The sequence below is a fragment of the Trichoplusia ni genome, chromosome 20, assembly GCF_003590095.1.
Source record: "Trichoplusia ni isolate ovarian cell line Hi5 chromosome 20, tn1, whole genome shotgun sequence".
In the NCBI taxonomy this organism is placed as follows: domain Eukaryota; kingdom Metazoa; phylum Arthropoda; class Insecta; order Lepidoptera; family Noctuidae; genus Trichoplusia; species Trichoplusia ni.
This window is the reverse complement of record NC_039497.1, coordinates 4563953-4687464: the sequence shown is the minus strand read 5'-3', so window position 1 is coordinate 4687464 and position 123512 is coordinate 4563953. Positions and strand designations below refer to the sequence as shown.

General features: G+C 36.3%; 3 protein-coding genes, 1 long non-coding RNA gene and 2 other non-coding genes across 7 annotated transcripts; 1 reads left to right on the top strand and 5 right to left on the bottom strand.

Moving 5' to 3' along the window:
* Positions 1 to 8150: 8150 nt before the first annotated feature.
* On the bottom strand, positions 8151 to 17183 carry LOC113503799 (ADP-ribosylation factor GTPase-activating protein 1-like; the record flags this gene model as incomplete). The annotated part of the gene is given in 3 exon segments (XM_026885898.1): positions 8151 to 8264; positions 16743 to 16910; positions 16992 to 17183. Coding segments are annotated over 3 exon segments (342 nt in total), but the record flags the coding sequence as incomplete, so codon positions are not given.
* A 1453-nt stretch (positions 17184 to 18636) lies between these two features.
* LOC113503899 (tyrosine-protein phosphatase non-receptor type 61F-like) lies at positions 18637 to 93582 on the top strand. 2 transcript variants are annotated; one of them, XM_026886035.1, is made up of 9 exons: positions 18637 to 18989; positions 20359 to 20520; positions 72520 to 72782; positions 76198 to 76423; positions 78059 to 78208; positions 84345 to 84486; positions 86565 to 86700; positions 90101 to 90214; positions 91822 to 93582. In XM_026886035.1, exons 1-9 carry the CDS (start codon positions 18903 to 18905, stop codon positions 91862 to 91864), a joined length of 1323 nt encoding a protein of 440 aa, XP_026741836.1. In that variant the 5' UTR covers positions 18637 to 18902; the 3' UTR covers positions 91865 to 93582. The 2 variants fall into 2 exon arrangements, with proteins under 2 accessions (XP_026741836.1, XP_026741835.1); XM_026886034.1 differs by having other exon boundaries at positions 90101 to 93582.
* On the bottom strand, positions 36541 to 39930 carry LOC113503898. The gene is made up of 2 exons (XM_026886033.1): positions 38599 to 39930; positions 36541 to 38329 (listed from the first exon to the last, which is right to left on the bottom strand). The coding sequence occupies exons 1-2, from the start codon at positions 38615 to 38617 to the stop codon at positions 36975 to 36977; spliced, it is 1374 nt and encodes a 457-aa protein (XP_026741834.1). The 5' UTR covers positions 38618 to 39930; the 3' UTR covers positions 36541 to 36974.
* A 2692-nt stretch (positions 93583 to 96274) lies between the features above and the next one.
* Positions 96275 to 96348, bottom strand: Trnap-agg. The gene has a single exon. It is a non-coding gene; the product is annotated as a tRNA-Pro (tRNA).
* Positions 96349 to 102204: 5856 nt separating this feature from the next.
* Positions 102205 to 116011, bottom strand: LOC113503663. The gene is made up of 3 exons (XR_003401475.1): positions 115996 to 116011; positions 113901 to 113903; positions 102205 to 102310 (listed from the first exon to the last, which is right to left on the bottom strand). It is a non-coding gene; the product is annotated as an uncharacterized LOC113503663 (long non-coding RNA).
* A 5151-nt stretch (positions 116012 to 121162) lies between these two features.
* On the bottom strand, positions 121163 to 121235 carry Trnav-uac. The gene has a single exon. It is a non-coding gene; the product is annotated as a tRNA-Val (tRNA).
* Between the last annotated feature and the right edge of the window lie 2277 nt (positions 121236 to 123512).

The following is a 123512-nucleotide window of genomic DNA, read 5'->3' as shown; positions in this document are numbered from 1 at the left end:
AATTAATACATCTTATCAATATTACAAACGCGAAAGTGTATGATTGTGTTCGTCTTTAAGTGCGATGCAATGCGTGCAAACGGCAAGACCGATTTCGATGCAATTGGGTATGGAGGTAGCCGATCTGGCGCCTTGGGACCACCTCCAACCTCGCGGGTGAAGCTGTAAGCGAGAGCTTAAAAATCATCATTATAAGAGTTCACTTTTGCTCCACTATCTTTCTGCCTATCCGTCTGTCGTTCGCCAGGCTATATCTCATGAACCTTGATTGCTTCGACAGTCGAATGGAAACCAGGAGAAAATGATTACCAGGAAACAAACTACGTGTACTGGAAATATTTCGTTGGGATTCGTTGGGGGGGTGGTGGCCACCGATGTACGGAGTGCCGCGAAATATAACGAAGGAAGGACGAAATAGGAATTCACTGTATCTGATAGGACTGTAGCGGTACATACTGATAATTACACTACACATATGAAAAAAGTCCTATTATAAATTTCCATTTAATCATATCCAATCAGAAAAAATATTTTTGTGTTGAATATACCATTCATTGAGGAAGGTTTTAGGCTATTAAAAATGCGACTAATAGGAGCGAAGAAACAATGGAAAATGTGGAAAAAACAGGGCAGATACAAATATAAATAACTTATATCTTCTAACAACGCGGACGGAGTCGCGGGCAACAGCTAGTCTGTAATAAGGTTCTTAAATCTCTGGGTACGAAACTAAAAAAAATTGGTTTCATAGAGAAGAGACAAAATCGAGTTCAATAGCTATCAGCTTAAAAGCACGAGTGAATACGCAAGATTTAGTTGTATGCGTATTGCAACGGAAGCACAGCACATTATGTGGACAGCCGGCCCGAGGTTCACAAAGGCAGAGTATTTTTCTATTTAAGAGAAATTCGCATCTAGGGCATCTCTACGTAGGAAATTAAAGTGTCAACACAGGAATTAAGATCGAAGATCCGAAATAATCCGTTTCTCTGTTAGTCCGACTGGTATATGGGCTCAGAACTAATGAAAACTTTCATAATCCAACTAATATAGAAAATCGGATTATTTTAGGATATTTTTTACACGTTTACTCAAATAGTACCAAAAAGTTTTTGACGAAATTTACCTAAGTATGGAACTTTTTAAATACATAAAAAACAATAATCTCTTTGCACGCTGTAGTTGAATTGTGCAGGGGAATAATGAAGAGACGAAACCACACATTGTCAAAATATCAAAAGGTCACAAGTCAAAACATGTGGGCTGACCAGGAAATAAGGTTGAAAATCGCACGTTAAAATGACACGAAATTTAAAAATAGCAAGTGCATATTTACAGTTTTTATTAAAATAGATACAACCGTAGGTGTTATTGAGTTAGTCATGACATTTCGAATAAATACGGGGGCGCGTGGCCCGAAAGCGGTCCATGTAATTGCATTACCGGTAAACCTGCATTGTTTCTGACAAACTGTATGAGCGGAGCCCACATGTTGTGGCGGACGTGCAGAATCATCGCCACTTTATATTTAGACGGGGGTATTTATAAATCGCACTTTAATTATGAATGCCATTGTTTGTGTGTAAACTTTTTTACCCGACTGCCAGGAGGGTTATGTGTTTAGCGCGTATCTTGTATGTATGTAATATTCTTTATTACCTTGTATCTCTATAACCGTTGAATGGATTTTCACATTTGAGGTATCGTTAGATTTGTCTTAATAGCCCGAGTGTTCTTAGGTAGGTGAAATAAAAAAACAATATAGCGGCTGTTTGAAGCCATAATGTGAGGAAATAAAAATGAATCTACCAGGCATATTAAATGGGGTATCAAAATGAAGGATTTTAAACCCTGATTCTAAGTATGTACATAAATTGCATTTTTAATATTAAATGGAACGATAAATAAATAATAATAAAAAAATTAAGTGCTTCTACATGATAAATTATTATCTCTTTGCGCATTCGACTGCAATTTTCAATTTTCATGCCTCCGACTGCAATTCTGTTTTAAATTTTTATCTTGTTTCAGTCTTTTCAGTTGATTTTTAATTGTAGTTATCCGTGCAGGCGGGTTTTTTGTTTTTTAAATTATTATTTTATTGTTGTTGTGTTAAGTACGATATAGTAAGTAATTTGCCAGAAAATAATATTGCGACGATACATGGAGATGTAACCTATCTTTCAAGTTGGATTAACTAGGATTTAACTAGGTGTCGTCGGCGTGGTTACCCTACTACTATTATAAAGGCGAAAGTTTGTAAGTATGGATGTATGGATGTTTGTTACTCTTTCACGTAGAAACTACTGAATGGATTTGAATGAAACTTTACCACAATATAGCTTATACATCAGAATAACACATAGGCTACAATTTTTGAGGTTTCTAATGTAAGGTCGTAAAAAAACACATTTTTTGCGCTTACATTGCCGCAATCGCTGACTGAATCCTACAAGATAGATAGAAGGCAGATATAAATTATAATTTATATCTTCTAACCACGCGGACGAAGTCGCGGGCAACAGCTAGTGGAGATATAAATTAGGATATTTTAAAATCGTATTCATTTAACCGTACACGTAAATTCTCCTAGTTTCCGTAACATATTAAATTACCGTTATGCTCCTATCAATCAATAGCGTGCTCCTACAGCCTTCTTCATTCCTTATCAAACAGATAGTTTTTTAATCACATCGGTCGGGGAGATTCCGAACTTAATGCGTTCAAACAAAAAGACTTCAACGACGTATTTTACACAGTGAATTACCTCGTTACAACTATTTGCATGTACTTATACAATCAACAAACATTTGTGATTTATAATTTATGGTAGCCCAGTGGTTGAGGTCACCACGCCAAAAGTACAGGTCACAGCACACTAGAGCCACACGCCTCGTCTCGTGCGGACGGCGGGTGGGTGGACCACTAGGTGACAACTCGTTGCTCGCCTGCTTGCCTTGCGTTGACGGTGCAGTGTTGACTGTGACTGTCCCGAGTGGAGCGCACTGTCCACGATAGATCTAGTACCAATGTCGCCGGGTACACTCGTTGACCGCGCGACGGTTATTGGTGATACGACGGCGTCCACTAAGACACGCTGTAAGGTCACAACCTTACAGGTTTACCTTACATGTACCTTACAGGTACTGCTACGTGTGGTGGGTTCGATACCCGCGTAGGACAATCGTGTGGTCTACGAAGGCTTGCATTGATGTCTGGGTGTGTTTGGTGTGTACTTTTACACAATGCCATGTAGTCTCAAACCAAGCAACGCTCATATAAGCATCAAACTATCAACAAACATACTGTTAAAATTTCTAAATACATACCTTTCATAGACAAATTACAGTCAGAAACAGAACAAATAATCGTAATCATGACACAAATATTCGTCGTAAGAGGGAATATAACCCACGACCTCCGCTAAAGGAGTCAGGGCCACTAACCACTTGGCCGCGAGCTGCAGTCGTGCGACTCGCTCCCACGGCGTGTCCTGTGCATGCGCGCGCTATAACTAGCACCAGGCACGAGATACGACGCAACAAATTAGACCAGGATGTTCCCATTACCCGCCCCTTTAGCAAACTGATGTTTCTACAAACGCAAACTTCAATAGAAGATGCTCAAACGTATGAAAAAAACATTTCTATAAGTATCCCGATTTTGACCGATTATATCCATACAATTGAACTTTACTGCTAATTTTAACGATTGTAACAATATCATTTGGCTCTGCTCGGTGTCTTTCAGTGCCTCTACAGACTATAGACTTTTGGTCAGCCAATAGTCGGGCTGTTAATCGGTATGGAGATAAATGTTATTGCGTTAATTATGAAGCCCAGGTTTAGGCCGACAAATAAGATTCATAGGATTTAAAATGACCTTAAAACTAAAGTATAGACCTAGTTAAGGTTATAATCTGCGGGAGCTCTTATACATTGGCAAGGCAACGGAAAACATGATAAAAAAATCTAGAAGTAGGTATTAATTTTGTCATACTATTGTGTCGAGAGTGTAGAGTCGAGTAGTCAATCTTGTAAAACTCCATAGTGGTAGAATCGAAAGCTAAAAATATTAAAACCGAAAATCCAACAACTCCAGAGGATTCCGGTCTTCAGTTATTATTTAATTCTAAGCAAGATAAGACAACTGCCAAACAAATGCACTTTAAACACTAAACAATCCAAGTACATGCACCTGCAAAATAACTACAAAGGTTTTACTTTCCGCGTCTACAGAAGTCTCCAATGAAGTCATCATTTATGACAAAGTTTGAATCGAACTCAAGAACAAAATTGACATCTGGTTTCAAAGCAACGTCGAGAGAGCGAAAAATTGTGCCTTTAATGATGCCTTGTCTTCTCAGACATAACGGGTTACAAAGAACGACTTCTTTCAGCAAACTAACACCACGTCTGGTAGGGATGTCTCTAAGGATATTTGCGACGCACTATCCATTGTGCCGTCAGTGTATATAACCAGAACACATGACATTGCGATTAAAAATTAATGTTATTTTAGTGTGAAATCTCTGATAGACGTTTTAAGAATCCCTATCATTGTATACGAGAAATCAGAAGGTTTCAATAAAGTAAGTAAGCGTGAGACATATTCTAGAAACCAGCCATGGCCATTTCGCTACATTCACATAGAAATAAGGTGAAAAATTAATTCACTGTTCATTACTTTTGGGATATACAAAAGTTCTTGTAGTAACGAATGGCCAAGCCACATATTTTGACTAAGGTGTAGAGTTTGTGAAGTTAGGCCTTGTAGAGTTAGGGCGTGTAGTGTTAGAAGCTTGGCTCTACATGAGATCTGACAACTCTTTGACAGTGCGAGTAATATGGGCTCGTCTTGCCAACATTTTACATGAAAATGTTTTTAGTGGGATTAATTATTGCTTTAGCGGCAAAAGTATTCCAGTCTAGCTATCAGGATTCATGAGATACGGCTTGGTAAAAGACGGAAGGATAGACTCTAGAAGGAATCCGTTTGTACCCTATCGAACCCTTTTCTAACCCTAAAAACAGGGAAATGTAATAGGCTACTTGCTAGCTTACTAGCTAATAACCGAAAATATACAGGCAAAGCCGCGGTAAAAAGCTATTTATAAAGTACAAACGCTGAAAAAGCTGGGGAACTTATAGAAAATATCAGATTTAATAATTGAGACGTCAAGTCGGAAATTATTCAAGTGAAAAGCACCGCAGGTCACAGCGTCAATACAGTAGCAATTTATTTCCGACGTGGACGCTCGATGCAAAATGCAGAATACATTTCGCGGCCGACGCTCTTGTAATTGGGCTATTGTTTAATGGCGCGGACTATGGACACGTGTCAAATACAATTTCCATGTCTGCAATCATCTGTAATTGTATAACCTGGTGTTGTAAAATTATCAATAGGTTAAATTATCAGAGTTAACGTTTACGAAGTAATCCACATTCATATTTTTAACTAATTAGTGGCGATTTTTGTTCTTTCCGCCGGAGGTCAAAACCAGGTGCTAAATATCATTATTCTTTTCACTTGGATAGAAAAATAAAAAATCATTGATAGTCAAGTGTCAGTTCACTGCACTGAAAAATTATAGATACTAGTGGTCGCCCAGTGGTCGAAATTCGACCATATAATAAATTTAAATTGTAAGTGACTTAATATACATTATCCTACTACTATTATAAAGGCGAAAGTTTGTAAGTATGGATGTATGGATGTTTGTTACTCTTTCACGTAAAAACTACTGAATGGATTTGAATGAAACTTTACCACAATATAGCTTATACATCAGTATAACACATAGGCTACAATTTTTGAGGTTTCTAATGTGAGGTCGTAAAAAAACAAATTTTTGGCGCTTACATTGCAAACGCTGACTGAATCCTACAAGATAGATAGAAGGCAGGTATAAATTATAACTTATATCTTCTAACCACGCGGACGAAGTCGTGGGCAACAGCTAGTTAAAATATAATATTCAAACATTATTAAGGTTCTACTGTCGATAACTAAACTACTATAACCACGGATTTGACCAAGACTGTTATTTGCCAATTTCTTTTTTGAACAAATTATATGGAATTAAAAGAAAAGAAATAAAGCATCTATTTAAAAAAATGTTTACAAAACTACAGGAAACAAACTTCTCAACTATGTCTATAATAGAGTATGTATGCGTGTGTCAAATGCATGCTGGTTAGTATAATGTTTTATTAACTGATTTAATGTAGTTTTTATGCATTATTATTAAAATCTTTTTTATATTAAATAAGGCAAATAAAACTTTTGTTTGAGTACTCTATGACTATGCACAAAATGAAAATGAAAAGAAACATATGTGTGTGAAATGCATGGTTGTGTGGGTATTGTTTTATTTGTTGATTTAATATACTTTATAAGCATTATTATTGAAAAATATTAGAGTTCTGCACTTCTCCTGCACATTAACTATAAGTGTGCCAAATTTTATGCTCCTGCGTCCGCGCAATTTTTGTAAAAAGGGGTACAAAGTTTTGGCATCACGTATTAATATATAGATAAATAATTTAAGAAATTCCAAGTCGCATTAAAATTCGCTGGCCACTCAGAATTATTACACGATTTTAGGAAAATCAACAAATCGGAGCAGTCTAAAGTTCTCCGAAAAATAAAATACGCGTGGCACTCGGAGACTGCCGCGGTAAAGCTATTGTATAGCATTTTTTATCAATTTATGCAATTATAATTATATCATCATCATCATCCACATCCTTTATACTCCTGCTGAACTAAAGAGACAAGCTTGATATTTCAAAAAGTCATTAAAAGTTCTGGTATTTATCGATAGATGAAAGAGTTAGGTGTTAGACTTTTTCGTTATTCTGGATTTGATATCCACGCTCAAGGCCCGCGAAAAAAGCGATTTGAGAACCTCCTCCTCTTTGAAGTTGGTTAAAAAGGTGGTTGGTACAGACGTGGTGTTTACAATTCGTAATATCGTTTAGGAATCTGTTTGTGTAAAGCCGCTTCAGCATCAAGCTCGCAAGCGATGCGGCCGGCTCGCTTTGAGCGGACGTGCCTCGGGGTTGTTCGGGCGCACGTATCCTAACAGCCGACCTATTGGCGGTAGATACACAACATCGGTGTGCATTGTGCGTTCTTCGGAGTTGTGGTTTTGCAGTTCTATTCATATACCTACGTTGTTTTTATTGGGTTCTACAGTTAATGTTTTATATCGGCCTTTTAGCCGCGACACAAGGCGTAAATTCTTTGATCCGAGTAATTGTTTTTGTTTCAATCATCTGACCTCTACACTCCCCCATTTTACTGGACAATAATACATCGCATAATAAGACTGGGAACTATTCTAATAGCATAATGTCTGATCAATGACGTGCGACCCTAACTTTTTAAATACCATTGAAAAGACTGTTAAGAATAAAATTCTCTTTTACGAAAAACTACATGGACTGTAGAATAAGACAGCTTAAAGAGCTGCATGGTGACGCAATGGTCAAAGTTATCTCAAAAAGGAGGGCGGCGCTCTATATACCCATTCCGCCAGGAGGAGTCCTAAAGGACTAAAGCATGTCAGGGTCACCCGAGCAGGCGTGAGAGATCCACTGGCTCTGGTTTAGGCAAATGTAGGGTCCCGGGGTGTTTTTAATAGGATATAATCCGATATATCTCCTTGCTATGCTCTCAGCGTGGGTTGAGCCAATAGCCTTTCATCTCGGACAAGAACAAACTTGTTGCTTAAAGCAAACTTATCATTACAACCTTTAGATGAAATAGTTATAGGTAGCAATTTCTGGTAAGCTTTTCACAAGACGAGCAAAATACACAGGACAGGACAGGTCTTACCGGTAGTCTAATGACCCACACAAACCTACCTCATTTCACCTCAAAGACCACCTGAAAATCGTGACATGCAGAAAACGAAAGCTATATAGCCACATGAACAGCGTATCGAAGTCGCGAAAGCAAAACAAACGCCAGCTGATTTCGCAGTCATATATAGAGATTAGAGGGGCACGTGTAAAACATCCTTGGGAAATACAATTATAGAGTTTCGCGGTCAATACGGCCGCCGAGCGCTGCACGCCAGTAAGTTACTTGAGCATCTTCGATTCGCTGCCATAGTGACAAGGGCTTGTGCTATTACTAACCTTCTGACGGTACATTGAAGCTGCCTTAGTATTATACTTTTGGGGTATGGTCAACCCCGGCTTGAAGTCTGGCTGGCTTTCGAAGAACTCTCGGGCTTTGCTGTTGCCTCCTACCTACAACAAAATAAAACAAATAAACAAAATAGAACTAATCCTCCTTTATATATCGTTACAGAGAATATTTTTAATGACACTCGAATGTCAGATAATTAGTAGGATTAATTTCTGCAAGCCTCTTTACATTTTCAAGTATCAGAAAATAATTTGAAGAAAAAATGTAGCAAAAACAAAACACTCGAAGGTTTTAAAACTTAAGTAGCACGAGTGTGTCTGTCGCTAGGCAAAGGAATTACGAATTACAGAGAAATGTATGAGTGAGACTTTGATGCCGAATAGTGCTAGTCTATAACTAAAATTTTTGTGAGTAATTGGTTATTAAACACAAAATAATGCCAGTTGGCGTGATACATACACAACAAAAATGATAAAGGCAATTTTTGTAAGGCCTTTCTAAATATAAACTGAACACATATTCCCCTTTGAGAATAGCAACAATGTAACTACACATCTATAAAAATAACGTACCAGAGAGGTGGTAACATCGAATGCGTATAAGATCTCAAATAAGTGAAATTACTAACAACCTTGAATGTTTATGACCAAGTACTAAGGATACAATGTGTGATAACGAGAACGAACCGACGACGACAAGATGAAGACGCGCCATCAGAATTATACGTACCATTGTCAATTGCGCGTCGGTTCCTATAGTAAAATATACACTTAATAAAAGAATGACAGATACAAGTGTAAACGTCAATGCCTCGCCGAGCCACGGTGAATAATGGCGCGTTATAGCAGTAGCGTTCGCTTATCAAACTCTCAACAACGGGAACAGGGTCATTATATAGGGCTACCTGTCACCCGCTATGCACTATAGTAATCTTCGAATTAAACCTGATGCGAAGATTACAAGGCGACGTGCATGTACTAAACAAGAGCGCTTGTTAGACACCGCACGAGAATTATGTTCTGGAAACTTCCAACTGTATTTTTTTTTTAGAAAAACAAACAGAACACTGAGACTTTGTATATTTATATTTGTGTAGCAGGAGGTCACACAAACATTCATATAACATTGCCAAAGATTTGTGAACTGAGTAAAATACTTTGGGGTTGACACAAATATTTGCCAGTTGCGATTATCGAACTTTCAGTACGCTAGGCACATTAGTGACCGTTACTACTCGGGCATCCTTTACCGGAATAACATTTTATTTCTAATTGAAATAACAGACAAATATAAGACATGGATTTGAAGACAAATCTTAATGCCAATCTCAAATAATGTGATAAGGGTTAGTCAAAGAATACCAACGGAGCTTTTATGCTAAAATAAGACTTGAGTCGATAATGTAACCAGATAATTACAGCCGGATGGCTGCCAGCCTGGCAGCGTGTGTCGGGTGCACGACTCCACCTGTTTGCTAACCTTGTCGTCAGACCCAAGGGGAAGCATCGAAAACAACAAAGATCCAAATGTTTCAGCTAGAATTTTGCTGAACAAGCACTCGTCAAAGTGTCTGTATCAAAACTAAAAAACAAGCAAGAAAGGCTTGCTTATAATTAACCTGTGTAGATTTGCTTATAATTTTGCTAATTAATATGAATTTATTTTCAATATGAACACAGTTCTCACTCTTAATGTCCTGCGTTAATTGTAATATATTTAATTTTAATGTAATCGCTTGTCCTACGCGGGTATCAAACCCGCCACTCGGCTAACCGCGTACTCGATGACGACTATTTCACGTTAAATTAATTATGAGGGAAAAGATATAAAAAATACGGAAATTAAGAATTGAGAACTCTCTTCAATTTTGAAGTCGTTTGAAAAAATCTAAAGTATGGTAACAGAATATAACTTCATCAATCGGTATACACTCTGTACTCGCGGGAGGAAAATTGTTTCTTCTAATCAAATCATATCAATGTCGCAACGGAAACGGCTAAACGATTCGAAGGATGTTTATCTTTAGCGAGCAATTTGCGAGTTGAAATATCATAGGATAGGTCAGCCCATTGAAATGTACGTATATAACAAAAACCAGAAAATTTGGCCATCCAGAAATCTAATTTAGTGCAAGGCTAATATCTAGTCCACTGTGCGCGACGTGTCGTAGGTTTGATCCCCACGCAGGACAAGCATTTGTGTGATCCACGAATACTTGTTCTGAGTTTGGCTGCTTTGAGGACATCCGCGGTAAAATAAGGATCAAATGCGTTAATGCGGGAAGTTTTGTTTTAGCGAAAATAGCATAGATAAAATCAAGTCAAGTGTGTTTCGCATTTACGATAATGACGGTTCCGGTTACGTGACAAATAAATTGAAAGATGAGTTGCACTTACTTATTTATATCCAACATGATGTTTCATGTTTGTTGTGAAATCTAAGTGCAAAATGCAGCAAAAATATATTATAGTCTTGCTAGCAAATTAAATTAGAACCTTCTTTATGTAATACCTATGTTTACGCAAATAAAGAATCTGAATCTGAGATACAGCCCGGTGATGGACTGACTGCGGGGCCTCAATAATTCCGTTCCTTTTTTTAAGATTTAGTATGCAATTTAACGAAAAAATAAAAAAGATTTAAATACAATGAGAATTTTGTCAGAAAGTACCGAGACCGCAACTAAAAAGAGCCCCGAGTTGGATTCACAAAACAATAGCAAAATTAAAACAATACATTATTTAATATACATAAAATAGAACCAGAATTAAAAGAAACAAACACGAGTGAAGAAAACAGATCCGCTAGCACCGCTATCGAGCTTATATGCTAAACAGTCCCTGACAATACGAGGTAAACACTTAACAACGACAGATGCAATTTTCTCCGGTGTTATACATAATTTTACATGTTGCACGCATCGAGTAGCTTACTTTAATAGACGGATATTTATTACTCTTACATGCAAAACCGCTGGATTAATTTGAACGAAATTTACTAAACCGACAATTTATAACCTGGATTGAAACGTAGAATAGGTTTTGTGTCGATTTTGTGTCGCCGTGGGGTCATTTTCGATTAATAGAACATCATCATCGGCCTAGCCTTTTCCCAACTATGATGGGGTCGGCTTTCAGTTTAACCGGTTTCAGCCGAGTACCGTGTTTTACAAGGAGCGACTGCCTATCTGACCTCCACAACGCAGATACCTGGGCAACACGATATACTGATTAATAGAAATCTATACTAATATTATAAAGCTGAAGAGTTTGTTTGTTTGAACGGGCTAATCTCAGGAACTACTGGTTCGAATTGAAAAAATATTTTTGTGTTGAATAGATAATTTATCAAGGAAGGCTATAGGCTATATAACATCACGCTGCGACTTATAGGAGCGAAGATACAATGGAAAATGTGGAAAAAACGGGGGAAATTATACATCTTTGAAGGCTTCCGTTGCGTGCGCTGCGAAAACGGTTCAAGGTCTTCTAACAACGTGGACGAAGTCAGGGGCAACGGCTAGCAAAAAAAAAATATCCTTAACCTAATTCACTAACCAAATCAAACCTCTTTTAAAACGCAGGGCTTTCAATACATATTAGAGGCAACAATAAATATGCAAGAACATTAAAAAATCTCTCAATAAACTTTAATATCATCCGTTATGGTTGATCTCGTTAGCCTAGATCGTAATATACTAGTGAAGTATTACGTGATATCTTTGAAAAAGTATTACTAGATTAGAAATAGTAAAATATGAGTTTTTAATTAACTTCGAGTTGCGTAGATTAAGATTTCTCTATCACTATTTTTTTTAAACGATTCACGCACTTCCAGGCTTTTTCAAGCATTTAAATCACATGCACAAAAGTTTTCAGAATCAAAACTAGCATTCGTGGATCGTACAAATGCTTGTCCTATGCTTGGATCGAACCCGCGGAACGTCGCTTAAAGTGGGTATGGCGAGGTGACTTTTAACACTCAGCTATTCATTCATGCAGTCATCGTTTACGATCACAAACACCAAAAGTATTCGGTTACAGAAAGAAAGCTGTCAAGTCATTTCGACTATGGACAATCAACTTTTAGTAATGACACCTCTTTTAGCTTGCATCAACTATATCCTACTACTATTATAAAGGCGAAAGTTTGTAAGTATGGATGTATGGATGTTTGTTACTCTTTCACGTAAAAACTACTGAATGGATTTGAATTTACCAGAATTTACCACAATATAGCTTTATTCATCAGAATAACACATAGGCTACAATTTTTGCGGTTTCAAATGTGAGGTCGTAAAAAAACACATTTTTTGCGCTTACATTGCAAACGCTGACTGAATCCTACAAGATAGATAGAAGGCAGGTATAAATTATAACTTATATCTTCTAACCACACGGACGAAGTCGCGGGCAACAGCTAGTTTACTATATACATACTTAAGTCGTCAATGATAGTTTTTATGTCTTCGAAACCGAAAGGTTAATATCAATCAAGTTAAAATGGAGCTGGTTCTCACTTCTTAGGCACCCCACACAAGCGCTCATTGATGCAGCGAAACTAATTAGAACTGTGCTCGATCTAGAATTAACAACGCAAATAAGAATCGCTAACAACAATCTTGGTTTGGGTGCGATAGCATAATAACGGGACCGAGTTGACAGAAGACTGTCAAACAGCAAGAAGAGAACCAACCTTTATGAGGCCACTTTCAAACATAAATATAAATTCACTCACACTAATATTACAAATACGATAGAATCTGTGTGTGTGTGTGAAATTTCGTATAGATTTATCTGACACCTTGGATTAAAACAGGCTACTTTTATACGAATAAAAAGAAGGTAATATTTTTGCTATAACCAGCATCTTCGCGAGCGCCAGCAACAGGTAAAACATACATATACATTAAAAATAATAAAAAGTTTTCAGCTACAACCTCCTTTAAGCAATAAAAAAAACCATCTCTTTAAGGACGTATTATACGTTGTTATCAACACTATCTCTTAAAAATCTAGCTTTCTAGTGTTACGTGTCCGCGTGCACGATAGTTTATCGAAACCAATAAAAACAATTTACAATCTTATCAGTTTACTATTTGGTTGCTAAAGTAATTAACTCGCCACTACTGTCTACGGCAGTATCTATTAAGCGATACGCCATTGTGATTGCAACTTTATTTCTGGTAACATAAATATCAATATTCTATAGCATTTGATAAAATGAAATGAATTACTGAAACACGAGATTTTAATGCTTTCAATGTATCAATTTAGTCTGTTACGGTGTCACGGCTAAGTTGCTGGACCGATTTTGTTAAAATGTTATTATTATGTATACCTAGATAAAATAAAGTGGGCAAATCTGAGGACAAAATCGAATGACAGTTCTCTTTTAGGGAACCGTAATAGCTAGACAGTAAAGCAACTGTTGGTGCGATCATAAATTTGATGAGCGGCCAATTTTTGTTCTAAATATGCTTTTTATCCTATACGTACGGAACCCTCAGCGAGACCGACTCGCGCTTGATCTGCTCTAGATGGATGCCCGATGGTTAAGCAGTCAAAAGACATCGCTCATGTTAATTGTAGATGTAAAAAATTGAGTCAGATTTTATTTTCTCAATCAAAATCTGATCAATCAATGCCAATCGACACGACTACTCAGAACTAAACATCTATCATTGCATTACAAATCTAGTATGCAGTGCGTATATAGACATCAAATTCATTCGCAACTAACAGCGCCATCTATTATCCGACACGATAACTAAATGCACTTCGGTAATGTGAAAAACTAACCTAGTTTCCGATAGAAGTCGCAGTGAGTACCGCGAAAGAGTTCAAATGTTATGTATCAACAGCATTGCAGTTACCTTGGTGTATATACAATACATACATGTGGATCAAACGTAATGACATAAAACCTTCATGTTTGTTCGAACCTACTCAAACAACGCGATCTAATGCAAAATGCACACAGTTAGAATATTATCCTAGTAATATTAAAAGGGAAAGTTTGTATATATTTGGATGTTTGTTTCTCCTTCACGCAAAAAACATTGAACGGATTCAGACGAAACTTGGTACACAGATAGTTTATAACCTGAATTAATACATAGGATAGGTTTTTATGCCGACTTTATATTAACACGGGATTTGGACTTGTAGCGGGCGGGCCCGCGAACCACATCTAGTAGACAAACCAATTGCGTATACGAACAAATATTCTTGAACCAAGAAGTTAATTACTGAGTTTAAGTAAAACATGTTTTTGCGAGATCTTAACGATGTGGTAATGAAGTCGCTTTGTCGATTTTTACAATTGCCAGTAACATCGCCAGTAGAAATGCCAGTGACCTACAATTTAATAGCATAAGGGATATTTCATTAAAAACTTATTAATATTATGTATCTATTATCAAACTTTTATTTTTTTTAGGGAATTGCTTCGCCGGGTTCTTTACAAACATTCAAATCACCATGCACAAACACCCAGACTCAGGACAAGCATTTGAGGGTCAGACAAATGCTTACCCTACGCGAGGATCGAACTCGCGACACGTTGCGCTAAGAGAGATTTGGCGTGGTGACCTCTACCACTCGCCTATACGTGCAGTCAGGGGTTGATAGTCATAAATTCGAATCCCAAATATAACACTTCTTTTCCTAAAACGTCGTTAAAGATTAGCCTTAAGTAAGAGTTTTGGTCTATTTGTATCGAGTCGCAGTTAAACAATAGCTCATTCATGCGGTGACCGATAGAGCGCAGGTGTTGTTGACGGTTGCTGACACAATCTACACATACATATATAATTGGATTTGTCTGTTTGTAATATTTAAATAAAAAATATATATATACGGTAAATACAACAAGTATTTTATTTTAGCCTATCTTTCTGTCTGCTCTGGCTAATCTATGCAACGGCTGGAGGGATTTCAATGGGACTTATATTAGCAAGTAAGTGACTTACCAAGGAGTAAAATAGGCTACTTTTATTTTAGAAAAAATAAAGTAATCTTTGTTAAAGTCCTAGTGGAAAATGTCGTGGGGACAGCTAGTCTATACATAATTATACCTATAATCAATTGGAGTGTCTGTAATAAGTCCGTTTCGTAATTAGAATAACAACGCACAGCTTTTTTTTACATGCAATAAATTATATCCGCTTACTACAATTATTACAATATTTATTTTTGAAGATGTTTCGCCTTTACCAACTATTGAAGTTAAAATATTATTTTAATTAAAGATTATAAATATGTATAAAGCATCTCAGCAGCCAATCAGTCATCAAGATTAAAAAAATATTCAATTTCTACATAAATACAATCGCATTGAGATCAGTAAACCCATTCAAATTCTGTGGTGACATATAAACATAGCAATATTTTATACTAATTTAAAACATACCACAATTTAGCATGCATATTAAAATAACTATTTATTTGATTCGGATCAATATGTTAGTCAACTAGTCAAAAGCCGAGTTATTAAAAGTATATTTTGTCAAATTGTCTGATCCAGATTGTTGATAATGAATAATACTTTTTTAACAACAAACAAATGAGAGATATGTGCAAATACGAAACTACTGAGCCGATTGTGATTAATGTTTCATGATTCAAATGGAACCTATTTCACATTAAAATAATAATAATTATACTCTGACCAATCTGTAATCATTGATAAACAATAATCAAATGTTAACACATTTTTTCAAATGTAAATGCAAATTAATATTTTTTTATGTAGTTTGACTACTGATTACAGAGTATATTAAGCTTTTTAGAATCTATTAACAAACAATTATTCAAGTTGCATCATTAACTTTATGTTTTCTAATATTAACTCTTTGACAACACATCATGTTACCAAGATATAGTAATGACACAACACAATTACTTTCTCTTGCTAAGTATTATTCTAAATAATATCTTCTTATGAAAATTTTAATACCTCTGTTTCGGAAAAAACGTTTGCTAGGCTTTTATGTCCTGGGAAAATATTAATTATCAAGTGTATTTAAAAAAGTTAATTTCTTAAAAGTATTTTTAAAAGTAAACTCAAGTAAGTATAGAATATCTTAAAATATGTTTTATTAAAATCATTTCATTACAAGTGTTTGAAAACAAATAGCAAAACCGTGTTTGAACAAATGGTGTTCACAAACACACAATATGGCTATTTAAGAAGTTGAAATTAGTTCAAATTACTAAACTATGAGCTTTTATCACTTTAATCAGTTCATTATTTAAAGAGATGTTAATAGCACAGCAATAGGAATAACATTATTTTAGTGTTAAATACTCTTAAGCTAATTATAACCAAAACTTTAAAATGCCTGAATAAAGTACTCTTTCATTGGCTAGGCTATGACTAGATGCTTAAAGTAACACAGTACAGTTCAATTGCATCGGCGGGATGTGCAGGTAACGCTTTGACAGCAACTAACTACAATTTACAACTGTTTAAAACTTTTTAAACTAAGTTTTAACTAACTTTTTAGCTTTGTTTCCAAAGCCTGGCAAATTTAAAAAGTAAGTACACTGTGTTAGCTTGCTAAGAAGAATACTCACAAGCATTTTCTCTAATTCCACGTCCTTCCATTTATCCATAGTCACGCTCCTGACGAAAGACAAATGTACGCCGAGGCTGCGATGCACTCCCGAGCACTCCAGGCATATCCAGATCCCGTACGTCACTGACACCCACTGAGGGTTGAGAGTCCCGCATTCGAAACATTTCTACAAATTAAAAACGATTCATTTTAGTAATACGAATTTAACTAAACATACGGACAACAATTATAACACACAGTGACTTACATTGTTATCGTCCACGTTGCGTATAGTGTTTAGCTTCCTACGGGTGCGTGGAGAAGACATTTCTTAAGTAGTTTCTCTCCAATAAGTAATGTTATTCAAATAATAATACACTACGGACACGCATTTAGCTCACAAATGAGAAACGTCAAAAATTTTCATACGTCCACTTGGCAACCATAGACACAAAACAGCTTTTCTGTTTTGACATCTCGGAGGATCACAAAGGTATTTGTTGTCCTGCCAAAATGCTGATCGAGGAGACAAAAAAATTTTTTTTACCTGATAATCAAAATTTCGTCATTATACTACAATTGATTTAAGAACTAAAATAGATAAATTACTTGCGTGTCTTTACTTTATTTACTTGTCTCTTTCTAATTAAATATTTTTAACAGTTTGTAATGAAACAATAAATTTGATATCGTAAATACTAAAACTCTTTTACTCTTTCCATCATCTAGCCAAATACTTTTTTGCCCAATTTTTTAATTGAATTGGAGCAACTCGTACGATTATACTCGTATAATAATGTCTTTGAGTTGGAGATCAATTATAGTGACATCTGTTTCAAAAATCGGTACTTATTAGAAACTATATTTCTAATGCCACATAACAGATAGAGCCACTGTAGCAAAACAGTTTTGAATGGTCTCAAGCTAACGTTATTATTTTATTTTAGAAAATAAACAACATATTATATTTCGGAAAGTAACCATGACTTGTCTGTATTTTATACTCTTTTTGTCTTATGTAACTTATTCCCAAAACCAAACACCCATTTCGTTCCAAAGAAAACTCATTTCAACTCATTATTTCATTTGGTGACTTTCTTTTACGTGTTCCGATGTTACAAACTTACTACTAAATGGTAGTTTGATTGAACACCAGAAATGTCCTCAAAATAAATGTAAAGTAAAATAGTTTTGATATCTTTTTATTTTCAAATGATATTCAGAAGACGATCGATTTTTATTTTTATTAAAGCAAATTTTAATTTCATTTTTTTTATAATAGACTGCCTATGATTTTATATTGAATCTAAAGTGTTATTTCTTGTATTTGAACAACTTTAAAATATTGGGCAATAATAAAAAAAAACAGCTATAGAAAATAGCCCGTCACGTTCTATAGTGTAGCTATCTCATTTTTTATTATAATATCAATTCTGTTTTCTAGTTGTGTCCGTCTCAACATTAATGTTAATTGCTATATATATATATATATTATATTATATTATTTTAAAACATTTATTTTATATTTTATCAACGTACATTTCTGATGTCTGGACATTAAAAAAGTAATCTTAATATGTGTTAAATAAAATACCATAGACTACTTATTTGATTTATTTAGCTTATGTTTCCCTTTATAAGTACAATTGACATTGTTGCTTATTTATATTACTTAATACCTATTTAATATCTATGCATTTGTTAGTATTTTGTTAGTATGTGTATTTAAATTTAAATTTATTAATGTTTTAAAAAATAAAATTTATTTGATATACGTGAATATTCCTATTTTTAATACGTAGTTTTGTCGTTTACTTTTCAAAATTACGTTTAAGAAAATGTATTATTTTGCTAAATTGCTGACAAAATCTACCATGGTAGAATTTTAATAAAAAAGAAGCTTTGTAAACAAAGTCTGACAACACTGAATCCGACAGCCAGCGGGTGCACTCATGTCGAAGGCCGCTATCCTAAAGTAAATCATTCTGATTTCGTCGCTGGAACCGTTGTTACGGCTCGATTAAATCTTTGCATACCATCTGCGTCGCGCTCATCCATCGTAAACTTCGCTTTTTGCGTCCGATTCAATTGTTAGTAACTTGCAAACTTGTATTTGCGGTATCCGATACCCAAACAATACTTCGTTAGAAGTGAGCAAAAGAAGGAAACAACTTCAACAATGAGCCAAAACAACGTGTACACCAACAATGTGGAAGAGGAGTACATGGACATCGTCTCCAAGAATGCTTGGGCCCTCGTCTACCAGGTAAGTTGCGTAGGTGAAACGCGGTATGTCTGTGCCACGCGCTAAAAACTAACAACAATATCTGTCGGTCACAATACGAGTCGCGATTTTAAATTTCTTTAAGTTTATTTAAGTGTGGGGCTAGATTCGAAGGCGGAATACATATCCAGTGTTTATTTTAGCTGTGGCATGGATACAAGTGCAAATGCGACTTTGTAAATGTGTGTTTATTTGTTCCAATTGTATTTTGTATAGTTTTTAAAACTTTTTGGGTTTGTTAATTGTTGATATTAACTTGGATGGTGTATGTTTGGTATGTCTGGGGATGGGAAATTGGTCAGATTTAGTCAGTTTTGTGGCTTATTCCTGAAATAAATGCATTATGCAAGTAGTAAGTTTTAGTTGAGTGGTAATTCTGAGCTCTCTTGCTGTGCAACTTTTATCTGTGCTGTTCTTCTGCTGTATTCTTGCTCTGTTTCCTTTATGAGTGATTGAACATAATAATACCAATATAAATTAACGCTGTGTATTATATTTCTTTAATGACAAAGGATAAATATGTATATTTTATACTTGAATATATATACTGATAATTAAACTACTAAAAACTAGACTTGGGTAATAAAACCTATATTAATATTCAATCATTGTTCTATCTGATCTATATAAATAGTATAAATCCTAAAGCTATAAGTTTTATCATTCTTCTATGTGAAAAGATAATAGTCTGACTATAGTGTTAATGATTGAAATTTTGGAAACCAATCAGTGGAGGTACAAATTCTTGGTCATAAAAGATTACCAAATAAAACTGAAAGATTTTGTTTAAAAGTAACTCTTCTAGTCTTTCTAACTCTCGTTTTTAATTTAAGTCATTGGAGTTGAGACACAAGTAGTAGAATAATGAAATAAATACATAATTCGGTAGTATCGGGGCAAAATGACGCCGCCCGTAATATAGATTAGTTACCAGGATTAATGCATGATAGTTTTCGAAAAGCTTTGCGATTTTCCTCAATTACAATTAAAAAAAACAACCAGAACTGTAAAGTTGTTAAAATACAATGACTTTTTGAGTTTCTAGCGTCGGGTTACAAGACCCTAACTCCTGTTTTTTCCGAGTGTTAGCGCGTCTACTCTTTACCGCCTTTCGTATCCCACCTGAACAAAATAACACATCTATTGATTTCGAAATTAATTTTTATATTATTCGTAAAGTCACTTTAATTCTAGCAACGATTGAAAACAGTTTTATGCAGAAATAAAGTATAAAAATCGACTATACAATGACCTAATTGTAAATGATATATATTTTGTATGCGGTAAAATCACCATGTTCACCTTTTCAATTTCTCTATACTTATCTTACGTATCTTTGTTTGTTAAACAGAAGCTGGGGCTGAGCAGCCAGCAATTCTGCTTCACGTGGAACGAGGCCAAGAAGCCGAAGAACAAGGCGCTGAACCGCTACCGTGATGTGAACCCCTACGACCACACCCGAGTTATCCTGAAGCGCTGCGAGCATGACTACATCAATGCCAACTATGTGACCGTAAGTACTGGCCCCTGGTCTATAGGTCTCTTGTTGCCGTCTCTGGTGGGTTGGAGTTCAACAAAGGTTGGTGACTGACTGCGGTCCATGTGTAACTATTTGTTCTTTGCATTTTGAACATTAATTTTAAACTATCATCAGTAAAAAATATTATTTTTTTAAAAGAACTATTTGTTGATTAAATAATTCCCTATTACAGTTATTAAATTGAAAAGACTTTATTATGTAAACAGAAATATAGAAATGTTATTTAAGTTTGAATTTTTACTACAAAACTGCAATAAAACAGTTTATTAAAGAAAATCTCGTTACACACGGGCTAACAATCAACATGTACGTATAACGCCTTATTTCCTTAGCCTTCTTGCACTTCAGCTGCGTAAACCACGTAAACTATGAAATTTGTTGTAAAACTCCTTAGAACTTCAGATAAAAACTGAGAAAATACGTTACCAGTCTCTATGTGATACAACTATTGAAAAGTATAAAATTCTAAGCTTATCGTATACATTTTAATAGGTATAGTTTACAGGAATAAGAAAAAGTTAAAGTATTTATAATTTTCATCCTTCCATTATAATAAATAGTTTTAAATATGAAATCCTAATTGCAATGAATGCAAAGTAAAATTATTTCAATAGCTTTACCAAGAGAAGCCGGCGCATAGTGCATCAGTGCATCAATGGCCAGTCTAGGAAAGACACTGCATGAGTTATCTCATAATGAAAAACCTCCGTAGTGTAGCGTCTAGCCTCAGGTGACTTTCCTTCTCAGGGTAGCTTGTTAAAAAATCAAGACTACAACTAGATTGAAAGAATAAATTTCTTGTATAAAGATTCAAGCTTTTTGCAGTATAAACTATCTATTTCATATCAAATTGTTACATCGCGGCATCGTACCTAGTACCTGTCTCCAGAAGCTGAACAAGTTACTCTATCCGTATTACGTATGTTGTATGATATTTTTAGGTTTTTTAACGTTATGGAAAAGACGAAACTACTTTCGTAAATAAATATTAAAAATATGATATCGAAAAAAAATATTATGATTGAATTATATTTTCTTGTCAGAAGTTGTGAGACGCAAATATGTGTAATATAAAATATATACGAAACCATAAGTAATATTATTTACAACTTTAATATTTATAATATTTAATATCTGATTGCGAGCATTAATAAAGAACCTGAATTATTTACTTTAAATAAATCATTAGAGTTTAACATATTAAATACAGTTCTATCCTACTACTATTATAAAGGCGAAAGTTTGTAAGTATGGATGTTTGTTACTCTTTCACGTAAAAACTACTGAATGGATTTAAATGAAACCTTACCACAATATAGCTTATAAATCAGAATAACACATAGGCTACAATTTTTGAGGTTTCTAATGTGAGGTCTTAAAAAAACACATTTTTTGCGCTTACATTGCAAACGCTGACTGAATCCTACAAGATAGATAGAAGGCAGATAGATAGATAGAAGGCAGGTATAAATTATAACTTATATCTTCTAACCACGTGGACGAAGTCGCGGACAACAGCTAGTCGATCATAAAAGTAAATTCTTTAAAAGAGTTTAGGTAAACACAAATTCAAAAGTAATTTTGAAATTGACTTTAAAACTAAAGGAAGGATATGAAATAACTCACAGCTAACGAAAGCTGAAGGATTACGTCACAAGACAAGAGAATAAACTTAGCTTTGATAACTTTTGTTCATCATACACAAGTTTTAATTGAAAACAACTATCGAATAGAAAATTAAATTGAACTTTTATAAGTATTTAGTACGGTCATGATATTTATAATATACCTTTTTTAAATCAATTTGTTAAACCAATTGACACAGCTGCTAAGGTTTTTTAAACGTCACTTATCTAACTAATAAAGAATGTTACATACATATATATTCAAGAAATGCTCAAAAAACATAACATAACATTGGTGGATATAAAAAAGAAAGCAACTTTGAAAATCCCCCTATTTAGCCCTCATCATCATCAGTCCATATTCGCCCACTGCTGGACATAGGCCTCCCCAATTACACGCCATCGAGATCTATCTTCGGCTCGCATCCAGCTCCTGTCAGCCATTTAGCACTAAACAGTATAAAATAATACTATATCGAATGTATTTAGTCTTTAAAATGTAATCTGTACAACGAAATTTCGGAAAAATTGGAGTCTTGGAGTATAGAAATCTGTTTTTTAATTTATACGCCATCGTATTGAAACATTCAGTTTGTATTCATTAATTTATATATGTTGGAAAATAACTGGAGATCGAAAGAGGTCTTATATTGAATTTAATTTGTTTCTATTACCAATGATAGGCACATTGTTTGGCCGAACACCATCAGCAGCCTAGTTCCTTGCTCCCGAGCCCACTAGCTCAATCTTCATGCAATAAAATCGTATTTAAAATTGAAATGTTCATGAAAAATTAATGTTCGACACAGTTCTCTATTCCTTGTTGTTTTGCGTTTCAATATGACATATTTACATGTTCGAACCTGTAACGGGATCGCATCTATTTTTGCTTTGTATAAGTAGTCTATTTGAAAAGTAAAATAGCCCCTTGTTCGTTGTGACATATTTATAAAAAAAGTTCAATAATCTTAGGCTCTTCGCGGCCGCATTTAAATTGTTCTTTCTATTTCTAATCATAATAGTTGTGACGTTTAATATATAGAGGTGGTTTTATTTTTAAATGGGACAAGCACATGCCCATTGCATCGTCCGTAAACGGGGATCATCAATGATGACCAACGGAAAACGACTAGCACCAAAACTCGTTGTGTCCCAAGAATACGATTCTCTGTCTTGGAGCTCACATAGAAATTAATCAGTAGTAATAATAAGAAATATGTTTGTTCATATCACACGCAATACAGAAAGTGATTGAACAAAATTTTGAAAGGATATTCATTCTCGAAGACAAATCATCGTCGACCAATATGATTGGTCGACGTAGCAACGCAATATATGTAACGTAACCACTTAAATTCTCATTTTATAGTAACTATTTTGAGAATGATTCATTATTAAGTGATGTAACGGTTTACTCACGCGTATTTATCGAGATTGCCCGACTAGTTTCGGATCCAACCGGAGTCCTTAATCATCCGCCGCTCAGCTCATGATTAAGGACTCCGGTTTTGTCAGAAGCTAGTCTTGTGAAAAGTCTTTTACTAAGAACCTAGCTTTTCATAAAGCGTAATAAAATACGTCAGATAAAATGAAAAGTAATAAACGCAGAGAGTGTAATTAAAATGCACTTGTCGTTTGCCCTTCATTATAACAATGTGATTTAAAATCCTTGTCTATTGCACGAAGCAAAGGTTAAGGCGCTTTGCAGGAATTCTCATAAACTGTTTCTTCAAAGGACTGAGAAACAAAGTGTAATGAAGTCTTAGCGTTTCTACAGAAATGTGACTAAAGAGTTTGCTCGTATTTAAAGTTTTAGCTAAAGAAATTTCTTCGCGTACGTCTTTAAAGTAAGTAGGTTTTGTAGTTCGTAGGAAACTTTTTAGATGTTTCATCTATGTTCCTAGATTTCCTGAAGACGACTGGAGCGATTAAATACTTTTGTTTTCTATTTAATCGAATGAAATGTCTTCGTTAAAAACAGAGTACATGTTTCCGTATAGAGTGGAATGGACGTCTAGAGTTCTATTCTAACTGACTTTGTCCATTACTTATATGAATTTAACGATTTGTAGTTTAATAAAGTACATATCTGCAAAATAATAGGCACCACTTCATTAGGCGATAATTTTTTTTTATCTTAAATTCACTTCAAAAGCTGCAGTCGATCTAGAGACTGCACAAAACAACCTTGCAAACTTTCCCATTAAGTAAAAAGTTATTAAACCTTATTTACTTCAACAAGTTCAAAGCTGATTTTCCTCAACCGTGTTTTAAATGCCTCAGCATGTATGCACTCGAGTTGTACGTCACGTGAGATGACGTCACCGCATCTTCAGTCCGTGAACAGTGCCTGAGACGCCGCGATGTGTGAGTGTCCGGTCAGCAGGTTCTGGCGAGGGCTAGAGCGCGCTGCGACCGAACATGAGTGTCTTTGGAGGGTGGTGCTGACCCTGAATCTTAATAAGCCCGCCTCTTTGCTGAAATACTTGGAATACTTGCAAATTGTTTGAATCTCTTGGAATAGTGATACCGTCACGCTCGCTGTGTTGTAGCTTTTTGTTTTTAATCTAAACTGTAAGAGATCTACCTACATACAGAATTTTATGTTGGTCGAGCCGTTTACACATAAACATTCACAAAAAAACGGATTTATCACAATACTCGTGTTACAATTCGATACTCTAAACAACACAGATTAAATGGTTTTTTTCGGGTTTTTCACAGTTTTAAGTTTTCATTTCCCGATTGGTAAATTGTACCAACTCTATTACTAACTTAGGTCCAAGCTGCCTAGCCTCGGTTTCTTTCATCATAATGTTGGCTGGCAGGCTGTTTGTAGGGTCATAAATTCGATGTGTATGAAGGATTGCAACGCTTTGCCATACACCGACAAAAAATGCATAAAATGACGTAGCACGGCCACTACCCATTTCCTTCCCCGTGGGAGTACGTCCATGAGGATTCCCCGCCTTACTAAAAAAAAAGCATAACTTAAATGATTTTTGCCTACCTAAAGATACCTGTCTCGCTTATCTGACTCGTACATAACCAGTTTTTCTTTAATTTTTTAGTATATCATCGTAAGTGCATATACGCTTACTAATACCGGCGTTCTATGATATAATGTGTTTTGCCTTTTCCGCTGCGATTAAACAAAGAGGTGTTTCCAAGTAGTGACGTGTACAAAGAATTTCGTGAAGCGAAAATTGTCGGAAAACCAGCATTGTTGTGGTATCAGGAATTTTGGGCACCGTTCCGGTTCGTTTTACGAAGTACATGTATCTGCAATTGTAAGAATCGTTAGTGTTCGTCACTTTGGTAAAGAATTAGGCGGCGAATAAGGTTGTTTCCATACTTTCATCATTTTGATTTTGAAAGGACCTTATGTCATACAAATTCACTAATTAAACTTTGATTTTCTTACACATAAATAATATTTAAGCATGCGTAGCGATTATATTTTTTAAGCTGTGATAGCCTAGTGGTCTGACTTTTGGACTGGCAAGCCGAGGGTTCTAAGTTGAAATCCAGGCATGCTCTATTGCTTTTTGTTATTTACAATGTAACCGTCGCTTGCTAAAGACGGTGAATGAAAACATCATAAGGAAATCAGCACAAATGTTTTTCAATTTTGCAACTACATCATAGGCGTGTTAAAAACCGTACGAAACCACATCAACCGTACGAAAAAATGAATTTTTCGATTCACATGTCAATAGAATCACTTCATTTATCTAACTACAGTAGAAAAAGTAAGTAATTAAAAAAACGACACGTTTTCCTAAAATTCCCGAAGCAATGTAAACGCGCGTTGTAAGTGTTGTAACTGAATAACCAACGGATACACAGATTTATTTGTTTATTAATGATTTGCTCTTATCGATAATTTCTCTATTAGACATTACGATGGTCAGTTTGCGTATCCTTGTATCATCTAAGCCTACAGTTAATATGTACCGAGCTCGTCTAAGCCTCCGCCCGCGTCGCTTCGACACGGCCTCATCGCCGCATAGCTCGTATTGTTATATATTCTAGCATCTGGGTATTATGATCTAGCTCGTGGCTTAGCTATAACCGCATAAGTGACTCGATCACAGGTTAGGCTATGCTTGACGCGGTCGGTCCGTAGATTGGTGACCATCTTTGTCATAACGAGTTCCTCCGTGTTTCGGAAGGGGCGTTAAATTGTGGGTCCCGGCTGTTATTCCTACATTTTTGACAGTCGTTACAGGTAGTCAGAAGCTTGAAAAGTCTGACAACCAGTCTAACCAAGGACTATCGTGTTGCCCAGGTAACTGGGTTGAGGAGGTCAGATAGGCAGTCGCTCCTTGTAAAACAGTGGTACTTAGCTGAAACCGGTTAGACTGGTAGCCGACCTCAACTTAGTTGGGAATAGGGCTAGGCCGATGATGATTGATGATATTTCAGGGATGTTGACAATACTATGTCTATCTGGTGGATTACTGATGTAGTTTATACAGTTTTTCCCACGTTTTTATACACTCACTTCGTTTGTTTGTCGTTCCAGTTGGATTTTTGTAACTCAATTTTAAGGCACTTCCCGATAAGCTAGCAGGCTGGCAATTTTCGGGGTTGCCTCAAAACCGATGTCAATGCAATTTACAACTATAAAAACGGATGGAACGATTTTGATAAAATTTGAATTCAGTGACATTTAAGAATGTCAGTATTTCGATCTTTTTAATATACTAAGACATTAAAAAACGAGGCTATTTAGATTTTTTAAATCTATTATTAAACATCCACCATCGGATTTGTGATGCGATGACTGCATTACATTATTTTGACTTAGCTGAGTTAATCTAGCGAGGTATGCTACGTGCCTAGGTGACAGTGTTTTGTAATTCGATCCTGTGAATTGCATTGAGGATTTGTCAGCTTTTTACAATCAAAATGTATGGTGTTATATTTCCTAGTTAAACACGGCACAGTTAATATGTACATAGTAATAATTAAGTCGTCGAAAACTGCAATATTTTTATGGAATATATTTTTAATAGTTTTTACTGGGCGTTTGACAAACGATACCGAAGCCAAAAAACAAAAAAAACTAGCTGTTTCCCGCGACTTCGTCCGCGTGACTAGAAGATATAAATTAGGAATTTTTGAACACAAGCCCTCGAAGATGAATAATTTGCCCTGTTTTTCTCCACATTTTTCATTGTATCTTCGCCCCTATTAGTCGCAGTGTGATGGTACCTATATAGCCTAAAACCTTCCTCGATGAATGGTCTATTCAACACATTTGAATTGTTTTTTTTCAATTTGAACCATTAGTTCCTGAGATAAGCGCGTTCAAATAAACAAACAAAAAAACTCTTCAGCTTTATGTATTAGTATAGATGTACAGATGAATTGAGAACGTCGTCCATTTTGCATTCGGTTAAAAACCATGGGCTATTCGTGCAGCCGTACCCGTACAATTAACAGCAATCTAGCTGGTGAAACAACATCGCATCGTAGCCAAGTCAGTCTATATCGCGTTCGACGAGTATTCGGCTAGCATTAGCGGGCCACAGGACGAGCGGCAAACAAATGGAAACGGCGGAATATTTTTTTAGTGACAATCTTGAACTTAAATGTATAATAATGATATATATTTTTTAATTTGTCCTGAAAAATAAATTTTTCATATAACTGTGAAATAATCTAACGCGTGGCGTCACTATTTTGTACAAATTTGACGATATCGTTACGTCACAAGCTCCTTCTCTTAAACTTTTAAAAAAAGCAGGTTTATCTCTGTCAATTGTATTTTTTCAAAAAAAGGAAAAAAAAATGTCTCTAATATTTCTCAATTTACTACCTGAATAGATAGATAGACAACTAAATAGATTTTTACTTTTTATACCTAGTCGTCATCTCTGTTTAGGGGCTCGTGGTTGTTCCCCCTTCACAGGGACATGACCAAACCGTTAGCTACCTCCGTACTTATGTTTATTTCAATCGGTCTAGCTAGTTGTTCGAGCGTAGTATCAAACCTACTCATAAACTTTCGACTTTATTGTATGAGTGATCACAAGGTGTTTTTTTTTTTTTTTTTCAGCCGTTACTTTCCCACTGCAGGGCAAAGGCCTCCCTTAGGTTCTTCCACTCTGTCCACAAGGTATTATTTGTACAAAAATATTCCAACGACTTTCTATGTATTGTCTATTTATCGTCTATAGACATTCAATTTTTGAATCATGTTTAATTGTAAAGGCAAGTAAAAATAAACCTCCGCTGCACTCAATTATGTATTTGTAACTAGTAATTTTTATGCGACAATTATTTTCATTAATATAACTCGGGGGTAGTAATCTCATCCTATGTCACGATGTTAGTTACCGTACTCCTCCGAAACGGTTCGACCGATTCCCATGAAATTTTGTATACATATTGGGTAGGTCTGAGAATAGAACAACATCTATTTTTCATACCCCTAAGTGTTGGACGAAATTGTTTGTTTCTATTTTTTTATAATGTGGCATTAAAAATACATACAACCAGAAATAATTTATAAGGCAAAACAACGTTTTCTAGGTCAGCTAGTTAATATTATTACCGCAAAAGTTTGTAAGTATAGATGGGTATTTGTTATTCCTTAGACGGAATAAAAACTTTAACGGATTTTGATACATACCTCCATACTAATATTATGAATGCGAAGATGTTTGTCTATCTCGCTTTCAAGCCAAAACTACTCAAAGAATTGTAATGATTTTTATGACTGTTTTAGAACCCAGTAACACAACAGCAACTGATTAAATTTTCTGTCCACTGTCTCGTGAATTTTATCATCTTATCCGAGTTCAGTCGCTCGCGGTACGAACAAAAAAATAAACGATTTTCACATAAGTTGTTGATTGTTTAGCTACTCCCTTTATTACTTTAATTGCTGACAGTGGCTCACTTTTCCTTGGCACGTGGGCGTGTGTGACCATGGCGTTTGCGACGATACACGTCAAACACTAAGACGTGGTAACTATGCGGTCTATACCTATTATTACAGGCAAAGCTATTCGTTCTGTGTCGAAGTAATCATCGAACAGTGAAGAAACAGAATGTTTTATAAGATGACTCCAGTTCTAAGGAGGTTATTGCTTGTATCGCGGGAGGTTTTATAAAAATTAATATTAGTGACCCAAAGATACTGCATAAGTCATTTCAAACTTAATTCAAACACGATATCTTAACTATATTATAACTCAATAACTCAATACTCAAGTACTTTTAATATTCATCATCATCATCAGTCCATATTTGTTCACTGCTGAGCATAGGCCTCCCCAATTGCACGCCATCGAGATCTCAAATCTTCGGCTGCTCGCGTCCCGCTCCTGCCAGCCATCTTGCTGAGTCGCGCTCTTATGGTATTCCAAATAGTGATTTCTTTTCCTACCTCTGAAGTCCCCTTGTTGAGTTAAGCTAAAGGATTAGATGAACAACTTGAAAGCAAATTATCAATCCTGTCGGCTATTAAAAAAGGCCATGTTCTGCATGGACAGTAAGTCACATCAATTGCGGAACGAACCCAATATTCTAAATCCAACAAATACAACGAAAAGCTGCAAAATACCGCAAATATAACCTAGCTATAGAAACTCGTTCAGTAAACCTCGGGCCCGACATGTTTTTGATGTTGTTTCGCACTCAATCAATATTTGAATATTTTATTTGTTTTGGTCTGCGTATTTCATAGCGCAGCCATCATAAAAATATTTCGACTATCTCTCTAAACGAGGATTAATAGAGCTTGGAGCGCCCTCGCGTCCCCGCCTCGGATATTGCATTTTATTCCGATCTCTGTGCACTCGAAACTTAATTTGGTTCCAGGTATTTCACGTTCAATTACCGAATATTTTCAACGAGATATATATACATATATATCTAGAATATTATGTTTAATTCAACTTAGAACTACGTGATTAAAACTTAATCTGTACTAATAATGAATAACGTTTAGGAATTTGTGACGTTGTAGCGTAAAATCTGTATATAATGAACTAATTTCTAAAATTATATCACCAATAGAAAGCTACGTTATTGAGGAGTATCTACATAATTACGCATCTTTAATTAAACTTGAACAATATAATCCAAGTCATAAAATATTTCTTTCGCGTCATCCATCACCACCGTTGTCACTAGTGCATTACAAAAATGTAAGTTAAAGATTTGGAAATAAAAAATAATCTTGACTTGCTCTATTCTTGAGTGAAAATGAAACACCTTTCAAAAACAAATTAATTAAAAGCTATTCCTATTGCACTGACTGTAGGTACAGGTACAACAGTAGCAGTCGATTTTCAATTACTACAAATTCGTCCCCGTCGGGATGTATGTGTACGTACCTACATGAAAGTTGTTGCGATATAGGGATTAGCGGGCATGCATGGTCGCTACATGAACGGCAGTCTGATGCGCCGGACGCGCTCAGAGCATCGTACGGGAGGTCGCCACCCCCCCTCACCCCCCTCTCCCGTGCCCAAACAGTCTGCATTCAACAACGGTCATTTTACTTTACGATATTCCATGCTTTAATCACCGTTTTCAATTCCATTAAAAAGTATTTATTGCAGAATTGTTTGGGTTATACTACTGCTCTTATATAATAAGTGTGTATGGAAATGGCGATAGGTTTCATTATAATTTCATCGTCACAAAATGACGAGTTTTTTTTAAGACAGTGGTTGAAACAGATGCACAGAATTGGATGAAGTTTTTGATTTTCAATAGAAGCGGATTATATGACGGAAGTGTAATTAAAATCCCTTCTGCAATAAAAAGGATTCAAAAGGGTGAAAGTGAGTACATTGTCAGGACGAAAAAAGGCCTTAAAACGTATCTAACTAGTTGTTGACTGTTTTTAACAGATTTTCAGGGAAACCTATTTATTTCGTGGAATATGGAAGTTTATATAAAATCTGATGCTTACTTACGAACCCTTTTGCAAAGTTTTTGATGTTTTTGTATTCAAAATAATACTGTTTAGATCTTCTTGGAACACTAACTGTAAAACATCAAAGCGTTGTGGTCTTTAGACCTTTTTAATTTAAGTAAAACGTAGCAAACCTCTATCGGTTACCCTTCACAAAGTTGCCAGACAGTGTTAACCGGCGGCGTCTCGTTTACCGAACTGACGCGTCCCCGTAACTTAAACATTCATATAGTCAACTTTTAAATAAATCCTCTTCGAACAACTGAACAACTTGACAATAACTGCAAATAATTGCCGAATGCTCCTGCCAACACGCTTTGTAGTGGAATGGTAACAATAAAATGTTACTCGGGAAAGAAATTGTATTTGCCTCTGTAATCGGCCGTCGGTAGACAAATATTGAAGTACTTGCATTGGCGAGGTCTCTTTAAACGTTATTAAACATGTAATGAACATTTCAATAGCAGTAAATGAGCGATGTCGAATTCAGTAAAGAGGCTTAAATATTAAATTTCAAAATCGATCTACCGTTTTGGTAGCAAAATGTTATTTACCGATGCACGAAAATGTACAAACAAGCAAGTCGGCAGATGTATGCACGTGTTTCAAAACATTACTCACGTTCCAATGAACTTAGTATGATGGACCCGCGAGTAAGCGGCTCGCGAGCGTTTCTAAACTAATGGTTGTGAAGTGTTAACCCATGCAGTACCTAAAACACAAACTGGTAATAGATTTTGAATATTACACACAGCCACAATGATTTTTATACTAACTACTAGCTGTTGCCAGCGACTCCGTCCGCGTGGCTCGAAAATTTTTAAAGTCGGATTATTTTTTCATACTCCACCCGATTTCGGCACGTATTTGTAAGATATTTCATTACTGCTCTGCTCCTTTCAATCATAGCGTGATGGTAGACATATATCCTATAGCCTTCCTCAATGAAGATATTATCTAAAGCAGACAATTTTTCAAAACGACTTGTAGTTCCTGAGATTTCATGCTTTTTTTTAAAAAAAATATGGTTCATGTTAATCTGGGATTATTAAGCATTATAATTATGAAAGAAGTTTCGAAATCGGTCCAGTACTTTTATTATCTGTAGTAAAGTTTATTCATTACAAACATCTTCTTCTTCTTCTAATGTATAAAAGTCCCGTGTCACGATGTTAGTTACCGTACTCCTCCGAAACGGCTTTACCAATTTTTACCAAATTTTATATGCGTATTCAGTAGGTCTGAGATTCGACCAACATCTATTTTTCATACCCCTAAGTGAGAAGGGTTGCTCACACCAAAAAAAAATATTTTATTATTTGGACTAAATTGTTTGTTTTTTTTTTATAATGTGGCATTAAAAATAAGTACAACTAGAAAAAAAAATATTCGGCAAAACAACGTTTGCTGGGTCAGCTAGTAGGAGTATAGATGCCGCGTCAGCACATGATTAAGGACTCCCGTTGGGCCCGAAACTAGTCGGGCGTCCGATAAATACGCGTAAGCAAACCGTTATATTTATAGCCTTTACGAAACCTCAACATTTAACAAATTACTATCGATTCACGTGTAGTTTGTCTCGACCTGAAAATATTGCAGACTGTAACGTAAGTAAGGCACTTATCTATCATTTCGCAGGCACGCGAACTATAAACAATATATGCTAGTGTCGCCACGTAAATGCATGTGTTCTACTTCTGACCAAAGCTTGCATGGAAACTAAACTGGTGTTTATCTATAATTTTATAAAGAAGAAAGATTTGATTGTTTGTTTGACACGAATAGGCTTCGAAACTACTGGACAGATTTGAAAAATTCTTTCACTTTTGAGAAGCTACATTATCCCCGCTGAACATAGGGTATAATTTATTTTGAAAAAGATTAGGGTTCCGTAAGAAAATTGCAATAATGTAACCAAAGGTGTAAATTCGGAAACCTATTTCTGCGTACGCGTACTATAGACAATAGAACAAAATGATGTACTGCGGTTTGCTTACCACGCGGACGAAGTCGCGGGCAACTGCTAGTGAGTAATAATTTTAAGGAATTGGAAAATATGGAACAGAATGGGAAAATAAAAATTACTACATTATCAAGCGCCAGGCTCTCAATATTCCCACGTTTTTTACACCCACTTTTCGTGTTTGTTTGTCGTTCCGATTGGATTTTTGCATACTTTATTTTGAGGCACTTCCCGATAAGCTAGCAAGCTGAAATTTTCAGGGTAGCTTCAAACACGATGAAAATTCAATTTACAACTATAAACACGGCTGAACCGATTTGGATAAAAATTGAATGGAGTGACATTTAAGAACGTGCGTTTTTAGATTTAATAAATCAATTAATTATTTTGTTCTTGTTACAACATTTAATATTTCAATTACTAATGCGAGTGGAGAAATTGAATTGAATAAAATCTTTCGCGACGCGTCTGACTTATTTTACTCATTTCTGAATAATAGGGACAGTAAAGTAAACAGACAAAATTCATAGTTTCAGCTAATACAGTCGTGTTGACAAACCGCAACTTTGATCGTGAACTTCTTCGATGTCTCGACCTTAATTTTAATAACGTAAGTTTTTAAACAGTTTGCTTATAAAACTGAATGAACTTGGACGTGTAAAGGTTCGGCGGGACGTATTTCAATTAATTGCTAAATTCTTAAGAGCTTCGCCGACAGTCGCTCGACTACGAAACGTGCAGAGGCTGCGAACTGTGTGTGTTTTTTGAACGCATCGAAATAGTAAATACGAGGAGAAGGAAAAATATTAATATTAGAGAGTTAAAAAAACAGTGGAAGTTGCTTTAAAAGTCGGTTCTACGGATTCGGAGTTTCTCCTGCGTGAGATCCCGAAAGTTTGTTACGATTTCGTTTTTGACGTCGCCGTGTGCGGCGACAACGTGACTTGCGAGTCACCTTCCCCGACGCCGACTATTTCTGGATCGATCAGCTGCACCTATCTGATCCAGTTAAATCACTGCCGAGTGTCGGTCAATTGTCGTTTACAACCACTTCTCTCCAATTGACACACAATGCCCGTGGTACACTTATGCAAATAAGTGTCTTACGTGCATTAATCTACACTTAATATTATAAAGCTGAAGAGTTTGTTTGTTTGTTTGAACGCACTAATCTCGGGAACTTGTGGTTCGAATTGTTTTTTTTTTTTAATAGACCATTTATCAAGGAAGGCTGTGACTAATAGACGGGGAAAAAATAAAACGGGGAAAATTATTCATCTTAGAGGGCCTCCGTTGCGTACGCTGCGAAAACGGTTCAAGATCTTCTAACCACGTGGATGAAGTCGCGGGCAACAGCTAGTATATAATATAGAGCTTAACACAAGTAATTAAACGTTTTGTGGTGGGACAGAAATGTACGTATGTTCCAGGGGTGTAGGCACCTGTGACTTCGGTATCATTACTCATTGAGTACCTGTGACATTAGCCTCATAATTTTGCCATTCTACAGCCCAATATCTTAAGTACGAAAGTAAGTGAGTGTGCTTGTACGGAGGTACTATTAATTTAGTTGCATGGCGTTCTTCTTGTCCCAAACATATAATATTCCTGAAGAATGATTAAGTAATTGTTATAGTCAATTGAAAATTATACCTTTCGTAAGCCATTGAAAGTCTCATAGGCTTCTTTCGACTTAAGGAAAGCAAAGACCGGTGTGTTTGAATCTTGCCGGTTAAAACCAGCCTAATGATTCTTCGTACCCTATAGTCGGTAGGCAAACACTCGTCGGTAGGCTTTCACAAACTAACGCCACTTTTCGTCCATACTACTACAAATACTAAAATTTCTAAAAAATCAAGTTGCATACAGCTACATAAATAAATGCTTGTGTCATAAATCTCTACCGACTCTATAAAGGTAACAGTTCCCGAGCTTCGCGCGTACCGGGTATTGGGAACGGCTGCAATTTGCCAATTGTCTTATTAAGGGGCCGGTGTGGGGGACGGATCTGCGCTGTATATAAATAGCTAGCGACTCACACTTGGTTTGTCCGCGACAGTTTCTACCTGCAATACTTTCAACGACAAATTTGTTGCTGCGGCTTGACACGCGTGGATGTTGGATATCGTATTTGGAATTAGTCTGATGTAGTTTTAAGTTACCAATTTATCAAATTTTATCGCTAATGCACTTCTGATTGCATCGAGATTCAAGCGAAGCTGCAGATATATAGATATATCTGCTGGTTTATATAATTTCATAGCTTTAAAGCTAATTAGCCCAGAATAATCACGCAAATAGTGTAGTTGCCTGTCATAACAATAAACTTGTAATTAATTGTAATATGCGTAACGTATTTTCACTTAAACAAATAAACCAGATAGTGAAATATTATAGATTTCTCAGTTGGTTGTAAACGAGAGGCGGTTTGCGGTTTCACCCGCGAGATACCTGTTCCCGATAATATGGGAGAAAAAGAAATCAATTCCTCAGAAGCACGTTTTGATGGTCAATATACAATGGACATCATCTATATTTGCCGACCGTTTTTCTTACGTAGATCTCAACTTTCGAGTAAAATCGGTTGAGAGATTTAAGCGTTAAACCGTTGTTTACAAATCCACATTCACATTAAGGATGTTAATGAATCGGTCAAGTGCAAATCAGAAGAGTAAGAAAAATAAACGGTCACCCATCAAATTTATTACCGTAACAAAATATAACTATCTATGTATATACGCAGCAAACGTAGTGTCGGGCGCCCTCAGGCACGGTGGAGTGATGATCTGCGCTGTTAGGAGCTGGATGTGAGCAGCCGAAGATAGATCTCGATGGCGAGCAATTGGGGAGGCCCATATCCAGCAGTAGACGAATATGGGCTGCTGATGATGATGATGATATATGTATATGCAGCGCCAAGTTGTATGATAGTACCACGTGACCTTGTGTCGTCATCTCCCTAAGTATGTGTGCGAGTGTTTTCCATTGGCGGTAACGATTGTGAAATGCCTCTTAATGACTCCTTGCCGAGTGGAGTTTTTGAAGCCGTACAAGTGTCGTCGAAGTTTTCGCTTTCTGATTCTCTCAGCTCTTTGCTTTTCGCAATCGTAAAATATTAAAAACAAGTCTTGATATTCTGTTTTACTTGAAAAAACGAACGCAAAAACCTATCTATAGATTTTATTCTGCATTCGAATGTTGATCGGTTCCTCCTAATATTAGCACGCCGCACACTGGGGCAAGCTATATGGAAGCAATACCCAAAATGTTAGTAGTGTAATAAACTTAATGATTAACCTTTATTCTTCTTCTAACATCTCAATAACCTCCGGATCGAAGGGTTTTCGTTTCATTTTAGGCACTTTGCGCATCAGGCTTAAGATGGGGTCTGAGGATATGAACAAGCGATTCATGATGTCTATGAGATTTTCAGTTCTGGATGTTTTTCGACTAAAACGTTCTCGGTACGTTTTAAAATCCTTATTTCTAGACTCCTGGGCTTCTTCACTGAGTTGACCAATCGGCAACAAAGCTTGGGTAACAATTTCAGGGCCATGTATTAAAAGTTTGTGGACTGTAGGTGTCATTGGCATCCATGGATACAGACTTACGTAAAGAGAAGCAGTTTCATGACAAAATGTTTGAAACTTGTGTGAATTTATTTTAAACCCACTTGATATCGTTTGCAATATTATGTAGAATCGTTTTATAAGCTGCGAATCAATCTGTGTTATCGCGGCTGACTTTTCAAAGTTTTGGAAGAAAATACGTGCCACATTCCCGTCATTGCTGTTGCCAAAGCCAGGTTTTGGTTTGTCTACAATAAGGGATAGTTGTTTTCTAAACTCAGTCTGAATTCGTTTTTTATTTTGTTCTACTGTCTCTTTGTTTTCTTTATTCACACGCCACTCCTGAATGGGTAATTTATAAGAAAGGTGCAAAAAAATTCAAACAATCGTATCCAGCAATGTAAGACTGATAAACCAAACGATATGAAATCATTTTTGACGGGTTTTTGCAGAACAGTATTTAAATTATTAAATTCTTTAGAGGTGGCATTACATAAATAACACTTCAATGTAGATTTCGTATCTGAGAGGGCATTACATAATTTACCATCCACCATTGTAAAAATAGCCTTATGCACAACTTCATATACATTCTCATTCACTTTAATCTTTGTTGGTGACAAATTTTCAACTTGTTGATCAATGTCTTGTTTTTTTGCTTTGACTAATTCATCAGTTTCTTTACGATACTGGAGACTTATCGGCCGACAAAATCGTGATGAAGAAGGCTTTGGATTTTGCCACAAAACAACTGTGCTATCATTTTTCTCATACGAAAGTCTTAATGGAACGAGACTACTTAAAAACATATATTTGTCGTCAGCAGTCTCCGAAATAAACTTTTGTTTGTATTGGGTATGACTGGAGCTTCCGTCAAAACCCCATTTCGTATGCAATACAATTTTATCCGAAGAGCTTATTGACTGCGTAAGAAGAACACTTTTTTGTGAATGTATCAGACGAGTGGCAGTGTGATCAAGCAACGACTGAAGGGGCACGACAGCTTCAGTTTCTGTAACCTGAACGTCTTTCGGATAGCAAAGAGCCTTTTCTGCCTGCACCAACTTGTAAGATGGAAAAATATCTTTAGCGTAGTTTCTGATAATTTCATATTGTTTACGAGATAGTTGAGCCTCAATTAGTAATGAAAGTGCTTCCCGCGGTGATATTTTCTTGACCTTTATTTCGGTAGATATGTCAAAACAGTCTTTTGCGTATTTGGGACATACTGACATTTTTTTAATAACTTGTGCTTCTGTGGTTCTACCTGAGGACCTTAGCTTCATTTGTGCTGCATAAGTTAAAAAATCTGCATCCATCTCAGCACGCAGACTAGATGTTTTTCTGCGTTTTGAATTTTCGCTAGAGTCACTAAAATTTGAAGTGGGCCTTCCTGAGTTTATGACTACAAAACGTGTAAATTTACAACTTCCATCCAACCAAGTCTTTTCATTAGCGAATAGTCTTTCTCTATGTTTACCGTGTAGTAACCATTTCGTGTTAAATTGTCGCTTGAAGTTACGCAGTTGTAAAGTTAAATCTGTACGAGATTGCGTAGGACAATTCGTTTGGGAAGCAACAAAATCTATTATTTCTTTAAATTTACTATCAAATGATTTATATTTACTCTTAAAAAATACTTCTACTAAAGTTTTTCTACTGATAATGACGTTTTTCGACATATCTGAAAATAATTAAAAAAATACTTATGCGCCTGTTATAGCATTGAAAGCAATATTTTGAATTTGCGCAAAGTTCTTTCACTATTGCGTTTGGTTTCTTAAAAATGAAGGTTTGTATTATACATAACACTAATTCATTTCAAAAGAACTTCGCGCAAAATTAAAATATCATTACTTTAATTATAAAATACAATAAAATAAATATATTGTTATTTACTAATATTATATAATACTTTTGCCCTATTTGACTTTTATTTATAATAGTACTGACCTTGATCTTCACTGGACATATTTTAGTTTTTGGATAACTTCAATAACAGTGAAGTTATGTACACTTGAATCACGCAGACGAAATAGTGCAAATGCAACAACTATCAATTCTATCAACTTTGTGGCAATATATTAGCGAACTGATAACCTTTGGATGGATAATATCAATGCTATGTGATGCGAAATATATCGAACTTTGATGTTTTGTCATAAGTTTCTTGAAATACCCTCATTTTAGAAATTCAATTTTGGGCATCGCCTTCATACAGCTTGCCCCAGTGTGCGCCGGTAGCATCAGTCACTTTACTTTTCTATGTTACGTGAATGTATACGAATGGAGGTTTATCGCGGCGTCTAGACGAGGAACAAACACCTGAGCTCTGTCCGAAGCCGGAGACATTTACCCGACATAATGACACCCGAATATATACTTTATATGTACTCGCTTAGTGACTTAATTTCCTTAAAAATGTATCCAATATTTTACAGAAATGTTAAACACATCTTAGTGTAAAGCAGGTTTCTTAGAACCAAAATGTAACGCATTCTTTGTGGCAAAACTACCAATACACCTGTTTTAGTTTCTTTTTACCTGTGATTGGTATAGAAATAGCTTCTTGTATGGTTTCAAGCTTCTAAATCAACAAGAAATGCCGTAAACGTTTGGGAAATGCGACGGTTTATAAGCGATCGAAAAACAAATTTAATAATTGCTCGTAGCTGTTTCGTCTTGCCTTGTAGCTTTGAGACGACGGACATCCGCTAAGTCTACGGCGTAGGCCTACGCTCGTAGACGTTACGTACGACTTCCTTGGCTACGTAATGTTTTTGGTATTATATTTAAACTGTGCCTGCATCCTATCGGTAAACACTCATTAAATATGAAGTTATTTTATTATTGTTTTTTTTTTTATTATACCAAACTGACACTTATTGCGTATTAAACCAATTTTCTCCAAAAGTTTTTCAACTTAAAATTGTTCTTGCTTTCCCATACGTTGAGAGTTTTATATATACCTAATCACTAACTACTAATCACTAATCACTAATCAACTGTGCTCCCGTGCCTTTAAGTATACGTAAATAAAAGAACAACAATGTGTTATACTGATATCCTTTGTTAATTGAAAAGTGCTCTACGAGTTCAGCGATCCGCAAAAATTTTATGTAAGTTGATGAGTCGTGTGGTTTTAATTGATTAATGTTAATTAATCACAGTATTCACAGGTGGAAATGTAACGCGTTTTGTAAAAGATGCCTTTAAATCTCGTCTAGCAATACAAGGAATCGTGAAAGAATCTTACCTTTAATACATAATCACTTAGACTCTTATCGCTAAACTAGCTGTTGCCCGCGACTTCGTCCCCGTGGGTAGAAGATATAAATTATGACTTATAACTGCCCTGTTTGTTTCACATTTTCCATTGTATCTTCGCTCCTATTAGTCGCAGCGTGATGGTTTATAGCCTAAAGCCTTCCTCGATGAATGGTCTATTCAACAAAGAATTTTTCTATTTGGACCAGTAGTTCCTGAGATTAGCGCGTTCAAACAAACGAACAAACTCTTCAGCTTTATGTATTAGTATAGATAAATTCAGTATCCTACATATTTATAGACGTGCTAGTTGTTGCCTCATAGGCTCATAGCCCACCCGCTACCTATTTTAAATGATGTTTTTTTGCGTGAAAGAGGAACAAACATCCAGACACAAAATTTTTCGTGTTCAAAATAGTAAAGCAGGATTTAATGTCTGATATAGTTTAATGTTTGCCCAGTCGTTGTACTAGCGTCGGTCGATAGTTTTCCTGGCAATTCTCCGGCAAACGTGTCTCGGCCTGTCGAAGACATCACAGTTCTATAACGTTCAGCCTGACGCTGTTAGCATTAATGATTGTACTAGCAGTTGCCCGCGACTTATCTACTAACAATATCGCAATTTTCTTACGGAATCCTAATATTTTTTGAAATAAATTATAGCCTATGTTCAGCGGGGATAATGTAGCTTCTCAACAGTGAAAGAATTTTTCAAATCTGTCCAGTAGTTTCGAAGCCTATTCGTGTCAAACAAACAAAAAAATCTTTCCTCTTTATAATATTAGTATAGATAAATCTAACTAGCCCCTATTTGATCTGAAGCACTGGCACAGATAAATTTACTTTCAAAATGATACAAGTTTTTGCGCTGATAAATCAGGCGGGGTTAAAAAAATGGTATTGACGCGACGTCGTGTGTGTATGGAGGTATCTTACAAAAATTATATCAAAATTGGCTAAAACATTTGAATATATACAGGTCATAAACAGACAAATTTTCACCTGTATAATATTAGTGCCTGTTTATCTTTCATTAGATTTTCTGTCAATAATTCTCAGCGTAGCATCATAGCGTTTCAATTGTTAAATTTAATATTCGTTAAAATTATAATACCATAGCCAATGGGGACCTTTGGCGATCCGAGAAAATATTGACTTTAAATTCATTTAAGAAAAGAAACCAATTCTATTTTTCACAAAATTTTGCAGTATGAAAAAATACAGCTCATTTGTAAGAGTAGGTACCAGTAAGGTAAAAGTATCAGCAAAAGTAGGCCTTATAAGTGAAACATTATTTACTTTTAAATTTACTTCAAAGCCGCAACTTTCTGCGATTTTGTAGGGTTGTCCGGTCAAAGACAAAATAAAACACGTGCCGCAGCGGCTGTCGATACACGTGCGCGATTGATATACTGTTTTTTTAAATAAAAACTTTCTTTCGCTTACTTGTAGAGGCTTCAGTAGGTAACAATGAGATATTTCGTCAGAGTTAGCGACATAGCTTTTGAGGTAAAATATTTAAGGTGGGAACTTGGGTCGGCGCGCGGCGTCGCTTGTGGGGCACGTTCCCTGCGTTCGGCGGCGGCCGTCCGTTTCAATACGTCGCATAACTTGTCGAGTATCATATAGTTCGGTCTGGGGAGTGAACGCAGAACTGTACGGTCACATAGTATCGGATGACATTCATTGGTTAAGCTGCGACGTATAATTATAAGTGTAGAAAAAATCTGATTATTAAAATTAGGCGAATGTAAATAGAAACTTTTTTAAAACAAATATAATTATCGATGCGATATTGCTTTAGGGTTTAATTTAGTTTGTCGAAAGGGTTACTGTGGAGAAGGAACATGGGTAGGTTTTAGTCAGCAGAAGTGTGACACTCCCTTTCGCTCAACCCAAAGCCGAAAGAGTAATTTGATGATTTTCAATCCGAATAAAAGGTTACTTTAGAAAGGCAGTACAATATTCAAAGAAAATGGCCACAAGTCTCCTACTATTCTGATTCAGCGCACCACCCCTCATGTCAATGCAACGTTGCCGCGGTTACATGTTTCGTCTGATGAAATTTTCGTGAAAACTCATTTTCAATTTACTGTCGACTGCTGCCGCGTATCAACGGTCGACAGAACAAAGGGTGCATTCAGTTCACTTCATTGACAATGTGAATAAAAAATCATGCGTTCTGATTTTGACAGTTACAATTTTTTGCATTTCGGTGAGTCACCAATGAGTTTCCTACCTAAAATAAAATGTCCTTTTTCAACCGGGGAACTTTAATCTCTCTGTCGCCTGGAGTAGTAATTAACTCTGCCTGTCAGCTGTGGTTACAAAGGTTTTGAAAAGGTCTTTGAATGTGTTATTTGATAACCTCAACCTGATGGTAAATGGATGTATGGTAAAATAAAATTACGTTAAATATATGTCAGTCGTTGTAAAATAAACTCGCTCTGACCATCGCGAATTGAAACCAAACAATACTTGTATTGTACAGTTGCTTGCCAACTACTTACAATTTTAATAGTTATGATATTTTAGTTGAGCCAAGTTCCAAGTTGAACGCCATGCAACCTCCTATCATTTAGGGTTAACTTGGAGTCTGGTTATTTTGGGTATGACGTGAATATTCATGCTTTTTAAGTGATCACTTCTTATATTAAACTTCTTTGTAACGTAGCACGTTACGGCGCCACTTTGTCTGGCTTCCTCTCTTTTTCATGTTAGTACAAGATGTAATTTTGTCGAATTTCATGACACGTACACGAGACATCTGTTATTTTTTCTTTTATTCTTCTTTCCTCACCGTCCTCTGTCAGGTTATCCTGCACTGCCATCTTGTTGAAACCACCGCTGCTCCAGATAGCCTACTATTACCCACTTAAAAAGAAATTTTCCTATGCTTTGTAGATGTTTTTAAAATGCACCGTAATTCTCCAAGCTATTTCTGATATGTACTCGCGCTGGCCTTTACGTGTTGGGCGAGCAAGCCAATAGCACAATTTAATTGGTGAATTATTTAAGTTTTTGAACACGAACCAGCCGCAAAAGACAGTATACAATCGAACACTTTAAAGGTTATAGGTTTTAAAAGTAAACCATGAATATGGGCAAGATTCTCTTAGATAATCTATTTGAAATTAAATCTACTATTGTGGTGGACTCGTGGAAGAGATGAGCCTCAATCCCTTCCAACATAGAATAGGAGTGAGTATTTGTAATCCAATTTGATACCTCCGGCTGCAACTGGTGTATCAGCCGTAATCCTATTGAGGTATTTTTATGCAGCATCGGAAATCAATGCTTAGACCTGTATGTAGAGCCTTTGTGAGATAAACACATTGTGAGGTGCACAGAGAACGGGCCGTTAGCCGCCACACTCCCGTCTTCCATCTCCCTTTGTATTGATATTTACCTTTGAATTTCTGTTCCACGGTTCCGAACTCCATTTAATCTGGTATGCACAGATTTGTTCCGTAATTATTCAAAGCTCGCTAATGATATTTAGGTTACTGCATAACATGATGAACAATTAGACACGGCCAGCGTTGATTCCGCCGGATGCTAGACTGTGTTTAATGAGGTGGGAATTATTGCGAGAAACTCTGAATATCTCAGTGATATTTGGTTTTAAACGTACGCGGTACCTCTGCAGGTTGCACGAATAAACTTCGTAAATTTTCGGACTAAATCCTCAACCTCATTTGCGTATTATATGAGTATTTGTGTTAAAATTTAATACTACACTATGTTTTCTGTTTATATTTAAAAGAGTAACTTTTCTGTTTCTGGTCGGTTCTTCTCCATTGGAATTATATTCTGGAACCGTGCGAATCATTACAGTAAACGTTACTGTAATGACTCTCAAAAGTGCATGGAAGACGACCTAATTGAATTAAAAACTTTTTTCAAATCAGAAATTCAGACGATTTGTCAAAACAAACATGCATCGTAGACTTTGCGCCAGACGCGTGGCGTGTCTAGGAAATAGAAAATGTCGATTTGCGTTTTAAACAGACTTTCCGTGATTTGAACTGACATATAAATATGCTAGCGCCGGGCGCCGGTCGCTACGTGAGGGAGGCGGTGCGCCCTGTCATTCCGTAATGTTAGTTTTGATTTGAATCGAAAATAAAGCTCATTTTATTTCTTGGAAGCGTTATTACTATGGAACTAGACAAAGGAATAAACTCATCACATTGTATTTCGACGTGTAGACAGAAATACGAAGGTAAATTTGAAGAAACTGAAATAGAATTCGTTTCATAATTCAAGACTTCGTCCAAGGTTTCAATTGTCATCGGGCTATGATGTGAAGGTACAATTTAAAACGGACTTTCGACTAGGAGTAAATAAAATCCATTTAATCTCTTACGCGTAGCTCATGATTTAATGATCATTCAAGGAGGAATCGAATGAACTCTAGAAATTGTATGTGCTGCATTCATTCTCGGCATTCTGCGGCACAAAACCGTGCTCGGCCTGGGACGCTTTAGCGAGGTGATCTACAAGCATATCCCGTAAGCTGGCGCCTAGAGACCCAGGGTTTGTATCGTTTAAGGATATGGACGAGATCGTTGCCCAACAGTTGGACACAGGCCAGTCAAAATACGTAGCCTTTTTTGCAAACCTGGATAGAAGCATTTACAACCTGCAATTTCAATCAACTATTTATAGAAAATCAATGAACCGTTATGAAAAGTTTAAAGTGAAGAATATATTTTCGATTATAAAACTAAAACAAAATGCTTTTGAAATAGGGAAGAAACATTTAATAGATTAAAATACTGAGAACTAAAACGGAAAGTGCATCTCATTTCGTAATAGCGAAAATGTTTTTTAATCCGCTTTGAGCTAAAGTTGCCATTTTGTTGTTTCGCTCTAGGCCTTTGTTGCTGCCGTCTTTTGTATTTCCTATGATGAGAGATTAACAGCGTCGACAGTAATTGCTTATGATGCTCTAAAGCTGTGAACTTTTTCAGCATTTATTTAAATAAACTAATCTCCCTTTCACGTGAGGAAGTGGGATGAAATAAGGCCGTTTTTCAAGCGTTGGTATAATTTAAAAGTCGATCTTTAATCTGGTTAAATTGTATCAGTGGGATATAAAACATTTTCATGTTTTAAAATAACTTCCGTAAAGATGATTCATTATTACAGGTTGCATCGGTTTACTCACGCGTTATTATCGGGATTGCCACTCTAGTTAGTCGCGAGTTCATCATTTGTACTTGGGTGAAAGTTTTATCTTTACAGATACAATTAATGTAGTAAGAGGCTCAGCTCGACAAAATAATTTCAGGATTCCTTTCTTTTTTTAAACCCTGCATTAGACAACTTAATTGAGTAAAAGAACTCACTTTGGCTACATAAACAAAATAGAATATGAATTCCATAACTTATGTTTTCTTCAGAATATGGTCTTAATACTGTAGACTTGCAAGAAAAGCCTTTATAATATTTTCTGTGATTCAAGTGACGAAAGCGGTGTTTATCAATTTCGGCAAATAAGGTCTAAATGTTTTTTGAATATTATCAGACGGATAGAACTTCCAAGAGGAATCTTCCTCCTCCTATTGAAGAACAAGGAGGAAATAATTAGTCAAACTGAAGGAAACTTTAGAAGTGATCACATATTAGGAAGTAAAAGGAAGGCTCAGGATTGAAAAATATGGCAAACGCTTCGTCTACAAATGCCCATCAATGTATAAAACCTCCTAGTCCTCAGAAACCATATTATAGTAAGTAATTATCAGAAATGCGATAACATTAATTAGTCTTTACATAGCCTATTAAAAAATAACCGGCACCAAGAAGTTGGGACTAAATAAAGTCCCAAATAATCTTCTAATATATAAAATTCTCGGTGTACGTAATTGAACTCCTTCCAAGCAGATCGACCGATTTTCATAGGATTCGGACAACATTTACTATTTCATACTAATTTTTTGTATCCCGAGAATTAATTTACACGGCAAAACAACTTTAGCTGGGACAGGTAGTTATATCCATAATATTGAGTGCGATGTTAACGCGTTGCATACAATTCGCTACAATTTGTACGTTCCCCTTGTCGTATTTCCAGGTAATGCTTGTTATTCTCAAACTGTACCTTCAGTATATTCACGCCATCTCTGATATCTTAGAACTCTGTGAAGCTTGGTGATCATTAAATTTCTAGGAAACCTAGTTCGGCTCCGTTACACAAAGCCAACGGTACTGTTAATTGATTGTTGGCTGTGCCCCCGAATTGGGGTGCATGGAGTGTGGGAGGCGCGGGGTGGCATCCAACTCTATACTTAGATTAGAAACGCGAGAGTAACGTGCCTCTGTCTGGTAAAAAAATACGTATTGAAAAAGCTTAGTTTTTTGAAGCGAACTGTTTCTTTATAATAATTATATGCTGTTAACTATATGCTGGTGTAAAAAGCCGTCTTATGAATTTTCAGCGAGTTTAATATTTTTACCCAATACAAAAAACGTGAACAAGAAAGCTAAGGAATTAGTCACTTAAAAAAATACTGCTTTTATTGCTTATACAAATCTTTACTCGAAACTAAAATAAACTTCGCTTTGATAACTTACCGCTTCATCATACGTTCGCTTTTCCATTGGGTAAATCAATTTTGCAATCATGCTAACACGTTGTGTGCAGTTCATCGTACATACGCGTTGTCCCTCGCGGCTAGTAATCAATTAAAGCCGACGACTACTGCCCGTTCTGTACGGATTATGGTGTCGCGATCACGACAATACCTTTTAATTCTTCAATTTAATTGTTATGTTTTAAAGTGCATTTTGAATCCCGTTAAAGAGGGTGTGGCCTTAAGTGGCTGATGCATTCGTATTGATGTTGTTGGTTTGATATTATATCGACACCGGCGAATCCCACAGACGCCGTCTCCAGTTTTAAATTTTAAGCAATTAGGATTTGATAAAGGTGTGATATGGAAAACATTATTTTCTTTCTTTTTAAGAATTCATACCATCTATCGCACCAAACGCATGAAAACAATTTGTTCAAATCGGTCCAGTCGTTTTTAAGATTTGCATTGACATACACAGGTATAGAATCATTATACCTATGTACATAAAAATGTATGTATTTTCTTATTACACTACCTGGTCGGCGTTTTAGAATCGAACTGTAATTTCTATCTTCTCCGTAAAGCGATACTTGTTAATAGATTATTTGCAGTTGGTTAGTAGTTAACTAAGAAAATAGCTAAAACGTGGAATAGACAGTTAATTAAAATCTTCTAGCTAGCATAATATTCTTGCTAAACAGTTATCGGGATGCTAAAGGGGCTGGCGGTAGCATCACAGTTTTCAGTATAATTGGAAACTAGCTTCACCCGCGACTTTGTCTACGTAGAATTAACAAAAAGCTAATGAGTTTATTTCGTTTTAACATTTGCATTGTAATGTTCATCATCATCTCAGCCTATCGCCGTCCACTGCTGAACGTAGGCCTCCCCAAAAGAGTGCCAACCATCCCGGTCCTATTTTAATGTTTAATAATTATTTATTTTTGTATTAGTTTAAGAAAGGACTTTAGAATTGAAACGTTATTTTTCTGAAATATAAGCATCCTAAGTTAGTCCTTATTACATCTGCCGATAAAAGTCGCGTAGAAATTGGTCCAAACAGACAAACAAAAAGACGAAAGTAAAAAGAAAAAAATAATTTAATTTATATACCGTATTTACATTCATAAGCATCTAGTAAAAAAAGGGATATTTCAGTATTACAAACAGACACTCCCAAATTGTCTATACTTATAGATTAAAAATCGTATTATGTAATAAGAAAGAATCCTACTACTATTATAAAGGCGAAAGTTTGTAAGTATGGATGTATGGATGTTTGTTACTCTTTCACGTAAAAACTGCAAAATGGATTTGAATGAAACTTTACCACAATATAGCTTATACATCAGAATAACATATAGGCTACAATTTTTGAGGTTTCTAATGTGAGGTCGTAAAAAAACACATTTTTTGCGCTTACATTGCAAACGCTGACTGAATCCTACAAGATAGATAGAAGGCAGGTATAAATTATTACTTATATCTTCTAACCACGCGGACGAAGTCGCGGGCAACAGCTAGTACTTACAATACAACATCTGACTAGTTATGATTATAAGTACGTACACGTCACATAATGACGCTAAGTCGATCGCCTACGCTTTTATCGCCTGACACGAAATAATGACTTAATAGCCGGCAGTTATGCATGTGTGATGACTGAATCGTTTGTGAACACTTTTCTATTGTTAAATAATAACAAGCTATCGTTGCGAACAATTGTGCTGCTGAAACATCATATTGAATGATTCCTGTACGAACAAATACGTATATTATACTAGCTGACCCAGCAAACGTTGTTTTGCCGAGTATATTATTTCTAGTTGCATGTATTTTTAATGCCACATTATAAAAAAATAAAAACAAAAAATTTCGTCCAAAAAAAACGTTTTATTAGTGTAAGCAACCCTTAACACTTAGGGGTATGAAAAATAGATGTTAGTCGATTCGCAGACCTACTGAATACGCGTGTAAAATTTGGTAATAATCGGTTAAGCCGTTTCGGAGGAGTACGGTAACTAACATCGTGACACGGGAATTTTATATATTAGAAGATGTAGTATGGCTGCGTGTTTAAATAAAGGCGTTAAACGTTAGCTAAAATACAGACATAGCTGGCACGTTAATACAATAAATTATAATGAATTATATTATAAAAAAAAGAAAATATTCGAATGCCTAATGCGGTTTATATTTACAACTGTCTAAGTAAAAGCTATTTGTATTTTTTTTTCGCATGCGATGTCAGTTAATTGGTTCTGTGCATTCATAATTTAGTTTCAAATTGCTATGTTTCAAAGCGCCGTCATTCGAGTTAGTTAAGAAATAACAATTTTGTCGTTGACGACATTTCTCTGAAAAGTAATACAATTTATTTTTTATTTCTAACTGTTCCAGAAAGCTTGAAAAACTCATTACATGTTTTTAATAAACTCTGCATCGCCTTGACTTGCTTCTATCAAAGAGGTTGCATATTGCAAAAAAAACATTTATTTTCCAATTTAACTTCCAAGGGACGGTGATTTCGATTTGCCTTCATCTGCTAGCCAATCTACATTCAAAAACTAGATGCAAGTATACTAAATTTAGTGTTTAACAGTAACACGTTGGACTTCCTTGTAAATCAGAATTTTATTTATTTATTCAAACTTTCATGAACAATTGTCGTACATAAGGCGGACTTAATGCTGCAGAGCATTATCTAAAAGTCAAACTTTTCTATTTGGTACCAAGTGCCCAAGAATGTCAAACGAATGTGTATATTGTGTAGTTGCTAATAAACAAATCGATGACGATATTATTACTGTATGAACGACAAGTAACATCATTCGAAGTGAACATATCAACGTTATGAAACTCTCTGGCGAGTAATTCTGCTCGAACGTGGACAAACTTCTGTTGCATATACTAAATGTTAAACAGAACACATGTATGTAGCTTGCTTAGGTTTATACGCGTTTCTCGGTTATTACGAAAAGTGTTTTCATCAGTCAATTGACAGCGGCGGTCTTCAAGCAACATATTTGTCTCTAAATTCATTTACAGCGACCAGACGGACATAAGGCGGATTTTAAATTAGTTTCGTTGCATAAAAGACTCATCATCATCGGTCTAGCATTTTCCCAACTATGTTGGGGTCGGCTACCAGTCTAACCAGTTTTAGCTAAGTACCAGTGTTTTACAAGGAGCGACTGGCTATCTGACCTCCTCAACCCAGTTACCTGGGCAACACGACACCCCTTGGTTAGACTGGCTGTCAGACTTTTCAAGCTTTCTGACTACCTGTAACGACAGTCAAAGATGTAGGAATAACAGCAGGGACCCACAATTTAACGTGCCTTTCGAAACTCGGAGGAACTCGCTTTGACAAAGATGGTCACCCATCTACGGACCAACCGCGTCAAGCATAGCTTAACTTATGATCGAATGACTAATGCGGTTATAGCTTAGCCACTTAACCACTCCTCATAACGGAATGAAAGATGCAAATAAAACATTTCAAATGCAATTTGTAAGAAGATAAATTGCGTATTTTGAAATACTTACGGGTTCTATGCCCGTTAATGTAAAACGGTTTCCGAGCACCACTACAGTATGCCTCTGTGACTATAGTCATTTGAAGAAATCTGAATCCAGCCTAAATGTCGAGCCCCCCTAGCCGAGACTTACCTGCAATCGTCAAGGTGAATTAGAATCGAATGTTTCACCATAGTTTCCATAAATAAGCGTTATTTATTATTGAAATAAATAATAATTTATCGAATCAGTTAATTAACTAATTAGATGTTCTGAAAACACGGTTAACACCGCGTTCGCTAGTTATACGTAAGATGAATTCACAGGGCTCCCGTTAGCAACTTACATGTTTATATTATGTACGTTCTTATTTGCATACATATCGTGGAATTATATTATATTTTCTCATAATAAAAAGGCGTACAAGTACTTAGCTATCGATTTATTTCACTTCGATGATACTCGAAGCGACTTATTTTTTTGATTCCTTTTCACTCTAATTGGGCTCTTTTTGTATAAGCTTTGAGAAGTACTATAGATTCAAAATTCTTGTTTTTCAAGGCGTGGGTGAATGTTTCTAACCAAATACAATATGATCTGAGCTCATTTTACGTTGGTCGTATACCATTATTTATTGTAAAGAGTAAAGTGGAGAAAGCAGAGAAGAAAACTTACCCAGCCTACAATGACCCCAGCAATAGCATAGAAACTCTCAGAAGTATATCATAATAAATTATTTTTTATAAGTTGTTTTTGCCTTTTGCCTGCTTCAGTTCATCCTTCGAAGAAAAGTATAGTTAGTTAGTAAGTATAGTTAGGTCTTATACATCAATGGAAAGTCGTTCTCAAACTATTCGGTATAATATTATTAAAATAATTTAAAATATTTTGTTCAAATTCGAGCATAGGTTACGAACACTCGTAGTTAAACGACTTTCGCCTAAACCGATTTGCACTATCGCTAATCCCTCAGGGGAGAAATTAACAGCTGAACCAGGGCTTCGTCCGAAATGCACCGGCCGGCGGCGTTGAAATTCCAAACAATATTGGATTAAAAGTGTCAAATGCCCGCTAAAATCCAGTGGCTAGGGTTCGCGGTGTAGGCAATAAATGTAGCCTGTGATAACAGCATTGCTAGCTAATAGGATTTTAGGTAGGACTCCACTTAGTTTTATTTTCAGTAGGCAATGGCTTTTGGATTTGTTTTATTTGTTGCTGGTTGGCCCATTTACAAGACCGTGTAGTATAAAATTTCATAACTTTAACACGACGCTATCTAGTTTTAAACTAACTAACTAGACAACTCATAGACATACTTATATATTTCTCAATACATACATTTTACTATGTATATTATCTCTTGATGCTAGTTTTTTTTTCGTCTGCCTATCTTGTCCTCTCTCTGCCGGCTGTTCGCCATCCAAGTATCCTGCAATCAAAAAATATTTATTCGTTATATCGATAAAAACACTCACACTTAATGTATGAAACTTGATTATATAACAACAATAACAGCTATGAGTAACAGTCGGCGCAATACTGAGTCAAAATAAAATACTCGCTACATTGACTGCTGCTCAGTTTTTTAATAGGCGTACTTCCAGGTCTTTCTAGGAATAAAAATACGTTATCGAATATGCACGTTGGAATACCAAGAAATTTAATTATATTGTTAAAGCCAGTACACAGTAGGGAACCGGCGAAGCGATGTTCAGATTCAGACAATGCTATCGTAAAGTATTTTTCTGAAAATAATTTCTGACTTATAATCGTCCCGATCGGGTATGCCATTGTTTCTGAGGCGCGAGAGAGAACAATAACGTTAGCGATGACCAGTTTAGCGCTGTTTGTAACTGGGAACATACTTCTCTTTGAGGGTGAAGTTTCGTGTTGTGTTGGCGCTCTAAGCTACATGTTATAATGAACATCATATCTGACTGAGTTCACGCACAGCTGACTACGTGCCTCCACTTTTGCTCCGCTCTCCGTTTTTCGCTTCACAAAAGTTTTATTCGAACAAATTTAAAGCGCCATGAGCACTGATCTTTTTGAAAGCAATGTTCTATTGCTGAAATAAAAATTTGCAACAGTTTTAATGCGAACGTAGTTACAAACAGGTAAAATATAAATATTTAAAATCCATTGTACTGTACGAACACCCGGTTTCGATTTCTGCACAGGACAAGCATTTGTTTGATCTATTTTTACATACTACATGGGTTTGTAAATCGCTCGCGATTCAAGGATATACTCAGGGGAGTCTTTAAAATGCATAAAAAAAATGGAAAGCAAATTTGAAATGTTTTAAATAGTTTCTAATTAGAAAATTCTATTGATGGTCGTTCGAATGAAGACCACAAACCATGTTTGGATGAAAGTATCGTTGCACTAATTTGATTATAGCTCCAAAATTACCCTGAATGTGAAATATCAAAATGAAACTTAACATGCTAATTATGTATTTGGCATTTCCCCGATAAAATGTGGTTAACGCTTCGCGTCAAAAGGAATATTATAAAATGTTTCAATTTGCTAACAGTTACTAAATATTCCGTGGTCTGCACCAAATACCACTAAACTGTGATACAGCATAATTAATGGTCTCCTGTTATCAAATAGCATAATTTATGATAAATAGAAGTCCTGAAAATAGTGGCTTTTGACTAATAATCAAACACGCGACTTATGTAATGACATAAAACTCGTAACAGCTGATTTGGTTTGCCAATCATTACAATCGGGCGGGAAGAAAGAGAGATTTTTAATAAGGATATAGTCCATTGCCGGAATGCAAACGTTAAACAGATTTGGGTGATTCGACAAGTCAAAAAATAAACTAGTGTTTGAAGCATGACAACTTTGGTAATAGAAACGTTTTGTCTAATATAAAATTCGGACAGTGATAAAGCAAACATGCACTTGAACAACATTTTTCTACCTCTATCTGATGCATCTCAAAAATTCAATATCTTTTATTAGACGCCAAATAAAAGACCTTGTCGACCATATAATCGTAAGTGATCAACTTACTCGTATTTGAGACTGCCCGATGGCTTTTGGTTTTGACAAACACACCATGCAGTTAATTCAGTGATGAGACCTCCATTCCACTCACAAATCTTTGATAGGCAAATTCTAGTTTCGATTGATGATTAATCCAGTCCTTTGACATGCATCCGGCGTGTCGCCACCCAATCCCTATTACGAGATAGACTCGTACTGATAAAGGCTGGTTTTCACGAAGCGTACCTATTACGTTTAGAACTGGACGTGTTTTCATTAGGGTTTTAGTAACGAAGTCTGTAATTGTATGCCTGGCTATATAACATCACGCTGCGACTAATAGGAGCGAAGATACAATGGAAAATGTGGAAAAAACGGGGAAAATTGTTCATCTTTTAGGGCTTCCGTTGCGTGCGCTGCGAAAACGGTCCTATATCTTCTAACCACGTGGACTAAGTCGCGGGCAACAGCTAGTATAAGAATACGTTTACAAGTGATTTAAAATCATTTTTTCCCAATCGATGTCAATGGTTTTGACCCCTATTATGTCAAAGTAGATACAGGTCTTGCAACATCACGATAATTGTCAATGAACGCTTACACCCGTACAAATCCTCTTGGGAACTCTGACACACAACCGCGAACTACAAATTAGTAATCACGGTTAAACGCTTCGCGTAATCTTTATTCGATACGCTTGGACTCTTTGAGTCCGTTTGTTTTAATGTGATCGAAATGTAGTTTGTGGCGGAAAGCAGCCTGCTCACTCAACTAGTTTGGTTCTATTATTAACTCCTGATGCAAAAAGAGAATGTTATAAGTTTGACGTGTCTGTCTGTCGCATCGTAGCTCTCGAAAGGATTGACTGATTTGGATTTAGCTTTTTATTAAAGGTGAATTGTGTTCTCAGGCATGTTATAACACAATTTGATTGAACCGTTTAAACTGAGACTGAGGAGCTCGTGGCTAAGCTATAACCACATAAGTGAATCGATCACAGGTTAAGCTATGCTTGACGCGGTTGGTCCGTAGATGGGTGACCATCTTTGTCATAACGAGTTCCTCCGTGTTTCGGAAGGCACGTTAAATTGTGGATCCCGGCTGTTATTCCTACATCTTTGACAGTCGTTACAGGTAGTCAGAAGCTTGAAAAAGTCTGACAACCAGTCTAACCAAGGGGTATCGTGTTGAGGAGGTCAGATAGGCAGTCGCTCCTTGTAAAACATTGGTACTTAGCTGAAACAGGTTAGACTGGTAGCCGTCCCCAACATACTTGGGAAAAGGCTAGTCCAATGAATGATTGAACTGTTTAAAATTTTTGGTGGGCTATTTTTGGGCAGGGCATTTGATTCCATACTGGATTCGGTCCTGAAACGATACTGTCAGACCCAGCCAACATCGGGTGAAGACCGAGACACTGTATCAATCGGTGCTTATTTCGGGTCCCAGAGCCAAATCGCGAGTAATCCGTCAATACGACTAGCATTACTAACGTACCGAATATTAAATAGTCGTAAAGATATTACCCAAGACTATCTAAAGCAAGATAAATACTCTTTGCTGTAACTTAATTACTGTATAAAGTTTCATATTTGCGTAGTCGTGATTCGACTTCAGCATACAAAGTGACTCGGTATTGAACCGGCGATGATTGATGAAGGCACTCGATAAACACACGCCAAGTATAACAACTATGGGATTTTATAATGAGTGGAACTTGGCTGGCTTCGTTATCTATACTAATATATAAAGCTGAAGAGTTTGTTTGTTTGAACGCGCTCAACTCAGGAACTACTGGTTCAAATGGAAAAATCTTTTTGTATTGAATAGACCATTCATCGAGGAAGGTTTTAGGCTATATATCATCACGCTGCGACTAATAGGAGCGAAGGTACAATGGAAAATGTGGAAAAAGTTGAAAAAACAGGGCAGGTATAAATCATAACTTATATCTTCTAACCACGCGGACGAAGTCGCGGGCAACAGCTAGTCAGTTAGATTATTAGGTTTATTTGAGGTTAAAAGTTGCAAAGATTTTGGAAAGTTCCCAATCGTCGTGGTATTTCGAATATTTGAGATTAGTTTCGCAAATCTAGTAATTGAACTTTTATGTATCGAACGTAAATGAAATTTTGCGTGCATATTGGGTAGGTCTGTGAATCGGTGAACCTTTTTCATAACCCATTTTTTCATTTTTTTTCCCTAGAACTCATTTGTTTGGCAAATCAACGTTTGCTGGGACAGCTAGTAAGATTTAAAATCTTAACAATTACGACGTCGAAAGACGAAGATTCAATTTACGAAAGGATACATAATTTGAGTTTCGTACAAAAATAATCCTAACCTATAAACTCATTTACTTTGTGACGTTGGATTCGGGTATCATTGGACTGGCTCATACTGAATCAATGGAACACTATATAGTACATGACACACTCATGTATGCACGTATATATATAACTAGCTGTTGCCCGCGACTTCGTCCGCGTGGTTAGAAGATATAAGTTATAATTTATACCTGCCTTCTATCTATCTTGTAGGATTCAGTCAGCGTTTGCAATGTAAGCGCAAAAAATGTGTTTTTTTACGACCTCACATTAGAAACCTCAAAAATGGTAGCCTATGTATTATTCTGATGTATAAGCTATATTGTGGTAAAGTTTCATTCAAATCCATTCAGTAGTTTTTACGTGAAAGAGTAACAAACATCCATACATCCATACTTACAAACTTTCGCCTTTATAATAGTAGTAGGATTACATACCTACGTACATATGTGCATTTCTCTGTAATTTGTACAAGTAAGGTATCCACAGGGCATGCTAAACAAATAGCTTCAAAGCCTCGAAGTCACCAAGCCGTATGCACTAACTACACTGAGTGACGTTTGTAATACGGTACTATATTAGGTACTAAGGCTGTTATTTGTCTGTCCATGACGGTATCCCATAGGGCGGGAACTGTTCAGCTATCACTGTTCATGAAGCGTGAGTATCTGACCACGAGATACAAATGTGACGAAGTTAAACAACTAATAATAAATATCGTAGTTCAGCAACAGGTGGTGTGATCATAAATTTGAAGTAGTACCAATTTGTTTTCAAAATGTTTTTCTTTACCCTTATCGTACGGAATCGTTAGTGACCCGAATCGAAGTTTCACTTCACCGGCTGTTTAATCCACTTTGGAGTGATTGAGATGTAAAAGCGCAATAATCACAACAGGTTATTTGACTAAGGGTCGATTTTTCAATCGCCAGATAACTTTTATTTGACGAATTTGTTTGACGTTTTGACAACTTTTGTATGGAAAATATGTCAAACGGCCATATTTATTCCTCAGGTAGAAGTTATCTGGCGATTGCAAAATCGGCCCTTAGTCTAATGATATAAATCTGTTTAGTCCGCCAGGGAGAAGTCCAAAAAATATTATGATTTTGGTATTTTTCATTTAAAATATGATTAAAAAGTAATTAAGAGCAAAATGTAAAATACCCTAATGTTACCTTATGTAGAAGTTATGGAGAAGGGTTAATTGTAAAGGTATCTTTGTCCGATCATCGGTCTATTAGTTAGTACATACGTAGCACCTAGGAAACCCATTTCGGATATTACACTGGTTAGTGATTAATGATTGAACGAGATAATGCAACGCGTAATCGTTATCGGCAATCTTTTGCTGATAATCTTGCTCTGAGATGCAGCAGATAATACTGATGTTAATATGAAACATATAAAATGTTTGATATTGCTTGTATTGATAATGAGTTTCATTTGAGTATGTGAGAGAGCACGGATAGCAGATAGGTCACCACGATAGCTACCGTTGTGCGCGACGTGTCGCTGTTTCGATCCCCACATGTCAAGCATTTCTGTGATCCGTGATTGCTTGTTTAGCCTGGGTTTCTTTGTAAATGTGACTTGTATCTTTTAATGCGGGAGTAGTTTAATAGATTTTCATATTAGGGGATGCCGAGTTATTCAGACTTCGTATTTAAGAGACGCAAATCTCCGTTATGCGATTAAGTGCCTAAAATGGTGGTTTACAATTAAAATAATAGAAAGTACTTACATTTTTGGGTCGACCAGATCCGTTGCCGTCATTGTTCTCCGCAGATGTTATTTGAATTTATACAACTCCTGAAAACAACCTGTAAAATCTTACTTCAAGTCTTTAATCTCATACGATCTAAAGAACAAATGACACAAAAAGTCGCTTTTAAGAATTCTGTGAAATTTACAGAGATTTGTTAATAATTAATTAAAATACATACACTGTAAATGGTGTTCCCATTCACAGAAAGTATTTCTAGCAATCCGCTCGCTCCAACAATTTTAATAACGACCATTATTTTATACATATTTTAACGTTCGCCGCTCAATGCAAATGCACTGTCCATTTAAAACGTGTTATTAGTCGGTCGCTTGTTATTTTATTAATAAACCAGGTAACTCCTTGTCTTTTGCAATTGGTGGTTGAATAACACATGTTTATGAGTTACAATATTAATCAGTTATTGATTCACGTTTATTCTAGTTTCACGGAACCCGATTACCGATTAGACTGAAAGTTTACATGCTTATTGTGATATTAGGCTTAACTGACGCTGGAGATAGGCCCTCATCGTGACTGGGCTCGTTTGAATTGTCTCTAAAAGCACTTTCATCTTCATAAGTTTTGATAATATACCAAATATCCCTACTAATATTATAAATGCGAAATTAACTCTGTCTGTCTGTTACGCTTTCATGTCTAAAGCACGGAACTGATTTAATGAAATTTGGTATAGAGATAGAGTTGACCTTGATAAAGAACATAGGATAGTTTTTAAGAGTTCTCTTGGAAACGCGATATACCCGACACACATACGGGCGATTCCGCGGGCGAAAAGCTAGTATATCATAAACAGACGGGGAAATTAGGTTTTTACATATTTTGCCTAGTTGAAATCATGCGTAAGGTCGCATAATTTGGTTATCATTTTTTTGATCACACAACGAATTGAAAGTAAGAATTTTTGACAGAGAATGAGTGACGTTAGACTGAAAGTAGATTGACTAATTAACTGATCATGAATGATGTTTGAGTAAATGTGTCGTGAACACTCATTTAATACAAAGGTTGAAAGCATAAAACATAAAACATATAGTCACATTATTGGGATGTCAAACTGCGGAGCTAGCGGCATCGAGCACTTAGCCCAGATCGGGCTTCAATTAATTAACAAACCGCCCGCGAATTTGCGGTTGTTTAAGCACTGATGTCGGTGAACGTGGAAAGTTACGTTACAGCGTGTAACTGCTTATATCACACGTTTCCGTTCGTCGTCACGCGACGTGCTTCCCACAGACGGACTCCTGAGGACATCGCTTCACTAACTCGAAAGTTAAAAGACTCGCGAGCGAACGAGACAGCACACTACAAAAATCCTGCATCTCGCTTCGACTACTGACTGGCCTGTTAGTCTAGTGGTTAGGGGCCCTGACTGTTATACCGGTCGTGGGTTCGATTCCCACCCAGGACAGATGCTTGTGTGATGAGCACGATATTTTGTTCTGTGTCTGAGTGCAATTTATCTATAACTAGCTGTTGCTCGCGACTTCGTCCGCGTGGTTAGAAGATTTATACGTGCCCTATTTTTTTCATATTTTCAATTGTATCTTCGCTCCTATTAGTCGCAGCGTGATGGTGTATAGCATATAACCTTCCTCGATGAATGGTCTATTCAACACAAAAGTATTTTTTTAATTTGGACAAGTAGTTCCTGAGATTAGCTCGTTCAAACAAACAAACAAACTCTTCAGCTTTATATCTTCTAATATATAAAAATCCCGTGTCACGATGTTAGTTACCGTACTCCTCCGAAACGGCTTTACCGATTTTAAAGAAATTTTGTACACGTATTGGGTAGGTCTGAGAATAGAACAACATCTATTTTTCATACCCCTAAGTGATAAGGGGTGCTCACACTCAATTTTGTTTTAATTTTCTTGACGATTTTTTTTTGTTTTTATTTTTTTAATAATGTGGCATTAAAAATACAGTATGTCTAGTTGCATCTAGACATACTATATTAGGCAAAACAACGTTTGCTGGGTCAGCTAGTATTAGTATAGATATGTAGATTTTTTGAAATATAGAAGCATGTTTCTCAATTGTCTAGTACTCTTAGTACAAGCTTTGCTTAGTTTAAGACTATTTTTTGATGTGTGAAAAAACTATTGCAACTTTATGAAGTAGTGGTTATTCCCTGTTTAACGCGTTACTACTCGCGATCTGTAGTTCCTGTCTATACTCCAATATTACAAGCAATTCGCTTATACTCGTAGTATGATTAACCCGCGCGTGCAACGCCTGACATATATTTCATGCATGCTTAGTTTTCACATTGATTTCCGCGATAATAATAAACTATTACTGCTAATAACATGCATGTGTGCGTTTGCACCTACGTTATAATTGTAACGCTTGTTGAATTGTTGCATATGTTTGTTCAAACATGTCTTGGTCTGATCTTTGCGGTACTAAGAGGTATTATCATTTTTCGCATGTTAATATCGTCTTTAACCTGTATGCCTATTGTAACCAGAATGGGTTATAGTTAAAGTAGTATATCAATGCTTCATTGAGCGTAGTACAAAGCTAGCGCGACGCTATGTGGCCTAAACAGAGTCTTAATTTATGAACAACAGCGACCCGAAGAAAGTAACGCTTAACATCGCACTCGCGAATGGCATAACTAGTTTCTTACAAAATGTGAATAATGCGTGCATTTGAACGTAACTCGCGACCGTGACGTCACACACACCTCTTTTCCGCTCGGTTTAGCTACTGGCATTATAGTAATGACATATTGCATATGGATGTCTGATGAAAATGTCTGGTATCAAAATTCCCCGACATATAAAGGCAGTAGCTTGCTTGATCGACTCCTAACCATAAAAAGTGTCGTGTGTATATTTGAATTTCTAAACCAATTTTAACATGTAATAGGATATCTCTATCTTTGATGGCCTGTTGGTCTAGTGGTTAGTGACCCTGACTGCTATACCGGAGGTCGTGGGTTCGATTCCCACCCAGGACAAATGTTTGTGTGATGAGCATGGAAATTTGTTCTGTGTCTAGGTGTAATTTATCTCTATTATGTATGTATTTAGAAATGTATAAGTATGTTTATCAGTTGTCTAGTACTCATAATACAAGCTCTGCTTAGTTTGAGACTAGATGGCGTTGTGTGAAAGTTGTGGAATATTATATTATATCGTTAAAACCTTGGACCACCCTGAGTTCTATAAACTACTGCGCTGGAAAAATTAAAACCAAAATTTTTATGTTTGTATTTTGTGCATGTTTATTTACCAATGGAAATTAGTTTCTATAATAGCTTTGCCTAATAGCCTCCGAAAAACCTCAAACGCTAAAACGTTTCTTGTTTCCGCAAAGAGCTTTCCATTAACTTAAAAAAAAACTGCATTCGCCGTTTTCCGTAGACTGAAAATTTCATATTTAAGTGATTCGTAACTCTAAAGAGTTTTCTTTTTTACAAACTACTTACTGTTGAACGTTTTTGCTACACCTTTATTTTAATACTAAAATTGAGTTCAGACGAATAAAGATCGCAACGTGATTGAAGCATGCTCGATATTCGGAGTAATAATTAATCTCCAAAGAGGTTCATACCATACAGCTAATACATAGCCTATTAGCTGTAGAGACCTCTTTGGAGCATCAAACAAGATAATCTGCCGGGAGAATATGCTCAAAGCATCGGAATAATGAAGTCAATCCCTACTAATATTATAAATGCGAAGTAACTCTGTCTGTCTGTTACGCTTTCACGTCAAAACCACTGAACTGATTTTAATGAAATTTGGTACAGACATAGAGCTGACCTTGAGAAAGAACATAGGACAGTTTTTATCCCGGACTTTTGAAGAGTTCTCTTGGAAACGCGATATAACCGACATCGACGCGGGCGAAGCCGCGGGTGAAAATCTAGTTCTAGATACAGGTGTGTCTCGACGCCGCGCTGTTTGACGCGGTTTCCGCCTCCTGTGTCTCCCGTCTGCTAGTAAGACTGCTAAGTCTTAATCCTGCTGAGACGTAGCACAAACGTCTTGCACTTAATCGTTAGTCTGTTGTTATGTCTGCTTCATTTACCTACTCGGGAATCGAATGTTGCCTTATACTCCTTTGTATCTTTAATAAGGGTGTTACAAATTTTGTCTTTTATGTGGTGTGTTATTTGTCTTGTTAAAGAGGTGTGTTATAAATTTCAGCCATGTCTATTAGTCCGTCTGTGACAGTAGGCTGAACTGACTTGGATGCACTTTAATTGGAATTATGTCTTAAACGTGTTAGAATACACACATAAAAATGTGTTAACTTTAAACGGAGAAAGTTTTTGAACGATCGCTAGAAAACCTGCTCTGTGACAGCAACCTCATCTAAAAGACTTACCTATTTAAAAGCTAACTATCACAAGTAAGGTTAAGCTTCGAAGCCTTACTCCGACTCTTTTGCGTCTGATTACTGATCGGAAACAAACTACTTAGAGAGGCGTTTGCCAAAGACTAGGTTCTATGTAACATCGGTTTTGCCAAAAGACGTTGAGAGCACGGCAGTGCCCCAGCCAAGTCTCGAGCTTATACTTGACTGGGCCTAGTTTTGATAATTTATAAGTGCATTCATGTAGATCCTGTGATTTTTATTTGCTCTGGAATATTTCAGATCAAAATCTTTATGAGCAATTGTGAAGTATTTCGCATATTATTGAATTAAAAACATTCGAAAAATTTTTGTTTTTATTTTTTCTCATATCTAAGCAGCTTATAGTCGAGTGGCACTACATCGGATTTTTTTAATAGGCCTCTTAATGAGATCATATCGTCAAGAAATATATCAGCCCAAATTGCTACTTGTTCCTTATCTAGAGGTATTAACAAAATTACAAAAAAATATTTTCGCAATTTATTTATTTGATTGATATCGTTCAAGAGCCTCAAAATGCTAAGTACTTACGAATTTTCGGAATTGTTTATAGTTTTTAATTATTTAATTTATTATTGCTTAGACACGTTCCTTTGTGAAGAAGTTAATTAATTTATGACTAGTATATTTTTTAGAAGAATACTTCCATGTGTTATCACAAAAGTTGTCTATTTTATATAAACGAGCTATATAGCTCTGGAAAGAAAATAGTAATTTGTTTTTGATAGGAAGATGAAAATCTTTGCTGGGATGAAAGACCACCGAATAGAAATAAGAGGAAGTGTTCCTACACGACACTTCTACTAGAATAAATGGCGCCGAGGTCCCACGTTCAAATTTCATTAAATTTAAAACGACTTAAATCTTTTGCACCCCAAAACCGACCGAGAAGTTATAATTTTTGGTGAGGAGCTCGTGGCTAAGCTATTACTGTATAACTGAATCGATCATAGGTTAAGCTACGCTGGACACGGTTGGTCCGTAGATTAGGTCTTTGTCATAACGAGTTCCTCCGTGTTTCGGAAAGCACGTTAAATTGTGGGTCCCGGCTGTTATTTCTACATCTATGACAGTCGTTACAGGTAGTCAGAAGCTTGAAAGTCTAACAACCAGTCTAACTAAGGGGTATCATGTTGCCCAAGTAACAGCCAGGCGGTCAGATAGGCAGTCGCTCCTTGTAAAACACTGGTACTTAGCGGAATCCAGTTATGCTGGAAGCCAACCCCAACATGGTTCTGAAAAGGCTAGGCTGATGATGAAGCGTATCCAATTAATCAATGAATGAACTCAGCCTATCTCCCTCCACTGCTGTTGAACTATTGCCCCTTCAGTCCGAGAGAGCTACCGTTTTATAGGTACCTAGCTTTTCGCCCGCGGGTTCGCCCGCGTCGAGGTCGGTTATATCAGTTTCCAAGAGAACTCTTCAAAAGTCCGGGATAAAAACTATGGTTTTTCTCAAGGTCAACTCTATCTATGTACCAAATTTCATTAAAATCAGTTCAGTGGTTTAGACGTGAAAGCGTAACAGACAGACAGACAGTCAGAGTTACTTTCGCATTTATAATATTATTAGGGATTGTTCTGTCGTGCACCAAACTGTCGGGTGACTTACTAGGAAGAACATTCGTATTTACATATTTGACAGTAGTCAAGAATTAGACAGATTAGTTCCGAGTTCTATTCTCTCTATCTGACGATGCACGTGTAAAACAAATCCAACGAAGAAACAACATGGATTGTTCCCAAAACAAAATAATATTGAATTATTGAGTTTGTTTTAACACGAATGTGTCTTTCAACTGTGATAAGTCTTGAGACTTGAGCCTGGGCACGTGTATACGAGAAATGAAATAAAAAAAGTCGATTTAATAAGAATGTAGGCACTTGAGTATCAAACTCAAGTAATTGTTAATATTCGCCTTTGTCATAAAAAGCCTTTATACGCTGGTTCGATTCACGTGTAAGTATTTGTGAAATACATCCCACTAGCTTGGATTCTTAATGATCATTAGAAGACTGCCAACTGAAAGAGGATTTAGTTATTGAAATCTAGATAACTGTACGGATAGCCGAGTGGAAATCTATTGTGTGCGACTTTGTTTGATAGCCGAGTAGGACAAGCATTTGTGTGATCCACAACTGTTTCCTTTGAATCTGGATGTCTTCTTATTTGAAATTTGTTATTTGTAAAACCCCGCGCGATACAAAGATTAAATAGCTTAGTGCAGAAGCCGTTTAAAATAAATATTATATATATAAGTTTATATGTTGCCCCGTAACACAACTGCTACTGACAGCGGCAATTAAAAAAATAGTTACCATATCTACGAAGCTATATTCCAACGTTTGCGGAGGATAGCTGTGTTTTTATAATTTTTATAATTACCTTCTTGTTGCAAGCAAATGTTATTCCGTGTAAGATTATTTGCTGAGTCCAGTTTCGTATTTTTAATTAAATTATTTTGATTTGTTCAACGGAAACTTTTGTGCATCATTTGTAGAAACAATTTAACACATATTGATATTTTCGGTTAAACTCGGCTCTAAGCTGCGAGTTAATTGATGTGAAATTTCTTCTGGCTCTCTGAAAAATACAGATTTTATTAAATAAGATTGTTTCTTTCCCGCTGTTATTCCCACGTTTTATACACTCACTTTCTTGTTTATTTGTTTTTGAGTTGATTTTGGCAACTCAATTTTGAGGCACTTCCCTTTAAGCTAGAGACTGAACTTTTAGGGTGGCTCCAAACCTGATGACAATGCAATATACAGCAAACCCTGACAAAATTTGATAAAATTTGACATTTAAAAACGTGGTTATTTTGTTTTTTTAAATCTATTAATTAATTTTTTTTTACTTGTTACAATAAAACGTCACTGCAATCCACTGATTTTGTGACTTAGAATGTGTACAGAGACTTGTTAACACGCGTGCTTCCCTATACGTGGCACGGGGCCTTTGCACCGGTTTCCCCGAACCGTAGCCTAGTATTAGAATCATTTTCGAATGCAACATGTAATTGTGTTGCAATTCCTGAGCTTATTATGTTATCAATTTTTACATAAATTTCTAAACTAATTCGAGTTGGTCATGACAGTTCGCAGTAAACAAACGCGACGTAACAATTATTGAACTAATATTTGATCAGTGGTGCTCCACATATATTACAATGTATTTTTGAACAGATTTCATAAAAGTATAGTGGACTGTTTGCACCTGTAGTCAAGAACGATTCCTTGATGTGCTGTCTCTATTATTTCGCTTAAAAGTGACGAAGACAGTGTTGGTTTCAGTTACTTTAGAAGACTTTTTCTATACATGAAAGTGTGTCTCAGTAGGGAAAATTTCCTCCGCAAAGATAATTTGGTAATGCATAGATATGTAATGCTTTACAAAGCTACTTATCATTAGTTCATCATGGACTCCTCGTATTCGTCGATCGTACAGATAGACACGTCAAATTTATAACACCCATCTTTTTCTAAATACTATGCCTTCGTGTTAGCGTTTTCCCTTAGTCAGTAATCGAATCATCTAAGTTAAATTTCATATTACGATACCATTTAACTGCATACTTTGATCCAATTTCTTTTGTAAGTTATTCACCTAGTTACTATATGTACTTCCTTAGTACTTCGGTGACACATATCTGCAACAATGCAATTTCCTTGACCGACATGCGGCGACCTATTTGTCTAAATTCAAGTCCCTTAAAGCCTTTGTTGGGAGGTAACGACGCTGCCACTCTCAGGAACACTTGACACTTCACTGAACACCTATCAACGAACGTGCTGTAGTCAGACAGCGGTGGGTGAACTCCGTTATTACGTTTTGCTCTAAGTATGAGGTGCACTGTAAATTGTACAAGCGATCCCTCGACTTCAGCCAGAGAAAAGGTTGTCGATCGAATCTGTTTAAGTCGATTGTTCCCTCCAATATTCCATAGAAGTCGTTTTGTATCCGTAAAGTAACGGTCAAGTGCGAGTACAAAATGGAATTTTAACCAATGGTCACCCAAAAAAATATTTTCGCCGTACCTATCGTTGCTTAAAGTCGATGTTTGTTAGCTTGTAGCTTTTTTATCTGCCTATTTACTTGACGCACTCAAGTTTAAGCTCAAATTTGAATCCACTTTAGAAAGGAACTTCCGAACTATTGTCGAAGATCTATAAATTTTTTCATGTTACAAGGTCGTTTCAGACTCGATAATCTCGCTATCACGATGATTTTGCACCCTAATGGAGAGGGCATTCAAACCAACTGGTGTCAGCTGGTAGAGGTCCTTACCTAAGGTTTTTATGCACGGCTATCAGAGCCTAGACCCAGGTACCCAGGGCGAAAAGCTGGAATATAAAAGGGTTTTGGTTAAAAATAGTCTGAATTGATCTTTAAGGGTCATTTTTAGATTCCGAAGAAAAAAAAACGGATCACTCACGTCTGCCCGTCGCGTCGGTCACAGTTTGTTTCAGAATCTTCTCCACCAAATAATTTAAAAATTTGTCCACATATCAATTTGTGTGACCCAAATGCGTAAATAGATGCAATCTAAACTAAAAGGGGGGGGGATGGAAAATAATCGTGTGACGTATCAAACACAAAACCTAGCACTACTAGAATCTCTTTCTATGAAGATGTTTTATGTATTTTCCAAATTTTAAAAGAAATAGTTTCCAAATTATTCACGAAAATACCTAAAAAATCTCTTCTTATTCAAAGTTAATCAAAGCACCTACTCGTCAGCATTGATATAAAAATCCACCTCGCCCTTTAACTAATAATTCGTCGGTACTGATAAATAAAACCTTCTGTCCGTGTACTATGAATTCAGAGTATTAATTTAAACATAGTTCACTCATGTCCACCAGTTCCATCCCCGTCATATGTTTATCCACACGACCCCAGATTCACTGAGTATCGTTTCTGCGTGAAATTAAATAAACACGTTTGCGTTGGACGATGTGTTTTTATTTGTAATTGGGATTTTATTGCAATTCGGATGCCGGAAATTTGTTGTTTCCTTGTCCCTCAGGGTATTTAAATAATATTGTACACAATTTGTTGGGCAAAAAATTTAAAGAAGGTTTTTTTTTCCAAAATATTTTTAAAGGTAAAAATTGATCTTTAATTATTAAATGATAAATTGGTCTTTCATCTTATTAGTTGCAATATAGCTCACGCCACTGAGCGTGACGTGTTGCAGCTACGATCCCCGCGTAGTACAAGCATTTGTGTGACCTACGATAGTTTGTCCTGAGTCTGAGTTGCCTTTGTGATTTGGACTTCGACTATGTTTGGAGAACCGCTCCACCCGGACACAAGAATCAGTCTGCTTAACGTGGGAGTCATTTTTTAAAAGTAATGAAACAGTCGTATCTTTTAAATAGCGAATAGTTGTTGCCCGCGACTTTGTCCGCGTGGTTAGAAGATATAAGTTATGATTTATACCTGCCCTGCTTTTTTCACATTTTCCATTGTATCTTCGCTCCTATTAGTCGCAGCGTGATGGTTCATAGCCTTCCTCGATGAATGGTCTATTCAACACGAAAAGAATTTGTCAATTTGGACCGGCAGTTCCTGAGATTAGCGTGTTCAAACAAACAAACAAACTCTTCAGCTTTATATATTAGTATAGATATGTCCATCGATTGAGAACTATTACGTAATCAGAGTATGTTTTGCTAGTGTTTGGATGACCCCCCCCCCCCCTCGCTTACCGAGAGAGATTAACCCACGTACTTGTAGTTACAAGCACCATTCCGCTCGCCTCTCGCCCCACCAGTTTTCGTGCTTACAAAGGTTTTTCAATTGAATTACTTATCTTAGTAGCCTCCCAGGAAGGCGTTAATATCACTTACCTCTTACTTTAGTGGCTGCTATACTCGTAGCTTAAAGTAATTATTTAAGTGTTTTACAGAGAATTAACTACCTAACATACCGAATGTTAAAAAAATGCGAGCTAATTTATATTCATACCAATCTTAAACTTTAGATTCACTATAGTTCTCTCCCACCTCTGATACGACGTTCGCTCTATCTCACTTTTTCTCTCAATCTTTCTCACTTGCTCGTTCGCCCTGTCTTACTCTCTCTCTCTTTTTCGACATTTCCGTTGCATACCGGCGCGACGTTACATCTGTAAACATTTTACCCTCATGCGCCTAAAGAAGTTTCACTTCAAAAGGACATTTTCACCGATACTCTAAAAGTCTTCTTCCTAAATGTTGCGCGAAATGCAATGAGGTTCAAATGCTTTAAACCTGTTTGCAAAGTTGATAAGTTTCTTGTTTAAATTACAGCTTGTAGTTGAATTGGACGAACTTTCACGTTTAACATTAGTGCCGAGGTGTACAGAGAGGTTCTGCACGAAACTTAACAATTAAATCCAAAGATTTAATTAAGTCTGTGCCAAACACTTTGAAGATGATCGAATTGGAGGTTTTTTTTTTACCTTGTCCAGAAGAATCCGCAATCCGACTGCGATTAAATTTGACATGATAACAGCTCCTCTTGCAACCGATAGGCAACATTGTATCGACATGCCACGGACAAAATTTACTAAACATTACTATATAATTGGATTCCCTATAAGTACTAGCAGATTATGGAACTCACACATAGACACGGTGAAACATATACGTAATATTAATACTACATGTGTTATCAGCGAGGGTTGTTTAGCTGTTAGTAGAAGAGTAAATGTCTGGAATTTACTGTCCCGTACATTTAGTACAAAGGGGTAGAGCTCCCGCCGCGCTCACATACCTATGGAAACACGTGCTTTAGGTAACTATCTCCGAATTGAACGAAGCTTTACTCGCCATCACCAACGAATCTGTAGGTATAGGTATCACAGCTTATTTGTGCAGCGCTGTTCGGAAACATCTGCTGTTGCAAGGAACTAAATTATCCCTTATTGCGTCGTGGTCAAGTCTTAATATGTTTTAAAAGCGGTTGGCATTCATTTATTTGTTGCTTACAACCATCTCTGAAATCCTCTTTCTTTGCATCTCTCTGCTTCCGTATGAAATTATTGTGCTAGAATTAAAGGTAAAATAGTTGTCGTAGACCGAAATATCGCTAATTCCAAATTGTATTTCAATTCCATAAGGCTTAAATGGAAACATTGCTACGAAATATTATAATAAATTAAATACCGTCTGCGTCCGGTACGTCTGCGTTGTAAATTAGAAAAGCATAAATACGTATTGGGGACAACATGGCGGACACAACCAAATTAACAGAGAGAGAAAAGCCGGGGACATTCATGTCCACCCCTAAAGTGAAACGTTCCCTACAAACAGACAGTCGTATTTAATATTTGAAAGCCTTTGAGGTCTATGTAAACAACGACTATTACTCCAAAACGTCAGATGGACATATAAATCTTAATTAATATTTGCATAAGCCGAAACGCAATTTACGTGTGCACGTGTGTGTGTGTGTTTTCACAATTTAGTTATTGGCTCGTGTTTGCCATGCACCTGTATTGTACACGGGTGAGTTGACTAATGCCCAGTGGTACGGCCAGTACATTTGCAAACAGACGGGCGTCAACGACCAACATGGCGTATCGGTTGACTTAACGCTAACCTATCTATTAATCTATTATTTAGGTATTAAGATTCTAATACCATATTTAAGATCAAGAAACGAAGTAAGAATTTCGGCAACGACAAGGATCATATTTTGAAAGAAATATAAATTTTGGTTTTACTCACAAATAAAAAAAACTATGAAAATATCCTATCCGATTTTTATTAAAAATGATTAAATTAATTCACGACTTTCATATCCATAATATTCAAGCAATGAAAATCGCACACAAAAAAGTTTCTGCCTACAACCAACATTTAATGAAAACAGATAGTCAATCAAACGGTCGTGAGTATTGGGAAATTTTAATCATGTCGCGACTACTTGAAAATCAATTATTTTTAAATAAACCTTCTTTGTACTCGAAAAGCTTGCGATGGCCGGTGTTTATTAAAATTTTACACAACCACCCGTGCGTCTGCCTCGTCAATTGGAAACGCAGTCACTTATAAAGTTTGAAATATTAAATTTTAAACGAACTATTCGATGTTTTTAATAACACCTGCATTTCCAATTAAGTACTTCAAAGGTTCGATTCAGACGCAAAGGGAAGTGTTTAAATTGAAAACTGTTTATTTATTTATACTTCTTATACATGAAATCATGTAAGGCGGACTTTATGTCTACCAATCTCTGGCAATGTCTACCAAGCCACCATAGGCAGCAGAAATCATAAAAAGTAAGTGTCGAAATACAAAAGAGACGTAATTTAATCAGGATTCGTATGAAATTATAGAAAAGTAAGGCGGTAGGAGGAGGACCAACATTATAAATGCGATATTTTTTGCAATAATTACTAAACCGATCATCATGAAACAGAGTGTGTTTGTGTTTTTTTTAAACGACTCCCGCACTAAACAATTTAATCCTTGTGTCGCGGGGGTTTCACAAACATACAATTCACATGCACAAAGACACCCAGACTCAGGACAATCATTCGTGGATCGCACAAATGCTTGTCCTACGCGCTGATTGAACCCGCGAAACGTCGCGCAACGTGGGTTTGGCGTGATGACCTCAACCACTCGGCTATCCGTGCAGTCAGATTAAACTATGTACGCATGTTCTTGGAGTGATTAGAAATAATAGGGTTATATTAACAGGATTAAGCGGGTGGCCGCTAGTATACCAATTAATAATTAATTCAAACTGCAATTATATAAACCTACGTATAATTATATGTGAAGTGATGAAGCAGCAGTGTATATAGACAAACGAAACAGCTACTTCACATTCAATATTCAAGCATTTACTTAATCCTGCTAGCAGCTAAGTGAATACGGATTATAAACCGCAGCGAGTTGCAGCTACACATGGAATACGCGAACGGTTATTCCCGATATTCGCACCAATGCGTTCGATTCCTCCCAGCGAACTTACTTCAACAACATATGATGTATACAGAACAAGCGTTTACATATTCTGTCTTGTAATACCCGTGTTGAGTGCTTATCACAAAGTCGTAGGCGGGTTCTAGTGAAGTACACAAAGACTTTTAAAACTGAATCTTAAGTTTTAAAACCAATTATCTATCTTTACAATTTGCTTTTACTCTTGAAATACTAAATTCATAAACTGTTTATGATAAGTTCGTTATCTTCGCTTTATGCAGTCTAATGGTTTTCGCATTATACTTTATTAGCTACTTAGTTCGCCTGTCGCTAGTCCCGTCTATTCCTAGCATTCAATCAATTATGTATCTTAAAGCACTCGACTGGATATACTCGCGTTTAGCTTGTAACGATAAAGTATTTTATGAATAGTTCTTTTATAAGTACAGAGTAGCGTCGCCCCCGGTAGCACCCGCCTGATTCACGTTCCCGTGGGAAAGTGGGGATAATATATAGCCTTTTCCAACCACCTGATAATAGAGAAACTGAATTATTTAATGTATGATTCAGACTACGTTACAATATGCTAGCCAGAATCGATCAATGCATCTTTAATTTGCTATATCAACAAAGAAACTCACGTATACACTCTATTTTTTTTTATATTTCTTGTTATTTGTACTGTTTTGGCAGTTGTTCAGATTAAATTCGAATCATTCTTATTCTTGCATTCATTATAATCTTTATTACCTAAGCGAACTAAAAGGTCCCCCCAAAAAAACCATATTCTTGTCTTGTCTCCCAAAGTACAATGTATTAAAATTCCAACACCAGTTTTTACGTAAAAGAGCGACAAACATCAATGCATACTTACTGGTTTTCGCGTTTGCTGTATGCTGTACCACAGTGTCACAGAAATGAGCTGATCATATAACGCACATTCGCATTAATCATATTAGTTAGGATCATAGAAACTGGGAATAGTTCTGTTTACTCTAGTCATACCACGGGCTTTGCTCTTGCCAATCCCATCTCGTGCTCGTCTTTGAAGAGGCTCTAGTGACCAGTGCCTTTAGGATTGCACGTAGACAAGTAACATTACGCAGAGCACTAACGCTATTGAATCGCTCCAACGTTCCGAACGGGCAAGACGAAGTCACGTCTTTTGTCGAATAGGTATGTCATTCCATTCGCTCCGTATTTAAAGCGATATATGTACTTATAGAAACTGTAAAGAAGATTTTGAATGATGGTGTGTTTTGCCTTTCGTTGAGGTAGACGCTCAAGCCTCTGCTTGGCTGAATATCAATCGTTTTTCAACTGCACCAACCACATGCAGCCTTACATCAAAGCATTACAGATTCCTTCTTTTCATACTGAAACGTCTGATACATTAAAAGTACGTAAATAAGATCCAATCCTTTTAAATCCAATCTGTTTAGGATTAAATCACATCGTTTTGTACAAAGTACTTACATACGTCGCGTATATTCAAAATTAACTCTGAAATCTGCATAGAATTTGCTATTTTGCTTTGCTTATTCTGCCCCAATGTCGACATTAGTTTACTGGTTTCGTAGCTGAGTGTAATAGAATGGTGTTAGGTATTTAATCCTTTTATCAGGGGAGGCTACACAAAAATTCAAGTCGCATGCTGAAAGACGCCCGGACTCAAGACAAGCATGCGTGGATCACACAATCGCTCGTCCTACGTGGGGATCGAACTGGCGACACGTCGCGCACGGTTGTTTCAGCGTGATGACCTCAACCACTCGACTACCCGTGCAGTCAAATTGATATATTCAACTAAAATATTGATAGATCAGTGACATTTGTATTTATGCTTCGTTCGGTTTTATATCGCGAAGGTGTCTCGACATAAGTGCATTTGTTAGCGGAGAAAAATCTCGCTGAATCGCGTTTACAGCAAGCTAAGCGAATTGAATTGTACTTTAAATCGCGATTTGATTTTGCGTTCACTGATCTAGAATTTTATCGTACCGATTTATTTTCTAATTTTAAAGCATATTGTCCAGATATTTCTGATTAAATACCTTTGTAACAAATAGATGTATTCATTTGTTAACAGATGGAGCGTGCCAACCGACGATACATTCTAACGCAAGGTCCCTTGGCATTCACCGTGGGCCATTTTTGGTTAATGATCTGGGAACAAAATACAAAAGCTATACTCATGTTAAATAAAGTGATAGAGAAAAACGAGATAAAGTGTCACTGGTATTGGCCGCAAGCGATCGGTGAAGTCAACAAGATGACCTTCAACGAGGTGCGGCTGGAGGTGGTGCTGGTCAGCGAGGAGGACTGCGGCTACTACTCCACCAGGCTGTTCAAGTGAGTACACAAACATGAGATGAGGTGGTCAAAACTGCAGCTCAGCTCGAATTTGGGGTTGTAGTGTACCAGAGAATGATTAAGTTCTTGTGAAATACACATTGATAGTATATTGGATATATTTATATAATAACATGTATATTGAAAAAAAAAACAGGCTTTTCCCCGATCATTTTGATTATACCTCAACAGGATCGTACAGAATACCTATGGCAGCACAAGTCACTAACGTTTCAGTTTAATATCTGATAGGGTTTTTCATACATACTGTGTACGACAATTCAAACGAACAAAAGGTTGTCACTCTACAAACAGATCGAGACCGTTCTTGACTTATTCTCCGAAAGCCTTTTCACTTTGTCTTTTCGTGGAATACTTCATCGAAACTTACTGCTGTGTGTACACCGAGCTCTGCACGGTTTGTAAATTTCCTTTATTAGGACAATCGATTATTAAATCGTTCTTAAATGATTCTTATATGATGTAAAAAATATAACGGGTTACACTACGGGAGTGCCGGCAAAACTAAAAACTTGCATTTTTGATATTTTCGAATGGGTAGGGCATAATCTTGCTAGAATTTCTATAAGTACTGTATGTAAAAGTATTTATTTATTTTGCTATCGTACACTAGCATACACATTTCTATTACATTTAAAAAAATAATAAATTTTGTTTTCGTCATATGAACTTTCGATCAAGTCACTTGTCCTGACGCGAGTTTAATTTTTTTACCCATTACAAAAAAGTGTACGGAGATGTACACGCTAACTTAAAAAAATCCTAGTTTATGGCGTATATCTCGTTAGTTTAGAACTATACACAGTAATGTACATGCAGTATGTTTTCGCTGTTCGTTGACACTAAACGGCGTGTGTACGGATGTGGATGTAGTCCCGGCGCGGGCTCCCAACCAGGCCGACAAATTGTCAGCAAGGCCGCGCCACACACCGCATCAATTGTACGCATCTAAACATTAATTGCTTTATTGATAACTGATTGTGTCTATACTAAGAGACTATGGAAACCATTGGCAATATATTTTAAGAATTACAAGACTAAATATAGTTATTTTTTGACGTTTTTACGAAAGAAATCGGATTGTTAGCTGGATGGTTATGTCAAGGCCAGTCCAAAAAAAAATCGGCATTCATTTATACACTAGTCGCATTTGAAAATTGGACTGTAAAAGAGACCGCGGCCCATGAGTTTGTTACGGCATTCTTTCTCAGGGTAGTCAGATAGGAAATGTCGACTCCAGCGTTGTCAAAATGTAAATGCAACAATATATCCTACTTACAGAATAAATGATTTCATTTGATTACGTGATAAGGCATCATCATCATCATCATCATCATCAGCCTGTCGCAGTCCACTGCTGGACTTTGATAAGGCATCAAACTAGCTCAATAATTAAGTGTAGGTTTTAAAAGTTTTTGAAGAGCCTTGAAATCTATAATATGGATGTACCCTCTTTGAACTTTATATATCGCAGTTACACAACAGTAAATCAATTAAATCAATAGCCTAAGATCTTTGTAATCACAAAATGCATTTCTAGACGTTTTCGCGTATCCAATATACTACACACTCTCGCTTGCAACCAAAAAAGTCACTTCTTTTCTTTTTATTTTATTGAATAACTAGCAGTTGCCCGCGACTTCGTTCGCGTGGTTAGAGGATAAAAGTTATGACACCTTGGGTTACAATATCGCAATTTTCTTACGGAACCCTAATATTTTTGAAATAAATTATAGCCTATGTTCAGCGGAGGATAATGTGGCTTCTCAACGGAGAAAGAATTTTTAAAATCAAACCAGTAGTTTCAAAGCCTATTCGTGTCAAACAAACAAACAAACAATCAAATCTTTCCTCTTTATAATCTTCTTCTTCTTCTAATACATAAAATTCCCGTCTCACGATGTTAGTTACCGTACTCCTCCGAAACGGTTCGACCGATTTTTATGAAACTTTGTATACTTATTGGGTAGGTCTGAGAATAGAACAACATCTATTTTTCATACCCCTAAGTGATAAGGGTTGCTCACAGTAAAAATTTTTTTTTTTTAATGTGGCATTAAAAATGCATACAACTAGAAAAAAAAAATCTGCAAAACAACGTTTGCTGAGTCAGCTAGTATTAGTATAGATAACGTAGTTTGTAATTCAAAGGAAATAGCATTGATTTATTTAAATGATCTGTTCGTAGTATGTGATCGGATTTAACATTCATAGAGGTATTGATTTTATGTCGAAACAATTCCACTGTACATTTCGTTCGCTGGAAATAGTCGCGAAATCAATATCAATTTGAACCTACACGTGTCTTTACAGTCCTGTAATTTTCTAAATGTGTCGTATTTTTATTTCTGTTGTGAAATTTCTCCGAGCGTATAAAACGTTGTACAGTCAGCACTCGATGCACATTATCAGATTAACACGACTCGTTGACACAGTAAATAATTTCTAGTGTGATACAAATTGATTTAGATGTTGAAGGGCGATTGCACCTCGCCGAGTCAATAGGGTATTTGACAATTTCAAAAAATATCCGTTTTACCCGTCAGACATTTTATCACATCATTCAAAAGTATGGAAGATTAAAAGCACTTAGTGTGTTTAAATGTTTTTTATCGGAGGCTAGTGCATCACTTGCTAGTAAAAAGCGTAGGTACTGGTAAGTGACTTACTCCATCCCCTTAATTTTTCGTTTTCGAGATACAAGAAAAAATACGTATCCAGTATCCTTCGGAAATCTGTCTGATGGACTAAACTGATTTATGTTTTTTATTTCTATTTATTCTATTAACAAGCTGTTGCCCGCGACTTCGTCCGCGTGGTTAGAAGCTATAAGTTGTTATTTATACCTGTCCTGTTTTTTCCACATTTTTCATTGTATCTTCTCTCCTATTAGTCGCAGCGTGATGGTATATAGCCTAAAACCTTCCTCAATGAATGGTCTATTCAATACAAACATATTTTGTCAATTTGAACCAGTAGTCCCTGAGAATAGCGCGTTCAAACAAACTCTTCAGCTTTATATCTTCTTCTTCTTCTAATATATAAAATTCCCGTGTCACGATGTTAGTTACCGTACTCCTCCGAAACAGTTCGAACGATTTTTATGAAATTTTGTATACATATTGGGTAGGTCTGAGAATAGAACAACATCGATTTTTCATACCCCTAAATGATAAGGATTGCTCACGCTAAAAAAATATATATTGTTTTTTGGATGAAGTTGCTAGTTTTTATTTTTTTTATAATGTGGCATTAGAAATACATAAAACTAGAAAAAAAAATATTCGGCAAAATGACGTTTGCTGGGTCAGCTAGTATTAGTATAGATTTGCTATCGTGAATCGACTTCACCACCCTTACACGGTACAGCATTAAGAGCATATCGCTTGGCCAGGCTCCGCGACATGGAGAGCGGCAAGTGCCGCGACATCATGCAGTACCACTACACCACGTGGCCCGACTTCGGGGTCCCGACGTCGCCGGTCGCCTTCCTGCAGTTCCTGAAGCGGGTGCGCGAGTCCGGCGTGCTCGACCCCACGGACGGGCCGCCGGTCATCCACTGCAGCGCCGGCATCGGCCGCTCCGGCACCTTCTGTCTCGTCGACTGCTGTCTCGTCATCGTAAGTAAACGCTCACACAGACACACGTACACCTCACTTAAATGTTTATTTTATTTATGAAGGACAACAAACAGAACAGTAGCATATTAAAATATAGCACTAGAATGAAGTGTTAACATGTTTCATGTGCAGTAAGCCTTTTTAAAGTTCGTCGTCACAGCTAGCGACGAAAGTCGCTCTTAGATGTCATGTTGTCTTTTTGAATTGTCAAACGAAATTTAAATATTCGTATCTACTTTTGAAAGACTTTCAATTGTCAACAAATATTTCATGTGTGATATAACATCGTCTTTTTAAACGGCGCGTAAGCGTTATCTTCAAGCCGTGCGTATGTTTTTAGAGCGGCGACGTTTGCGTATAAACAAAGTGATCTATTAACAATATGTTCTTCAATTAAGCGCCGTCAATAATCATTATATTGCACGACTCATATCAAATGCTGTTGCCATTGTTTTATGTATTGCAAATATGCTGTTTTTTTTTCTAGCCCAGTAATATATTTCGTTCTGCACCAAGCAGGTTGTATCTCAGTAACATTAAAAATAATATATTTTCTGAAAATGTGTCTCCATAAACGACAGTATAAAAATTGTTTCCGCTTTAGTTTCGGTTATTTTGTAAACAGCCATCAAAGTATTAGAAACTGTAGCATCTTACAGGTCTGAACAGTAATTGTTTCTTCAATTGATCGGCTTTGCAATATATATTTTGTAGGTAAGCCGATTGCGAACTATGGCGACAATATGTCTCGATATTTATTACATTTGATAAAATTGAAACTACACCCTACATTATAAGCTGGTTAATTGTGTTATTTATAAGCGATCTACGGGCGAATGTTTTCTTAGAACACTTTATTAGCCACCGCGAACGTCCTCAGTGCATGACAAATGAAGTTAAACGCAACGATTAAATAATTATCTGCAATTAATAATATCTGTCTTCAATTCCACAATTGTAATATGTCCGACTGAAAGGGAATATCTAAAATGTGTATTAGAAATAATGAGTAGTGTTTGGTGGAAAGTGTAAAGGTGTAAGTAGTGAGGCGGTGTGGGGCGAGCGGGTCGCGGTGCAGCGCGGCCGCCACTGCACCGCCGCCCGCCGACACTCGCGGACGTCTCGCGCGCTCTCCCCACACACCAACCTCTCGGTACTTTACGAAAATGTCCGGAAACAATTCGCCCTCTGCCTCCACATCGAACTCGGTTAGTTTCCGCGTATTTCGATAATTAAATAAACAGTGTTATTTTATGAGAATTTAAATTAATTTCTTGTTTTCGAGAACGTTGATAAATTTCAATTAATTAAATTCTAATTCGTAATTAATAATTTTGGACGTTGTGATTTAGTTGTGCGATTCGTCGGGCGTTTGTTTTGCGTAGCATTCAGCCGGCTCCTGTCAGCCGCCTAAGGATTCTATTTCTAGTTTAATTGGGAATATATTTGCGTGAAAATGTACATTGATATATTCAAGCCTCAGCCCAAAATGCGATGTAATATGTATACTGTGGCTATTGTTGCAATTGTTTCAAAGCGAATGATCTAGATGCGATTGTTTTAACTGCTTGCGATATCAGCGCGCGGTATGTCTGTTTCTTCTGAACCTTTTCAAACGGTTGTCGTGTTCGCTAGGTGGAGAAGGAAGGCATTGAGAACGTGAACATTCAGGAGATGCTGCTGGAGATGCGCCGCCACCGCATGGGCCTCATCCAGACGCCTGACCAGCTGCGCTTCTGCTACCAGGCCGTCATCGAGGGCACCAAGCGGCTCGACCCCAACTTCGTAAGTACTTACCCCACTTAGCAACACGAGATAGGCAAAGTTTTTAAAAAAAAATCTTATTCGTTCCTAAAATGTGATCCTCTGCGATGAGTGAGCACCAACTTTGCCTATCTTGCTGGTTTAATTGTGTGTTCCTTTGTTTTGTTTTTTAGGAGCTGGAAGTCATAGAGATTACTTGTCCATTTTAAATACGGACCGTAGAAATTAGATGGAAGTGCCACGTTAGTTTAAAACCAGCGTAGCCGAACTTATTCACTTTCTTATTCTCATATTTCTTTATTGTCTTTTAAATATGCGAAATATTACAAATTGTACGTAATTGTTCGGTTTTAATATCTGTGAGACAAAGAAAATATTATTTTAAATCTGATGAGATTTTAGTAGAAGCGCGCGTGGTCTCATTGCCGCTTCCTTCTTCTTCTCTGTGCTCCGTGTTTTTAATACACTACAAAAGTAAAGACGTCTTAATTTGACTCTTGCGTATATTTTATGTCGTCTCTTCGAGTAATACGATAATTGTTGTGTGATTCATAGCCATAGGGAAAATATCTCGACATTGTGACGATCTAAATTTTGAGCCAATCATGCTATGAATTTAGGAAATTGTTTTATTAAACTTTAAATCATTAATGTTAAAGTTATAGAATAGAGTTAGAGGAAACTCAATTTGTCAGAAATTAAGTTAGAAAAGTCCACAATAGCAAGATCGTTTAAAGAAGTATTCAATAAAAATAAATCCTAAGAACGAGGCTCGCGCTTTTTTCTGCTTAGCGTCAGCTTTTCCAAAAGTGAGCAATTATCTGTTAAATTATTTACCTTGATCGAGATATGATGAACAGCCGAGGTTTAATGAAAGCTTTTTTAAAAAAATTCAAATGGTTTATCTAAAATAACACTAATTCGTATACTTACTATTAAAACTTATCAATTACGATATTTTAAATACTAGTTCAAATCCGACGTCTCGGTAAATGATAAATCATAAATGCATATTCTTTGTGTAAAATAACACCCTGTCGTTTTGGCGTCGGGGTTTAATAAGAGTTGAATTGTATAAGCGATTCGCTATTATTTTATAACTAGCTGTTGCCCGCGACTTCGTCCGCGTGGTTAGAAGATATAAGTTATAATTTATACCTGCCTTCTATCTATCTTATAGGATTCAGTCAGCGTTTGCAATGTAAGCGCAAAAAATGAGTTTTTTTACGACCTCACATTAGAAACCTCAAAAATTGTAGCCTACGTGTTATTCTGATGTATAAGCTATATTGTGGTAAAGTTTCATTCAAATCCATTCAGTAGTTTTTACGTGAAAGAGTAACAGACATCCATACATCCATACTTACAAACTTTCGCCTTTATAATAGTAGTAGGATGATTTTGTTCCTTGCCTGGTCCCCATACCCCGACTATTTTAACGCCAAAGGCCTCAATAATAAATTATAATTACAAATCATGTTTTTTATTCGAAATTTTCAAATGACTTCCGCGTCTTCTTCAGCTATATTAGACGTGGTCGCTAAACACAGGATAAAACTTGTGGACGATGTGTCCTGCTCCACAACCGTATTCATATTTAAAGTACATAATTGAAAAAAAATTGTCTTACACAGTATTTTTACGCGGATAGTGATAAAGGCACAACGCAAAATGTCGTATACCGCACCATGCAAATATGCTAAAGCTTATTAATCAAAATATTAATATTTATGCTCATCTCAGTAAATAACAGAAAACTTTTAAGTCCGTGGCTCTCGCTGCTTTGAGAATAATCGCAACACATAGGTCGTCGACGGAAGCGCCTGTAGCTAAACACTGGTAGAGACCACTCACTACTATTCACTCATAGCCAAGCGGCGAACGCGCTCTGCAGTGTTGGTTCATGTGAGAAATTATCAATTTATTTATTCCGTGTTAGCTGTCGCCAACAGTCCGCCACATCGAAAACGATTCCATAAGAATAAGAAATCAGCTTTAAAACCATTCTGTACCAAACTTCGTGGTTTTTGCGAAACATCCATTCAGACTTACAAGTACTGACGTTGACTGGAAAATTTATTTGGGAAAGTAAGAGAAGAATCGGGCATAGTTTTATCAGACAAATAGTTTATGATATCCAAACAAAGTGAAAATTTAAAATAAAGATACACTCTTGTAATTGAAAATTACTTACAAGTATGTATATTTGTCATCTACAAAAGATTATTATTGTTGAATAGATTATTCACTACCAAAGCCTGAAAGAGTGAGCCAAAACTCCACACAGAGGACTCCGAACCGTCTAGAATGTTTTCTAGTCGAAACATTTTTTTTTTTTGTATGTACGACGCACCTCTCATTGCCCGATATTATTCCTTACTCTCAAATTGTTCTCATTCTCACCAAAATTAAGATCTAACAATGAGATCCCAGAGAAATGAAGGAAAAACGTAAGCAACCCTCAAATTTCATTAACAATGATTATACACAACTCTTTCCTCATAAAAAACAATGTACAGTTTAAAAACTTTTTAAACAATTTTACCTTGCTTTCTTTATTTGAGATCAAAGTCCGCGTGACAAATCAAACGCGCCCCACCTCGATGGGGTTGTGTCGTTACACACGGACAACGAATTTTAATTTTATAAGGATTCATGTTTGCCATTTGAGGTGCGAAACCATAAAAAAAATGTCGAAATGGAAACTTTCTCCCTTAAACAAAGAAGGAAATTTTGTCGAACATGTTAAGAAAATGTTTGGAAAGTCAGTCAATCCAAGCAACGTAATTAATACCACGGGAACAGTAGCTCTGGATAAAAACTACCCTATATTTTAATCCAGATTATTAACTACCTGTGTCCCAAGTTTCGTCTAAATCCTTTGATTGGTTTTTGCCTGAGAGACTTACAAACATCCATGCATACAAACTTTCGCGTTTACAATATTAGTAGGATGCGAGTTGTTCTTGGTACTTGTGCGCTGCACTTAGTATTATGGGCTTTATCGCCAGCCACAAAGCTTCCCTAGTAGCTACACGATTCATTAACGATCTCCGCGCTCCACAGGATAGCACGTGTTTATGAAGTGTATGTATTTTACCTTTGCTTAGAAAGCCATTATGTTTGAACAATTTTACACGACCGAAAATGATTTTCTAGGTACCACTGAATATTTTTTGTTTTTCCAATGCTTGATTAAATTGCGTCGAGCCGGCTGGATTTAAATCATTGTATTGAATTTTTTTGCTTTTTAATTAACTCATATTGGAATGGATGACATCGCATAGAGCCGGTTTTAAAATATTGTTATTGAATGCGACGGATAACGTTTTTTTAATAAAACCTCTTCATATTTGCATGAAGGTACAATTGGAAATATTTATTTTTAAAGGCGTGTTTAAATAAAAACATACAAATACATATTTTTAATTAAAACCTTTTTCATATTGTTTTCCGACGCATTGAACAAATTTCACAAAAAATACAAGCTTGATTAAAAATACTTTTAACACATATGCAACTGTCTATATCAATTGTTTACATTTAATTGCGGATTTTTATGAAAATTAAAAAATAATAGTAATTAAGAGTTTGAATCGCAACGCAACCGCCTTTCACATTGCTCTGTATTTGCGGTACCTATCTGTGGTACAGACTACAGTGCAAGAAGCTTATTCTTGTAATCCTCCTCAATGAGTCTGTTGCAAGAGTAAATTTAATTAACATCATCGTGATATTCTTATTTACATTTTAATTGTTGTGTTTTTCCGTTTAATTTATTATTATTTCATAACTATAAGCAATGTATTTTGAAGTTAATTTTATTTCGGTGATCAATATTTTTGTTTCCACAATGCAACATAGATGAACAAGTGTAACAGCGTATCACACGAAAGGGCGTAAAGCTTTAATTTTCGTTAAGTTATTTTCACATGGCGGGTGTAAGAATGCTCGACAACCAAAGATGCGTCGCGGAGATGTAGTCGTAAACAACTAAAATGACTGCTTCATTTATATCACCATGGTCAGCACAGCTCCTGAGGACAGCTAGAAATACTTGCATGCTGGATTTCCCTCGCAAATCTGGGGTGAAAATCAGCCTAAATTTAGCCTTTAGTCTTTTTTCGGGTATTTCTTAATATTCGTTTTTGATATAGTGAAAAAAAGAAAAAAGAGCAAAGAGTTTCAAGACCAAGGCGGTAATGAAATGGCGTCCATCGTCCGGGAGCATGTAAGGTCGACGACATATAAGTCTCGGACGGAGATAGGATGAGGCACCCACAGGACCATCGCAAATGGGAGGCCTCTGCCCAGCAGTGGGAGGACAAAGGCTGTGGGTTATGATGATGATAATGATTTATTAATACGTAGCCCTGCTATTGCTGGAACCTATAATAAGAAATTCCATGTACCATAGAACTTCGTAAGTTCTCGTAAATAAACATTAATAATTGAAGAATTTGTCTTAATCTAATTAATTAGGTTTTCGTTTTCGTAAATTTTGATTGAAATTTTAATATTTAATTTATTCTCGCTACAAGATAATTTTATAATAAGCGTGTATTTAGACACGCTTTATTTGAACTTTTTGAGTCTACAGTTGGATTTGATATTGCATTGATAAAATTATTTCTAGTGATTTCCATACATAGGCTCAGCTTTGAGGTCAAAAGACAAGTGGCGGGAGACCCGTACTAAGGAATTGCTAGTTGTAAACAGTTATAAGCACGACATGAATTAGCTGATCTTCGGATTTCCCTTACTCTCGGGCGATGAGGTACAGCTTCTTGCATTGGTTTTGTGAGATTCTAGCTCTATGTTCGGAGCATCCCACGAATTAAAGAAAATAAAACAAACAACAATATTTTTGGTTGCGTAAACTTATAGCTATGTAATGATGTTTAAATGATGATGTGTAATGATATTTGGTATATACCTATATCAAATTTATATCTTACGCTTCTTACTCAGTCTTAAAGGATAGACATACAGACAGCAAACAACGAAATCATCTCATACATTTTCCTTTAGAAGTACCTACTCAACCTTTTTAACCTCATATCATAACAGCAGTTCACATGAAAATAGGTTCGCTGGAGTTCCGTATGCATAGTACCTGAAAACGTGACCTAAACGTTTTTCCGTCGCCGTAGGTAACTGGGTCGTACATGAGCGAGGGCGTCTGGAACCACTCTATCACTTAATACCGACGTCATATCGCCAAATCCGCTTTAAAAGGCCTCCAAAGAGATTTTAATACTTTTTTCGGACATACCGCGCTCTGATTTGCTCAATAGACGAAAATCAACAGTTCAATACAGATTCAAACTAGTACACAATTTCGTTTATTGTTATGACATAATTAAATAATGTTTCCAGTTATTTGCAATTGAAAACTCACCTGGAATATTGATTTTGTTTAAAGTTCAATAGGAGCTCATTTGATTTGTAGACAGTTAAGGATTTCTTGACATCCCTTTGAGATGGAATTGGGTATAGTTATAAGATAGAGGTAATACTTACGACTTGGTCTGCTGATCAAGCCTTTGCTATAATTCTTCTGAATTATAGCGAAGGAGTGAAATCCCGTCGTAATTCAGCTTGTTTAATTCGTTTGCATCGTTGGTCATATCCGAACTGAATTAAAACTTTTAATCCATCCACAATTGAAGACATATCATTCTGGCGGGCAAGAAACGTAGACCCGAAACTTAAGGATTTTGTTAAGAGATTGTTAAAAAGTTTTGTGCCCATTGGGGCCTGAAACCACGTCTTAAAATAATATTATTGCGGTTATTGATGCCTGACAGCGCACTTCAGAGCCTAGACTGGTATTTCTCTTCCACAAGTATTGGCAGCAGCGATCTGTCCTCGTTTACTGAACGGGGAAGAGAGTGAGAGAAAGGAATCTGGTGGGTACGTGGCCAAAGCAACGAGACATACAACTTTGTTGACCCTGGGCCCTCCAGCTTCGCCGCAAATTGAAAGTGAGCCCACGGAAACATAAAATCGGGATCCCGGTAGTAAACCATCAGTGTGCCAATCTTCGTCTAAATCCGTTCAGTGGTTTTTGCGTGTAAGAGGAACAAGCACCCATACTAGTTGGATTATAGTAGTGGTAGAACAGTTCTGATAGGTGACGATACTAATTTCGCAGAAGGAGGAGGACGAGATGGAGGAGAGCATCTACGTGGTGGTGAACGAGGAGGAGGCGCCGCCGCCGCCGCCGCCGCGCGCCGAGAGCCTGACGCGAGCGCCGGCGCGCCCGCTGCCCGCCATCCCCGCCAGCGAGTCGCTCGGTGAGTGTTCCTCGCGCGCCGCCGGTAGGCGACTGTCACGGTATAGGAAGTAACTGCCTCTAAGCAACATTCATTTTCAACAGGGTTTTATTTTCATCCGGGGAAAAAAACTTAGTCCTTAAACTTTTTCGTTAGACTCGACTAGCTCACAGCTATTTCATTTGGGGTAAACAAAAAACAGAGTTGAGTGTTTTCTAAATGGGGTCAATTGAATGTATTGGTGCTTTTTTTTTAGAGAAGTCTATAAATGAAGGCGGTAATTTTTGGCCCGTTTATAAGATCCGCTCAAAAAATACAGGGATTTTTAAGGGTTGAAAATAGGGCTTCTATAAAAGCTTTAAGAAAAGAAGAAATTTCGTGGTGCTTTGAAGGGGGAGGTACAAGGTATATAAGAGTAAGCTGTAGCCGCCGCAGAAGTCTTTATTCGTGAAGTTGCTTTTGAACTAAAATTATTACACTCTACTCCTGCCTGGGAGGAGAAAGAGACGTTTTGTACTCCTGCCGTTTAAAACAAGTGAAGTGATCTGTTTCAAAAACTTTCTTTTTCGTTTATTTTTTTCACTTCTTCCATACTTGTACTGATAACGGGCCAATCTCGACTGTAGGAGTCGAGATTGGCGAGGTCTGAGAATAAAATTCTCTATTGTAACTGCCTAGCGGGGAATGCTTTTGCAAGCTTACAACCCCCCGTTGATACTAAGTTTGTAACTTGGTTCAACTGCTTACATCATACCAAGTTGACTTGGTATCACTATTTCGTCCAGCCTTCTGCTTGTCGCCGGTGCCATTGACTGCTGGTGAAATTGTCAAACAAAAGAAGCGACTCGCAAAAATAGAATAATTGAAAATTTACGAATACACTAAAATGAATCTACACTACTGTAAATTTGGATGTTTGTGTCAACTAATGATGTTCATTGTAGTGACCTATCTACAATGTGCATCGTGTGGTCTCGTTTCTCTTGATTAAAGCATTTTATCTGAATAGCCGACGCCAGGGAGTTACCTCGACAGCGGCCGACGGCAGGACACTCGTGGAGTATACCAAATTGTTTCATATTTCTTCCAGTCCAAATATAATGGCTCGAACAGGCATTTCTATTGCATGCCGGCATCGATGTGCACTTGCGTAGGGGTTGTGAATCGTGACGTAACGAGGCTGTTTATTCGTATTGTTATGTTGACTGTCGCCTACGGAATGTCAGCTGTTGAATGTTGGATTAGAAACTGTTTTACATGCTCGATCTGAAAGCAAGGGTGTTGTATGTTCAATGTCTGCAACGATGACAGATTATTTCAGATTATGTTTCAAATTAGCTTATATTTTTGACGTCCAATCAGTTCTTGTAATAACGTGGTCTAAAAATAAAAATATTCGAATCTTTCATATCGGCCGAAAAGGGCGAATCTGTTTGAAAGTGAGCCCACGACTAAGTACCACCGAGTATCGGTTTTGGGGATATATAACCACTTATTTTGGAATATCCCTGCTTCAGACCTGGCGCAAAACTGTTTCCACTACAACTTGCGATGTTTTGTGTTGTCTGTGTATCATTGATGTTTTGATGTTATCATTCAGCCATACGAATCTGGGGGCATTTGTTCATTTCACCATCATTCATTTAAAATTATTGTGGAACTATTTTTGCGTTGTACTGTTAGCAACAAAAGACGAGATCGGATCAAAAAAATTTTTGAATACAATGTCTTCAATGAAACTGGAAAAAATAGTAACTTAAAAACTTGAATTTGTTTTAAATTATTTATTCATCGACTTCAGTTGCTAACCGTACTCGTAAATATTTAATTTTTATAATGAAATATCAGCAATCGCATACGATGTTTTATGTGTACCAGCAGTAGTGACTGGTCTCTAGCAGTCGTTAGCAAGAACAACTTAATGAAATATCTTTCCATTTTGTTCACATACAATCTATACTTTGGTACAATGACCGACAAAGCTGTACATTCTTGCACACGACTGCTAACCAAGCTTAAAATAACTCCCCTATGTTTCGATGGCAACGACTCGAAACCCTCCATACCTCAATCTAAGTGCGGTGTATCGACTTCCACAGGGAACCTGCAGCTGTCTGCGGGCGCGGACTCGAGCTCGGACTCGTGTCCGCCGACTCCTCCCGCGCGGGACTCGCGCTCGTCGTCCGCCTCCTCCGCCGACGACGAGGACGAGGAGCCGCGCGCGGTCGCCGAGAGGTTCGTAGCCGACGTCATACGCAAGGCCGTCCGAACTGCCGCCATACAGCGGATGAAAAACATAGGGTTGTACTGCGGCTGTGAACCGCTACACCCAACACATGATCTCTAGACAATTATTAAATGCTAGCCGTTGCCCGCGACTTCCTCCGCGTGGTTAGAAGATATGATATTAAAAGATCTACAAACACGTAGTACATAATTTTGTTCTATTATCAATAATTTTTGACGGGCCTGTTGGTCTAGCGGTTAGTGACCCTGACTGCTGTACCGGAGGTCGTGGGTTCGATTCCCACCCAGGACAAATGTATATGAGATGATCACGATCATTTGTTCTGTGTCTGAGTGTAATTTATCTATATTATGTATGTAATATGTATTTAGAAATATATAAGTATGTTTATCAGTTGTCTAGTACTCATAACACAAGCTCTGCTTAGTTTGAGACTAGATGGCGTTGTGTGAAAGTTGTGGAATATTATATATATATTATAATCTGACATATAGAAGCGTACGCAGAAACAGGTTTTCGATTTGACACCTTGCGTTACAACATTGCAATCTTCTCACGGAACCCTAATATTTTTTGCAATATGTTATAGCCTATGTTTAATGGGGATAATGTAGCTTCTTACCAGTGAAAGATTTTTTCGAATCGGTCCAGTAGTTTCGAAGCCTATTCGTGTCAAATAAACAAACAAACAAATCTTTCCTCTTTATAATATTAGTATACATTTGAGGCTTTACTACAATATTGGTGAAGATCATATAAAAAATATTGTATCTGGCGGTATGGTAGTCTGCTGATTAACATATAAGCTCCTAATTTATAAGAGTCGCTGGAAGACAACAAAAAAATAACACTGTAGATTATTTGGTACGACTACATAAACTTAACCACACTACAATATTTGAACAGCAGTGTATCCTGTAGGAACCCCAAATGGGATACAAAAAATACACATATTTTAAAAGAAGATTTACTACAAAAATGGGAGATGGGAAAAGTTTAATGGCGTATGATAGAAAAAATACAGTTTGCGGGGCCTTGTGGCTAAAAAGCCTTGATAAACATTGCGTTAAATGAAGGACACGCACAAAAGATTAGTGGTCGTCTTCACTTCAAGCTAAAAGACTCTAGTGTTAGTTTTCACCAATTAGCCTTATTTTAGTTTATAGTAAGTATAGATTAGGTACCTCTAAAATTACAAAAATAAAAATGTTCCCTACATATATAAGAGCTCGAATATCATAGTAAATAAGTATTCACAAATTTTACTAGTCAACAGATAATTTTGTTTCTTTCAGAAAGATTTTATTACAAAAATAGGATAGGTTTTACGTACGAGTCATGTCTTGAAATACATATGTTTAGTTATAGGAATTTGATTCTTATGTTCAAGAACAATTAGAACTAAATACGAACTACTTTATAATTTAAATAATATCGTTATTCAGTCAGATTTTCTTTACAGGAGTGATCAAATCACTTTTGTGTTATTGTTAATAGTAATTTTATGTATGCTTTCATTCGAAACTTGGTTCCTTCTAGAATTGAATAAAAAGTAAATAAGTGTAAACAAATCCTTATAGTACCATATGAAAGTATTCGATATTAGCTTTTATAGTGTAGCCGTAAAATACTTTATATAATACTAGCTGTTGCCCGCGACTTCGTCCGCGTGGTTAGAAGGTATAAGTTATGATTTACATCTACCCTGTTTTTTTCCACATTTTCCATTGTATCTTCGCTCCTATTAGTTGCAGCGTGATGTTATATAGCCTAAATCCTTTCTCGATGAATAGTCTATTGAACACAAAAATATTTTTTCAATATGAAGCAGTAGTTTCTAAGATTAGCGCGGTCAAACAAACAAACAAGCTCTTCAGCTTTAAAATATTATAAGTATAGATTAAAACGAGAGACATGTAAGTAAAAGCAAATATAATAGAGAACATTTTATAGGAATCAAATAATAATGTTTGTATATTTCAGCCGCGTATGCATTGACCATTGTTACTGGTAATATACTTGTGTACCTACAACGTGTTAGTTCACTTGTGCCGTTTTTCTCACGAACTGTGCTTGCTGTTGCCGCACTGCACTTTAGGTATCTCGTGACAGTTCGAGGAAGCTTCTCTTACTTTCTATCTATTTTGGTTATGCAACGTCCTGTGTGTGTTCATCGATAAATGCTTGTAGTTTTATTTGAAACTAGCTTTTCACCCGCGGCTTCACCCGCGGCTTCACCCGCGTCGAGGTCGGTTATATCGCGTTTCCAAGCGAACTCTTCAAAAGTCCGGGATAAAAACTGTCCTATGTTCTTTCTCAAGGTCAACTCTATCTCTGTACCAAATTTCATTAAAATTAGTTCACTGGTTTAGACGCGAAAGCGTAACAGACAGATAAGCACAGTTACTTTCGTATTTATAATATTATATAGTAGGGATAATTGGATGTTACTTAAAAATAATTATATAAGAAAAGGATTTTAAATTAATTGAATTAATTTATATATTTATGAACGAAATGTAATAAAAGTGTTGGTAGTCTGGTGGTACGGTTCCCCGCTTATTAACATTAAAGTTATAAGACTTTGCTAGAACAAAATAAATATAAATTATATTGTGTTAAAAGGATAAAATCAAAAGCACTGAAGATTATTTTATAAGCACGATAATATGAGTGCCACGCCTCGCTTCTCTTAAACAACACTTAATGAACACTTAATCTTATGTTTACAATGTCAACATTTGGTCATGAGCAAACGCCATACACATAAAAGGGTATTAATAATAAATAATTTCTATCAGATTGACGAAACATCGGTTAATTTCCAAAACATCATCATCCTAGCCTTTTCCCAACTATGTTGGGGTCGGCTGCCTGTCTAACCGGTTTCAGCCGAGTACCGTGTTTTACAAGGAGCGACTGCCTATCTGACCTCCTCAACCCAGTTACCTGGGCAACACGATACCCCTTAGTTAAACTGGTTGTCAGAGTTTCCAGCTTCTGACTAGCATAATTAAATGTGCCTTCCTTGACGGAGGAACTTTTCAGATGGTCACCCATCGATAGACTAACCGCGTCAAGCGTCAAAAATATATAATTTGTTTAAAAGTTGTATGAAAAATGAAATTTTCTTGTGGTTTCTTATAAAAATTGAATTTTTTGATCCGTAGAAGCTCGGTTTGCTTATCACCAGTTGTCAATATTATTAATACCTTTATTTATTTATTTATTTATTTATAGTATTGTGAAAGACTTACAGCTTAAAAGATAAACTTAAGAAATAAACACCTGTGGTTGACAAAAAGCCAATTAATTTATAATTTGAGTTACTCTGTTACTGTTTGTATATATATATATTTAAAGACATGTGTGTGTTTGTGTGTGCAGCGGGGCGGGCGCGGGCGAGGACCTGCTGCGGCGGCGGCGGCGCGAGCTGGCGGAGCGCGTGTCCAGCATGAAGCGAAAGGCGCGCGAAGCGGAACGGTGGCATGCGCTCAAGAGGTCGCTTTACAAACCTCTTACCATCACGTTCGGCTTCATCCTCGCCGGGATTATCATCTATTCCTACGTCAAACACTAAACCCCCGATTAACTCGACATTCGCTCGGCCCGTCTTTTCTTCGTATCGTACGTTTTCGAGTCGAGTTTCTTGTACAACTTCCGTGCTTTAGCACCTCTTCCGCCGAGGGAGGCCTCCCTCTAACAGAACACATGTTTCGTCCTACGCGACATATCTGCAACACTTCACCTGAGGAACCGGTCCCGTGAGCTCGCTCGAACACGTTACACTTATCTAACATCGGGTGCCAGCGAATGTCGGGTCACTTCGGTATTTGACTAAGACTGCATATATTTTGTATTTAACTTGACATGTACTACGCTAGAGTTATGTAGAACTCGGACTAAAAAGGAGGTCTGTCGTTACGCAAGTATCACAATTTTTTCTAATTTATTATCGGCATCCGCGTCGCATTGCTAATGTCGGAGTCCCGACAGAGATCTCCTTGTTGGTTGTCACTCGACGATATGTCGTATGTATCAGAAGTATATTTAACGAGTACCGATCTTACTTATTCATGTAATATAACATAAGTATGTGCACCAGTTAGGCCGGTATACTAGCCCTAACAGTCATGAGATACTATGTCCAATCATGTTTGACTTGACTGTGTCTTATTGAACAGTTTTACACATCGCACTTACACTGGCCATTCATTAATAAATATTTTAAAAATAATGAGAAAATATAAAGTATCGTTAATGTATCTATTATTGATACCACGTGTTATCATGGCGCACTATACATTTTGTTACGTTGTCTGACGGTCCTCGCCGAGCGCGAGCGCCACGGGCTTGTTCTGTGTACACCAGATGAGCCGCGATGTCTTAGTCCTAGCTCAGCTTTACATTATTTTTATTGATTTTGCAAACATTTCTTAATTATTTATTATTTTCTATGTGATTTATGATATGAATTAGTTTTTCCTTTACTTTTTATTCAACGAATTAACAATTTAAATAATAAGTTTTCATAAAGGACGTTAAAATGAAATTGATGTTTCCGAACCTTTTGAATAGAAAACGATCTTTTATTCGATTTTAAATGAAATAATGGAATATAAGAATGTAGTTAATATGCGCTATGTATATGTGTGTCGCGTATAATGTATTATCTAATCGGGATGACTACGTTTGGCCGCAGAACGGTGATGAAAAGACTTTGTTTGTCAGTAAGACGCGTGCTAATAAACTAAAGAGTCGTATAACGTCTGCTATTGTTCATTGTGGTAGGATTACGGTAGTGCGGAGCGGAGGGCAGCCTCGACGCGCGGCCGACACACCGGAGGGTGCTAAACTGAATGGAGATATCATACGTCCCGCGCCGGTCTCACCTCGCCCGTACAACCAACGTGACAGCGAATGTGATGCGATGTCGATACCAAAATGTCACTCTGTCAACGCACAAATGACATTTTGACAGCGATATCACAGAGCTATCGCGGCCGCGTTGCTTCTACCGGCTAGGTAGACACCGACGCCGAATAGTTAGCATAAGTTTACTATTGGGGTGAGAGGTAAAATTTACGAATATGGTTTGTTAATTTCAGGTTTAAAAAGGAGGACGATACGAAAGAACCGTGCGAAGACTGAAGAGATTAGATAAAATTATAAAACGTTGCGTAAAGTTATAACACGTGTGGGGAGGTCGCATAGACAGGCGCCGTGCTCGACTTACGATGACGTTCAAACAACTTTGATTACTTGTAAAAAGTCCGTTAATACCCGTCCGGAGATGTTCAAATAAACATTACAATGATTAACTTTTCATTTCCATCGCATTCTCTTTGTCATTTGACGTCATTAACGGGATTTTTATTCAAAATTTCACACACAATGAACGGTCATTATGAAATCGTTGAACAAACAAAGTATTTTTCTGCATTTCTTATTGTTTTTCATTGTATAGTTAGATGCTTGATGTTTGAAATTATATATTTGTTTTATGTAGGCAGCCCTGCGTCCAACCATATTATTATTTGCAAAGTATCTTAGAGGCGGTGATTTCTGATATCAATTTTATTTTCAACTGACTTGTCAGTCGCGGGCACACACACATTATTAAACATTCAACATATTTAAATAGTAGTATTCATCGAGTGTTGTTACTGGCAACCCTGGTTGCCGCGTGGCTTCATGTCGATCAATACTATTAGCAAGCGAAGTGCGCCCGCGCATCAGACATCACTTATTCCACATTAGTTTATTGTATCGTATATCCTACATGTAAATACATCTATTCTACACTCTAGTTATTAAGATTACGAATATTTAAAGTTAGTGTAATAAAAAAATATAGTTCATAATTGTACCTTTATTGGGGAAGAGTTATTTTTTATTGAGAAATTATTTGAATATGATATTTTGTAGTTACTTTAGTGACCGGTGACACCGCGCCCTTGCGACGTCGCGCCCGACAAGCCGCGTCCGTACTGAACCCTACCACTCGTAGTACGTCATATTGTGACCGGACAGTATTATATTAGCGCTTCTAAATAACTGTAAACACACATTATGTTCGAAGTCTACCATCCGACAAGCCTGTGTTGCCAGATAATTGTCACTAATCACAAAATGGTATGAATTATAATTTTTTACTTTTGACACTGTATTGAATTCGAATGATGTTGTTATAAGGTTTGCGTTGCGTTGCGTTGCGTGTATCCGTTTAATTACCGACGATTCGTGTTTTACCGCGATAATTAAAACTATGTATCGATGTATAATTTGTTAGGTATTATTTGATAATGATTGATGTATCATTAATATCATTATCGATGTGTCTCGTATTAATGTTGTGGGTAGTAGAACTAAATGTTCCCGTGTTAGGTGTATTAGTCGGCGGTTGATTGCGCGAGTGCTGACATCTGGTGGTGTGCTAGGAGGGCTGTGACGTCACGGTCGGGTTCTCGTCTCGTTCTCGTCTCGGCGTCATTCGTTAGTTCTGGTCGTTTGTGTCGCTCGTCGTTCTCGTTTCTTTGCAACGTAACATCTGCATTGAGTATTACCAACGAAGCGATGTAGGACGCGCCGAGCTGACGTCAGCTCTGTGTAACAACGTTTGCACTCGATGTAACTCCGCGCTTTGTATTTGTAGTAGCCTGACGTTGACGATCATTTACCGATATTATATTCGAAGCCTATTAACATTGCCTTATCACACTCAGTACACACAACTTTAAACAGTAAACAGGATTTGACATTCTCCTCTTGTGATCGTGATGAGAGAGATTCTCTACTTGATGTACTGTAACACTAACCGCTATCGAACGTATTTGTAAACACAGTGAATAAAAATGTTATAAACTCGAGAGTTTTGTATTTATTTCATGTGGCAACACCGCAATTCCCACGCTTCTGCTTGAATTCATTTGCACGGTAGTTGCAAAATAGTTAGAGCTTATCAGTAGATATGGCAACCCCAGTCGTGTCAGTATTTGATGTAAGATTGCCCCACATATTGTAGTTAAGACGAGTATATTAAGATATGACTTGGGTCGAAGAGGAGGTACATTTTACAAGTGTTAACGCTCAACGAACCTTTCATTTATATTGTTCTGAAGTATCCAAGTAAAATGTAGTGTTTAAGTTTCCTAATTTTGTCTTTGCCGCTGCAATGTAACATCGACTACGCTTTATGTACTGAAAAATAGTCTATATTCCTTCATAAAAACACGCAAACTACGATTTTCCTCAATTTTGTATTATATCTAAATGTATTTGGTATAAGTATTTTAATGAAAACACTATTTGTAGAAATAACAATATATGCTAAGTTTTGGTTACAATTGAATATGAAATTGTACGTAATTACAGTCTCTTTCAATGAGGTATACTGAAGTGTTGGAATACTTTAAGAATACCGTTATAAATTGTTTTGAATACAGGAAAAAGGCATTTTTATTTTTTTATCCTTTGTTATGCAACTAATACAATCGTTATTTTGGAAGTAACGCTATTGAAAAAGGTCACACAATGGCTGTAATATGGCGGCACACGCCACCATGGTTTTTGTCTGTCTGTCTGTTCCGGCTAGTCTATGAAATGGCTGGATCGATGTTGAGTCGACTTTTATTGGCAGATAGCTGAAATAAGGAATGACTTGTATTTCAGAAAAATGAGGTGTTTTTGTTATATTCCACGGAGATGAAGTTTTGCTAGCTACTGACAGCTAGTAGTAAATATATAAGTAGCCAGGAGGAAATTTTTTGAAATAATGTCGTTAAAAGTAAACATGCTACAAAGATCGGAAATAAATCGTTGCAAAATCATTTTCACACAGTCTTGGTCTAAACTACACCTGGATAGCTTCGCTAGCTGAAGAGCTGATGGTTTGAAGGCCCTACATCGCAGCTGTGGCAAAGTGAAGCTGCGGTGGTGAGCCTTCAAACTATCTGCCAGTCCTCGCAGCGCTGGAGTCGTCACCGAAGAAAGTTTACGCCATTCACAAGAACAAAATTTAAGAAAACTATTAAAAACTAGTTCTATTCTGTAAATGATCCCACGGGAACATATGTCTGTCTGTCAAACTATCTGTGCACCAACTTTGGTCTAAATCCGTTCAGTGGTTTTAGCGGGAACGAGACAACTACAAACCGACCAACGGACGTACAAACTTTCGCGTTTATAATATTGTGTAACAGATATTCGGATTAATAATATTTTAAAAAACAATGTTTGGGTAAGTGTTAAATAATGAAACGTTCTTCGCCCAAATAAAAGGTCGTTGGGAAAAGCTGACACAGCGATAAAAGTTGGCGATTTTCAGGAAACATAAAATTCATTCAAGTGTATTTCGGCCATATGGTAACCGCTTCCCCATTCTAGTAAGTAGAAATAGTGGATGGTGGGGAACGACAGAGACCTTCAGGTGTTGCATGAATAAAAACGTCTATTTTTAATTGTACCTTGTAGGAACAAATTAACTATTAATTCAATAATCAGTCTTTCTTCTCTAAGTTATAATCAGTCAAAACAAAAAAAAATGTCATAGAAATACCAACATAAAAAAATAACTAGGGGAAGGTGGGGTAAGACGGGGACCTGAATAAAACCCATCTTTTTAATTGCCCGCTGTAGGAATTTTTATTAATTAAATAATCAGCCTTTCTTCTTCAAGTTACAATCAGCCAAAACAAAATAAATGTTCTCATAGAAATATCAACTTAAAAAAAATAACAAAATCTTCCCATTTAACCCTGAGCTACACCGTAAGATGAGGTGTCCCCCCTCGGGGGCGTAGCGAAGGGGGGGCGTCACTATCTATCTATCTAAATTTTGCCACCCTGCTGATAGTGCCGCCCTCGGGGAAAACTTATTTGTTTGAACGATACAAAAAAATCTATATTTTTTTTTGTGTCAGTCAAGCAAATAAATTTTAGAAAAAAAAAACAAAGAAAACATTCTCTTGACCAATAACTAATGAGCTATGATTTTTTTAATGTAAAAGTTTTTGGCCTTTAAACCGAAAAGATTAAAAAAAACTACCTATTATTTTTATGACGTCGATTGGGTGGCAAATTGTGATTCCGCCTCGGGCCGGTGACCCACGCTACGCCACTGCCCTCGGGTAAGATGGGGTATTGAGTATTTAAGCGCGGTCATCTTCACAAAATTTCGTATAGCTCTCTTTCACTCCTGCACAGCCACAATGCGCGCGCTTACCGCAAGTATGACAAGCGATCCATCCTTCAGTTAACCCGGAATACAAGCCACAGCAGACATCCTGTATCTTCTGATTCAACCTGTCTTCTATACAATGGCACTTTCATGATTAATAGTAAAAATCAGACCAAAAAACATCGAAGTATACTTAATATATTATCAAACTTGAGCAAAGGTCAGCAAATCTTTATGTTTAGTTGGCAATGGTAATCGCAATGGAAATCCATTGTTCTGATCCCAAAGCGAAAAGATATTCTTGGTAATTGTACGAATTGAACGGATATAAATAAAAAAAAAAGAGAAAATGCAAAAATTGTGAATTCCGTATCAACAAAAATAGGACCCGTGTGGGACTCGAACCCACGACCTTCGCACTCCTAGTACGAAGCTCTATCCAACTAAGCTAACAGGCCTCTGAAAGGGGATTTCAAATTACCGACTGTAAGGTACAAAAATCAATAAAAGCGCGCAGTCGCAGAGCGGTCTTCTAATAAACCAAGTCTTAAAATGAAGGTGCAGACTTCCCAACTACCATTTGGCACTACGTCAGGAGTAATAGATGATCTCTCAAAGCTACTAAAAGCGGTAAAAAGTCGCAGGTTTCTGAGGAATCTACGTATGAAGAACTTTGTTATATATGCGCCATTATACTTCTAGCGACTACTAAATGATAAACAAGAAGTGACGCGTGACAATATTTTTTAACCCAACGCCGATAAAGAAGTTTCACTTCAAAATGAGTTCGTGTAACCTTCACACGCGATTGAAATAAAACCTCTTAGCTATTGTAATGGTACTTATCTTGAAGATCATTCAAAGAAGTATTTATAGTAGGCGTGTCTTTCAAGTTCTGTCATTTCCATAGAACTACCATTTCCATATATCCCGGTAATTTTGAAATTTAAACAGCACTGTATTCGAAAGTTTAGAAAAATCTATGCAAAGTTTCTACCGAGGAGAGTCAACGCACGTCTACCACATCATCAGTGGACAAATCTTGGATCTATCCCCATGATCCTGATTTCAAACAGTCTACAATCTAGGTGTTTCAAGATGAGCCAAAGCCGCCTAAAGTTGTTCATTCTCGAAGCACTTCACAGAATATGGTCGTCACGTTGTTGCGACTCCTGCTCTTGAAGATTGTAGAACGGTTAACGCTTAACCTCTTACTGCATGAATTATGAAGGATGTACAATAGAAATTATTTCATGTAAAATAGTATTTATTTATGTTTGGTTAAACCTTAAAAACAGGATTTTTTTTTTCTAATATATAAAATTCCCGTGTCACGATGTTAGTTACCGTACTCCTCCGCAACGGCCTAACCGATTTTGACCATTCAGTAGGTCTGAGAATCAACTAACATCTATTTTCATACCCAAAAGTGTTAAGGGTTGCTTACACTAAAAAAATATATTTTATTTTTGGACGAAATTTTTTGTATTTTTTTTTATATAGTGTCATTAAAAATAAATACAACTAGAAGTAATTTATTAGGCAAAACAACGTTTGCTGGGTCAGCTAATCTATACTAATATATAAAGCTGAAAATTTTGTTAGTTTGTTTGTTTTTTTGAACGCGCTAATCTCAGGAACTAAAGGTTCAAATTGAAAAAATATTTTTGTGTTGAATAGACCATTCACCGAGCAAGATTTAAGGCTATAAACCATCACGCTGCGACTAATAGGAGCGAAGATACAATGGAAAATGTGAAAAAAAACAGGGCAGGTATAAATCATAACTTATATCTTCTACCCACGGGGACGAAGTCGCGGGCAACAGCTAGTTATTATATAAGAAGTTATATACTAATGCCATATATGGCTTCGTATGAAAAGTTAATATATTTTGTGAAAATCTTTAAAGCAGTTTCTTTTATCATTGTAACATAAAAAAGCTTCATTTTTACATTTTTCACATTAAGTGTAAGAACGAAGCTTTGAGCAGTTTTGACATAATTGGCGTTGGTTTTTGATCCAAATAGGGAAGTGATCGACGTTGCCAGTACATACTGAATTCAATGGTAAATCTTGATGCCTGGCTGGCGCTCTTCGAGACCTTTTCGAGGATAATAGCGAACCTGGTATGCTGTTTCGACTACCAGCTCTCGAAGATGTCGGTTTTCCCAGGACACTTGCTGGATGACCACGCTTTTTGCCTTGGTTTGCCTGCTTTACGCAAATGTTCGGAAACTGCGCCATAGAAGCTATGCGTTTAACCATGCACAAGTCGATCATATGAAAGAAGATCCTTTTGTACCATTTGCGTGCTCGTAAGTGAATTCGATTATAACCGAGCATTGAATACAGTAAGTCGACCCCTCCTATATGCTGGTTATAAACATCGATGGCTTGGGGAGAAACTACATCTGTGTATGTACTTTTTTCTTGACGGGAATAACGTCTTTATTTATTTACTAGCTGTTGCCCGCGACTTTGTCTGCGTGATTTTCAAGATGTGAAACACTATGATGTTTAATAATAGCGATCATCTCAAAAATGGAATGCAATATTGAAAATGAAACACTTTTTTTTTATATTTTAAGCTTGCTTATTTATTTTTCGAAATGAATTATAATGAATCTTGAGCGGCCCAAAGACTATCAAATGTGAATTATGTGCAAGTGTTCGTTTAGACATGTTTGACAAATCGAGCCGTTTAAATATGGGGGTGCAAGTAGGAAAAAATAACAGATTTGCTAAGACTGAGTTATACACTCAGTCTTAGCACTTCTGCTAAAAATGTTTTACTTTCGAGGGTTTTCCATTTTCTAATTGGGTGGGTTATGATTTTTGAGCACGTCTATTCTTGGGCCGGCCTACACCTGAAATTGCTAGACGGATTATGACAGTGATTATGAGGTATCATAAAATTATTATTGTACTGTAACTAAAGAGGTAAACCAGAACCATATTACTGAGGCCCCGGTGTCCGTTTGTCTGTCTGTCACCTGGCTGTTTCTCAGGAACAGTGATAGCCAGACAGTTGTTATTTTCACACACGATGTTTTCTGACGATATAAAATTATTTTTGTGAACGGAGCTGGTGAAGTGAGAGTCGGGCTCGGTAACTGTGGATTTTACATAGTGTCATAAGCGGTTTCGGTTGCGGTAATAAACGGTTTCCTGAAACACGTTATGTTTGATTGTTCTCTTAATATTAAAATTAAAATTTGGAATATTTCCAAAATAAAAAAGTTGGTAAACGTGTTATCTTGCCCCCCTGGTGTTTTGATCATGATTTGCCTTTAAATTGCTGATAAATAAATAGCGTGATAATAAAAAAAATATCAGACACCCCTTTTTCAAAATTGACAATGACAAAAATCTAAAGTATAGGATATGTGTAATTAAACAAACAAAGCAAAAATATGAACATAAAAGTGACTTCATGTGCATGAGTTCTATTTACTGTACCAATTTACAAAGAAAAATTACGTATTTTATTCGTTAACCTACCTGACAATCGTTGAAGTAAAATACCGTCATCCCTACTGCATAAATGGAACTTAAATAAAGACTACATGAGGTTGGTTATGAGGTTACGCTGACGATACCGACAGTCAAAATGAATTTTCCAGACATTGTATGACGGATGTAAGTGCTGATAGCTACACGCTATTATCAGCCTTATTGGGGAAATTTCCAAAAATATGTTTCTAATCCTCGTTGGCTTAGGGATCTCAGAAACGCATTCAGTCTCGTTCCTTCTTCTGTTTTTACCAGGCTACTAAAAAAGAAAATTTTAAATAAGTAGAGATTACAATAAATTGTTAAAGGAATTTTTGGAAGGGCCACGTGTGCGGTCTCTATAGTGGCGGATGTAGATCGATCAAATTGTTAAAATACTGAAAAATCCCTGATATCAGTAGACATTATTCTATCAATAGATACATAATGTCTATTCATTGATAGCTTTAGTCTTATAGATCTTTCACATTGCATACCTATTAGGCAGTTTTTATGCAAGTTTTCTGGGGTTTTTTATCCGAAATACTTTTGGCCTATGAAATATAACAACCTTGTTGGTAATTATATTTTTGAGCCGTTTGGGGTCGAAACGTTCGGGACATGGGGACCAGGTGCACGAGTTCTTTATAAAGAACTCGCAAAGCGTTTGGTCGACTCTACACGTGATCAGAAGGCTGGTCTATATTTTGCCCAAAGAATTAGCATTGCCATACAACGTGGCAATGCAGCCACTGGGCTGCCTTCTGGGCACGTTTCCCGACTTTGGCAAGGATGAGGATGTCTTTTTTGTAAATAATGTATATTTTTCTTTTTATATTGATACAGTTTTTAAAATGTAAATATTAGTTTAGTTTAATTTATTGTAATAAATATACCTAGGTCCTGAAGTGTGTTCTATTCTAAAGATTGATAATACCTGCTCATAACCTACTTAAAGCATGGATATATTGAAGTTATCTTGTAAATATGTATTAGAGAATTTGAATGTTAAGGTGGTTGAATTTTACAATATAGTTTCAGAAACTGTGTCGTAATTATAGATGAGATCAATGTGGACTACATTCAACTTTGGGTTGAGTGTCACTACGAATGTTTTGATCTTGAAGTACCATCGCCAACAATACCGAGCTGAAAACATAGGTATACACCTATCGTAAATAAATACAAAATCATATTACGGCATTCCACATTTGAACTTGAGTATTTTTAGTATACATCAATAAAAATAAAAATAATTTAAGTTCCTTTCTTTCAAGAATGTACCGATTACGGTAACAATTACATAAAAAAACGTATTAGTTTATGTTTCTTTTATTTTACTTGTGAAATAGTCGCGGTAGGCTTATATCAAACTTGAAAGATAATAAAATGACTAATTTTGTGAAAATTATTTATTTTCGAAAAATCCTATTATTGCTCTGCCAACAGTCTTAAGATAAACAGCGTGATGTTTTTTGTGTAAATTGATGACCGTGCTGCCTACTACTCAATGGGGTGAAAATACACCTCATAATTGTATTACACGATGTTACGGGTGAGTCCAAAAATTTAAAACTTTACTGCTCATGCCTTCTGCATAGTAGCGTTATGGTTTTTGTATATTTGTTGTATCATGTGTACGATAAGGTTCATGCAAAATTTGAACGAAATATATTCAGTAGTTTATGAGATAATTTGATATTTGTTTATAGATATAAAAGGCTCCTGCTCACCCCCTGTAACGAAAAGCGAGATAATAAGTAAAAAGTATGTTGACCGGACTTCTTGTTGATATTCTCTGAAAATTTGAATCAAATCTATCCAGTACTTTCCGAGATCTTTCCGGACATACATACAGACAAACAGACAAAAATTCTAAAAATCATATTTTCGGCATCGGAATCGTTCGTAGACCACCCTGCAATTATTCTTTTTTTTTAAATATTCAATGTACAGTTTTCACTTTTCTACAATTTTATTATATGTATAGATATGAGTAGAGTGATTATCATTTCGATAATATATTAAAAAGCACCCCACGCCCACCCCACACTATTATTAATTTATATTCATTGAAATTTTTAACACTTTTTTCTTAACTTAAATTCATTTAAATTTATTTTCTAGTTTAAGTTCGGTTTTCTATAAAAAGCGTGTTTTTTAGTTTTTTTAAACTATTATTTTTTCTTTCAAACGCTTATTCTAAAGTGTTTCATAACGATGGTATGAATGCTTATTAAAATAAAGAGCGTTAAAGAAATTCTGTAGAGCGTATATTGGCACTGCTCCCGTGCGAACCCGGGGCGGGTCGCTAGTGCGAATATAATACGAGTTTTCATTAAGATTCAAATTTAAACATTGCTTTCGTGATTATTTTTAAATCTTAAAAACCTTCGTGCCTCAATCGAGTCTAAAATGACATACTCTTGCATTAAAATATCGGAAAATACATTCTATATTATAAGTTTTTAGTCTTCATTAATGTAAAATATACTTTATTGTTTCAGGGTAGAGTTCAATTACGATTACACCGTTTTAAATTAAAAATAAAATATTATTCTGAGCATCCTCAGTCAAATAAGAAATTAATTGTTCATTTTAATATTAAGGATTTATAAAGTGAGACCTATTGCTTATGACTTAAGGTTTAATTTAGCATGCATGATGAAATTTTAAATTTATTAATATTTTTTCCCGGCAAATAACTCCACATAGTTTAAGTAACGCCGGAATTCGAACAATATATTTTTAAATACTTTTTTAAATTATCACGCACTTATATCTATCTCTTTTTAACACGCTTTTTTAATCTTTACACTGTCTCTTTCATTTCGGTCATGACGTCACTGGCGTGTGTTTTGTTTTCTCGGCGTCACTGGTACAATTTGTTGTGGAAGATCTATCTTACCACTAAAGGATGAAATACTCTTAGAAACCAGAAGTGAGGACAGGTTTTTAAAAAGAAAGCACGGTTACGTCACAAACAATTTAACCAAATCATTACAAAGATAACTTAAAGTTAGTACATCAAACTCCAATTACTGCAAAGGAATATGAATGGCAATAATCGAAATAACAATATGGCTGCTACGCTGAATAAATACAACGAAGGTCACGGAGATGTTCCAGCGAAGCCAGCTGACACCGGAGAGAGCGTTGCTAAGGGCGCTCCGTCTTTTATAGCGGACTGCTTGTCAAATCCCAGATTCGAAAGAGGCTTCACTAAAGATCTTGAAGGAGGCTTCACTTTGAAAAGGAGGTTTCGTTAACAATACCATATTACGGAACAGAAATAACACAAACTGTCAGCTGTAATGGCGTCAGATAATGACATTGAGATTGCAACTTTATATCTAACGCAGTAAGATTAATATTCTTGTGCACACGTGATGTCGTATTCCAGTAGAAACAAAAGACATGACAGTGACGTCACGTCGAAAATGAAAGAGATAGAGCACAAAAAGAACGGGACATAGAACTACAGCCACTAGCAACATGTGTTCAAAAATGTACCAAATTGCCTTATAAATAAGGTTGACAATATCTTAGGCTAATACAAACAAAAGACACGTCAGTGACGTCATGCTCGAAATGAAAGAGAAAAGTAGACAATTAGAAAGAGAACGGTAGTTCATCCCACCACGAGAAAAAGTGTAACTCAAAGATTAGCATTGCAGAGGTCTTAAAACAAAACACACGCCAATGACGTCATGCCCAAAATGAAAGAGAGAGATTCAAAATAAGAGTGAGAAGTAAAACTACAGGCGCTGAGGACACAATATGCTCAAAATTGTATCATATTTCTAAAGCTATTAGGTTGATTGTCATTTGGTCATTCGACAACCACAAGAAGAATAAAAAAAATATCTAAATTATTTTAAATCTATTTAATTAAAATGGAGTAAATATAAATTGAACTTTATGCCTTAGGGGTATAAGTCATATTTTCGGGTAAATTATTTTAAGGGCACAAAATAAAATTAATTTATTGAGTTTTAAGTGAATATTATTATTTAAGAAACGCCCGAATTCGAACAATATATTATAATTTTAAAATTCCTTTTTAAATTATCAGCCACTTATATCTATCTCTTTTTAACACGCTTTTTTAATCTTTACACTGTCTCTTTCATTTCGGGCATGACGTCACTGGCGTGTGTTTGAAATCGCAAACCTTTATCCAAGTAAGCACAAGCACAGTACACATATCTCCATACAGTAAGGAAACTACGAAGAAAACTGTCAAAACGGCACACTCACACATACATACATGCACACGTACGAGACCGCTAAGGGGGGTTCGCGGTGCTGCAGTTGCGAGTGTCGCGTCATAACGAGTGGTCACGTTTAAATTTTTCTTTATAATTATTCAAATAATTTTAACTATGCCTCGTGCTTATTGCGTTGCATGCGGCTGTTTGAAGTCTGCTGAATTAAAACCGGACCTATCATTTTAAAGAAGATGGCGGTTATATAGCGCCTTATATTATTTTTTATTATATAGGTATTTCTTTTATCTTTTTTTCTACTATATTTAAATTCTAGTTTATGTTAGATATCGGTTGCAATAGATTATAATTGTTTTCGTGAAGCAGATAGTTTTGTCTCGAATATTTAAAATCCAAGATGGCGGTTAGTACAAAAAAAAATACTTTTTTGTTATGGGTATCGTTTTCATAGGTGTCGAGGGTGCTTAAACCTAAAATTAGATAAAAAAATAAATCCAACATGGCGGCTGGAAAAAATATAAACTTTTTTGTCACGGGTATCTATTATTTTAACTGCGAATAGCGCCATCTATGACAAAGGCACGCTACTACGATACACAACTCTTTCCATCGCAAACGTTAGTGTTGACGTGGCGTCTAGTCGCGCTCTACACCTCTAGCTAGTTAGTACAGCAATGGTGTAATAGATGGCGCTAAACTCAATGTAAAATATTTTCAAAAATCGGCAAAAATGAAGTGGATTTACAAAATTCAGCTATCAGAGGCGCTCATGACTTTTTTTCTCACTTATAAACCGGATAGATTCGGAGATATGATCAAAAGAAGAAATTTTATAAAAAATGCAAAAAACTAACTTCCCGTGGTTTTTAAGGTTCCGTACCTCGAAAGGCATATACCTAGCGGAACCCTTCTAGCATCAGTTTGCTGCCTTTCCGCTCGTCTGTCCGTCAAGTCCTTTTTTCTCAGAAACGCGTGGAGGTATCAAGCTGATATTTATACCGGATACTCAACCCTTACTACTAAATGAAACTTCTAAGACAACGCAATAAAAAGATACAGCTGTTTTATCGCTAAAAGTTTTCGACACTCTATAAGGAATCAAAATCCTGTTTATTTTAATATATCCAAGCAACAGGTTTGTACGGAACCCTCAGTAAAGACTCCGCCCGCACTCGACCGGTTTCTCTACTCATAATGTTAGTTTCAGGGTTCTGAATGTCCAAACTAAACTCTGAGGTCAGTCTGCTGTCCGTCGGTCAATCTGTTTGTCAGTAGTAGTACTGCCACCACGTAGTCGTAGTACAGAAAATACTTAATCTCGATATGCACATTATCTCACTTACAGAACCCTCGTCGGAAGCGTCCCACTCGCACTTGTCTGTTATTATTTGAAACTAGCTGCTTCCCGCGATTCCGTCCGCGTAGAATTTAGTTGACAGCGCGCGGTGGTTCCCGTTTCTTACAATCAGAATCTGTACCGTTGACGTTTCGCGAAAATATTCTTCAAATGTCATGTAGTTTCGCATAGTCCTTTATTTTTCTTAAGTAATGCGGCTGAGGTAGATATACGAACTCTTTTTGTAGTTGCAGCGTGCCGTCGCTTTGATAACTGTCGTAGCACTTGAGGTTGTATTGACAGCTCTGCTGGAGGTCATGAGAACATGTCTGTTGTATTCATTGATTAGAACAACAAGTGTTCCACCAAATAAAAACAATATATATACCATATTACGGAACAGAAATAACAAAAACTGTCAATAGTTTTGTCTCGAATATTTGAAATCCATGATAGCGGTTAAGTACAAAAAATATTACTTTTTTGTCATGGGTATCGTTTTCATAGGTTTCGAGGGTGCTAAAACTGAAAATTAGATCAAAAATTAAATCCAAGATGGCGGCTGAAAAAAATATCAACTTTTTTTGTCTTGGATGTAATGTGAAAAAGGGACGCCATTTTTTTAAAAAATGTGTATTTTGTCCTTCTGTATTGAAAATGTGAATTATGAACATTACGAAGTGGTACCACTGTATACCACTTGGTAGCTCACCATTCACATTTTGTACTTTTTGATTATTAAACAGATTGCAACATTCTGACAAAAAATTAAAATTAAATAAATATGCAGATAGTCGGGAGTCTGTATTAAACTATTTCTCGTATTCTAAACTGTCGTATTTTATTATCAGTGAGAGACTCTATTCAAATTTCATATATTTTTTTACATAGTTAATATTTTATTTTTTATAAAAAGACCAATATCATAAACATTACAAGTGACAACCCTACCATCTCGATGACGTGTAGGTATTTAGTTTGACAACTTGGCTTAGTTTCCTTACTGGTCTATATATATACTGTGCCAGTACGAATATAATACGATTTTTCATAAAAACTAACCAATTATTCCGTCCCTTGAAAAAATATTGACACGTACAAGTAAAGGGCGAGTCAAAATTAAACATTACTTTCGTGCTTATTTTTAAATCTTAAAAAACCTTCGTGCCTCAATCGAGTTTAAAATGACATAGTCTTGTATTAAAATATCGGAAAATACATTCCATATTAAAAGTTATTTTAGGCTTCATTAATGTAAAATATACTTTATTGTTAAAGGGTAAAGTTCAATTATGATTACACTACACTATTTTAAATTAAAAATAAAATGGTATTCTGAGCATCCTCAGACAAATAAGAAATTAATTTTTCATTTTAATATTAAGGATTTTTAAAGTGAGACCTATTGCTTATGACTTAAGGTTTAATTTAGCATGTATGATGAAATTTTAAATTTATTTTATATTTTCTCCCGGAAAATAGCTCCACATAGTTTAAGCCGGAATTCTTTTTTTTTATTTATCACGCACTTATATCTTTCTCTTTTTAACACGCTTTTTTAATCTTTACACTGTCTCTTTCATTTCGGGCATGACGACACTGACGTGTGTTTTGTTTCTGTTCAAGTCTCACAGCTTGGGATATCAAAACGTGGAATTTCAATAAAATAATGTTTTCTTGTATACCGTTCTCTGTCTGGTTGTTGTTCTATCTCTTTCATTTCGGGCATGACGTCACTGGCGTGTGTTTTGTTTGAAATCGCAAACCTTTATCCAAGTAAGCAATAGTCATTTACGAGGAAATTAATTTGTAGCGATTTTTTAGCTTTTGTGAATTTTAAGTTTGTTTGTTTGAACGCTCTGATCTCAGAAATTCTCAAAGGATGTTTTTTTGATATACTGTAAGGCGCGATATTAAATGTAATTATTTAAGAAGGTAGGAACAGAACTACGGCCAGGCCCTGGACATGTTAAAATGGAAAAGTAGATCCAATGAACCTTTTGAATTGTACTTTTATGAGAAGTTAGCTCTCGTTTACCAGTGTAACCAGACGGCAAGCGGGCAGTAGATTGCATTATACATGGACTTAGCGATAAAACTATAAAGACGAGCGCGTTGGCTTTGAGATGTACTAACCCTGAACAGTTACTACAATTTCTCATGAGCAATAAGGATAATCATCCTTTTGTAGAGCGCAATATGGATGAGAACAACAAAACTAGTGATGAACAATCTAGTAATTCAAATAGTCGCCCGCCGGTGGACAAGACTGAAAGGTCACAGTTCACTTCTTCATGCTTCAATTGCAAGGAGCCCGGTCACCCTTTCTTTAAGTGCCCCAAACCTCTCATTAAGCGCACTCAGTGTGACAAATTTGGTCACACTGCAGATAAGTGCAATTCCAAAGTATCACAGGACAATAAAGGACCACCTTCAAAAACGATGTGCATCCACACTAAATTCTGATTGGTAAACCAACTCATTAATTCTTGTTTTAAGGTAGTCTGTATAAGATCAAGGATAATACAGTGAATATATGCATTGGACCAATATCCTCTGATTGTAGGATACTTTCTCATGACGTATTGGCTCGTGCTCTGAAAATCCAACTAGGTAGGCAATCGTATAATTTTACCTAATGAAGAGGGGCGTCAGCAGCAAAATAGGGCTACTTAAGCGAAGTTCGAATCGGTAGCAATATTGTTGGCAATCAGAAGAAGTTGTTTCATTTGCTAGAACGGTTTAGTCATTGTTTTGCGTCTACTTACAACACTTGGGATGCACTGCCGTGTTGTGGCCGATATCGGCAACGAACGATATAGGGTTGCAGCTGTTCCCGGTCTGATCAATTCAAGAAATAAGCGTAAAATCACTATCGCTGCCGACAGAATGTTACCATGGGTTCACGTAGTTGCTTTAGAAGTTAATATTGATAATGATTCAGATGATGTTAGTATTGTATCTGCAAATGGTGACCTTAAAATATGTTTACAGAATGAGTAGGTATCGATATTTTGTTTTTTTTTTTTGTTGATGCGAGATAGTGAATTGTACAACATAAATCGTTTTTGTTGTTGATTGTTTAATATCTAGTAGGTAGGAGAATAATTTTGGTCTTACATGTAATGAAATGCAAGATTTCCTATAGCTTAATATGTAAGTTTACTTACTTCCTTTTATGTATTGTTACTTATCCACGATATTCCTTTGAATTCGAATGAACTCTTTAGTCTAAGATGATACATGTAATTAATTAAGTAATGACAATTTCTTAAATTATGCGAGAAATGAATGGTTCGCTATTTAGATTGAGTGTCTGTGAGAAACGAAGGGTTCACATGACAATCAATTTTCAGTTAGATATGACCTTGCGATAAATGAATGACTCGATCTGGTCACATAAATGTGAGAAATGAAGGGTTCACATTTTATAATCTCGCGAGAAATGAAGAGTTCGTGGAAGTATAAATTATATAAGGCAATATTGTCAATGATTATGCTAATGTAAGTTTGCGTATGTTTCAAATTTCAAATTTTATTAGTTTTACATGATAAGATGATTGTAAACATAGTTCATTATTATGTTAAAAAAAGATGATAATTATTTAAGTAAGATTGCCGTCATTTGTCTTAATATTGTTTAAATATCTACTTGACGGCGTCACGAATTGTTCCCCGAATGTAAGGCTCGAAACCCGTGTATGAGGACATACACGACGTCAGGATGGACAAATGTAAGGCGCGATATTAAATGTAATTATTTATTATTATTTAAGAAGCTCATTTGACTAATTCGCGTGCGTGAGCAAATGAGGCTGTCTGGATATTTAAAAAATAAATAAAAGAAGAGAAAAAAAAATATGAAAATTGGCGGGAAGAAAAGGCAATTCATGACGGGCGATTCTGGCGGGAGCATTGAAAGCTTAATGTACGGATTAAAGATTATTGTTTAAAAAGGTGTGGTATCCGAATAAAGTTGTATTGTCGACAAAGGAATTGCATTAAAAAAAGTTACCAAAAATCGATACTAAGCTGTAAACTCACCGTGACTAACAAACAATTATTAGAAACAAAACCTCCTTAGTCTTTAAAAACAACTTTATCAAAAACTTTAATAAAATAATTGTTGGCGCGGTTATGTATGTGACAAATTACCACTGATAACTTAATAAGCGTTCGGAAATCTAACTCATAGTATACCTACTTATTTTTAATTACTTACATTAAAATGAAATCATCACTCTTATTATTAATATTAAATATTAAAAGTTAAAATCGGTACATTAAATCATGTTTAACTATAAATAAACATTCCGTGGCAGGTTATTTCCAAAAATAATAAATGAGTGCGATAGAATTTAATTAATGACGTAACCGCGTTTCCGTACATACGACGCTCTTTTAATATAGTCTATGTCGTATGACGTTGACATTCGTTACGCGCGTTTTTTTAAATATGAAAAATAAATGTATATTTTTTAATCTTTGTGAGAGATTCTTACTATTTTACCTCCTACAGAGTATAGAAAACTACGAAAAAAAAATCAGAAAAATCGGTCTAGCCGTTTTCATGTTATGGCGTGACGACTTTCGTTGTTATATATGTATATAGATAAACTTTAGCAAAAGATGTCTGTTTTGTCTTTTATTTTACATCTGCTTATATTTTCAGCCCTTACTGCCTGTGTCGTGTAATGACTTTTTAGATTTACGCAGAGTTTTGTTGGATCTTGCATATCGTATGATGGACTCGTTCCATATTGTTTGCTGGCTTTTAAGTAAAAAAGAAACTATCGAGTATCATGAGATGGACTACGAAAAATATAAAAATTTGGTTTATAGGTCTATTAAATAATTCAAAAGAGCCTATGACCATAATAATGCACAGTGCACACCATCATTCGGTACAAATTAATAAAACCCCAAATCAATCCAACCGCAAATAGTGTCATGCAAAGTGTGTGTTTTAGTGAAGGAAAATTACCAATCTTATCTAGCAAAAGTAAGGTCTCAGGGAAAGCTAGCTTTGGCAGTAGCGTCATCAGGTATCGCTGCAACTTTATGAGCAGGTGGACGTAGGTACAGCTCATTCCACTTTTAAACTGCCCTTAACAGTGTCTTTACAGAAAGATAGCGTGTGCTCCATACGTAAAAATGGTCCTTCAGGAAAAGTGCTGCAAGAGGTAAACTGGGACGAAAGCACCATGATCCACAGAGATCATGTAGAGGCTCTAGATAGGACTTTCAGAGATATAAGAAGTTGTGAAAAAATCATGGATGGGATTGCCGTCATGTTTGCTGGGGACTTTCGACAAACTTTACCAGTAACAGTAAGGGTAACTAGGGCAGACATTGTGAAGTCCTGCCTTAAAGGTTCCCCATTATGGAAGTTTGTTGACACCTTAAAATTATATACAAATATGAATATGAAAATTAAACATAAATATAAATACAATAGAAAATAAAGATCATCAATGGATGTGTCGAAGGGCAATTCCTACCTACCTAATTTTAAGTAAACTTCCAGGAGACATAGTTACCTACACATCTATGGATAATGTAGTGGAACGAGAAGATACGGTCCGTTACCCACTGGAGGTTCTCAAGTCTGAACCCAAGTGGTGTTCCCCCGTACTCCCTCAAGTTAATAATAGGTGCCCCAATTATATTACTTCGAAATCTTAAACCACCAAATTTATGCAACGGGACCCGACTTCAAATCAAATTTCTACACAATGTCATCGTCGCAATAGTTTTGACTGGCTAGCAGTTGATCAACCAGTATTTATACCTCGCATACCGATATAACCGATGATCCCGAATGATTACCATTTAATTTTAAAAAATACAATTCCGACACATGAGAGCATGATGTATGGTTGAATGCACTTTCGGTATTCTTTGTAATAAATGACGAATTTTCCTTCGATCCCTTGTTGTCAGTCGATTTTGCTGATATAACAGTCAAAACTTGCTGCATTCTACACAATTTGGTACAAGGTAGAGATGGCATTCAATACATTGATATGTACTGTTTATGAATGTCCGTTAGAAAGTATTACAACAGTCCTTCCGATAGAATAATGTCAGCAGCAAATGAACGCAATTATTTTGCGTCACACTTGACTCTACCGCAAGAGACGGTATCATGGCAATATGACTTAATTTATTATTTCATCTTAATGTAGGAATTTAACGCAGTCCGTTAATTTCTTGTAAAGTATAAAAATACAGATTATAAAGTTGTCCTTGACCTTTTATAATGGTACGTAAAACAGACAGCTTTTTTTTTAACTATTTAAACAACTGCGATCTCACCTAATGTAGAATATGTTGTACATGCTAGCTAATTAATGACATTTTGATAAACAAAGCGACTTGTTACATTCCACTAAGTCTACAATCCAAGGACAGATCCATCATAGGATAGGTTCTTCGCTATCAACAGATGAACAACCAAAGTGTTAGCAAATTTACTTCATGGAAGATGGAACAAGGGGGAAGGTGATCGCAGATGTCAAAATATCCAAGGAGTGGAAAGAGATATCGTTTTAAAAACCCAAAGAATGTTGCCTGAGCATGACAGCCTCACGAATACATTTAAAACTGCGAATAGACTAGACTGGCGGGAGAGACGTATAAGTGCACCCTGACCGTTTACCAAGTGGGGAACATGACGGTACAATGCATCATTAATCAATGAAGTCGCATCCGTGATATCATTCGAGAAAATTATTTCAATATAGTATCACGATGCAGACAACAAGCTTATTAATTTTATGTTAACATGTGCGTAAACGTTGAAAGCGAAAGATTATGTTACATATCATTAAATATATCTGTAATACTTACAACTTAACAAATTGAATAAACAATTAAATTCTCCAAATTTCAAATAGCTTGGTCGTAGCGAATACAGCGGCCTCTAATCCGATCGACAAAGTACGTACATTTCAGACTGGACGTTGTATCAGTAGCAAGAAATCTGTGTGGAGGCTCTGAGAAGTTCCGTTACACGAGAGGTACCCAACCAACACACGCAAGTTGACTAGCAATGTGCACCTAGAGAATGGTTAACGAGTCTCATGGTTGGTTGGATGGTTAGCTTTACTGGGAATAATTTTCCAGTAAAGCGAAACATAATCTTCCCCTCCAAAAACGAGCCTTACTGCTTTTTTACCTCTGTTTCAAAGATGGGTTTACACAATCCCTACGTTAAGTAATGGTATTTTGGTGAAATGGGTCACGCATAATGCTCGTAGTAACCAACCTTGTGAACTGTTCATAGCAATTGGGTCTCTTATGATGACCTAGCTGTCATTTGTTTTTCTAGCTGCAATTCATGTACATCGTGTTCCATATTATGATATTTTATAATCTGTCTGGTGTTTGCAATCTGCGTCCATCGTGAGGGAACTTTCGCCAGATTAATAGTGACCTTTGGACTATCAAATCCTCAAGAAGTGTGGGATAAATATAAAAATATATTCTACACAGACTGCAAGAACATGATGCCATTTAAAATGCGTTAATTTACAATGACATAAGTTATTGATTGTGATAAGTGTACGAAGTCCCACAAAACAGCAATCGAGCACTCGATCACACAGTAAGAGACATCAAAGCACCCAGGATATCACGGGAGGGATGGTGCTACTTGTAGCTGGTGACTGCAGACAGACCCTTCCGGTGATTACAAGAAGCAGACACTGCTGCATTATGGGTTCACGTTAAAAAAAAATTCTCTATATATTCTCTGGCCTATAGTATAAGGGCTTGTTTTCTTTATCTTGGTCTAAGTCACGTCGAGGGCACGGCGTGGGGATGTGTCGGACTTCCACCGACTAACAATACCCCGGGTCCCTTCTATTGCTTAAACCAGAGTCACGGTTTAGTATAAGGCCTGGGTCTGGGTATAGGTCACACATCATGTTTGTCTGGAAGCCCCTTTAAATATTTTATTTATTTTACTCTGTTATGTTACTCGGAACCCTATCCCTAAGGCTCAGCTGTCTGTTAGTCCTGTCTTCGGGCGCCAGGCCGTATATAAGAAACGAGATATTTTAGATTTGATATACCTATAGTAGGTATCACAGGTGCACAGGTATTGCTGATCAATATTACAGCAAATATTGGTCTAAACATTTTAAATCAAAGTTACAACGAAATCTTTCTCGCGTCATTATCCTCATCACCGAGGTTCCTTCAACCCGTCATACTCGAGTCTGACTCGTATTTAACTGCGAATAGCGCCATCTGTGACAAAGGCACGCTACTACGATACACAACTCCTTGCATCGCAAACGTTAGTGTTGACGTGGCGTCTAGTCGCGCTCTACACCTCTAGCGAGATAGTACAGCATTGGTGTAATAGATGGCGCTAAACTCAATAATAAAATATTTTCAAAAATCGGCAAAAATGAAGTGGATTTACAAAATACAGCTATCAGAGATGCTCAGGATTTTTTTTCTCACTTATAGACCGGATAGATTCGGGGATATGATCAAAAAAAGAAATTTTATAAAAAATGCAAAAAAAAACTGACATCCCGTGGTTTTTAAGGTTCCGTACCTCAAAAGACTTATAGCGGAACCCTTCTAGCATCAGTTTGTTGCCTTTCCGCTTGTCTGTCCGTCAAGTTCTTTTTTCTCAGAAACGCGTGATGGTACCAAGCTGATATTTATACCGGATACTCAGGCCTACAGTCTCCTAAAGGTGTAAAAAAATGGAACTTCTAAGACAACGCAATCAAAGTCATTTATTTTTCTTAAATAATGCGGCTGAGGTAGATATACGAACTCTTTTTGTAGTTGCAGCGTGCCGTCGCTTTGATAGGGAACGTGCACATCGATGGTGCTGCCAACTGGTGTCATAAATTTGAATGTTTTACCCAGTTTAATATTTGACATTTACCATTTACGTGTAAGTAAACATAATTTGAGGATGTACCAACTCATCAAAACAAAACAATGGCGTAAAATTGTATTACTTTCCAAGGAAAAGTATTCACATGCCATGGTTATGTGAAAAACGGCAAAAGTGGATAAACGCAGTAAAAACACATAAGTAAGTATGAGTCTTAAATTATATTGAAATTACTAATGATGTCATTAATTACTAAAGATAACTAAGTTTTGTAGTTTGTAGTTTATACGAGTTTTGTACGTAAACATAACCTTTAAATCTGTTTACAGGACACATTCGAATAATTGGCTGCCATCTAAAAATACAACGATATGCAGTGCTCACTTTATTGGAAACAAAAAATCTGAAAATCCTACACATCCATCATATGTCCCTACAATTTTCGTTTGTGCGACAATTTTGCCAGTTATTACAGTATCATTTTCGTTGTGAGTTTTCTCTTCAACATCTAACACGTGGCCGGCCTCGAAGAGCTTTTTTCCTTTCAATATATTTTGACCACGTTGTCGATCATTATTGATTGGTCTAAACCCATATTTTATAATTTTATTCATCATAAAAAATAAAAATATGTAATTTTGATTATTGTTTACATTGTTGACAGCACGATGAAAGGTCTAATAACTTTCTTTTATTGTCCGCATAGTGTCTCTTCTGTCGCAAAGTGCTGCCACCTATAGTTAGTGCGCGGTCCTTATACCATATTACGGAACAGAAATAACACAAACTGTCAGCTGTAATGGCGTTAGACGATGACATTGAGATTGCAACTTTATATTTAACGCAGTAAGATTAATATTCTTGTGCACACGTGATGTCGTATTCCAGTAAAAACAAAACACACGCCAGTGACGTCACGTCGAAAATAAAAGAGAAAGATTGATAGTTAGAAAGAGAAAGACAATCAAGTGAGAAAAAAATATTCATATAAACTTTACCGTTTCTCAATTTGATATCAAAACAAAAGACATGACAGTGACGTCATGCCCAAAATGAAAGAGAGAGATTCAAAATAAGAGTGAGAAGTAAAACGACAGGCGCTGAGGACACAATATGCTCAAAATTGTATCATATTTCTAAAGCTATAAGGTTGATTGTCATTTGGTTATTCGACAACCACAAGAGGAATAAAAAAATAATAATTTAAAAAACAAAAAACCCGCCTGCATGGATAACTACAATTAAAAATCAACTGAAAAGACTGAAACAAGATAAAATACAATATATACTTAGAAATATCAGCACGATAGTCTTTCATTTTTTTGCAACAGTATAAACAGAATTGCAGTCGGAGGCATGCGCAAAGAGATAATAATTTATCATATAGAAGCACTTAATTTCATGCCTCCAGTCTTTTCAGTTGATTTTTAATTGTAGTTATCCGTGCCGGCGGGTTTTTTGTTTTTTAAATTATTATTTTATTTATGTCTTTTTAGGTAATTATTATTTATTTATCGTTCCATTTAATATTAAAAATGCAAGTTATGTACATACTTAGAATCAGTGTTTAAAATCCTTCATTTTGATACCCCACTTAATATGCCTGGTAGATTTATTATTTTTATTTCCTCACATTATGGCTTCAAACAGCCGCTATATAGTGTTTTTTCTAATCTATCGATACCACAAAATAATGTGAAAATCCATTCAACGGTTCTAGAGATACAAGGTAATAAAGAATATTACATACATACAAGATACGCGCTAAACACATAACCCTCCTGGCAGTCGGGTAACAAATAAATCTAAATTATTTTTAAAGCCATTACTATTTAATTAAAATGGAGTAAATATAAATTGAATTTTATGCCTTAGGGGATAAGTCATATTTTCGGGTAAATTATTTTAAGGACACAAAATAAAATTAATTTATTGATTTTAAGTGAATATTAATTTATTATTTAAGTAACGCCGGAATTCGAACAATATAATATTATTTTAAAATTCTTTTTTAAATTATCACGCACTTATATCTATCTCTTTTTAACACGCTTTTTTAATCTTTACACTGTCTCTTTCCTTTCAGGCATGACGTCACTGGCGTGTGTTTTGTTTTCTCGGCGTCACTGGTACAATTTGTTGTGGAAGATCTATCTTACCACTAAAGGATGAAATACACTTTCGATGCCTTTTTTATCTCGTTCTAATCTCATATCTATCTCTTTCATTTCGGGCATGACGTCACTGACGTGTCTTTTGTTTTTGTTCAAGTCTCGCAGCTTGGGATATCAAAACGTGAAATTTCAATAAAATAATGTTTTCTTGTATACCGTTCTCTGTCTGGTTGTTGTTCTATCTCTTTCATTTCGGGCATGACGTCACTGGCGTGTGTTTTGTTTGAAATCGCAAACCTTTATCCAAGTAAGCACAAGCACAGTACACATATCTCCATACAGTAAGGAAACTACGAAGGAAACTGTCAAAACGGCACACTCACACATACATACATGCACACGTACGAGACCGCTAAGGGGGGTTCGCGGTGCTGCAGTTGCGAGTGTCGCGTCATAACGAGTGGTCACGTTTAAATTTTTCTTTATAAAATAATTTTAACTATGCCTCGTGCTTATTGCGTTGTATGCGGCTGTTTGAAGTCTGCTGAATTAAAACCGGACCTATCATTTTCAAACTTCCTGCAGATTTTAAAGAAGATGGCGGTTATATAGCGCTTTATATTATATAATTATTTTATCTGTTTTTCTACTATCTTTAAATTCTAGTTTATGTTAGATATCGGTTGCAATAGATTATAATCGTTTTCGTGAAGCAGATAGTTTTGTCTCGAATATTTAAAATCCAAGATGGCGGTTAAGTACAAAAAAAAATACTTTTTTGTCATGGGTATCGTTTTCATTGGTTTCGAGGGTGCTAAAACCTAAAATTAGATAAAGAAATAAAAAAAACATGGCGGCTGGAAAAAATATAAACGTTTTTGTCACGGGTATCTGTTATTTTAACTGCGAATAGCGCCATCTGTGACAAAGGCACGATACTACGATACACAACTCCTTCCATCGCAAACGTTAGTGTTGACGTGGCGTCTTGTAGCTGTCGACACCTCTAGCGAGTTAGTACAGCAATGGTGTAATAGATGGCGCTAAACTCAATTTAAAAAATATTTTCAAAAATCGGCAAAACTGAAGTGGATTTACAAAATACAGCTATCAGAGGCGCTCAGGATTTTTTTTCTCACTTATAAACCGGATAGATTCGGAGATATAATCAAAAGAAGAAATTTTATAAAAAATGCAAAAAAACTAACTTCCCGTGGTTTTTAAGGTTCCGTACCTCGAAAGCCATATAGCGGAACCCTTCTAGCATCAGTTTGTTGCCTTTCCGCTAGTCTGTCCGTCAAGTCCTTTTTTCTCAGAAACGCGTGATGGTATCAAGCTGATATTAATACCGGATATTCAAGCCTACAGTCTCCTAAAGCTGTGAAAAAATTAAACTTCTAAGATAACGCAATAAAAAGTTACAGCTGTTTTATCGCTAAAAGTTTCGACACTCTACAGGGAATCAAAATACAATGTCAGATGCTGTCATGTCCGAGCCGGCCACAAAATTAAGAGAATTATTTACCATCATCCTGATATTTTGCCAACCATCTGACCCCTTAGAGTTATGGAATTAATTTCGTAATGCTTTATGTGAAGATATATATATCAGGATATGACATTAGCATATAATGATGACATATACAATGTTGCACTAATCTTAATTGAAGATAAAATTCATGAGATTGGCGATAAATCACTAACCGATTTTGGGCTACCTGTATCAAAAAGGATAAATGCACTTAAGCATCTGTGTTTACCAAGCAATTATTGTACAGCATCCCTTGCCCACCCTCAGCCGATGATGAACTATTTGAAGTCATCCTATTGGATTATAGGGGTCAGAAAATTTGGGCAAGCACCACGTAATAAAGTGTGTAACATGTGCAGAACAAAGAGCCAACACCAACAATCAATTGATGGGTTTCTACCATAGAAATCTAAATAACAAGGTAATAGAAATGGCATACACCGCGGCGATCTATCGAAACGCATGTCGCCGGTGGGCGGGGCTTCAACACATTCACAGCAAATAACTACGCAATCACGCAAACATTAACATCGAGAAGACCAAGCAAACAACACTAGGCTGTACATCTATTGCAATAAGGTTGACTTTGACGTTGTATGGATTCACTAACTCACACAGTCATTACATTTTTTTGCATTAGGCGTAGTGATTACGTAAACTACACTAGGGATTGACTACGGGTCCGAAATATAATGAAAGACGAAATTATGAGTGACAATGTTTTTTGTTGTATTCTTCTATGGATTACATTATAATATGTACTTACAAAAAAAAAATCGCGGATTGACGGTTGACAAAAAAAAATATTATTAGGAAATACTTGGTAGGTAGATTTGGTATATACGGTGATTTTTTAGTCGTCTTACAAAAGCAGCCCAGTTCATGTATCCAATGACTAGTAAACGTTCATAATAAAAAAATGGGTTTTTATGAGATTTGGATAAATTTAAATTGCAATTTTTATTCAATGTTATGCTATAACGCAAGGCGTACTTTTCGAAACATTCAGTTGCGAGCGCGGTCCGAGCCGTAACAATGGAGAGGGGCGCGGGCGGCAAGTTATCATGCATGCAACTAATTTCATAGTGTATATTCGGCCTAAGTTGTAGGGTACCAATTTCGTTTACCCGTGGTAGACATCCACTTGTCTTTTGTATTTATTTCAATCCTGTGGGAATCTGAAATAAAAATATATTCAATAATATGTTCACAAAAACAAACGACTATTAAAATTGTTACTTTTCGTATACAATGTTCATTTTGGATAATTTGTCCGCACTTAACCACATCACTATTTCCGACAGTTTTGTGCGGCCGTACCACTATAAATACGATCGTATTGAAAATCTGAGGGCACGGCAGTGCCCCTGCCAAGTCTCGAGCAAAACGGGCACGGCCGTACCATCTTTTCTCGAAGCGATTCGCGGCTGTTTCGCCCCCCCTGTATCTTCGACGTGGACAAAGCTAGGAGTTTAGCTTTTCGGGGAATAATAGTAGGCATTAGAACAAGCTTAAGTTCGAAATTACATGCCAATTGAATTAATGGTTTAGGAGTTACGGTCGATCAAAGTTACACCATTTTGTCACTCACTGACTCACTGACTCACTGACTCACTGACAGATCATCAAAAATCTAAGGTACTTCTAGCAGACTTAGAAACTTCAAATTTTGCACCAAGATAGGTCCTTAGCCACATATAAAGGAAAAATTATAAAAACATTAAAAAATAATATGCCATAGAAAACAATTTTATATTTGCGGTTTGGCAAGAACATTATGTATGGATTTTGACTGCATTGTTAACTTTGTTCGTTGTTTAAGTACCTATTCAATTGGATGAATACATACATAGAATAGAAAAGAATAATATAAATGTAATACACAGACTATCATTAATACAAATTAATACATAAAATTCATAATTCATTAAATTAATAAATCTAAAACTCCATTGTATTGCGATAAATATTGTATGCGCGCTCGATAGATGGCGTTGTACGTGTCTGAATCGCGCTATGGTTTCGTTACAAAGCGCAGTCTAAGTAGTACTTCAGAATAATTCGATAATTTTCATCTGATAGCGCCACCTGTCTATGAAAAACCATTTCGAAACTAAAAAATATTGTAGTGATAATTGATATTCGGAGAACTTTACGTGTTATTTAGTTTAGTTTAGCTATAGTTTGTAAGTTAGTAGATATATATATGCATATATATATAAGTTTAAGCTTGTTTACATTAGAAGTAACGAAGTCTCAGAGAAGAAACAAAAGAGATAGAGATAGAGAATGGGTTCTAAGCAAAGCAGTAGCTGAAGTCCTAGAAATTATGACACCTAAAAAAAAAGAAAGAAATACACTTACAAAAATAAATGAGATCCCACCAAAAACATTACATGTAAAAAAATGCCAAGTCTCTCGATGCAGTCTTTCCATCGTAAAAAGTTTTGAGATCTCATAGAAGCCAAGTCCTATTCAAAATATTTTGTAGTTATAAATCAACATTTAGTAATTGTATCAATAGTTTTCTTTATATTATAATTATAGTGACTTGGCAATGAGCACAAATTAAAAGCTGCTTGATGCCTGGTATTATGTGCAAATGTTACTGACGAGACCAGTGATCAGATTATTTGTTATGTGTGAATCATGATGGTCACTACCGACTACATGCTCCAATACAATAATTAAGAATACCTTACGGGCCATCGCTTTATGAAAGTAAATGAATCGAGAGTACACTAAGACTGACTGCCGTTGCCGAAATTCGGTTGGGACGACACGGATAAACCAAAAGAAAATTAATTTTGTGATATTAATGTTTACGCATGCGGTGTGTGTAACTTTCAACTCCTACAAATATGCCGTTTTATTTGTTTCTTCTTGTGCTCATTGCCAAGTCACTATAATTATAATATAAAGAAAACTATTGATACAATTACTAAATGTTGATTTATAACTACAAAATATTTTGAATAGGACTTGGCTTCTATGAGATCTCAAAACTTTTTACGATGGAAAGACTGCATCGAGAGACTTGGCATTTTTTTACATGTAATGTTTTTGGTGGGATATTATTTTTCGTTATACATTTCTCTTTTTACAACGGTGCATTTCCGTTAGTCTCTTACTGCAGAGGCAATGGTTAGTAAAGAATGCAATTGTTGCAGGATGGTGCGATATTCATATGGTTTATAATGAAGGTTATGTTTTGAAATTTAATTTTGCAATAACATCAATATTACTGCAATAATTTACTCACCGATAAAATGTTATCTATTTATTTATGTTATTACACGATGCAGATGAATTTCCAGCCTGAGAAACGCCGCAAAACACCATTTTTAGTGGTTCTTGCTGTGACAACGTTCCGCGAGCGACTGAGCGTAAGTTCGCGCGCTGGTGTCTTCATAAAGATTTATAAAGATTTATTTGTCCAAGACACCAGTGTGGCGACAAGGTCACGCGGCGTTGGCACTTCTATTACCTTGTTATTTAGATTTCTGTGCTCGCATGTAATTTTGCCGATTTTGGTTTGAAGCTGGCACAATATCCAAATTGTCATTACACGGCACTGGCAAAACGTGCTGACAATATACGACACAAAGAAACATAGAATAATATTAATTACTGATTAATGAATAAACATCACGAAACATTGACAAAATATCAAAAAGGAGGCATGTGTGGAAAACGATATATGGCCCGTGTGGGGATCGAACCCACGACCTTCGTACTGTAAGCACGACGCTCTCTCAACTGAGCTAACGGGCCGTGGTGAACATATTTCAAATTACCGACTACAAGGCGGAGAAATCAATAAAACCAGTATTCGAAACTCTTTTGAGATAATCAGTATAATAGTTTAAAAAAAACACGCTTTTTATAGAAAACCGAACTAAACAATAATTTAAATTAAGAAAATAGTGTGAAAAAAAATTTATTTTCTACTTTTTAGTTTGGCTTATTTATAATAGCTTGTTTTTTTTTTAATTTTAAACTATTGCACGACTCATGATGCGAAGCATCAGAGAGTGCTTTACGATCGATTTTTTTTATATAAATTAACAAAAATCAAATTTTGCAAATTAAACAATGGAATAATTTTATCAAATTAGTGTATTGTCATCGGTCCTCAATAAATCTACAAAGTTTGAACGAAATCTGGCCGTTTAAAGTGGGTCCAAATCGCGCCCAAAGAGTCGGTTACAAACAAACATACAGGTGAAGCTAATAAAAAAAGCGTGTAAAAACAGCTTTTCTTGTAATCACTTTTTAGCTTTAAGGCGACGTTTAGACTTATAAATTGTCATTTTTTGTGCAATTGTGATACGTAAATGAACGAAAAACTATGGAACAACCGCCTACATTTCGCTCACAATATTGCCGGCGAGTGATGGGAAATCAACCTAACTGTGATAATTACAAAAGATGAAGAACTACAAAAAGGGTTCTCTGAGAATTAGCGGAGAGTATTATGAGTTGGTTTCGAGGACATGACTGAGTTAGAGGCACAGAATACGTGGGTTTGAGTTTCCAATTTTGAGGAAGTTCCGTGTAAATTGTAGATAAATACTGTACTATACATAGAATATTTTCGCTTTAACTGTGAGAGTTTTGTGTCTGTACGTCTTGAGAAGTTGTAAAATTTTGATTTGTACTTGTAACCCATTTTGCTCCCCGCACCGCTTTTTCATATAGCACCAAGGCTAAAGCAAAACAGATTTATCCTGAAATATGCATCGCCATTGGTTTCATTATACCTCGCAGCCTCTATCAACAACCCTCCTTTTGTTTAACGCCATCTAATGACATGACTCTGAATGATTGACTGGGTGAAGCGGCGAAGCGCGGCGCGCGCCCTATGAACTAATTGACGACAAAAATCTTCACTATCTGCATTGCTTCTATCATGACATTTTTTTTGGGCTTTTCTTTATCATTTTTAATTATTATTTTGAACGAATAAAGTAATCATTGTAGAATAAGAACACTGACGCCCCAACCTTGCTTCTTAAACATGCGGCCTGACCAGATTTGGTGGGTTTTCGGTCCTTTAGCTCCGAGAAACCAATATAATATTAATTTCTGCTACGGAACCCGTCATGGTCGAGTCTGACTCGCATTTTATTTCTTTAGCGCCATCTGTGACAAAGGCACGCAACACGATACACAACTCCTTCCATCGCAAACGTTAGTGTTGACGTGGCGTCTAGTCGCGCTCTACACCTCTAGCGAGTTAGTACAGCAATGGTGTAAAAGATGGCGCTAACTCAATAAAAATATTTTAAAAAATCGGCAAAAATGAAGTGGATTACAAAATACAGCTATCAGAGACGCTCAGGATTTTTTTTCTCACATATAAACCGGATACTTTTGAGATATGATCAAAAGAAGAAATTTTATAAAAAATGCAAAAAATCTGACTTCCCGTGGTTTTTAAGGTTCCGTACCTCGAAAGCCATATAGCGGAACCCTTCTAGCATCAGTTTGTTGCCTTTCCGCTCGTCTGTCTGTCTGTCCTTTTTCTCAGAAACGCGCGGAGGTATCAAGCTGATATTTCTACCGGATATTCAGGCCTACAGTCTCCTAAAGCTATGAAAAAAATAAACTTCTAAGAGCAATACACTAAAAAGATACAGCTGTTTTATCGCTAAAAGTTTCGACACTCTACAGGAATCAAAATACAATGTCAGATGCTGTCATGTCCGAGCCGGCCACAAAATTAAGAGAATTATTTACCATCATCCTGATATTTGCCAACCATCTGACCCCTTAGAGTTATGGAATTAATTTCGTAATGCTTTATGTGAAGATATATTGAACATAATGCGTAATGACAATCAGGATATGACATTAGCATATAATGATGACATATACAATGATGACTAATCTTAATTGAAGATAAAATTCATGAGATAGGCGATAAATCACTAACCGATTTTGGGCTACCTGTATCACAGGATAATTCACTTAAGCATCTGTGTTTACGAAGCAATTATTGTACAGCATCCCTTTGTGCGCGATAGATGGCGTTGACATCTATCGCGT

Coding starts and splice junctions, on each gene's coding strand:
- LOC113503899 (XM_026886034.1), top strand. CDS start 18,903: ATGAGCCAAAACAACGTGTACACCAACAATGTGGAAGAGGAGTACATG. Junction 72,783..76,197: donor TACTCCACCAGGCTGTTCAA/GTGAGTACACAA, acceptor TCGCTTGGCCAG/GCTCCGCGACATGGAGAGCG. Junction 84,487..86,564: donor CCCCGCCAGCGAGTCGCTCG/GTGAGTGTTCCT, acceptor CGACTTCCACAG/GGAACCTGCAGCTGTCTGCG.